Below are 110942 nucleotides of genomic sequence, written 5' to 3' on the forward strand. Positions count from 1 at the left end.
TGAGGTACTAGAGGCCAGCTGCTACCCTTGGAGCTGTGTGCCAGAAGGACCTTCTGAGTGAGGAGCAGAAATGAAGAGAGTAACAAAAACTTTAAACAGGAAGATGAGATTTTTTTTTTAAACTAAGATTTTGTGTAGTAAATATGTCAGGGGCGTCAGTGGTGCTGAACAGAACATTTTTCACATCAATCGTTCTCAGGCTAGATAATGCAACTTTAATCCCCAACCTCAGAACTACATCATGTACTGTACTAATTAGGATGTTTTCATTTCTCACACCTGTCATTTATGTAGCATTTCTAAACTAGATTGCCAATTTGGAATCAAAATTTGGTCAGTGAGACAAGGGAAACATTCAAGCCCTGGGGTTGGTATGGAGAACAGTTGACTCACTAGAAGTGAATTATGAAGAAAAACACAGGCTTTTAAGCTTTGAAAAGAGGTAATTAATAGAAGACCATATAGAGGTGTACATGATAATAAGCAGTATAGAAAATGTAAATTTTTCCTTTTTGTAATCACAGATTAGTTGGATACTCAAAAGCTAGCATCTAAATCTATAGAGCACGCAAGATAATCATGACTGATGTGTGTTGAATTTTAGTTTTAGTTGATCGCTTTAAGTCACCCCTCTTGCCTCAACTGTATTAGGCAGTAGGTGGGCTGAGGTTCCCTCATCCTCCATCCCATCCTCCCCTTCTACCCATCCCAAGTGACCAGAACTCCCTGGACTGCTATACGATCAACTACAAAAGGGGCAACTCTGGTCATGTGAAGCAATTAGCCTGTACTCTTTCTCTCTCTCCCCCACCCACCCACCACCGACGACAGCACATCAAAGATTGATTTTTTTTTACTGTGTGGCAACCATATCAGATGCAGAGCTGTATTCTACCACATCATATAGTACAGAGCGATTTAACAACCTGCTAATTACCAGCAAAAGTTACTATGAACTTCCCTAACACCAATGCTTTAGTTTCTGCGCATCTTTCAGATCAGGGATTGTCCAGCCTTGTGTTTGATGAAATGCAGAGCCAGCATCCGAAAAGCCAATCCTGTAATTTTATAGGACAGACACCTACTGGGCACACAGTGCAACAACCAGTCAACACTAACCAGCTCATTATAGCACACAGACCTGTGGTAATCCTCAACTGTTTAAGTAGTAATTTTGTCATGGTATCTATCCATTAGAGGAGTTGCAACTACTAGTTGCATTGATATGGTAATGTAAATGTTTCAGCAGTTTTAGAATCATACAGCACAGGAGCCCATTGTTCCTGTGCCAGCTCTTTGAAAGAGCTATTCCAATTAGACCCACTACACTGCTCTTTCCCCATAGCTCTGCAAATTTTTCCTTTTCAAGTATTTTTTCCAATTCCTTTTTTAAAGTTATTATTGAACCTGCTTTCACCCTTACAGGCATTGCATTCCAGATCATAACAATTCAATGCATTAAAAAAAATTCTCATCTCCCCTCTGGTTCTTTTGCCAATTATCTTAAATCTATATCTTCTGGTTACTGACCTTCCTGCCAGTGGAAACAGTTTCTCCTTATTTACTCTATCAAAACCCCGTATAATTTTGAACACCTCGATTAAATCTCCCCTTAACCACCTCCTCTCAAAAACAATCCCAGCTTCTTTAGTCGCTCCATAAAACCATAGTCTCTCATCCCTGGCACCATTCTAGTAAATCTCCTCCGCACCCTCACCAAGGCCTTGACATCCTTCCTAAAGTGTGGTGCCCAGAATTGGACACAATACTCTAGTTGAGGCCTAACCAGTGATTTATAAAGGTTTAGCATAACTTCCTTGCTTTTGTACTCAATGCCTCTATTTATAAAGCCAAGGATCCCATGTGTTTTTTTAAACAGCCTTATCAACTTGTCTTGCCACCTTCCAAGTTTTGTATATGTGAACCCCCAGCTTTTTTAGTCTCTCCACATAACTGTAGGCCCTCCTGCACCCCCTTTAAAATTGTACCATCTAGTTTATGATGCCTCTCATTCTTCCTTCAAAAATGTATCACTTTTACACTTCTCTGCATTAAATTTAATCTTTCCATTTCACCAGGCTGTGTAGGTCCTCCTGGAGTCTGCTACTAACCTCCTCATTGTTTTCTTTCAATGGCAGGAAGAAATTAAAGACCTGGAATCCACTTGTATAGTGTTCAGGAAGCACCAAGACTATTGTATAAAATGTAAAATGCAACGCAACAGCTACAATTTGAGAATTAAAAACTCTGTAAAGAATCGGGGGTGGGTGGAGGAGGAAAGAGCCAGCTCTTTCCTCCTCCACCCACCCTGATTCTTCATAGAGTTTTAATTCTCAAATTGTAGCCGTTCACCTCTGGTCAGGATCAAGCTGATCAGCAGGAGTGTCCAAGTCTTTAGTCCTTGTGAGTCACTTAGGTACATACGCATTGTCATGGGCTGCACAAAAAAAAAAATCAATGTCCAGATATCTCAAATTGTTGATACGAACATACCTTGGAGCTCTGATTTAAAATTTATTCCCCCAACGAGGCTACAGCGCTTTAAAAAAGAAAGCCCTTTCCAAACCTCCACCCCAACAAAATTCAAACAGGAGAACTAGGATGTAAAAGATACAAGCACAATCAGAATGGAGTTGCATGGGCTTTGTGGGCCACATATGGTCCACCATTCAACTACTCTGCAAATACATCTAATTTCCATCATATAAAAAGAACTGTAGTAAAACCCTTACTACCTACTGCTCCCCAGGGTTAATTTCACTCAGATATCTTAACCCCAACCTGTGAATACAAATGTTTTACAGCTATTATTCAGGCCTAAATTGAGGCAAATTCATGAGGCCCATCTTCAGCTGACAGATGAGCATTCTCAATAGGTCAGCAGGAAGAATGTAAATTTGTACATTTTTTGCCTGGATACTGATCTCTAGCCAGGACTGATTTTTTTTTTTTAAATTGAGAAGCCAAACTGAAGGACTAAGACCCATATCGTTCAGGACCCTAAGGTTGTTGAAAAGAGAAAACACCAGGTAAATCAGGAAGTAGTGATTAGGTTGGGGTTCAAAGCCTGAAGATTTATATATGGAAAGCAAGAGTGAGGAGAGGTAAGGGGTACCAGGGTTTTGAGGTCTTGGGAAAGAACAAGTTACAATAGGAGACTGCACGACAACACGAGGAGAATACAGGGAGGAGAAAGTATAGGATGGAATGTTTGGCTTAGAAAGAAGAGGGAGGTTCAAAAGGAGCAAAGACCATAGTTGTATCAATAAAATAGATAAGAAAGATTGCAGAGGTTGGAGGAGAAGGGAAATTTGACCATTAGATGAGTTTTTTTCCTATCCTCTTCATGAGTGAGAGATAACAGAAGAACATCCCAGAAAAGGGAGCAGGATTAAAAGTCTTAACTCTCTATAAAGACCAAGTATATTCAAGTGTTGAGACAATAACCATTAGCGTTTGGCACAAGAGTAAACCAAACTTCTTGTAGGTAAGTTTTAACAATAGAAGTGATGAGTTCCATTTGAGAACAGAGGAGATAGTCAGGCCAAGAATGTCAACAGCTGGAAGGTGGAGCAAAGAGTTTGCAACCACTGGTTCACCTTGCAAGGGACAAGAAATGAATCTTTGAAGAATGGATAAACATTTTTTGTCACCTATTGAAAGGCATGGAGATTGAGATCTGATTCAGCCATTGCAGGACTGAAGATTGTGAACATTGAGGATATGGAAGCTGATGTGTAGAACTGAATCAGCAAGAGTATATCAGGGTTGGACTAATGAGTAGAGGAGATCATATGAAGGAACAGCAAGAAGTGGATTAATTTACTAATGCAGCAGTGGTTAAACTAAGCAGCTTCTTCTCACTTAAGTGTTAACTCACAGGTCTTAACCTTCATTACACCTAAAAGGGACAAGTACTTTCAATGGAAAGTATTTCAGCCCATCAGTTACATTGATAACATGAGGAGAATGCAGAGAGGAGAAAGTATGGGATGTAATATTTGGAGCTTAGAAAGAAGAGGGAAGTTCAGAGGAGCACAGACCATAGTTGCATAAATAAAATATACAAGAAAGATTGCAGAGGTTGGAGGCGAGGGGAAAATTGCCTGTCAGATGAATTTTTTCCTATCCTCTCCATGAGTGAATGAGATAACAGAAGAACATCCCAAGAAAAGGGAGGAGGATTAAAAGTCTTGAATATACTTGGGTTTTATAGAGAGTGAAGTGCCTGATTAAAAGGCCTCTCCTATTTTAAAAAATGCTTAAAGGCAGTTGAGAAAAATAAGCAAACAAAACTCAAAACGTCTTAATTGATGACCAGGAAGCATGTGATAGCAGCAAATCAATCAGCTGCTTCAGTCTTGTGTTCCAGACGTCACACAAATTGATAGCAGGCCTTTGTGTACAGAAGAGTTTGACAACACAATAAGTTTGAACTAAACAGCATCTGGATTAAGTTAAACAGTATTAGATATAGATGGGATGCAATGGTTTACTTTAAATTGGTGCTGCAATCTTCTCGTTTTTCTACTTTCCCACTCAATCATAAATCATCCATCCTGCATCAATTCCAGCCTGTGATAGTTTGGTAGGAGGTACTATTCAAGTAGCAGCCCAGGATGGAATGCCTTTTTCCCTGGTATTCTACAAAAGGCATGGCAGAGCACCATCAAGACTCTTGTACTTTTCCAGCTTCCCCCTCTTTCCCTCTAAACCAAAGCCAGCCAATGGGAATCTGATGCAATTCCAAGAATCAACTTATGATCCTGTGGCCATGCACCACTGTTCCACTAACAGGCAGCCCATTCCTATAGCCAACAATTTCAAGCCCCTGTTATAAAAGTTAGACACAAAGAGGAAGAGGTTTTCTTTTAAACTACTGTTGCAGTATTGCATACTTTAATTCAAACACTCGGGACAAATAGCACATCTGAATCGGCACGTTGCATTTATTAAATACAATAAAATCTGCAATGTAACAAAACTTTATGCATATGAAATTCAAAACACCATTTAAATGAACAAAAGATGGCTCACTCCATTTTTTTCTGACTAGCACTTAACACTAGCTTGAATCCAAAAGCTGTTTTTATAGTTTTCATTGGACATTGTTCACAGACTAAACTTGTTACAGTAAGAGTGCTCAGTAAAAACATGAGGTAAGAAACTGGTCTGATAAAGGGGTCATGCAGAACATGCTGAAGAGTAAAGGAAAAAAAAAAGATGCTCGTTAAAGCTCAAGAAAAAAAAACCTAAAATAATACATACAGAACAGCCTTACAAAATAAATGAATTCAGATACACAGCTTAGCTTCTTTGGTTACAAAGTAGGTTGAACAATTTCACAGCTTTTTATTATTCCCCCCAAACACACTTCTGAGGGGAAAAAAGATTTTTTTTCTTTTAAAAAAAAGAGAAAATCATGGCAATTTTTTTTTCCCAGATAAAGAAAATCAGCAACAGAAATGAGCACAGTTTATTTTTCTTCATCAAAAAAGCCCAAATATCCTTTCAAGGTGTTAGGTCACAATGTCTGGTGCCTACTTGTACATGTCTGCTATGGTCTTCCTTATAATACTTACACTCTATACAAAATTTACATTCAAACCGGGATTCGACTATCGCAGAAGAAATTCCCCATGGTAAAACTGCCATTAGTGTTAGAACTCTAAGCCAGGATTTTTTTTTAAATTTTATTATTGCCTATATATTTTTTTTAAACTAATATATGCAATCCCAACTATCGCTTGCTTTTACCAGTAATCTTATAATCTTTAATTTCAAACTTACAAAAAAAAAAGATTCTGTGACATTGTTCATTTACATATGAAAATAGCAGCCCTGTAATAAATAAAAACAAACAGTAAATGAAAATTCATGTATGCAAAAAGTTATCAGAATGATGGCTCTTTTCAGACAGAACTGCTAACTAGGTCTTAATGTTAGACAGGAAGGCGCAATGACCCACAGATTCCCATTTTTTTTATATATATATAATATATATATGTATGTGTATGTGTATATATATATATATATATATATATATAGAAACCTAGGTAAGCCAGAAAGATGTAGGTACCCACTTGTCCATAAACCTGATGAAAATCAGCTTTCCTCCGACGAGATACAAATCCTCTCGGTGTGCACAGTCACACACTTGCAGATGTCGCCTGAGACATTGCACGCTGAAAGCTCTTGCGGATGATTGTCTAATACTGAGAAGGCCAAAGAGCAAAAAACACATTTAAGCATGGCTATTTGCTGTTCAATGTAGAGTGGTAAGAACACCAGTGGCACACAGAGACAGATTTTTTTCTTTTTTTTTGAAGATTTCTTTTCCTATGCAGGCGAGCAATTTTCATGCAGAGGGGACATTAGGCTGCGGTGGAGGCTGTGTCTGTTGTGTGCTCTGTTGAGGTTGTGCTACTGCTGTCGGCTGCTGTAGTTGTGAAGTGCTACTGGGATTGGTCACCTGGGTCTGAAGCTGAGACAACTGGTCATTGTTCGCTAGGGACTTTAATAGTGAATTCTCTCGCTCTAGCATACAGTTCCTTTCAATCAGCTCTTTGATCTGCTCCTTCAAGACTTCCACTTCTTCTCGCACTGCATACATCAGATGACTTTTCACTAAATCCTGCATTTAAAAAAATATATAATCAATGACTTGTATAGTCAAATAGCTTTCAGACGGGTCTACAATCTTCCAACATAACAGAACTGCACCACTTAGTCAGTTAACAAGAGAAAGTGTCAAGCCTGGAATATTTTTTGTTCAATGTACCTTTAGAACAAAATAATATGCATTTTTTTTTAAAATAGAAAAAGTTAATTTTCTTGCCAACATAGAGACTTCCCGTTAGACATCAATGGTTGTTAGGCCCCTCTGGCAACCTCAATTACAGGAGAGAGCTGGTGAAGTTCCATTGCAGGAAATAGGGGTCGTGATTTCAAACTGGCTGCCAGTCCCCAAGGAAATTCTTATAGGCAGGGGATAGATTTTGCAGTTTGTAGTCACATGACCCTAGTCCTAATATATGCAATGGAACTAGAAAGCAGGCTACTGGTGACTGACATCAGATCAGTCTAGCAAAGAGGGCTGGCTCTATTCAAGGGTCTCCACGTCAGCAAGATGATTGACTTACAGGAGACTATTTTCTGCTACCAAAGACCTCCTTTCAAATGTCCGGCATTATTCCAACAATTTACATATAGTAATAAATTGCACATTCCAAGGCGCTTTTGATTGCAAAACTGCAGCCAAACGCGTGATTCTACTGCCGATGGCTGTACTTGGAAACCGTTTTACCAGATGCACTTATAGCCAGTATCTGATTGAGAATAGTAGCAGTAGGAAATGCAAATGGGGGGGGGGGGTTGGAATTGAACTGATTCAGCTTCCAAAACTGGCACTGCAGAATAAAGCACGAGCTATAAAACAGCACAAAAATTTAAGGTTATCTGGAAAAACAATGCGTAATAGATGCTTACAGCATACAGGAGGCCATTCAGCCCATTGTGCCTTCCTTCTCTGTTAAAGCAATCCAAAACTAATCCCACTGCCCTGCGCTCTCCCCATGGCCCTGTATCTTCCTCTGCTTCAAATATTTATCCCCTTTTCCCTTAAAAGATGCAATGGCCTCTGCTTCAACCACTCCATATGGCAAAGCATTCCATCTATCTGTATGAATGTTTAAAAGTAAAGATGGACTGTTCTTATTCTTTGAATGAAGATCAGTCACATACCTTGGGCTTAGCATCAAAGACAGTGGTCCAAAAACTGAAGAAACTGCAATGCCTGAACCTGGAAGCATTTACAAAAATGCTCAGATTGCAGAGTTTCTTCCCACATTGTCTTACCCAATCTTGCTTCAGTGAGAACATAATTTTGGAGATAATTCAACACTACATTAACTAAGTTCATTGGGTAAGTCTGCAATCAGATTTGTAGGTATCCTCAAATTTGACTATTTTGAAGACAGCCTATGAAGACCTATTGGACAAACTCAAGAGGACTGCCCCTAACCCTAACCCTAATGCAAGCACCAATGCAGGCACACGATGGAGCAGCAGCTTATATTTGAGGGGCAGGAAATGTTGAAACCCCAGAACAGAATAAAACTCCCTTGGGTAGCAAGTACCCAACTAAAATTGGGAATCAAGGATCGTACATCACTAGAGCTTGTAAGTCATCCATATGGCCTGCAAAAACCAATGTCCATTGAGATATATACTTTACTACACATGTAAAGTAATGATTACTAGTATTAGATATAGATTAGTTCCTCTAATGGCTAAGTTGGTAAATTTAGGACGTTATTAATACTGTATAGACTAGGAGACCCTCGGTTCCATCCCTGGTCTGTGTCTAGTTGGCTGATGATCTTAGGGTTAACAATAAGGGTGTAACTAATCATCTTGGCTATAGGTGGGAACATAGGAACAGGAATAGGCCATTCAGTTCCTCGAGCTTGTTCCGCCATTCAACGAGGTGGGGAGAGAAGAGTGGGGGGGGGACGGACAAAAAGGCAATTGGGTGATATACCAGAGGGAAGAACCATACTGCAGCCAGAGTCAACTTCAGGAGAGGCCTGAGAATTGGAAGGGAATTTTCTTTTTAAAGTGACTTTGCTTCTATTATGGAACAGAGCGCTTATGATGGAAGGGGATGGGTCAGAGCAACATGCATTTTAATGATCATTAATTTGTTTACCGATTTCCACCAATCAATTCCCAGATTTTTTTTCAGGTGATGAATCAGGAAAAAAGAATTTCCCGTTGGTTTCTTACCAAGAATCAGGTCTGGAGATGCACGTGCATCATATCCATGACAAACACACGGTGTGTTACATACACCGAGCCATCATCACAGATGCATTGAATCTCTGGACCCAATTTTCAGCAGGTAAAGGGACAAAGGCTGTACCAATTTAGACTTTTTAAAAAAAAACTTGGGTGTTGGCTTCCCCAAAGATTTTAACCAGTAATACAACTACACCTTTTACTGCTGTTCAACTAAATGTTGTAAAATACCAAACACCAAATTGTACACATCATAACTAGTATTGAAACAGCCTTGTATTTATTTACAAAACAGTATATATTTTGTACTTCACAAGCACATGCTAACATGCAGATGAAGGAAGGTTTGACCAAGTTATCCAGTTAATAGAAGTTAGACACTAATTACTGATTGATGAATCAGCTTTATTTACTCCACCTTTTTGGCAAGTTAATCTTTCCTTAGATGTAACAGATTGGACATGCAAGTTTAAACCAAAAATCAAATTTGCATATTTGTATTGCAAATAAGTAATGGAGAAGATAACTTTGGAAACTTTGCATTTTTAATTTGAAGAGGTAAACAAATTGAATATTAAGGGTTCGTTTCACTTACCATTGCCTGTTCTATTTTGTTGTCGATAGCTACCACACTGGCTCCCGAAGCACTGTAACATAAACAAGGCACACCATGAAATACAAAGCACAGCAATTTCAGAAGCTTCTGAATGAAGACTCTCAAAATCTTTACTGGGTGCAATGTACTAAAGCTAGAGGCTGGTAAAACATGCCACTTACATCTCATCAGACTTCAGTGGCAGCACATAGTATAATGTGAAGTACAAGGTTAACTATTCATTTAAAAATGAATTAACCAGCCCATGGAGTAAAATTAGCACAAAATTTAGCTTGCGCCTTCCAATAGGATTGAAAGTGATGTACAGTTTTAATGCCAGTATCCCCAAAATGACAAGCTTCAGCTTCATTCAAACTTTTCCATAAACCTGCTCCATATTAATGTGATCTAGTTACAAGATCAAATTCCTAAGAATAGACTTTTTTTTTACATTTCCAGATACAAATTCCAGCACAATATTGACTTGACATTGATGTGCAATACAGTCCAGAACCTGAATTTAAAAAGGCACAACAGACAGTTTTTGTGGTGGCGGGTTTAAGAAACACTAAACCCATTGTATTTGGCAGCATAAACTTTGGTTGATTTGTTTTGCATTCATCAGAATCCAATATTCTCAGCAATAGGTTAGGTATGTCTTTCCACACTTGGGTTATTGAGAAATGCACGGAAGCCAGTTGCCAGTAATTTAATGGGAGCAGCCTGTATTACACCAACCACAACAGCAAAGCTAAAGCAGTTTGTCACAACATGAAGAGAGAATTACCTCTAAAAACTTCCTGACATTCATTTGCATTACAAAAAAAAACTGGACAACATATCCAACAAGTTTAAATTTAAGAGAAAATATTGGTTTTGGTCGGATGTTAGTGCCACCGGCTCCTGATATACAGCTTGCGCATAACCAGCGACAACCCCAAGCAAACAAGCCAGATTCAGTAACGGGGGTGGCTGGGAACACTTTACCTTTTCTGTTTTAAAGGCTTACTCTGAGTTGTCGCCAGCTGTGCATTGCTTTGGCATCCCACTAAATCCAATATGAAAACTAATCGGAGCGAAATGGTTAATGGCATCACTACAGTGCCCCATTCCCCACCTTACTGAGACCAAGACATACAGAAGTACAATATATAGTGACAGTGCCAAAAGAACCAATTCACAAATTTCAGCGCAGCCTACGCATGTTATTCTTGGAATTTATACTCGAGTGCCCCAGACTTCAATTCTGGACAAACAGAACAAAACGATTTAGACTGGAGAGTCCCTACATCAGATCCATTCTTTATATTATTCAAATCTTCTACTCAGGAAGTTCATTTTAGCACCAGCTCATGCTGGTTTCCTTGCATAGCTAGATCATGACTCATCACATACTGTAGAGGGGGGGACTCGAAGGCATTAGAAACCTGTTAAATGCTCAGCAGGCTTCCTTTAAATATTGCTGTCAAAATACTATTTCAAATAAAAGCTGAAGCTTGAAGAATTTAAAACCTTGAATGCACAGTCCATCTCAATGCAACATGGTGCCAGAGTGCACTGTGCCAGTGTGGCTGGATAATGTTTTGCACTGGTGACTTTCTTCCCCCCCCCCATCATCCAAAATCTAGGATCAGTGAGGGCAGGCACGAAGCAAAGGCCAGGCATGTCCCTACAAGGTAGGAATGTTTTGTCAAAAACCTTAAGATCGTTAGTCACACTGCACCGGATATCCTAGTGTAAATACTTGCATTTTATACAGAGCTTTATCACATTGAAACATCTCAAAAGCACTTTACATAATTACTTTTAAGTGCAGCGAGTGCTTTGCAGGAAAATGCAGCAACCATTCTGTGCAGCACATACAATTGACCAATTAATCTGCATTTTACTGGTCAAGAGGGGAATGTTGGCCAGGGCACTGGAACAGCTCATTGCCCATCCTCAGATAATGCCATGGGATCTTTAAACATCCACTTGAACTACCAGAGGAGGCAGACAAGAACACAGTTTAGCATCTCTCCAGGTTACCCAGTGGAAAGAACCTGGAAGCAGGTCACTAGCCTGCCACCTTGGCCAAGGAGTGTGGCATTGCACAAGTAAAACAGGGAAGCAAAAAAAGTAATTTCATAAATCAATCACAGGAACACCAAAACTATGGCAGAAACATTGAAAATCTTGGCAACAATTTCCATGATTTTAGATTCAAATATTATAATACTGAAAGCTGTACATTTTTAAAATCTATAAATTCTAATATTTAAAATAATTTGCAGCTAATTCACCCAGGCTAACTGCTGCAAAATTCATTTTTCTTTGTACTGAAAGTGAAATAGGAACTGTAAAGGGTTTTTCATTCATCCTCGACACTAAAAATAAAATGCTTCTGTCAAACAGCAGTTGCAATGTCCTCAGCACGTCCATTTCCTCTGGGCAAACTAGTGTATCAAAGTTCACCTGAAACCCAATTCAATACACAACTAATCAGCTGCAAGTCTGACCAATAAAAGAATAATCAAAAGGCACTTTCTCCCTCAGGTCTCTTTCTCCTTCAGCCGCATTCTTAGACTGTTCTAATCTTGTACACGAGTATATACCACAAGCTGATTTTTCTGTACTGGCTTGCAGTATTGAAAACTGCTCAGAAGCTAGGATTGATAGTGAAGCAAATATAAAATTGAATTAGCCTTTTCCTCCTACGTTTAATGGCAGCAACTAATGGAACCTCTACGTTCAATGCTGAATACCAATACAGTTAACTACTTCATAACATCTGAGGTAACTTCATTTCATTTTTTTGCTCACTTTCTGTTCCTCTATGAATCAGACAGAATTAGCACCGTACATTACAACTTTTTAACCGTTTTCCACACATTTTTCTTTGACTGCTGTTTACACAGCAAAAGCTTTTATGTGCCCAGTTATTACAAAGCTCTTGTTACACTAATTCCCCTCCTGCATCCTTCCTCTGTTGTCCCAGTTCAAATGCCATCAAAAGGACAAGTACTAAAATCTCAATAAATTGGATTATTCTGCTAATCCTCAAGTTTTTAAAATGACACGGTCCAATGATCCTGAACTAGAATCTTAAAACATTTAACTGTAGTGCTGTAAGACATAAGTGCAAGAGGTCTTTACGTACAGGTAACAACAAATACCTTCCTGACAGCAAACGCCCCAGTAACAAAAACTTACCACACACTCCATTTTTTTCTGTGTGAATTGCAACTTCTGTATGACATTTTTATTGACATGTGTAATTCTGATGCTCAAACTCAATTACTGAGATAGGACAGCAAATGCTCTCTGTTAATATATACTATAAGCTTCCGGCTTTAGCAACAGGATGTATCACAAAGTCATAACCAGTAAGGGGCAAGTAGAGGCAAGATCTGGCACTATATTTGCATTGGCACTGATCACAAGGAGACACAAACCACCATACAGACCAAACTATCACGTCTTGACTGTACGTCCGAAAAGACATATGAAAAGTGATACTTATCTACGTGCAAAAGTAATTTCCGTCACCTTCACAGAAAACAGGTCAAACTGGTTACAATTTAAAATGTCTAAAGCAGTGTGGTTATTTTAAGAGCCTCTCCCATTACCTTCTTAAAAAAAAAATCAATGGCATCATATCCTCTGAAGTTTAATGTCTAAACTTACATCTAAGCCCTACAGGTAACTTCAGTACCATAACTGCCACTAATTGTGATATAATTATTTATTAAGTGGTTGTACATACCTAAAGTCTACTGTAATGGGCTTCTGTATGTTTGGAAAGAATTCTGTTCTCTTTCACTCCCCTTTTGGTAAATATCCATAGCAGCTTTACAGCACTGCATGCATTGTACTCCTTTGCCAAATTGGGTGTTCACAATTATTCCCTCCCCCCCACCTATTCATATATGTAATTAGCAACATAACAGGTAAAATCCTGTTGCTGACCAAGATTTAGGACATAACTCCAGAGAATCATCCACAGACAAAAGTGACCATGGGTAATTTGTACAGATCATTGACAGGTACATTACCGAACTGTACAGCATTTGAGCAGATTGAAATCGAAGCCTTCAAATTAATAAAAAGAAACTTGCATTTATAGGAGCACCTTGCACATCCTCAGGATGCCCCAGTGCCTCACAGCCAATGAAGTATTTTTTTTGAAGTGTACTGGCGGCCAGTTTTGTGCACAGCAAGCTCCCACAAACAGCAATGAGAAAAATGACCAGTTAATCTGTAAGTGGCATTGGATGAGGGATAAATATTGGCCAGAACACCAGGAGAACTCCGGTCTTCAAATAGAGCCATGGTATTTTTTTAGGTCTACCCGAGAAGCCAGATGAGACCTTAGTTTAAAGTCTCAACCCAAAAGACGCCACCTCCGACAATGTAGCACTCCCTCAGTCCTGCGCTGAAGTGTCAGCCTAGATTATATGTTCATGTCCCTGGAGGGGGCTTGAGCCCACGACCTTCTGACTGGAAACAAGAGTGCTACCAACTGAGCTAAGGCTGACACCAAGGCAGAGTTTCCCCAGCTTCCCCCTCACAGTTTGTATCTTCCATTGACCCCATCATTAGAGCAAGTAGCTTTCTGTGGTCTGATAGGATTGTCAACAAACCTGGGAATTTTAATGGAAAAAATATGGGGTTTTCTTGTGTGACAAGAGAGTGTTTAACTGGAAAATAAAACTACATACACAGGCTACTCAGAACAAAATGTTCAACATTGAGCTGTTGGAAGACCAAATTAAACCAGTATATGAAAAAGTGGTTTCTGAAGAGGTTGACCAGTCATGTTTTGGCGCACAGCGGTTCTTTTTAACCTGTATGAGCCACTGTCAATGGGATAACTTGTCCATTTCCCTTTTGACTCTCATTCCCTCCCCCAATCCCATAGAGTTATCTTGTGCACTGCTTCACAATTGCAAGGGGAGACCTAAAACACGCTGAAAAGTTTCGGCCTAGTTCTAGACCAAACCAAACTTTAATGCTCAGCCCTGTATTGAAAAGAAGTCTGGCCTTTAGAACCAGTTTCAGCGAATCAGCAACAGAATTTTAAATATGGGTCTGATTATGAAATTGAGAGTGCATCAGTGGAAACAGGAAAATAAAAACGTGAAAGTTAAAACACACAGTTCAAAATAGTGAATATAAGAAAAAAAGCTCAAAACTTATGGAATTTCTTTTTAAAGCAGTTGTAGTACAATTAAAACTAGCATTTATAACGAGCCAGAAATTGCTCCCGAAATAACGGAGGAGCTCAACAGCGCTCTCCGTTTTTTATAGCAAATCGAAGGAGCAAGTTCCCGCATTTGCACATGTGCACTAAAGCGTGGAAATCATGAACTTGCTCCTACAGGTTTACCGGCGACTGGACAGCTGCAAATTAAATGCCATCGCACGCTGCAATCATTGAAATCACTGAAAAATCGCAAACATGCTCATCTGTCCAGCTGGAAAGTAACTAATTATGCCACCAAAAGGCACACTTAAAAATACCAGGTCTAAACTAAGTTTTAAAAATGCGATAACTAAGACTGAAACAACTAAAAATAATTTTTTTTAAAATGTGGTGACTCATATTACTCATTTTAATAGTTTTTGGTCACCTAAAAAACATTTAAAAAATTTTAAACTTTTCCCTTCTGTCTCTATTTAATTCAATTATTTCTTTGGCTTTTTATTAAAAAAATTAAAATTTTTGTTTACAATGACTTCCAGAATACCAAATGAATGAAGTCTGCTTGCCTGCATGACTTCTCTTCTTTATAGATCTTATGGGCGTGTCTTCTATTCTCACAGATTGTTCCATGCGTGTCACCTTACGCTGCTCAGAGGCAGAGTAGATTGCGCACAATTTTTTTAAAAAGTTAAAAATCAAGCAAGTTGTGCCACAGAGACGATTTATTTCGCAGGAGCTGCAGAGATCGTTGCCACGCCACTCTGCACAAGTTCTGGCCCATTGTCTTTAATGTTTAAAAAAAAATTTCCCAATGCAGTTCACAGATGTGTAAGGAAAAGGTGGATGTCAAGCTAAAGGAGGAAATATTAAGAGTGGTGACAAAAAGCTGGATCAAGAGGTGAGTTTTAAGGAGAGGGAGGTGGAGAGGCTAATGGTGTTAGAGAGGGAATTCCAGAGTATGGGGCCTAGGGTTTGAAGGAGATGGCAAATCAACAACTGCATATGTATTGTGGCGAATGAAGGGCCAAAAGCTAGTTAGTTGGGAGTTTGAAAATGCAGCTGTAAGTAACCTGTAATAATAAATCTAATCCTAGCATCATGGCCACGGTTCCAGTTCCTGATCACTATCCATTGACCTATGCTGGAAAGCGCGTATTATGTGGACATTAGGATCAGGCTCAACTGCAACGTTCTCCACTGCCCAAAAGCCTGGCAACACTCACTGCCTGGATCATAACACCACCAACTTGGATGAAGTACTGGAATGCCGCTAGCACCTGCGGAGCTGTACCCCAGCAGGAGTTGGCATCTTCAAGGGAGAAGAAAACAGGGGGAGGGAAATAAACAGCAAAAAAGTTGGTTAAAACTAGAGGTGAATGGGGAAGGAAAAATAATGTGGAAAGGAAAGCAGGGACAAACAAGTGTTTAAATTGAATTAACATTGCTTATGTGTGTCTTTTAGGATTATTATAGAAATGAAGCTACTGCTACACTTGAGTAGCATTATAACTAAATGTTTCAGTATTGTTTGCAAACTATGAGTATAAAGTGTCTTGCACACCATTAAAAATGGTGACTGGCCACAATATTCTAATATTACTGAAGCCTGTAGATGGCAGTGGGAGGGTAACATTATGTGACCTATTAAGTACAGTGGGGGTCAACTACTGTTACATGACATCCCTACTGCACCAACCCAGAAATCTCTCTTGGGCCCAATGAAACTATCACTTCACATCTCCTCTGTTTTTATTCCTCTGAACCTGAAAGGTAATGAACTCTGCTTTCTTACAGTTCCTGTCCTATTTCCTAAGGTCAATTTAAAATATGCTCCTCCCACCGTTGTATCCACCCTCCATTTCCCCAACCTCCTGAGTGTTTTTTCTTTAGAAACGTGCCCTGTTGTCAATCATATGATTACCTTTCACTGCCTGTCCAGGTTTTATTGGGTTTCAAAATTCTCCTTGATCCAGTGCGCACTGGCGATACTGCACTCTCTATCTGCCATTAAGTCTTCAAGCCCAGCGTATCCGCACTGGACTGCCCATAACAGTTGAGTGCTTTAAAGCATCTTAAATTTTGACAGCTCATCTTTTACTACACTGATGTAAAGCTTGTTCACGATTTTCAGGACCAACTGTATTACCCAGTTTCTGCTATTTAGCGTTAACTAGCATTACCTAGTGGCAGCATGAAGTAGTACCAGTAGAACAAACAGCCCTATAGATTTTACAAGATAGGCCACAAAACAAAACTCAATGACTCTTCCACTGGAAAACTCTAATAGCAAGATAGTGAAAACTGACTGCAGTGAATGGGCTATGAGGGGGAGTAACATGCACACATCCACACTAGTCTGTTAGCTGGAGCCTAAGAAACAGCACTCAAATTGTTGGGGCAGAGAAATGGGAAAAGAACGGTGACCTCTCCAGTGCTTAGCATTGTTAGTGGCGAAATCGAGGAACAAGTTCCGGCATTCACACATGCGCAGTGAAACACTGAAATCCGGAACTTGCTCCTCCTGGTTCGAATTAAAGGTAGATCACCGGCTGCAATCAGTGAAATCATTGAAAAAGCGCCAACTTGCTCATCTGCCAGCTGGAAAGTAAGTAATATCACCACAAAACAGGTACGCTTAAAAACACCAGAGCGCGGTAAGTCTTAATGATGCCAAACAACTACAAATTAACTTTTAAAAATGTGGAGCCTCATGACTCCTTATATTAACAGACTTTGGTCCTAAAAAATTTTTTTAAATTTTAAATTGAAAAATTAAAATCTTTAAAAAACTTTTCCCTTCTGTCTCTTATGTAATTCGATTACTTCTTACCTGCCCTTTTTCTTTTTCGCTGTCTAACTGTTTTTACAATGATTTTAATGTTGTACCTTTTGCTTCCTGGATTAAACGTTCCAAGCATGCAGAAACAGTTTCGCAGCTTGTCAAAAATGCTGCAATCTGATTGTTCGAGGGAAGAGAGAGTGATTCTCTCGCTTCTCCCGTGGGTCCGAGCTTCACGTGAGCTAAAGCTAGGCTCTTCTCTGCTTCCTATTAGAGGAAGTGCATCTAGTAAAGACCGCAGGTGAGTTAGTATAAATCTACGGAGTGGCGAGTACTGTTGGTTCGCCAACCCAAGCAATTTCTGGGCCATTATCTTTTTCTTCAACACAGAAAGCTGTCCATTTTAGAACTACTTGTTGTGTCATACAACTCCAGAATACTTGGACCTAGATTGCAGCATTTTTGACAAGCTGCGAAACTGTTTCTGCATGCTTGGAACGTTAAATCCAGGAAGTAAAAGGTACAACATTAAAATCATTGTAAAAACAGTTTATCCTAAACACCTCGATTTTACTGAACACCTGCATTTTCAATGTTTAACTTTTTCGAAACTGAGTTTTATCCACGCCCAGGATTAGCATTTCTTTTGCACCATAAATGCCTGCGTTGAACAAGAAGTAACAGTGAAATACAGTTTGCCTTAGGGAGTGAAAAAACAGACTGTTTGCAGAGCATGGCCTTGCTTTAATGAACTACAATTAACTGGAAAACAAAGTCAGTCAGGAACACATTCTCCTATGCACTTGCAAACCATGGACTAGAATTAGCAACATTTAACCAGAACTGGCAAGGTAGATGAACATCTGACTGAAGAGTTAGCAAGGATCTGTTGAACCATGTCACTAAATTTAATCAACTTAAACCTGCTAGTTTAACAGTAGCCAATAATAAAGTAGCATTTAGGGTATTGTAGCATATTGGCGCTCTTAACATGATATGCCATAGCTAGTGGGACGTAGGTTCTTGCCAATCCCTAAACTGTGAACTTGTGATTGCAGCTATGGCACTAGGGGAGCTGCCATGCAGAGGTAATGTACTTTCCTATAAGGACAGAAATGCTCAGTCACACAAACAACTGCAATAGATCGCCTTGGGGTTGGTTATGGTCCACCAACGCCTCAATTTTAAAATTCTTATTCTCGTGTTCAAATCGCTCCATGGCCTCACCCCCATCCCTCTTGTGCATTCCCCACTTCCTTCGCCTCACCATTGGCGGCCATTCAACCGTCTAGGCCCAAAGGGCTGGAATTCCTTCCCCAAACCTCTCCACCCCTCTCTCCTCCTTGAAGACACTCCTTAAAATCTATCTCTTTGACCAAGCGTTTGGTCACCTATTCTAATGTCTCCTTCTTTGGCTCGGTGTCAATTTTTGTCTGATTACGCTCCTGTGAAGCGCCTTGAGACGTTTTACTACGTTAAAAGGCAGCACTATATAAATGCAAGTTTTTGTTGTATAGAGCATTAGCAGAAACTCAGGAATCCAGAATTGTGCATAGCCCTAGGATAGAGACCGGGGACAGGAGCACTCATTTCTTTTTAAGAGTACGACTGCATATTCAAATACGACAAATATAGGTTTATAGATGTCAGTAGGCCTCAGTATACATTGACAACTAATTGAATACCTCCATTTGACATCACCTTGCCCATCAACTACTCCACAACAGCAACAACCAACTTCAGAAAATTAACCACCAATTGAGAATCGTGGGAGCACCATGACAGGACGGCAGCAATTCAAGGACAAGGCCCACCATCACCTTCTCAGGGCAACTATGGACTGGCAATAAATGAGGCATTGCCAGTGTCATCCATATTCCGAGCCAATAGTGATTTTTCCCAACTTGGGTGGCTCCAGATCTGCCACCAAGGGGAATTGATAGGGTAGATAGAGAGAAACTATTTCCATTCTTTGGGGAGTCTAGGACTAGGGGACCTAACCTAAAAATTAAAGCTAGGTCTTTCAGGAGTGAAATTAGAAAATACTTCCACACAAAGGGTGGTAGAAGTTTGGAACTCTCCTGCAAACGGCAGTTGATGCTAGCTCAATTGTTAATTTTAAATCTGAGATTGATTAATACCTTGTTAACCAAAGGTATTAAGGGATAATGGGGCTACGGCAGGTATATGGTGTTAGATCACATGGAGGAATTGGCTCAAGGGGCTAAATGGCCTACTTTTGTTCCTATGTTCCAACTGCCAATAAAACCAAAAGGAAACCCCCTCCCGCACCCAAAACATTCTTTTTCAACCTTAAGATTTGGGCGATGCTGGCAAGGCCACATTTATTGTCCAGCGCTAGTTGCCCTGAGGTGGTAGGCCTTCTCCCTGAATTGCTGCAACAACAACTTGCATTTATATAGCGCCTTTAACACAGTAAAAATGTCCCAAAGCGCTTCGCAGGAGCAATTATTAAACAAAATTTGGCACCGAGCAACATGAGATATTAGGGCAGGTGATCAAAAACTTGGTCACGGAGGTAGGTTTTAAGGAGCGTCTTAAGGGAGGAGAGAGGTAGAGTGATGGCGGAGCGATTAAAATCTGGGATGTGCAAGAGGCAAGAATTGGAGGAGCGGAGAGACCTTGGAGCGTTGTAGGGCTGGAGGAGGTTAGAGAGATGGGGAGGGGCAAGGCCACGGAGGGATTTGAAAACAAGAATGAAAATTTTAAAATCGTGGCGTTCCCGGACCAGGACTTGGTGTGAGTTAGAATACAGACAGCAGAGTTTTGGATGAGCTCAAGTTTATGGAGGGTGGAAGATGGGAGGCTGGCCAGGAAAGGATTGGAATAGTCGAGTCTAGAGGTAACAAAGGCATGGATGAGGGTTTCAGCAGCAGATTAGCTGAAGCAGGGGCAGAGATGGGTGATGTTACGAAGGTGGAAGTAGGCGGCCCTTGTGATAGTGCTGCAACGATACAGGTAGATAGGGAATTCCAGGATACTAACCCAGTGACAATGGCGATAGATGTGCAAATCAGGATGGTGGATGGATCAGGCCTGGTTAAGACTAAGAACCACAAATATGACCTTATTTCATGGAGCAGAAGGAGCTTCAAGATAATTTTTCAATACAATTTAAAAATTACATTGGTGAACTTTATTCTTTAATGGCAATAATGTTGTGCTTTATTTTCTCAGTTGTATAATACAATATATCCAACTCCACTGAAGTAAAAATTAAACAGCACGTTTAATTTATCGGATTTTTAAAAATAACTTATGTGCAAAGTTGCTGACTTATTACGTCGGCATTTCAGATCCTTCAGGTTTTAAGCAGCCATTTTTATTTTTGGTGTCAACCCCAAATAAATGTAAAAGGTAACCACAAGCTAAACTGTCCACATTTGTACACAGTTCTTACTAAAACCGCATTATGAACTTCAAGTTTTCCAGGAAATTGCAGTGTAGTCCTATTTCAGGCCATAAAGTGAGTTTGATGGATGTTTTGTAGTGTTGGTTCAGTGTAATAAAAGTCGTATTAGGTTAACATTTTAAATCGGTTTTATTTATTTGCTCAAGATGCTTGTTGTCCTCTAGAACTGCTGGTGAATGTAAATAAGAGACGGTATGCTATAGCCCTTTAAGAAGGAAGTTAACAAATTCCTGAAGGACAACAACTTGCATTTATATAGCACCTTTAACATAGTAAAACATCCCAAGGCGCTTCACAGGAGCGTTATCAAACAAAATTTGACCACCGAGCCATATAAGGAGTTATTAGGACAGGAGGAGGTAGGTTTTAAGAAGTGTCTTAAAGGAGGAGGGAGAGGGGTAGAGAAGCGGAGAGGTTTAGGGAGGGAATTCCAGAGCTTAGGGCCTATGCAGCTGAAAGTACGGCCGAAAATGGTGGAGCGATGAAAATGGGGGATGCACAAGAGGCAAGAATTGGAGGAGTGCAGAGATCTCGAAGAGCTGTAGGGCTGGAGGAAGTCACAGAGATGGGAAGGGGTAAGGTCATGGAGGGATTTGAAAACAAGAATGAGAGTTTTAAAATCGAGGCATTCCCGGACCGGGAGCCAATGTAGGTCAGTAAGCATAGGGGTGATGTATGAACGGGACTTGGTACGAGTTAGGATACAGGCAGCAGAGTTTTGGATGAGCTCAAAAGTTTATGGAGGGTGGAAGATAGGAGGCCAGCCAGGAGACCAATGGAACAGTCCAATCTGGAGGTAACAAATGCATGGACGAGGATTTCAGCAGTAGATGAGCAGAGGCAGGGGCAGATGTTATGGAGGTGGTCTTGGTGATGGAGCGGATATGTGGTCGCAAGTTCATCTCAGGGTCAAATAGGACACCAAAGTTGCTAATGGTCTGGTTCAGCCTCAGACAGTGGCCAGGGAGGGATGGAGTCGGGGGCTAGGGAATGAAGTTTGCAGTGGGGACCAAAGACAATGGCTTCGGTCTTCCCAATATTTAGCTAGAACAAGGGTTAATTAGGTAGTCAGGAGTTCTTCCTGAAAATGGCCACCTCGCCGAGGAGTTAGCAGTTGGCATGAGTTTGTACCAACTCGTAGATGGAGGGAGAACAAATGGACCGGATAGGCTTGTCCTACTCTTGCTTCTATGCTTGCATTTAATAAATGAATCCCATTAAATGTTCACGTTAAATAAGCAAACAATGTGCATCCAATTTATTTTTTAAAATGGTACACCACCAAATTCTTGTTAGGCACCACTAAAACCTTATGAAAGGCTTCAAAGTGCTCATTAATACTTATTATCTAGGCCTATTGCCTGTAACGTGCGCTTCTCAGGAGAGCTGGGTGGAAGAGGATCAGAATGTTAAAAGAGCCTAGTCTCCATTTTGCAGTTATTCATGGAAAGGTAGCTGGAATCCATGAAATTAAGACCAAGACGAAATGAACATTCAGCTTGTCTACATGGTTAATCAGCACAATTTGTCCCACAGCTGCTAGAGTGTGGACAGTGCAGGGTGGACAACATGGCCATTGTTGAACAATGAAAGACAGCTCAGTAATCTGGAGCTAGGAACTATATTTAGGCATGTTGCTTCAGTCAAAGCACCACTATCAAATTGTAGTCAGCTGTGCACTTATATACAGAGTTATCTAGAACTCCATAGAAAATGGAGGATCAGAGGAATCTGACAAATCTCCATTCTGACAATTTCTGTATAGTAGAAGCAATACTTATATAGAATAAATGACTTGCATCCACAAGTAAATGTTGGTAGGTGTAGAACACTAAACAAATACAATATGATAGAAACTACTCTTTAGAATGTGACTTTGCACCAATAGGAGCCCTATGCAGCTCCCATTACACGCAGTTTCAGAGAATCAATATACATGAGCAGCCAACATCACTCATACAGAAAAGATTTTCTCATCACATACACACTGCAGCATCTCTTCTGCATTGCAGAATGTGGTCAGCTCAGCAGTGTCTGAACCATTTGCACAAACTCAGCAACCTCTAGCTGAATCAGGGAATAGCAGCTGGGATCCAGAGAGCTCCTTTTTCACCCCCCTCTCCCCCCAATCACTCCTACTTTCCCCAATCAGCCAACTGACTCAGTACATAGCCTTCAGAGGCATTCTTGGCTGGATAATGCAGACAAACTCTCCATTTTTTGGGGGGGTGGGGGGGGTGGAGTGGAGTGAGAGGAAGAGAGAAAGAGAGAGATGGGAGCAAGAGGAGGAAAGGAAAGAACTGGCTGATTAGCACTGCCCCTTACATGCACACGTGCTAGTGGCCAATTCTGGGGCTACAAAGAAAAAGTTGTAAAAAAAAGACGGGGCAGGCAAAGGAGAGAAATCAGGGTAACAAGACAGCAGCACTTTCAAATTAAAGAACTCTTTTATATATAGGATCAATATTTTTGTCTTTTTACATTCCCCTGTAGTTTAGAAATTAAAATTCTTGATTATTTGGCAATCAAACCCCCTATGCTTAAATTGATTGGGGGGAAAAAAAATCAAAATTTAGAGTGGTGTTACCCCACAAAGTTTTTGATCTCAATTTACAGTTGGAGTAAAAGAAAAACAATTCAGTGCTCTCAGCTATATCCTTTTGGTTCTGATTGTGTATCTTTACAACTCATAACTGCAAGCAATATCCAGATCGGAGTATTTGACTGAACTGTGTGTTCCTGAGGGCTGAGCAGCATTCTCTGCTCCTGCCACTTGAAAATAATTACATTTGGGGGTGGGTCTGAATAGTGTAATGATGTGGTGAGATACTGCTGCAGTGCAATAAGTTAATTACAAAAATACCGGTTTCTAACCTTTACTGTCATTCTCAAACTAATGGAAAATCAGCTAAAATTCCAGAGGAAACTCTGAGATAAAGTAATGAAGTGTCTTTAAAAATATTAATAAATTTTACACCATTCTATTGCTAGACTTAAAAAAAAAATCACACTAATATTTGTTAGTTGCAGATCAGAAAGATATATACTATTTAAAACAAATGTTGCACTACCAGACAGATTTTAATAACATTTCCCTCTTCTGCAATAGACATAAGTTGTGCAAGGAAAGGTGATATGTTGGAGAAATGGTGCACTGATTCAAACTGCAGTCTCAGAACACTTGAATTCATCGTCCTGATCACAAAACGCGAGTCGAGTATTCCAGAATACCGCAAATCCCAACCAGTTAACCAGCCAAACACTGCATAGGATGAGATTGGCAAAACATCAGCTGACTAAGAACAGCAGCATCCTCTAGTGGATATAGCATGTAAACCTGGCTCTACAAGAACATATGCGGCAATTCTTGAGGGCTTGACTGCAACTAATAAAATGGATTGTTTATCCTCAAACAAATGCAGGCATTAGTTCTCTTTCTTCACTTGCTCACAATACAGTTTATTCTACACTTAACACAAAATTCACTTTGTATGCATAACTTCTAGAAATAGATTCTCTTCCACAAAGAACTCATTTCAAATTCCAATTTGTAACTTTGACTCTACTTGTTCTTCATTTGAAAAAAGGGATTGCAGGCTATGTATACAAATTAGGGCTGCAGCAAATAATTACATGTAAACAATTTATTAAAATTTTCAGTTCATTAAGAGATTTAATCTGGTAATCATGGCAACAAGCCAGCCAGCACCGCCAAAGCACATTAGGTCGCTGTAGAAGTCAACCTGTATCAGACAAGAATTTTAGTAGCATATGTTTGTTAATGAAATCTAGTCATAGAGCATTTATGGTCACAAAAAGGACACAATGCATATGGAGATAAGCAACACTGCACCTCACCTTCCCCAAACACTAACAGCTGAGGTAAGAAATCTTGAACCATTTCAGTTTTTTGTTAAATAGCCATGTTGGAATATTGCTGAATGAACCACATCACAGCCATTCAATTGCACCATGCCAGCATTATCCAAATATGCACAACCACCAATAAACATTAAACAGGAAGTGGCACAATTTACAAATTAATACATCAAGTATTTAATGGTTTCAGCATGTCAATAAAATGGTCTAGTGGTGGGTAAGAGTTGGAGTGCTTTTAAGATTACATTTACTTCACCTGTTTGTTGTCAAAAGAAGCCCCCAGATTTGGTATCAATTGTCAAAGCAAGCATGTGTCATAAGAAGTGGTGCACCACTAAAAGTTGTGGTTTAGGCCTGGCCCTGCAGTAATCTGCTTCACATTTGTTGCAGAGACAGTACTGCCCGAGATATTGGCCAAAACCTTCTCTTTCAGTGGTATGCATGACTTTTTCGGCCACAGGCAGGCTGAGCAGTTGACTTACTCATGTCGCTCTTTAACAGCTGGCAAAGCAGTTTCCCACTTGCTGTTCTGAATGGACCCTTCCCAGCACCTTGGGTTGGCTAACACCCCTTGAGAGATAGTGGACTCTCGGGTGGACGTAAAAGATCCATAGCACTATTTCGAAGAGGAGCAGGGGAGTTCTCCCCGGTATCCTGGCCAATACTTGTCCCTCAACCAACATCTCTTAAAACAGGTTATCTGGTCATTTTCATATTGCTGTTTAGACAGATCACTCTTGATGAGTGCGAGTTTACCCATTTTGTGAATATTTTGTTCTGCACTGTTTCACACTCATCTGCTAAGGCCTTGATACGTGAGCTTTCGAAGAGTCGAGCAGAGCTGTTCCCATTGTCCCACTGGGAGCTTGCTGTGCCACAAATCGGCTGCCGTGTTTCCTACATTACAGTGACTAAACTTCAAAAGTATTTAATTGGCTGTAAAGCGCTTTAGGACGTCCTGGGTCGTGAAAGGCGCTATATAAGTGCAAGTTCTTTTTTGGCCCATTGAGGCCATTTTTGTTAGTCACGGCAACTCCAACGGTTTAAACATAACAGATGTCACTACATCACTGCACACAGCAGCCAAAGGGGTTAGGTTAGTGTTCATCTACAAATGACAATCTCACAGTAAGGAAAGCTTCAAAGACCATTCAAAATAAAAGAGGGGGGATAAAAACTTTGTCCGACAATTTCATTTCCCAATGAAGTGGCAACATTCAGCAGCGGCACGGTCACCAAATACAACAGCTAGAAAAAGCTTTGACGGATTCCCACTAATACATTTTCGTAGCGCCATCACTGGATTTTTCCCAAAGTTGACTTAAGACACCAAATAATGTGAAAAATGTCCTGTATAAAAGCAGAATCTTTATTAACACACATTTGGGGTCAGATGTAGCTCAGCGGTAGCACTTTCACCTCTGAGTCAGAAGGTTGTGGGTTCAAGGTTCAAGTCCCACTCCAGAGACTTCAGCACAAAGATCTCGGCTGAGACTCCAGTGCAGTACTGAGGGAGTGCTGCACTGTCGGAGGAGTCGTCCTTCAGATGAGATGTTAAACCGAGACCCCGTCTGCCCTCTCAGGTGGGCAGAAAAGATTCCATGGCACTATGTAGAAGAGTAGGTGAGTTCAACCCCTGGCCAATATTTACCCGTAACGTCACTAAAACAGGTTATCTGGTCATCACATTGCTGTTTGTGGGACCTTGCTGTGCGCAAATTGGATGCTGTGTTTCATAAGAACATAAGAAATAGGAGTAGGCCATACAGCCCCTCGAGCCTGCTCCACCCTTTAATAAGATCATGGCTGATCAACTCCACTTTCCCACACGATCCCCATATCACTTGATTCCCTTAGTGCCCAAAAATCTATCGATCTCAGTCATGAATATACTCAATGACTCAGTATCCACAGCCCTCTGGGGTAGAGAATTCCAAAGATTCACCACCCTCTGAGTGAAGAAATTCTTCCTCATCTCAGTCCTAAATCACCCACCCCTTTTCCTGAGACTATGCCCCCTAATTCTAGACTTCTCAGCCAGGGGAAACAGCCTCTCCGCATCTACCCTGTCAAGCCCTCTAAGAATTTTATACATTTCAATGAGATCACCTCTCATTCTTCTAAACTCCAGAGAATAGAGGCCCATTCTTCTCAATCTCTCCTCATAGAACAACCCTCTCATCCCAGGAATCAATCTAGTGAACCTTCGTTACACCAGCTCTAAGGCAAGTATATCCTTCCTTAGGTAAGGAGCCCAAAACTGTACACAGTACTCCAGGTGTGGTCTCACCAAAGCCCTGTACAGTTGTAGCAAGACTTCCTTACTCTTGTACTCCAACCCCCTTGCAATAAAGGTCACTGAAGTATTTGCCTTCCTAATTGCTTGCTATACCTGCATGTTAACTTTGTGTTTTGTGGACAAGGACACCCAAATCTCTTTGAACACCAACATTTAATAGTTTCTCACCATTTAAAAACTATCCTGTTTTTCTATTCTTCCTACCAAAGTGAATAACATCACATTTCCCCACATTATACTCCAATCTGCCACCTTCGTGCCCACTCACTTAACCTGTCTGCATCCCTTTACAGACTCTTTGTGTTCTCCTCACAACTTACTTTTCCACCTAGCTTCGTATCGTCAGCAAACTTGGATACATTATATTCGGTCCCTTCATCTAAGTCATTAATATAGATTGTAAATAGCTGAGGCCCAAGCACCGATCCTTGAGGTACCCCATTATTTACAGCCTGCCAACCTGAGAATGACCCGTTTATTCCTACTCTCTGTTTTCTGTCCGCTACCGCCAACCCAATGGACCCTTATCTTGCGTAACAACCTTTTATGTGGCACCTTATCAAATGCCTTTTCAAAATCCAAATATACTACATCCATTGATTCCCCTTTATCAACCCTGCTAGTTACATCCTCAAAAAAACTAATAAAATGGTCAAACACGATTTCTCTTTCATAAAAACATGCTGACTCTGCCTAATCATATGATTTTCTAAGTGCCCCGTTACCACTTCCTTAATAATGGATTCCAGCATTTTCCCGACGACTGATGTCAGGTTAACTGGCCTGTAGTTACCTGTTTTCTCTCTCCCTCCTTTCTTGAATAGCGGTGTTACATTTGCTACCTTCCAATCCACGGGGATCGTTCTAGAATTTAGGGAATTTTAGAAGATCACATCCAATGTATCCACTATCTCTGCAGCTACCTCTTTTAGAACCCCAGGGTGTAGCCCATCGGGTCCAGGGGATTTGTTGGCTTTTAGTCCCCATAATTTCTCCAGTACTTTTTCTTTACTAATATTCATTATTTTAAGTTCCTCACTCTCATTAGTCCCTTGGTTCCCCACTATTTCTGGTACACTTTTTGTGTCTTCTACTGTGACGACAGATACAAAATACTTGTTTAATGTCTCTACCATTTCCTTATTCCCCATTATAATTTCTCCTGTCTCAGCCTCTAAGGGACCCATATTTACTTTCGCTACTCTCTTCCTTTTTACATACTTGTAAAAGCTCTTACAATGTTTCCTACATTACAACAGTGATTACACTTCAAAAAGCACTTCATTGGCTGTAAAGTGTTTTGGGATGTCATGAGGTCGTAAAAAGGTGCTATATAAATGAAAGTCTTTTTTTTAAATACAAAGCACAGATTGGTTCAGTTTTCTACGAATTGGTTGCTTGTTATGCTGAAACCTGTAACCTCGCCAGCGTTGTAACATTTCCAGGTTATTAGCTTTTTTTTTTAAAAGTTTAGTCACATTTCTAGATTCTGAAGCACCTGAATGCTCTCCAGTGCTGCTAGTGAACTGTGTTGGTTTGTCACTTCTCGCCAGACTTATCTATGTAGCCCAAGTTCATATTTTGTCGCTATCGCTTCATTAGTTTGAGTAAATTGCATTTTTCTCTCTGTGAGAACTTAAAGCAGCTTTTTGACCCTAAAAGCATAGAATAGAATCATAGAAGTTTACAACATGGAAACAGGCCCTTCGGCCCAACATGTCCATGTCACCCAGTTTATACCACTAAGCTAGTCCCAGTTGCCTGCACTTGGCCCATATCCCTCTATACCCATCTTACCCATGTAACTGTCCAAATGCTTTTTAAAAGACAAAATTGTACCCGCCTCCACTACTGCCTCTGGCAGCTCATTCCAGACACTCACCACCCTTTGAGTGAAAAAATTGCCCCTCTGGACCCTTTTGTATCTCTCCCCTCTCACCTTAAATCTATGCCCCCTCGTTATAGACTCCCCTACCTTTGGGAAAAGATTATGACTATCTACCTTATCTATGCCCCTCATTATTTTATAGACTTCTATAAGATCACCCCTAAACCTCCTACTCTCCAGGGAAAAAAGTCTCAGTCTATCCAACCTCTCCCTATAAGTCAAACCATCAAGTCCCGGTAGCATCCTAGTAAATCTTTTCTGAACTCTTTCTAGTTTAATAATATCCTTTCTATAATAGGGTGACCAGAACTGTACACAGTATTCCAAGTGTGGCCTTACTAATGTCTTGTACAACTTCAACAAGACATCCCAACTCCTGAATTCAATGTTCTGACCAATGAAACCAAGCATGCTGAATGCCTTCTTCACCACCCTATCCACCTGTGACTCCACTTTCAAGGAGCTATGAACCTGTACTCCTAGATCTCTTTGTTCTATAACTCTCCCCAACGCCCTACCATTAACGGAGTAGGTCCTGGCCCGATTCGATCTACCAAGATGCATCACCTCACATTTATCTAAATTAAACTCCATCTGCCATTCATCAGCCCACTGGCCCAATTTATCAAGATCCCGTTGCAATCCTAGATAACCTTCTTCACTATCCACAATGCCACCAATCTTGGTGTCATCTGCAAACTTACTAACCATGCCTCCTAAATTCTCATCCAAATCATTAATATAAATAACAAATAACAGCGGACCCAGCACCGATCCCTGAGGCACACCGCTGGTCACAGGCCTCCAATTTGAAAAACAACCCTCTACAACCACCCTCTGTCTTCTGTCGTCAATCCAATTTTGTATCCAATTGGCTACCTCACCTTGGATCCCGTGAGATCTAACCTTATGTAACAACCTACCATGCGGTACCTTGTCAAAGGCTTTGCTAAAGTCCATGTAGACCACGTCTACTGCACAGCCCTCATCTATCTTCTTGGTTACCCCTTCAAAAAACTCAATCAAATTTGTGAGACATGATTTTCCTCTCACAAAACTATGCTGACTGTTCCTAATCAGTCCCTGCCTCTCCAAATGCCCGTAGATCCTGTCTCTCAGAATACCCTCTAACAACTTACCCACTACAGATGTCAGGCTCACCGGGTGTCTGTAGTTCCCAGGCTTTTCCCTGCCGCCCTTCTTAAACAAAGGCACAACATTTGCTACCCTCCAATCTTCAAGCACCTCACCTGTAGCTGTCGATGATTCAAATATCTCTGCTAGGGGACCCGCAATTTCCTCCCTGACCTCCCATAACGTCCTGGGATACATTTCATCAGGTCCCGGAGATTTATCTACCTTGATGCGCGTTAAATATACGCATGTAAAACGTTCTAGAACAATTTATCAATTAATTTCCAGAGGGGGCAAAAGCATGTAGGAAAGCACACGTGTGCACGTATACTTCTGCAAGCAAAATGACATCACAAGTTTGACTTTGGCCAACATTAGCTTCAGCCTGTACAGTAAGAATGTGTACAAATGTATTTTAGATATGTAATATCAGAAAAAAAAGATAAAAAGGGGGCCACATACATACATTCGGACACACCCCTGTTTGGAATGGCTCAAGGAGAATGAGGTAATGAAGGAAAATTTCTGAGACTATGCGCACCTTAACTAGCTTGAGCTATAGGTGTCAGTCTTGCCTTAGTGGTAGCACTCTTGCCTCCAAGTCAGAAGGTTGTAGGTTTAAGCCCCACTCCAGAGACTTGAACATATAATCTAGGGCCACACCTCAATGCAGTACTGAGAGTGTGCTGCACTGTAGGAGGTGCCGTTTTCAGACGAGACATTAAACCTAGGTGGTGGACATAAAAGATCCACTGCACTAGTCAAAGACGACCAGGGGAGTTCTCCCCAGTGTCCTGGCCAATATTTATCCGGCATCACTAAAACAGATTATTTGGTCATTATCACATTGTGTTTGTGGGACCTTGTGCAAATTAGCTGCATTTCTTACATTACAACAATGACTACACTTCAAAAGTACTTCACTGGCTGTGAAACACGGAGATCCTGAAAGATGCTCTATAAATGAACGTTCTTTCTTTCCTTGCAATAATTCAGGTCTCCTAGCACTCAATTAACCTTTTAAAGGGTTTTTACCACTATGAAATTCATACACTAGCACCTGGAGAATACACTTTCCCACAGATACATTCAGATACAAGGGGCCTAGATAGAGTAGGTATGAATGACCTATTTCCCTTAGCAGAGATTCTATGATTCACACTAATCAGTGAGTCAATGAATGATTCAAAGCAAACCATGCACTAGACTACAGGAAAGGGAGGGGTTAGAATGAGCCAGAGAGTAGTGAGTCAGTTCACAGACAATTGGTAGACCAACCTCCCTCCCTTCAAGCCCTTTAGGAGGCAGAGTCATACTTAGAAGACAGAGATTAGTTTAACCCCTTTATAGCAACAGCTAGCCACAGGAACTTTTTTTCAATTTGCCTTTTTGAGAATATAACCCATATTGCAGAATAAGTCACAATTCCCACTGGTGCCTGGATTGAATTAAAATGGGAGCAATGGGGCCCAAAATTTATTCTTGATGACTGGCACTGGACACAGGTTCTGGCAGAAGTTTGGGAACAACTGGTTTGCACCTAAGACAGCTTCACGTCAAACAGAATACAGGGATAATGAAGGAGTGAAAATCGACAAGATTTGTACATAATCTAAAAAGTAAAAACTAGGGGGAATAAAATTGTTTCAAAAGTTAATTAGTAACAGAGACTAAGCATGCAACACTGAACATTCAAACCCTTCATCTTCAGTTACGTGGATAGACTGGAGAAGCTGGGGTTGTTCCCCTTAGAGCAAAGAAGGTTAAGAGGAGATTTGATAGAAATGTTCAAAATCATGAAGGGTTTAGATAAAGTAAATAAAGAGAAACTGTTCCCATTGGCAGAAGGGTCGCGAACCAGAGGACACAGATTTAATCAAAAGCAAAATACTGCAGATGCTGGAAACCTGAAATAAAAAGTGTCATTGACCTGAAAAGTTAACCCTGTTTCTTCCTCTACAGATGCTGCCTGACTTGCTGAGTACTTCCAGCATTTTCTGTTTTTATGAGACAGATTTAAGGTGATTGACAAAAGAATTAAAGGTGACATGAGGAAAAACTTTTTTTGCAGCGAGTAGCCATGACCTTGAATCCGTTGCCTGAAAGGGTGATGGAAGCAGGTTCGGTCGTGGCTTTCAAAAAGGAATTGGATAAATATTTGATGGGAAAAATTTGCAGGGTTATGGGAAAAGAACAGGGGAATGGGACTAACTGGATTGCTCTTACAAAGAGCTGGTACAAGCTCGATGGGCCAAATGGCCTCCTTCTGCGCAGTAACCATTCTTTGATTCTATGAACTAAATATGCATCCAGAGAAAGCAGATTTTTCCTCTTAGTTTTCTTCTGGATTTAACTTTTAAAAACAGAAATAATCCTAGGAAGTTTATGAACTGAAGAACCACCCTATTTATTACGTTCTCTTAACCTAGCAAAACCTTCACCTGGACTGGGTATAAATCAGGTCCAGTAATGTATCGAAGCAGGAGCAAGTGATACTTGGAGACAAATAAATCCATTATAATCACTATAAAAGGAGACTGTTACAAGGTACTGGCAGATAATGTCACAACAGGTGCCCATGACACAAGATCTCAATTGCTTTAACACCATTACAAATCAGATCAGTAAACTTTTAATTTTATGAACAGCTGCTTTACAGAAAAGCTCCAATGCAACAAATTGAAGACAGGCCAGCAATTTAAATAGAAATGATCTTACAATTTATTAAAAAAATGATTCCAGATGCTACATTTACCTTTAGGCACCGAACAGGATGGTGGTGGTAACATATAAAGATATAAAACTCCGTCCTTGTGCACATTTCACTAGTTTGAGGAAACTGCCATCCAGCAAAATACCACATCAATTCTCCTATTTCTCACCCATAACTTAGTGCATTCAGCCAAAACTTAGTGCTTTCAGCCATTTGGGTCCCACACTCTGGAATTCCAACGCTATCTCATCCACCTCCCTCTACTCCTTTAAAGCCCAACTCTTTGATCAAGCTTTTTGATTATGTTTCTGTGAATGTATTTTCTGCGTTAAAGGCGCTATATAAATGCAAGTTATTGTATTAAACAGAATCTGCAACACGACACAAGCTCCTGGAAACAGTTTCACTGTCTTCATAAAAGTTCTAGGTGCGAGGGGGAATTATGTCGGGAGATCCACCTACAGAGTTCTACTTGTCCTAGTTGCCAATAACATCATTCTGAATTTGTACGCAGTCTTATCTCCAATCTACTGCGGTAACTACAGTTGGGGTGATACAATTGGCCTCAGTTGAGATGGGGGGAGGAAAGAAGGGCCAGGAGAAAGAGAATTAACCAGAGTTCCCACTGCTAATTGCTATTCTCTGCTGGAAATGCAAATCTGTGAACATCAAGGTCAGGTTCAGCTGCAGTGCCCCATGCAGTCAAATAGCCCCTCAACACTTCGCCTTTTGAATTTCATACATGAATTGTGGTTACAATTTAATATAAGGCAAATGGCTCCTGTGAAATCATGCCCCAGCAGAGTCAATGATTTCAGATGAGTGACATAAGAACATAAGAAATAGGAGTAGGCCAATCGGCCCCTCGAGCCTGCTCCGCCATTCAATAAGATCATGGCTGATCTGATCCTAACCTCAAATCTAAATTCATGTCCAATTTCCTGCCCGCTCCCCGTAACCCCTAATTCACTTTACTTCTAGGAAACTGTCTATTTCTGTTTTAAATTTATTTAACGATGTAGCTTCCACAGCTTCCTGGGGCAGCAAATTCCACAGACCTACTACCCTCTGAGTGAAGAAGTTTCTCCTCATCTCAGTTTTGAAAGAGCAGCCCCTTATTCTAAGATTATGCCCCCTAGTTCTAGTTTCACCCATCCTTGGGAACATCCTTACCGCATCCACCCGATCAAGCCCCTTCACAATCTTATATGTTTCAATAAGATCGCCTCTCATTCTTCTGAACTCCAATGAGTAGAGTCCCAATCTACTCAACCTCTCCTCATATGTCCACTCCCTCATCCCCGGGATTAACCGAGTGAACCTTCTTTGTACTGCCTCGAGAGCAAGTATGGAGACCAAAACTGTATGCAGTATTCCAGCAGAGAGGTGAACACCACAGCACACAAAAAAATTAGCGAAGAAAATTTATGTAGGGATGTACACTTGGCGCAGATGTGGGTTTGGGGTGGAAGGAAGAAAAACAGGTCTGTGCAGGCCCAGAACAGATTTGAGACGCAGCAAATGCATCTGTCTTTTCTTGCACCAAATAGGTTATTTGCTGAAAAAAAGTGCCTACAAGTGCATTAAGGTTGACAAGAGTGTAGATGAGCATAATATAGTCAAGGTAAATGAAACAAGCAGTGGGACATAACCCAGATGGTCATGTAGGAAATTACAGATCGCTTAGAGCTGACAACAGGTTCTTTTCTAGGGGAATTAGATATAGTTAGATGCTTGCTATTTCAATCTAAGTTTTGAAAAACGTCAGATGTGCAAATTTCTGCCACTTTAAAAAAATAGCAAGTCATTTTCTACTTCCCCAATAACAAAATAACCTCTAAATGACCTCAGGATGCGTCCAAAAGCAATTGGCCTCTAACAGACCTCAGATTGTAAATAGGTACATCAAGACCATGTGGACTTAAAGGTACAGGCCAGATCACACTTAGTTCCCTTAGCAGCCGGATACACTGAATGCTACATGGTACAATGCTCCCAAAGTTATAAAGCTACTGGACCTGCTAGTTTTAATATAAATGGTTAAACACAACTTAAGTTTTTTTTTAATCTGCACAATGCCGAACCACCTCTCCACTCCCACTCCAATCTTTTTAGCTAAATTAGACACGTCTACTTTGAAGATGACTAGTCTAGAAATTTCAGTTTCTAGCCTTTCACCCAGTTCTGCCTGCAGCATTTAGAATATGTTCCTCCCACCACCAATCTGCCTCTTTAGAAAGGGAACAACATCCGACCGCTGTTCCATTTACTTACCAATAATTCTGCCTTCACCGCTCTCCTCTTCCCTCCCTCTGTCCACAACTCCCTCTGCCTAACATTTTGAAACTTCTTTCATTAAACCAGTCATATATTTCAAAAATATGAACCAACTTAGCTTGATTAGAGAAAATAAACTTTGCTGGTTTGGAGCTACATTCAGGCAATTTCAGTTAAAAATTGAATGTCCTTTCATTTCATTAACCTCAATTTAAATAATGGGACAGCAATAACTATGATTTTGCTGAATAAAAAGCTGGAGAATAGGATTGGTCATATCGAAACAGGTGGCTTAGAAATAATGGCCGTATTACTCATTGCTGCTTTGCTCGAAACATGCGAGTATGTGGCAAAGAGTGGTCCTATATCATAATTTTCTATTCTGTAACACCAGATGACTCACTTATTCCAATTTGTTTGTTCCCATAATATTATATTTAAATAGAGCAGCAAACCACATTTTCATTACCCCTTTTCAAATAATAAAAGAAAAAAAATTAACAAATGCAAAATTAAGGCCAGCAATCTCTCCATGCCCGAGGCTATTTGAAAGAAAGGGTCACAAATACAGGCAACACAACAGAATTCTAATTATCTCAAATAAAACAATAGGACGTGCAAAGACAATCAGTACAGAAATGCAAACAAGAGACTAACTGCAGATTTCAATACAGACTTGTGAATCAGGATTCAGCACAATTAATTTTTGTGTATCAAAGCAATTTAATAACTGCTTGAATGCTTTTTAAATTAATGCAATAAAGCACCTTAGCAACAGAGCAAGCAATGTCTGCATATTTTACTGAAATGTCAGAAACTTGCCATTTTCTGTTCTTGGAGCAGCAGTAGTTTTGGTCAGCAATTGCCATCCAATCAAATTAATAAAATCCCTTTTTCGTAATAAAAGTTGCCTCTCATCACTTTCCAAAGCAGCTAGTTCTGCTGACCTACATTTCCCCTGGCCGAACAGCTGTGCCTGCTTTGAAGTGCCTTTCTCCTTTAATAAAGAATATGCAAATATTGCCTGGAACAATTGCCTTAACTGTGAGGAAAATTTAGTCAATTGTTAAACTGTAGCTTGGAATCACAGCAACATTAAAACCCTCTTTGCCTATACATCAAGTGAGAACTTTTCCAACTTATTTAATTTCCAGTTAAGACCACAAATATCTCCCACTTCCATTCTCATCTTTCTGCCTCCTCTAAGTTTTTCCCAACACCAAGTTATAGTCCAACAAATTTATTTTAAATTCCACAAGCTTTCGGAGGCTTCCTCCTTCGTCAGGTGAACGGTGTTTACAATTGTCAACCCCAGTCCATCACCGGCATCTCCACATCATAAGTTTTTCCCATCAGAGTTACTTATCTACTTCAGACTTTTCCAGAGTGGGAGAGTTAGGGCCATCAACCAGCATTGTTTCATCAAGGTGAGGCACTTATTAGGACACTAGGCAAAAGCTGGCAGAACTCCCTCCCACTCAATAAAGGGCACCCTTTAAGATATCAAACCAGGTTTAATGTTGGCCCATTTTTAAAAAAAAGTCTTATTTGGTAATAAGTATGCAATTCGCAGAGTGCCCATTAACAAATAGAGTTACTCAAACTATTGTAGTTTTTTTTAAAGTTTCAGTCTACTGCTTCTATTAAGTGAAGTAGCATCTCCAAAAATTGGAACTCACTCTAGACACCCCCAGACTAATGAAACACTTTATAGCCTAACATCCAGATCTCACCCCACACACAAAGTGAGTTTGCTGCACAGCTCTGCTTCTTAACACACATGCAACATGACTTGTCAAAAGGCAAGGTGGAAGTGAAATTAAAATAGCTCAAGTGCCCACAATGAAACTATTACTGCACATAGACAGGAGCTGAGATACTCACTTCTAAAAGCTTCTCACACCATCTGTTTTGCAGCAGAGACATCAGTGCTGCATAGCTATGTAGCTGCAACGTTGAACTTTGCATTCCTCCAATCTGGACTCTTGTGCATCCCCCACTTCCTTCGCCACACCACTGGCAGCCGTGCAGTCAGACCCTAGGCCCCAAGTTCTGGAATTCCCTCCCTAAACCTCTCCATCTTCGTCTCCTCCATTAAGATGCTCCTTAATACCTACATCTTGGACCAAGCTTTTGGTCACCTGTCCTAACGTCACCTTTTTGGTTCAATGTTAATTTTTGTCCTTTTACGCTCCTGTGAAGTGCCTTGTGACGTTTTACTGCAATGAGGCGCTATCTAAATGCAAGTTGTTGTTGTTGACCCCCACTGCCCATCAGAGTTCCTACCAATCAGAGCCTGAACTCTGAAGCAGACCTTTGGTCCAACAAAACGGATAGCACAAAGTTTCTCCTCCTGCTGGCAGTAGGGTTCTCGGCTCATACTGCGAGGTACTCAGGAATAACCGTAGGGTATAACAGCTTTGAAATAACTCGGGAAAATTTTCACATATCCTGCAACTTTTTGGAACACTGAACCAGCCCACATTTTTCGTGGTTACCATTTCTCAAATGACATCTCTATTTCCCACTAGTCTGAACTGAAAAGAGTATCCGACAAGCAATGACATGGTTTTTCTACTCCAATATAAAAGAAATTGCAGTTCTAAAATTTATACAAAATATTCTTATGAAAAACCAGAATAGGTTCCTGCAGGAATTCCTATTTTAAACTCGAAAGGCCATTAAACACTGAGGGCAAATAGTTTAGCCAAATGAGTACGTTCCATAATAATGCAGAAATTTTTTCAAGAAAGCTCCTTTCTCTTCCACCACCAACTCCCACTAATGTGGTCAGTGAGTAACAGTTAGAGAATGCAACAGTAAGCAGTGAAATGTGGAATTAGCTGCAAACATTGCTCTGCCTTAGTCTTGTCACCGAGACAAGTAGCAGGAATGTTGTGCATCATTGCAAACATTTTATACAGTTCTTCTGCTTGGATTATTAACCCTTTGTGAACCACTGACATCTTTTTGTATCATTTCCATTTTTACTTTGGCCATATAAAATTGGGTGGGGAAGAAAGAGGAGGAGAAAGACAGACATACAGATATAAACTTAGAATCTAGTAAAGGTCATAAGAAATGTGAAGGGTCATATTATTGGATTTATGCAAATCAGCTTATTACCCAGATTTTCTTATTCAGCACCTGCAAGTCCCATCTTACAAACTTAGATAAGAGGCACAGTAAGGTTCTTACTGGCCTTAACTAAAAATGTGTTTCAGTGCTTACTTCTACATTCACTGTTACTCACTGAATGACTTATGGGGTGGGGAAAAAGAATTTAAAAATAAATTTCTGCAATATTGCAAAATTTGCTCAGGCTACTTTACACTATTTGCCCAAGTATTTAACGACCGCCACAGATTAACTTAAAATTTCACCAATCCAATTTGTAGGTTGCATTTTTTTTTTACTGACTGGTGATTTGTCCAAGTTTTGGTATTTAGTACATTAAAGCTTAGAAATTTGAGTGCCTTGGCATTCAGACAGTGCCACTTTGAAACCACAGGGAAAGAGCATGCTAAAAGTTTTTTAAAAATTCTTAATGATGTACAATTAATGACCAGTGCTAGTTTAACACCCTCTTCCCTCAATATGGATTGAAGTTCCACAAAAATCCGACAAACTGAAAAATGATTACATCCTTTCAAAGCATGGAAAATCATTCCAAGTATTTCAAAACACTGATGTTACTGAAAATGACTGATTTCAAAGCCTGACTTTTAAAATGAAGAGCATTAGCAAATGTAGCAGGATACTATAGCCACTGAAGAAACTGCAAAGATAATTGTACAGTTGAGGAAACAGGTCATACGAGTAAGAGTTGTAGTGAAAGGCCTCGTGACTAGCTGTACACAGCACAAGGAAATAGAGGTCAAAAGTAATTCAAATTTCTTTACCCAAGTGTAGCCACGTCAGTCACTCCCTTCTCAAAACATAAAAGGCGAGCTACCAGAATGGACTACACCTATATTCTAAGTTAATGTTTTAGTTACAATGCATTTTTTTTCACTTTAGTAGCATCCAGAGAGATCCTGGCTTGCCCTATTTCAAAGTGATCACAGCTTTTAGGAGAGGAAGTCATCAAATTTACTCAACATATGCTCATATGCTGCCCCATCCGCACTTTATTTTTTCTATTTCGTCCTTTGTCAACGGAACAGGCTGTTGGGCTCTGCAATTTATCGTTTGAGGAATTTACGATTCCCCCCTTCTTGTAAGTTCTTGGTTCCCCCTTTCTCTGCAACAACACAGAGACCAGCAAAATTAAGGGAGAAAGCAAGAGTGATAGTGACTAAATTCAGTTTTAATGATTGGACCCCAGTACAGAGTTAGGCCCCCAAGCCTTCTAAAATGGGGCACAAGGATTGTTTGACCACAGCAAACAAAAAATGTTTTGAAAAATTTGGCGTGCTGGGTTATATTGGCATGTAGCCACATACAAATGAGAGGACTGCTGAAATTGCAATTAAATAGCGACAGTAAACTTGGAAATTTTAGATTAGCTGTTCAAGACATTGCACCCCAATTTAACAAAGTAGTAACATAGCTGTTATGGTTAAATTCAAATAGATATTAATCAACAGGACATTCAATGACCTAGAAAGGTCAACTGCCAAAGGCATGTCTACTGTAGAAAGGAAGATAGATATAAATAGGCAAAGTATAAACTTCGTGATTTTAAAATTATTGATGAAGCAATATTGGTGTTCAAGAACAGCAATGACAGACCATGCTTGCACACAATGGCTCCCAGCAAATGGCTTTTTATGCTGATTGCAACCATCCCAAACCAATTAATTCACAGCCAAGTTTATAAAGTACATAACAGACACTGTTCCCTCTTCAATAGGGGTATGCTTTTCTGCATTAAAGCTGCTATATAAATAGAAATTGCTGTTTTGTTGGGTAAAGAAAATAAAAGAGAACTGAACATACACTTGTGCTTACAATTATGCTCCACAACTCCTCTCTGAAATCAGATAGTAAAGTTTCTCCTCCCTCAAGTGGTTACCCTACTTGTAAAACTCAGTCTTGCTGAGTTCTTGTTTCTGACCATCATGGGACTTAGTAATATTCTTTGATCTCATACTTAACTGTAGTACCTACTCTCGCGATCTGACTGTTCACTTTTGCTGGTTTCCATGTTTCTATACAAGAGAGATGATGGTTGATGAAAAAAATTCCTCATCCCTGAAGTAGATCTTGGAAAAATAGTGAATGAGGGCAGTTTAATTTATGTAACTGTATTTACAACAGGATGGAGCTACCCATTTACAAATCACAAAAGTTACACCTAGGAGGAAAAAACTGGCAGGAGTAGAAATACACAAGTGGAATGTACATAATTTGCTGAAAAGGAGACAGACTGTTAAATATCTCAACCTAAGCATTTTTTTTTTGAAAAAGTGAACTTTAAAAAAAGATTTAACAGATGGTGCTGACTTTAGAAACCAAGACGCAATAGACACTGCAGTGTTGTAGCAGACTTCTAATGGCATTTCAAGTGTATGCACTACTCTGTGCCCCACACAAGCATTACCAGGCAGTGAAGAAAGCAACATTTGCAGAGGCACACTCAAAGTTACTTCTTATGGTGCAGCTTAGAGGCGGTCATGAACAAAGCAAGAGAACGAAGCTGCAATGTAAGAATTAGTAACGCAACTTTTCAACGGCCATCTCAAACGTCTGATTAGCTCATGCGAAAATAACACTCGTTAAGAATGTTTCTCGCCAAACTTTAAAAAAAAATACAAGAGGACAAATTAATAACTTTTGGGGCTGAGCGAAGTAAAAAGGCCCAAAATGCTGGCATTTCTTCTACTGCAGGAGCCAGTGCTAACAGAAGCTACAACACAGATCAGCAGCACCACCAGGTATCCTAGCACTGCTCAATCATGTAGCTTCAAACAAGAAAACTACATCTATTACAATCAACAGATATCTACTGCCTCTCTGGTCTGGGCAATCAACCGTCTTGGAGTGTATTTTTGCTCATGTTATTTCCATTGAAGTTCAAACAGTAATATTAAAATTCATACTTGTACATGTATGGCACACTGCAGCAGTCTGCCAGTATACCAATGCACTGAACCATAGAATGATGGGACGAGTTTGTGCTCACAATTTTTTACATGGAAGTACCAATTTTAAATGGCCCTTAAGGAAGAAAACCTTCCCTATAGGGAATAGGAAAAAAAAAATTAGTATGCTCACACATTTTCAACTGTTCAACTTCTTGGTGTGGAAACTGAACTTGACACACGGGGCCAAATAGAAACGAAAGCCGTGCCACTTGCCCTTGGGAGTGATCCACCATTCAATTTATTGATCTTAATGTTAATTTTATATTGTGTCCTCATGACGAAAACTCATTTTATTTGTAACCTCTAAGGAGCAGAGAGCTTACAGGACAAAAGGAAGGTTTCTCCTCTTTTCCCTCCTGCCAAACTATCTTTCATTTGATCAGCATTCAATTCCAGTGGGAAGTAACCTTGCTTGAACAGCCTATTACACAAGGCAAAGATTAGGGAGTAACTTCTGCTAGCATTTTGAGGGGCCCTTGCTGTATACCAGTGCCCTTCAGATATTTGAAATGACTGCATGTGTGGTTCAATCTGCACTTAATCTTGCAGCTAAGTGGTTGACGAGAAACCAGAACAGTGCAAAGCAAATACATGCATACTACTGCCTGTATGCATTTTCATGTACAGTCATACCTATCGTAGAGGTTCTTTGCATCCCGAGACTTGTTTACAGGGAAAGCTCGGTAGAAAGCAGCAGATGGATTCCTGTATGTTTCAAGAATCAAAGATGGAGACAAAAGAATAGTAAATAAAACATAAAAATAAGCAGAATATAGATCAGATAAATCTTATCCAGAATTAAATTTAATAGCATATTTGACAGAGCAGAAAGTGTTACTAGGAGCTGACAGTATAAATGGGGGGAGGGGAAAGAGTCACCATTAAATTCTAGATCCAGAATGTCACCTGAATGTTAACTTATTTCAGTAACAGGTCATCAGGACATTATGCCATACACATGTTTAATAATTATTCATGTGCCAGGAATATCACTTGCAATCTCTCACATTTGAGTATGAACCTCAATTCATAGCTGTACTTAAGTAGAAGTTTGCAAAGAAAATCAGTGTGTAAACAGGCAAATGCTACTATGCTCCCCATCCTAGAGAATAACAGATGCAACCTTTCAGCAAGTATTGGAGCCAAGCTCTATCGGAAGATTTTTAGTTGGCATGATTAAACGTTATCTTTTAGTGTCACATAAGATGCTTATGCAGACATTTCTTCCCCATGTCCCATCACAAGCAGAGTACATCTTACAATCAGATGCTTCACTAGTTCTCTAAATTTCAGGTGATTGTTTCTAGGTTTTGGTTGGAAACTAACTTGAGTGAACTAGCGTAAATGAAATCACATACAATTGTAACCTCCTCTGCACACCCAAAAACCAGAATTATGAACACCAACAACCATCTTCATTTCAAAGCAACTTTGGCTGTGGGCTTCTCTAAAGCTGCTGATGTGACTGTCTAGAAAAAAAATTGACTCTGCAGTAAAGGACTGAGCCCAATAGTTACATCCCTTTCTCGACACCCTGCACAGCTAGACAGAATATGGTAAAAATTAAGGACAAGAGTTTGCAAAGTCTGGGTGCTTCAACTGGAAGCCCAATATTCCAGCATTAACAATGCATCTTCAAATGGTTCTTGTCCTGTAAATCATGCCAGACAATTGGGGCCAGACACCTGGCCACCAGCAAGGAATTCATGGCAAGACACTTCAGAAAAGTGTGCTGTTAAGTGTTTGAAAATAGGAAGTCGCTATTGACATTGGGTCACTTTGGATCTACACGAAACTGTAGCACTTCTGCTTTTTGGAAATAGTTTATACTCCAAATTATCTTCAGCCCAGCCTACTGTATGTGTAATAGCCCAGTATCATTTTTACATTAATTGTTAGGATTGCATGAATCACTTATGAAGCAATTGTTCCCACCCATAAAACTGTGCCAAAGTCTCATTTGCACAGTTTAAAATAATTTACTATTGTTGCTATCAGGTTATTATTCTGTAGTGCAGACTTACTGTAGTAGGCCTGGGCAGTTCCACAAGTCCTGTACTCAAAGCCTAGATGTTATCTCGGTATGCTGCTAAAAATCTTAAAACAGGTCATGTAGGTTTGAACCACTATACTAAATGACTAAGGATATGTTTCAAGATGAGGACTAGGAAAAGAAACCTGCAGTTATCTACTTTAGCTATCATTATTTTTCTACACTTAATGCTTTCCATAACTTTCAAAGTTTTTTTTTTAAAAGAGTTTGAATATCAAATCAAAACTCAAACCCACAACTTTTTTTTGCAGAACATTTTGCAGGACAAAAAAAAACTTCAAATTGTTGCTCACATGATCCAAACAGGCTCTTAATGTGATTGTACTTATGAGTCACTTAAACCGTGAGTTCTCCGATCAGGAAGGAAAACCAGTTAAATTAAAGCACTACTTAAACTTGTACAGTCAAACCAGTGGATTGGTCTGTGGGGCAACTTCAGTATTCTGTACACATTAGATTTGGTCAATCAAATGTTGCCCTCCAAAAAGTTTTAAAAATTAGGAATCTTTAGTTTTAATCAGTATAGCAACATCACCACTACTGGCACTGAATATCTAAGGATAGGTAACATATGGGGATGATTTTTTGAATTTAAGTATTCTTTTAACATAAAAACTGATTTTAGTAATCCATTAGCAGAAGTACAGATAGTTATAGCCAAAAAGTACATTTAATATAGCTTGTCAGGAAAAAAAGACACAGCTCCTGGTTTCATCTCTTCAATAAACAAGTCATTTACCACCTGAAAGTCACCAATACTGATCCATTATAGATTAGGTTGAGAAACTTCACAAAAATCTTGCAGAAAGTTTTTTAAAAATACAACGCAAGCATGGTATAAAGTCCCTTAACTCAACTGTGAAGACACTAAAATGAGTATAAATGAAAAACTGCATTGATAAAGGCCAATCTGATCTTCTGAAAACCAGCTCAGGCCAGTAACAGGCAAATTATTTTTCAAGCTCGTATTTAATTTTAAGTTACCAAGGGGGTTCCCCATTTTTAAAAAACACATTGATTGCTTAATCAAACCAGATGCTGCACACATTGATACAGAATCATTCAAATCACATACGTCAGTTCCCTTCTAGGAAGAGATCTTCAGGACAGAAAACTGGAAAACTCAAGTTATGTACTCAGGAAGTGAGATTTGGCTGAGACAGCAGATATAAAGTTTGGAACGATGTGGAGATGCCGGTGATGAACTGGGGTGGACAAATGTAAGGAGTCGCACAGCACCAGGTTATAGTCCAACAGCTTTATTTGAAATCACAAGCTTTTGGAGATTTGCTCCTTCGTCACTTCACCTGACGAAGGAGCAAAGCTCCGAAAGCTTGTGATTTCAAATAAAGCTGTTGGACTATAACCTGGTGTTGTGCGACTCCTTAAAGTTTGGAATAACTTACATCACTATTGGTTCAGTTATCTTTGGGAAAAGAAGATGGCCACACTTTATTCGACATTTTTCTTCCAGTAACTTCAAACTTAAGTATGGCTTGGGCAGGATACACTGCCAAACAGCTCTTCCCTCCCTTCTCCCACCCCCAGAAAAATCCAACATTATCCTCAGGGCCACTGCTGCATGGTGTCAAGTCAAACTGCATTTTTGTTATACCAAATTCCTAGATTTTACTGATGGTTTACGTACTACACACTGTGACTCATGATCTACTCCCAATTCAAAGTCACTTAATTTCAAATGGTCTGATAATTCAATTCTTTTTTAAGCACTACATTTCCACTTAGTGTTATTTACATTGCTTAGTTCAAATTCTTTTAGTACAAAAAACAACTGTTATCAGGAGTAGACCAAAGGAGCTGCTAGTCACTATAATTAGGAACAGTGCTTCACAAAGACCAAGTCAAATTACCTGATTATACAAGATAGTAGGTTTTAGCATTCCACCAGACTTTCCTTGAAAGTTGCAAGTGTCTTTGATTATCCTTACTGTGCCCACAGTATTCTAACTGTCCTTTCAAACGTGAAGCTCCAATTAAAGCTGCTTTTATACTAGTGCTCATTAAGGCTGGATTTCAGAGGAACAATGTCCTGGAGCCAGCTCCCAGTGTTTATATTGCCAAATCTGGCTTCCTTACTGTCGTGGCAGAATTGTGGGCCCCTGAAAAATTGGATTGGCAATTCTGCGGCCTGAATACGGGTGGCAGATTTAGTAATGTAAATATCAGGAAGTGGCTCACAAGAAGGTCTCCTAGAATCCAACCTAAACATGGGACAGCTAAAAGCACCTGAAGATTACCAAATGTGCTAAACTTCAAAGTGGTTCTGCACTGGGGACTTCAATGCACTGGGAACTGGATAAAGACTCTAAAATTCAACATTTTCATCAAAAGGAAGAGAATGGAAAATTTGATTGACTACTCAGAATTCTCTTCCAGCTAATATTGTGTGAATATTTTACCCTCCCTGTATACTAACAGTTAGCTCCTACCATCAAGGGAACAAGTTAGATTCAGATTTAAAAACAGAAAATGCTGGAATAGCTCAGCAAGTCAGGCAGCATTTGTAGAGAAAGAAACAGAGTTAACGTTTCAGGTTGAAGACCTTTCGGTGGGCTGAATGGCCTCCTTCTGTGCTGTAACCTTTCTGCAATTCTATAAAGTCGGTCACCAGGACATTCCTTGTTACTCACCATCGACCAACACATTTCTGCAAAATGACACCAGCAATTACTACACAGGACATTTATCTTTTGTAGATTCATTCATGAAAAGGAAGAGAAAAACCATCTCATACAAAATTCCTTGTACCCCCATAGGTAGCAAATATAGATTCTTCTCCCTCAGCCCCTCCCCTTCTCAAAAATTTACAAGAAATGAAAACTGTTGTGATAACCGCACTACCACCCAGTGCAAAAATTGTAGGACTACAAAGACCTGCTTTGCTCCTCTGGTGCTGAACTGTCCACATTGTTTATGGTTATAGCCATAGTGAAAGATAGCAATTGTACAGTTATCATAATAAAATTGCCAGGTTTACTGCCTGTGTGGTATCCTGAATCAACTACAGCAACTCTTAACTGCAAAAAGAAAAAGCTACTGGGTTGGGGAGAAATAAAAACTTATTTATACCACCTTTTTTTTTTACACTCATTAACTGAAACAAATTAACTCAGAGCTTTACACTCTTCCTTCTACTATCACGTTATTCCATTATAAAGGTTAACATTTGGAATTAAAGCAACTACTTTCAGAGATTATTCATTGCGTTGTAAAACAGGACTCAGGTCAGCCATTGATACCGTCTCAGGTTCAGTGGCATCAATTGCTCCCTTCAGGGGCGAGTGCCACACTGTCCTATAGCTACTTGTACAATAACGCAACATGGGGGTGTAATAATAGCACCCCTTTGCGATGTGGATATTAGTGTCTTTTGCACATGTATTTCTTCATTCTGAGGGCAAACTGAGCAATCACTTGGTGAGACAACACTATATATGAATCAATAAGCTGCTTTATTTCAGTTGGGCATACAGAAGTTATGATCTAATTCACATAATTTTCATCCATATACCTTTCCTTCATGTAATAATATTAAAATAATGAACATGCTACACTTCCCCACATAAAACCGATTTTTTTTTAGCTTTTCCCTTCAGCAATCTATCCTCGCTGACTTTTTCTGCCTGACTGCTTTTATGGCAACCAGTTTCCAAAAGTCTAACTGCTAGTGTCTCTATTTCAAGTGCCTCAGACCCAGAAGGACATTAAAAACCTTCCAATGTAATGTAACTGATAAATACCTCATATCCAAGAGCAAGTCAAGAAATTGCTTATTATTTGTAGTCTATGATGAAACAACATCAAAGTGAGCTCATTGGCATCTCGAATACATACAGTCTCAAATGCCCCTCTCCATCTCTTTTACTTGCAGGAATATACTGGATTTTACAACACAATATTTAAAGTAACTTATTTCCTCCCTGTGGAAAAATGGACACAAGATCCTGAACCATGTCAACAAGACTGAATTTAAAGCAAAATCATCTCCAATAGTTCAGAAACTACTCTCAAGGGTACAAAGAGCAATCCAATTTCACTGGAAACATCCTATCTACTTGCTGACAGACTAATACTCCAACCATATCAGTGGCGTTAGGCCCATCATGGAAGGTGCCAGCTTTTCCAGCACACGTTTTGGAAATGAGATGCTATGCAACTGTGTCACATCAGATATTAAAGGCACTGCATAAATGCAAGTTATTGCTGTTATTCTCCTTTCTTGGGCCTCTCAGCAATCTTCCACCCCACGGTCTCTAGCATTGCTGCTCTTAAAATCAAAGTAGCCTTTAGGAGGTGCACAAGCAATATTTTTGGCCCTGCAATGAAACAACTGACTTTCATTCACTCTTCATTCCCCACTGCAGCAGGGGAAAGATAAAGAACCCAGCTTATGAAGGATCTGAGATGAAAGCTACATTCCACTGCAACACGAGGACAAGCTCCAAAATGCTGACTGTAAATTTCCCTCAACCGTAGCCAAATAATGACCTTCAATTTACCAGCTTCAAAGCAGAGAAATGTAATCCAATATATATATTTCAACATATGGTCATTGTCACATTTCCGGACATTTTGATTACATTTTTCTTCACAGAAAGGGTTTGGGATTCAGTTATGCTTAAGTGTTGTTTTAAGACAAGGTGAATTTGCACAGGTTTTTTTACAAAGCTGAAGGCATTAACGATTTGAACTCAGGAATCGCAAGTACAATTTCAAAATTTGTGGACGACACCAAATTGGGGGGTGTAGTTAATACAAAGGAATAATGTGTCTCAATGCAAGAAAACATTAATAAACTTGCAGAATGGGCACACAATTGGCAAATGAATTTCAATATATGTAAGTGTGAGGTGGTGCATTTTTGTAGGAAGAATAAGGCCACGTACTGCTTGGATAATAAGATCTAAATGGGGTAAAGGGATCTCGTGGTACAGATACACAAATCACTATAAGTAGTGACACAGGTTAATAAGGCCATAGAAAGGCAAAGCACTGGGGTTCATTTCTAGAGGGATAGAATTGAAAAGCAGAGAAGTTGTGTTACACTTGTATAGAACCTTGGTTAGATCACACTTGGAGTACTGTGCACAGTTCTGGTCCCCATATTATGAAAAGGATATAGAGGCATTGGAGAAGGTGCAAAAAAGATTCACAAGGATGATACCAGAACTGAGAGGATATACTTATTAGGAAAGGCTAGGGCTCTTTTCTCTAGAAAGGAGAAGGCTGAGGGGTGACCTGATGGAGGTCTTTAAGATTATGAAAGCGTTTGATAGGGTAGACGTAAAGAAAATGTTTCCACTTTTAAGACAGTCACTAATAATTCCAAAAGGGAATTTGTAGGAACATAGGAACAGGAGTAGGCCATTCAGCCCCTCGTGCCTGCTCCGCCATTTGATAAGATCATGGCTGATCTGTGATCTAACTCCATATACCTGCCTTTGGCCCATATCCCTTAATACCTTTGGTTGCCAAAAACCTATCTATCTCAGATTTAAATTTAGCAATTGAGCTAGTATCAATTGCCGTTTGCGGAAGAGAGTTCCAAACTTCTACCACCCTTTGTGTGTAGAAATGTTTTCTAATCTCGCTCCTGAAAGGTCTGGCTCGAATTTTTAGACTGTGCCCCCTACTTCTAAAATCCCCAACCAGCGGAAATAGTTTCTCTCTATCCACCCTATCTGTTCCCCTTAATATCTTATAAGCTTCGATCAGATCACCCCTTAACCTTCGAAACTCCAGAGAATACAACCCCAATTTGTGTAATCGCTCCTCGTAACTTAACCCTTGACCGGGTATCATTCTAGTAAACCTACGCTGCACTCCCTCCAAGGCCAATATGTCCTTCCGAAGGTGCGGTGCCCAGAACTGCTCACAGTACTCCAGGTGCGGTCTAACCAGGGTTTTGTATAGCTGCAGCATAACTTCTGCCCCCTTGTTCAGGAGAAATTTCTTCACCCAAGGAGTGGTAAGAATGTGGAATACATTACCACAAAGAGTAGTTGAGGCAAATAGCATAGATGAATTTAAAGGGAAGCTAGATAAGCACACCAGGAAGAAAGTAACAGAAGGGCATACCGATAGGGTTCGATGAAGTAGGCTCGTGTGGAGCATAAACGCCGGCACAGACCAGTTGGGCCGAATGGCCTGTTTCTGTGCTGTAGACTTGATGTACTAAAGATATGCATTAAAGCCAGAGGGGCCATTTTGTGGACTGTCACAGGTCACAGTCTATTCCAAATTAATAGAGGTGGTCAAGATGGGTCCTCACAATTCATTTTGAGAACAGGAGATGTTCTCTTTATCCTCCCATTTTGGGCTGAGGGTCTGGATAGTCAGTTCTATTGACAAGCCAGTTGGTGAATACCTGGCCAGGGAGGAAGTCATCATCAGAGTTAAAACAGAAGAGGATAAAGGGACACAGATGCAGTCAGGTTTTAAACAAGAGATTGCGAGGTGCAGGCCTGAGGCCCAGAGTTGGAAGCTAAAATGCAGGTGGACAGTTTTTGTAATTAGTCTGAAAGAAAGGTAATGCCAAAAACAAGTCAGTCCATGAAAGCAGCAGGGTGATTGGTTTATTAATTTTTTCCACATTTTTTGAGAAGTGAGATGGAGTTAAGTGGACTTTGTTTTGATTATTGGTCTATCCTCACTTGCTGGTCATGAAACTAGGCACCATAATGATTCATTTCTGGTCTCATCTCACCAAGTGTTTCAATCTATGATCAGAAAGATTGGAAAAGCAGACACGAGGGTAATTGGAAAAGTTACAATGCCCAGTTCGAATTACAATGGTTACACCTCCCAAGTTACACTATTACTTAGATATTGGGCAGTATGGGCACACTCCTGAACACAAGATCCTCTGACCACTTATGGGAGTATACCACTGTACTAGTGAAAAGATCTAAAGCTGATCTAAAACTTTTTAAACAGTCACCAGACAAAATAAGACTTTTAAAAAGTTACCTCCTTACATCCATCCCATTTCATCATTACAACTTTCATTATGGCCATGAACATTTTCCTCTACTCAGCATGCTCAAAACTAGAAGCTTTAGCAAACAGAAGTCAAAGCTGAACTGGGAAAAATTCTGCTCACAGGCTACATAAGGTCATTTTGTTGATTTAATACACACAAAAAATAGATTTGCAAGGATTGAATAGCAGACAGGAAACTACCATTTCAGACACCTTGTTATCTATAAGAGTCAAAAAATGTGGCTGCCAGCTCTAGACATAAAAGGTAAAAAAACCAATGAACCCTCTTCCCCAGGAAACTTCAAAATGAGCATATGCTGTCAATTCCTCTCATCAACCCAATTACTTTTCATAAGAGCAACATATAAAACTAATTCAAAAAGCAAAAAACTGCAGAGGCTGGAAATCTGAAACAAAAACGCAAAATGCTGAAAACACTCAATGGGTCAGGTAGCACCCGTGGAGACAACAGACCAGTTAACATTTCAGGTCCAGGCCCTTCTTCAAAACATTTTAATTCAGGTTTCCTAAGCACTGAACTTTAATTTAATTTTAATTGTCTCTATCTCATTCTGTGCATAATTTTTGCTTTTAAAAATAGAAATGTTTGCACAATTAGCCAGTGACCTAGGTTTGTCAGTCAAGAACACAAGGTGAACACCAGGCCTATGTTATTTCACTTAGTCATGCCACAGATAAGACTTGCAGAGAGTACGCTCGACTGACACTGGCTAAGGCAACCATCCAGTTATCTGATGTAAAATACTTCAAAAGCATCAGATATACCTGTTTTAACTGGAATCTAATGGGGCAGATGTGCAAGTTTCTTTAAGCACAAGTAATTGACCTACTGGTTAAACATACAAGTTATCCAACACGCTGCACACAACAATGGGATTTTGCTTCAAGTGGCATTTATTCCAGTTTCACCAGTGGTTCAAAGAACAATGTAGAAACTAATAATCCAAAAGTACATTTTACGCACTCTCTGTTCCTTAATGTACCGACCTGTACAACCTGGTTTAGGATATAGTACACTGCACAATTTCCTCAGGTTTTACTTGGTCTTGTATAGTGAATTGAAGAGTTATAGAAAATAACAGGTACCTTCACACAGTTGACCTTATCAAGAGCTTCAGATGTCATAAGCTACAAGTGACGCTCAGCTTTATAAATATGATCTGAATGCCAAGATTAGAATAGAAAGATATTTCTACTGCAAGAAACTACAGCGCTGCTTTATTATATGAGCATGTGGTTTGCTGTGCACTACATCTGTGACAATATTAACATCCTGATAAAATTCACAGGTGCTTTTTAAACCCTATATTGCATACAGTCTTGTAATCCACACCAACTCAATGGTTGATTCCGATTGACTGTGTTCTCTTTATGAGCTGCAAATATCTTTTCACAGTCCTCAAGCAATTAATCTTTAGTAACAATATACATTCTAAACTGTTTCACAAACCCATGTGGTAAAGTGGGCATTAATGCAACTGATGCCTCTTAAACAAGGAGCAACTCTCGCAAAGCTGCATTGTGAATTGGTACGCTCTTTGGAATATAATCTTAAGATTTTAAATAAAAACTGCACTTCTTTCACCAGAATGGTGGCAGGGCTTAAAGGGTTAAATTATGACGACAGATTGCATAAACTTGGCTTGTATTGCCTTGAGTTTAGAAGGTTGGGAGGTGATCTAATAAAGGTGTTTAAAATGATAAAGGGATTTGATAAGGTTGACACAGAGCAGCTGTTTCTACTGGCGGCGGAATCCAAATCAATGGGGCACAATCTTAAAATTACAGCTAGGTCATTTAGGAATGAAAGTAGGTATCATTTTTTCATACAAAGCATAGTGCAAATCAGGAACTACGCCCCCCTCCCCCCCACCCCACAAAAGGCTGTGGATGCTGGGTCAACTTAGGTAGGACTAAGAAAAAGGGACTAGGGATTAAATTAAAAAGCAGAACCACAAAGGTAATAATCTCTGGATTATTACCTGAGCCGCGAGCAAATTGGCATAGGGTCAATAGGATCAGGGAGATGACTGTGTGGCTTAAAGATTGGTGTGGGGGAAGTGGGTTTCGATTCGTGGGGCACTGGCACTAGTACTGGGGAAAGAGAGAGCTGTTCCGTTGGGACGGACAACGCCTGAACCATGCTGGGACTAGAGTTCTAGCGAATCGAATAACTAGGGAGGTAGATAGGGCTTTAAACTAAATAAGGGGGTGGGGGAGGGTCCTGGTGGAGAGAAATCTAGAATGCTAAAGAGAAAAGACAAGGAAGCAGTACAGGAAAGTGATTGGGGTAAGGATAACTAGATTGTGTCAGGAAGGGACAGAGCGTACAAACAAAAGAGTGCACTAACAAATAGGGCCCGGGTAAGAAAAAAAGGTAATAAGACAAATAGGGCCATGTTAAGATGTCTAAAAATGTTAAAAAGACAAATCTAAAGGCACTGTATCTGAATGCATGAAGCATTTGTAATAAGGTAGATGAATTAACAGCGCAAATAGATGTAAATGGATATGATATAATAGCAATTACAGAGTCATGGCTGCAGGGTGACCAAGGCTGGGAGCTGAATATCCAAGGGTATTCGATATTTAGGAAGGACAGGCAAAAAGGAAAAGGAGGTGGGGTGGCGTTGTTAATAAAGGATGAAATCAGAGCAGTGGTGAGAAAGGATATTGGCTCAGAAAATCAAGATGTAGAATCGGTCTGGGTGGAGTTAAGAAGCACCCAGGGGCAGAAAACACTGGTGGGAGTTGTCTATAGGCCTCCAAACAGTAGTGGTAATGTAGGGGATGGGATCAAACAGGAAATTAGAGATGCATGTAACAAGGGTACTATAGTAATCATGGGTAACTTTAATCTGCATATAGACTGGCCAAACCAAATTGGCAATAATACTGTAGAGGATGAACTCCTGGAGTGTGTACGAGATGGTTTTTTAGACCAGTACGTTGAGGAGCCAACCAGGGAACAGGCTATCCTAGATTGGGTATTGTGCAATGAGAAGGGGTTAATTAATAATCTTGTTGTGCGGGGTCCTTTAGGGAAGAGTGACCGTAACATGATAGAATTATTTATTAAGATGGAAAGTGAAGTAGTCCAATCCAAAACTAGGATTGGACTACTTCACTACTAAACAAAGGAAACTACGAAGGTATGAGGAGTGAGTTGGCTATGATAGATTGGGAAACTTCATTAAAAGGCATGACGGTGGATAGGCAATGGCTAACATTTAAGGAACAAATGCATAAATTGCAAGAATTATACATTCCTTTCTGGTGCAAAAACACAAAAGGAAATGTGGCCCAACCATGGCTAACAAAAGAAATTAAGGATAGTATTAGATCCAAAGAGGAGTCATATAAAGTTGCCAGAAAAACTGGCAAGCCTGAGGATTGGGAGCAGTTTAGAATTCAGCAAAAAAAAGGACCAGGAGATTGATTAAGAGGGGAAAAATAGAGTATGAGAGTAAACTAGCAAGGAACATAAAAGAGGGCTGTCAAAGCTTCTACAAGTATATAAAAAGAAAAAGATTAGTGAAGACAAATGTAGGTACCTTAACAGTCAGAAACAGGAGAATTTATAAAGGGGAACAGGGAAATGGTAGAGCAATTAAACAAATATTTGGTTCTGTCTTCAATTGTCTGTCAACATTCAAGAAGCATTTGGATGAGCACTTGAAATGCCATAGCATACAAGGCTACGGACCAAATGCTGGAATATGGGATTAGAGTAGACAGGGCTTGATGGCCGGCGCGGACACGATGGGCCGAAGGGCCTCTATCCGTGCTGTATAACTCTATGACTCTATAAGAGGACACAAATAACTTCCCAGAAATGCTAGGGAGCTAAGGGACTATTGAGAAGGAGGAATTAAAAGGAAATTAGTATTAGTAAAAAAAAGTGCTGGAGAAATTAAAGGGACTGAAAGTCGATAAATCCCCAGGGCCTGATAATCTGCATCCCAGAGTACTAAAAGGGGTAGCCATGGAAATACTGGATGCATTAGTTGTCATCTTCTAAAATTCTATAGATTATGCAACAGTTCCTGCAGATTGGAGGGTGGCAAATGTAACCCCACTATTTAAAAAAGGGAGAGAAAACAGGGAACTACAGACCGGTTAGCCTAACATCAGTAGTAGGGAAAACGCTAGAGTCTATTATAAAGGATGTGATAACAGGACACTTAGAAAATATCAACAGGATTAGACAAAGTCAACATGGATTTATGAAAGGGAAATCATGTTTGACAAACCTACTGGAGTTTTTTGAGGATGTAACTGGTAGAATAGATAAGGGAGAACCAGTGGATGTTGTTTATTTAGATTTTTAGAAGGCCTTTGATAAAGTCCCACATAAGAGGTTAGTGTGCAAAATTAAAGCACTTGGGATTGAGGGTAATATACTGGCATGGATGGAAAATTGGTTAACAGACAGGAAACAGAGAGTAGGAATGAATGGGCCTTTTTCAGGGTGGCAGGCACTGACTAGTGGGGTACTGCAGGGATCAGTGCTTTTGGGCCCCAGCTATTCCCAGAGTACTAAAGGAAGTGGCCCTGGAAATAGTGGATGCATTGGTGATCATCTTCCAAAATTCTATAGACTCTGGAACAGTTCCGACAGATTAGAGGGTGGCAAATGTAACCCCACTATTTAAAAAAGGAGGGAGAAAAAACAGGGAATTACAGACCAGTTAGCCTAACATCAGTAGTGGGGAAAATGCTAGAGTCTATTATAAAAGATGTGATAACAGAACACTTGGAGGGCATGAACAGGATTGGACAAAGTCAGCATGGGTTTATGAAAGGGAAATCATGCTTAACAAATCTACTGGAGTTTTTTTGAGGATGGAACTAGTAGAATAGATAGGGGAGAACCAGTGGATGTGGTGTACTTGGATTTTCAGAAGGCTTTTGATAAGGTCCCACACAAGAGGTTAGTGTGCAAAATTAAAGCACATGGGATTGGGGGGAATATACTGGCATGGATTGAGAATTGGTTGACAGACAGAAAACAGAGAGTAGGAATAAACGGGTCTTTTTCCGGGTGGTAGGCAGTGACTAGTGGGGTACCGCAGGGATCAGTGCTTTTGGGCCCCAGCTATTCACAATATATATCAATGATTTGGATGAGGGAATCAAATGTAATATTTCCAAGTTTGCTGATGACACAAAACTAGGTGGGATCATGAGTTGTGAGGAGGATGCAAAGAGGCTTCAAGGCAATTTAGACAAGTTGAGTGAGTGGGCAAATACATGGCAGATGCAGTATAATGTGGATAAAATGGGAAGTTATCCACTTCGGAAGGAAAAACAGAAAGGCAGAATATTATTTAAATGGTGATAGATTGGGGAATGTTTGATGTACAAAGGGCCCTGGATGTTCTTGTACACCAGCCACTGAAAGCAAACATGCAGGTGCAGCAAGCAGTTAGGAAGGCAAATAGAATGTTGGCCTTCAATACAAGAGGATTTGTGTACAGGAGCAAGGATGTCTCGCTGCAGTTATACAGGACCTTGGTGAGACCACATCTGGAGTATTGTGTGCAGTTTTGGTCTCCTTACCTAAGGATATACTTGCCATGGAGGGAGTGCAACGAAGGTTTACCAGACTGATTACTGGGATGGCAGGACTGACGTATAAGGAGATTGGGTCGACTAGGCCTATATTCACTAGAGTTTAGAAGAATGAGAGGGGAATCTCATTGAAAAATATAAAATTCTGACAGGGCTAGACAGACTGGATGCAGGGAGGATGTTTCCCCTGGCTGGGGGGGTCTAGAACGAGGGGTCACAGTCTCAGGATACGGGGTAGGACATTTAGGACTGAGATGAGGAGAAATTTCTTCACTCAGAGGGTGGTGAACTTGTGGAATTCTCTACCACAGAAGGCTGTGGAGGCCAAGTCACTGAATATATTTAAGGAGAGATAGATAGATTTCTAGACACAAAAGGCATCAAGGGGTATGGGGAGAGAGCGGGAATACGGTATTGAGATAGAGGATCAGCCATGATCATATTGAATGGCGGGGCAGGCTCGAAGGGCCGAATGGCTTATTCCTGCTCCTATTTTCTACGTTTCTATGTTTAACTTAAATTTAAGACTGAGATCAATAGATTTTTGTTAGGTAAGGGCATCAAGGGATAGGGAGCAAAGACAGGTAAATGGAGTTGAGGGACGGATCATCCATGACCTGATTGAAGGGCAGAACAGGCTTGAGGGGCTGAATAGCCTACTCCTGTTCCTATGTAATGAGAACCATTTGTTTCTTTCTTCAGAGGGCTATCACTGTTCACAGCTTGCAAATTAGAGAGTTTTAAATATTTCTTTGCCTGGAACCAGACCTTTCAACAGGACATGAATCATGCTTTCTGCATAGCAAGAATTCATTGAGGAAGGATTTTGCAAAACATTCAATAAATCTATGTATGACTGCAAATGTAAGCACCAGAACTACTGCTCAGTTATTTAAAAGAATTTAATGTTTTTAAAATGGATCAGTTCCACATACACACAATTAACTGTACCAACATGTACAGAAAATATTTCACCCACATCAGTATGAAAGACTTATAACGTAAACCCAGCAGTCTTTCGCACAAATGAAAGAAACATATAAGTGGATTTGTATTTTAGGAGGGTTATAGGTCAGGAGCAAAATTAAGAGATCAAAATAAAATTTGAAACTATGTCTGCACAAGTAGTTCCTAAAAGCATCATTTAGACTCAAAAGTTAGCTTTTTTTTAAAAAAAAGCTCAATGGTGGACTTAATTATATTCGGCGTTTCTCTGCTCCAACAGTACTGATATATGGAGGGGGGAAAAAAAAAGATAACTGGCCTTCTACCCACTATTTACTGGGAAGAACATGTATTCCATAGGTAGGCAACTCCCAGCAGAAGAGACCCTTCTGTTCAGATTATGCACTACTAATACGGGAAATGTTTCAAGTATTAAACTTCAATCCTATGGCCAACCTTCGCAATAGGAAACACTTATGAACATCCATTAATAGCAAACTTGTCTGGAGTCACCATTTCAGGATAAATAATTCCTGTGGATCTGCATGTGCTGCATATTTGTACAGGATACCCAGCACTTTTACGCTGTGACCTGATGCTGTAACATGGGCTCAGCAACTAACGTGTGCAGCCAGATTAGAGGAGTTGCAGTCCCAACTCTGAGGTGGGTCTGGTTTACATTAGTGTAAAGTCAAAACTCATGGGTTAGACAGCTTTACAAAAGCAAAAGGCCCTCAAATTCCGTGACAAATTCAACAACTTCTTGCCATAAATCAGGACATTAAAGGTCAGGTCTCACTCACTCTCAAAGCATATTACTCTTTCTGTGCAGCAAGTCAAATGTGAGATTTTAGGAACATGGCCTCAGGAGAACAGAGTAAGCTCGAAATTAATTTGCAGAATAGTTGCCCTGTAAGATTAATGCACACTTCAACCGTATCTACAAGCTTGATATCACTAACATTTTTAGTGGTGCAAGCAACCAACCAGTAGTGATCCCGCATAATTTACACCACTCTCTACCAATGCAAAATGCAGGCTTGTCCGCTTAATCAGATGAAGAAATCAGGCTCACTGGCCTCCAACTGTCACTGAAATTTCTCTCGCTAGAAAAAGCCAACAAGTAGTCAGCTCTTATTTTTTTTTTCAGTTTGCCAAATTTGTCCTTCGCCGCCTGAAGACATCAACTCCTTGCTATGGTACGGTTGTAATGGTGCCCTCTGGTGCCTCACTCAAATGGTCATTACCCATATGAGAGCCTGAGCATCGAGTGCCAGCAGCCTATCTGGTGGTATTACAGGCAAACCCAATCTGTCCTCAGCTGCCATGCACACACATGCGTATACAATTTCAGCAGGGGGTCATTGGATAACAATCAGGAGTGGAAACTGAGGCTGATTTTCAGTCCTTTGTTCAGGGGAGCTGAAGCCAATTGTAACATCTCTGCCATAATACTGCAAATGGTGCAAAGCTAAAACAGTGTACAATTATCTCCTGCAGGTGGCTCTCATACTGCTAATTTTCACTTTTATGCTAGTTTGAATATAGCTATACTGTTCTGGGACAGAGAAATAGCAATACAAGATATGCATTTCAAAATGAAAAAGCTTGCAAAATGTAGTCATTTACCTTGTTATGCATTGAGAGAGTCTGGCTTAAGTTTTATCTTAACTTTCCTTGCTTTCTGAGCCAACTGTCTCATGTTCTCACAAAATGTTGGCTCCTGCAAGTACAGTTCTACGGTCAGCCACTGCCCAGTATCTTGGCCCAAATGGCCAACCTACGTGTTTGTGAGCCTAGATAGTGATTGCCAGCAGGCTTTGAATGTTGCTGGGGGTCACAGCTGAGGCCAATCGGGATTCTTTCCTCACTAGATACCCAAACACACATACGTACGACTGGGATCACTGGATAGTGAGCAGGAGCAGAAAACCTGGTCAACTTGTCCCCTTCCTAATCTGGGAGTGGGGGCTGGGGGGGCATGGAGGCCGATTGGAGCACACTGAGACCAGCCAATGCAGGACACACAAAATACTGAATCAGAGCCTTCCTTAGTTTGTAGGGTTCAGCTACTTACTACCTTTACTATTTGATTGATCATGAGTAGCTTAAGATGAGTATTACTCAAGCCATGCCAAACTCAATTCAACATTTGATATTAGGAGGAAGAAAGGAGAGCTTGCAATGTGGCATAAACCCATCCAAGGCCCTTCATCTATACCCTTATTGGAAATTTACACAAAGCTGTTTGGGGTGGGGGGGGGGGGTGGGGGGGGAGAAAGGGGGGTGGCAATGCCAAATACACGATTTGGACAAATGTTTTAAAAGGCACAAAAAGTACAAAATTCAATTTTTAATATAAAAAATCTACTCACATGGAAATCAAGACAAAGCCCTTTCATTTTTTTTACCCTCTCTTGCATCTCCCATCTACCCCCACCCTCAACACCACAGATATTGCAAAAATGCATCTCATTGAGAAGGTTCTTAGCCAAACAGCTCAGAGGGGGAAGTACCTAAGGAAATTTCTACTGCGGTGGTTAAACCCAATGAGTAATGCATATCCTGCCTATATACTTAAAATATAAACACAGCGCTTAGATTGCTGGGAGGTCCAGGAAAATGAAATGACAATTCTGTAGGTTTTCAGTATGAAACAAACCAAACTACTCAAAGCTACATTAATTCGGGTCAGCCCATTAACCATTTCCCTCATATCTTCTTTATGTCTTTTAAGCTTTAATTTTAACTTCTCTTTTACATCCTACATATTTCTTACAGACAGCACTTTTGCTTCTCCTAAGCTTATGATCTTTAAATCACGAAGACTCACTCGCCTTCATCCTCATCCCAATATAAAGAGACTTCAAAGTTTGAGAGTTGTCCACTAGATTTAATATAATGCACTCTACTGCTGAACAACTACTTTTCAGAGACATAAAGCTTTAGTGTTGGAATTACAATGTAGTACAGAGGAACAAGAGAAAATAAAACAGAACTTTCTATCTCTCTCCTGTCCAGCAATGGAACTTAATCCTAGTATTGACCCTATGACATTGGTATAGGAATGATTCTCTTCTTCCCTCCCACCCCACAAAAATATATTTGAGTGTGTCAAGGTCATTCATAGATGCCCTAGGGCAATAATGAAAGCCTCTGATCACTCACATCAATCCTCATCCTAACAGAAATGAATGGCACAATCCAAAAATCTCACTGCATTTTAGCTTGGCTTTTGCAGAACATTTTATTGTACTTCTGTTACATTCAAGTTCATGTTTATTTGGTAACAAGACTACAGCATTTCTCCTCCCACCATTTCCCATTAGAACACAAAACATCTGCCTATTAAAATCAGATTTTAATAGGATTTATGGGCACGTAGAGTGACTTTAAAAGGAAATGGTCCATAAAGATTAGTCTACATTCAAACAGAGGACAGTGCACATTTCAAAATACACAAGGAGTATTCTATAGAGAAAAATAACTTTTGTTTCCCCAGTGTTCAGCTGGAGGAAGCTTTGGCTCATCCATGGCAATGTTGGACAGGCAGTGAGACAGTACTGAGGTGCTTGAAGGAGGCGGTGCAGAGATAGAGCTGGGCATCATCAACATGCACTAGAAAGCTGAACTGTGCCATTGGGTAATGTCACCAAACAGCATCATGTAGATGAGGTCGAGTAGGGGGGAGGACGAGAACAAATCCCTGGGGAACTTGAGGGGATGGTATGGCATTGGGGTGAGAAGTCACTGTTCATGCACTGACTACATTTGGACAGGTATGAGCAGTTCCAGAGCTGGACAATGGAGGAAGATTGCGTAATCAACCGAATCAAATGCTGCAGTGAGGTCAAGGAGAACAAGAGATAATGCACTGCAGCCACAGTTACAATGATGTTCTGTGACTTTGGCCAGGGAAATCTTGGTGCTATGAGCAAGGCGGAAGCGGGACTAAAAAGTGATTCAAACAAACAATTAAAACATTAAACAGAGGTCCTGTCTACCTGTTCAAGTGGACGTGAAGATCATCTGCCATTTATTCAAAAGCGAAGAGTGAGTTCTGTCTCGTAGCCAACATTACCTCCTGAACGAACACCACGAAAACAGATTGGTCATTCATCTCAATGCTGTTTGCGAGATCTCAAAGCAATTCACTGTCCATGAAGTGGTTTGAGATATTTGAGAAATGTGATAAGCCACAATATAAATGCATGTTTATCTTTTAAAATCCCTACAGCGTTCTACCTGCAGAAGATGGAGCACTGATTGGATTAACTGAATATTTCCAGTTTAAACTGATAAAGTAAGCACAGTAAGACAAGAGGATGGAAAACATATACATTTTACAGCACCATTAGTAGGTAACTAACTTAACGTGAGGAAGAAATTGCTCTTGGGTCTAGCCACACCGCAGAACAGAATTTTAATTTCCTAAGATTCAGAGGCAAAGCATGGACAGATTCAGCAGGAAATACTTGGGAAAAATAAAATACCAAATCTGTTAAGATACCAGCCATAACAAATTCTTCCAATTTATATAAATTATCAGTGTTTTAATGTACAATGGGGTTCAAACAGGCAATGACACAGAAGGATACAATGCAGATTTGAGTCCAAAGTCCCCGTGTATTGGAATTCCTGATCTTAGCTATGGCACCTGGATAGGCACTTCCAAAGGCAGAAAAACTGATCAGCATGCAAGTCATCTCAGAAGTAAATTCCTGCATCTCCAAAGGACTTGGCCCAGATTGCCTCCAGTCTTTTTATGTGCCACTTAATTTCCCCCTGTGGGGTAAGAAAAAAAGGTAGGGCGGGGGAAAGAAAAAAAGTACCAGGCATGGAGGTTTCCTTTATAATTAGTGTATTTAATCAAGTTTTTACTGAATATGCTTTCAATTAAAATGGATTACATAGCTACTGAATAAATTTATCATTTTTTGTCAAATGTTGATGACTTAATTTGGGGTGGGGAAGGGGTGGAACAAAGATTTACCGTGACTGAGTGTGAAATAAGGATGAATCAATATCCACAGAGGTAGTCATCAATCCATACTGCTTCAGCAGTAATACAGTTTCAACTCTGCACATTAATTCAGATTTTTCACACCGGCTGGATTCAGATTCCAGTTGGTTTCATACAGCTAAAACATTTTAATTGATGATAGAAACAAAGGGAATGTTAAAATATGGCCCAATGCTTTGCAATAGTTTGATATTTTATTCATGGCAAGACTCCTTTTTAAGAACTATCCCTGCAATGGATTATGCATAAGCAAGATTGAAAAATACAGCAGCACCTTTGGTGAATCACTGTACAGCCAATATTAAAAATCAAATCGAAGTCATCTTTAAAACACAGACAGACAGTTTTAACAGCAGCAAAAGTACACAGCCAAGAAATCAGCATATAGAGTTCAAGCTGCATTGCAGATGAAAAAGGGAGGCTGAGGACAGCAAGTACTGCAGAGCATGAGAAAACCTTGAATCAACTGATTAATCTCCCACTCAGACATTATCACAAAATTTCACAAGATAACCATGGATAAGGAAGGCTTAGCTCATCCACATAGAAAATCCTACAGTCCCTCAATCATAGCATCCAAATGGACTTCACTACCCAAACTGCAAGTCCATTCCCAGCATTACTCTTTTCAAGAACAACTGACTTCAGCCCCAAATTTGCTTTTCATCAGTTTGAACCTGTGACCCCCTCGTAGTACTCTGGATTTAACTTTTCTATACACTTTAATCTCAGATATACCTTTAAAAAGGTTCCTTTCTGGCCAGCTGCTTTCAAGTATGAAAAGTCCAAGTTTTTCCAGTCTTTTTATAATTCAATCCTCTAGCTAGGAATCAGCTTCATGGTTTTTCTCTGTACTCCTTAAATGTTTCTCTTGGATCTTGTTGACCGAAGCTGGATACCGTACGCAAGGTGTGGTATGACCAGAGTACTGTACAGTTTCAGCACAACATCTTTAGCAAAAAAAGGACTGTAATTATACTTCTTGCCAACCACCCATCCCTACCATGACTCTGGTGCCAGGTGGGCTGTACATTTATCTTCTCTCTCTCTTTCCCCAATCAATTATGGTACCGTTATCCTTTCCAATTCAACTCAGTGAGGAAAAAAGCACATTTAACAATTAATTTTTACCTTTGGGAAATTCTACTTGACTAAGAGCATTTGCAGTTGCATGGATGTCCAGCATCTGAGCAATCTCTGCTAAGCAACGTTGCGTCATCAAATTGAGCTGACTATTTTACTCTTTCCACAATCATCAAAATGTCTTATCAATTAATATTAGTACCAAGTGAGAAATGAAAACAAGAGCACAGTAAAAGCTGTGGTCAAGTGACAACCTGCTTACATTCCATTGAGGGTGAAGAAAACTCAAATATACTTCAAAAACAAACCAAATCTTGTGACAAATGTTTCAGCCTATTTACGATTGTAACCAACCAGTAAATTCTGCACTTTGATTCTTCTAAAATAGACATTGATGGATGACCCAATAACCAGCCATATTTCACTTAGAAAAGTCTTTAATATGAAATATAAAATTACAAAAACTCAGAACGAAGAGTTGCTGGATTGATTGTTCTGTACAAAGAAGGTAGGATACCGCAGTGAAGAATCACCAACATTTTTATAGCTCTTGCAAAAAGAACCCACAGAACAAAAGTCAGCCAGTCTGTAAACATGTCAATGATTTAAAAGTTCAATAAAACAAACTGCATAGTTGCTCAACCAGTTAATTTCACTTCACTTTGAACTCCCTGAGAAATCCAAACTCAGAAGTTCATTTAAACTGCGCTCATACACTGAAGCCGTTCAATGACTAGGATCTGGGTAATTCTGAAAATAAATACTTTCAAGAAATCAACTCCAAAAGCAAATTCATTTTTCTTACACATTCAGCACTGACGTTGTCCTGGAAACATTCTGCACTATACTTTCCACTTGGCTATACCATGAGATATTTGCGGCAGGAACAAAACAGGTCCAGAAAGGGAGTGATATACTGCACTGCTGTAGACCTGAACTCTGCAGAACTAGAAAACTCCTTTTTGAACTGGAGAACTGAACATGTCTTACGAGGGCACCGGGAGTGGTTTAATGTACTCTTTTTTTCAGAGCTCAAATTTAACAGTGGTCCACCAGACTTAGACTGATAGTTTAAGAGCAATTAGTCAACTAGACAAGCAAATGTTTTTAGATGCTGGCTTACTGCATTATACATATGGCAAACTGTTTCATACAGCAGTTTTTAAAAACTGCCTCTATAGACAGCTTTTATTTTGAATTTAAATTTCTATTACATTGTAGCCCAATGATGCTGCCCTAAATTCTAAGGTTATGATTCTGTTGAAAGACTCCTTGAAATTTGGCTTGGTTAAATATTCTGACTGCTGAATGGGTAAGTGAATAACGAAATATGGTACCAAGCTACAAAGACCAGGAATATACTAAGTTCAATCACTTCACTATGTGGATTGAGCCGAGCACAACTGATCTCAGAATCCCTGGGCTAAGGAACAAGTGCTTGGACCCTTGATTCTGATCTGAATGATCTGTTCCTCCACCTCCCCATATAAAACCAATCAATTTGTATGGATTATATTTTGTACTCATTACAATTCGCTGCACAACAGCGCAATGAATATTTGCTGGGACTGTCAATGAAAGAAGCAATTCAGATAATGGTGATGTGTAAAATGTTAGCACACAGACTCTTTCAGAAATATCTTTTCCATGCCAAAAACAAATGCAGCTTCACGCTAGCTCCAATTTGACCTAATTTTAATATACAGTAACAGCTACATCTGGTACCTTTCATTGATTTGCAATTTTCACAATACATCTTGCATTATACAAGTTTGACTTAAGGACTACAGAAATGTTTCAAACAAAACCTCATTACAGCCTTGGTCCAAACATGAACAAAAGAGCTGAATTCCAGAGGTGAGGTGAGAGTGACTGCCCTTGACATCAAGGCAGCATTTGACCGAGTGTGGCACCAAGGAGCCCTAGTAAAATTGAAGTCAATGGGAATCAGGGGGAAAACTCTCCAGTGGCTGGAGTCATACCTAGCACAAAGGAAGATGGTAGTGGTTGTTGGAGGCCAATCATCTCAGCCCCAGGGCATTGCTGCAGGAGTTCCTCAGGGCAGTATCCTAGGCCCAACCATCTTCAGCTGCTTCATCAATGACCTTCCCTCTATCATAAGGTCAGAAATGGGGATGTTCGCTGATGACTGCACAGTGTTCAGTTCCATTCGCAACCCCTCAGATAATGAAGCAGTCCGAGCCTGCATGCAGCAAGACCTGGACAACATCCAGGCTTGGGCTCATAAGTGGCAAGTAACATTCGCGCCAGATAAGTGCCAGGCAATGACCATCTCCAACAAGAGAGAGTCTAACCACCTCCCCTTGACATTCAACGGCATTACCATCGCCGAATCCCCCACCATCAACATCCTGGGGGTCACCATTGACCAGAAACTTAACTGGACCAGCCATATAAATACTGTGGCTACGAGAGCAGGTCAGAGGCTGGGTATTCTGCGGCGAGTGACTCACCTCCTGACTCCCCAAAGCCTTTCCACCATCTACAAGGCACAAGTCAGGAGTGTGATGGAATACTCTCCACTTGCCTGGATGAGTGCAGCTCCAACAACACTCAAGAAGCTCGACACCATCCAAGATAAAGCAGCCCGCTTGATTGGCACCCCATCCACCACCCTAAACATTCACTCCCTTCACCACCGGCGCACTGTGGCTGCAGTGTGCACCATCCACAGGATGCATTGCAGCAACTCGCCAAGGCTTCTTCGACAGCACCTCCCAAACCCGCGACCTCTACCACCTAGAAGGACAAGGGCAGCAGGCGCATGGGAACAACACCACCTGCACGTTCCCCTCCAAGTCACACACCATCCCGACTTGGAAATATATCGCCGTTCCTTCATTGTCGCTGGGTCAAAATCCTGGAACTCCCTTCCTAACAGCACTGTGGGAGAACCGTCACCACACGGACTGCAGCGGTTCAAGAAGGCGGCTCACCACCACCTTCTCGAGGGCAATTAGGGATGGGCAATAAATGCCGGCCTTGCCAGCGACGCCCACATCCCGTGAATGAATAAAAAAAATGGAGGTACTCCAATCTGCTGTACGGTCAATTTCGAGTTTATCTGACACAGAAGATTTCTTTAATGGCAAATATTAAAAAGTCTGGCTGGTTACTACATTGGAGGCTGTTTGAAGCAATACCCAAGAACTGTTTTATCAATGAACAAACTAAAATTGACCATTTTGTGTCCAAAACAGCTTTTGTCAATTGTCTTTGGGTTTCAGCTCAGTACAGTTAGTTTAAACATTCATAATTTGTCTGAAGGCAGGGACAAAATAATTCATTAAGATTGTGTTGAGTGCCATTTTTAACTGCAGACGTTAATGCACAAATGTTGATTTAACTTTTTCCATATACAACATCAGAGCAATTGGTGCAAACCATCGGAAAGCTGATCATGTTGGCCATATTCAGGTAGAGGGACACGAGCTTCGTACAATTTTATCCAAAAGTTTTTTTTCAATAATGAAGTGCTTCCAAATATAATAGTAGGCTTGAAGACCCTAATAAGGGTGCAATGTGGGAATGGTTTTGAAAGCATTGTTCCAAATTTACACCATCTCAATCCCAAAATATGTAATTTAGTGAATAATTTGTACTATTCCAGGAACTTAGAACAGACAGGCTGAGGCTAGTGTTTCAGATTGTTCTACTGTCCCCAAATCCCCTGTATAGTGCAGCCATAATCATTTATTCAAATCAGTTTCTGCTACCAATCAATTCTGGAAAGGAGAAGTTTTCAACAGTCATTGCCAAGGTTTAAACATCAGCAAAATCCCTGCTCTGCCACAGAGGCATTGAAGCAATCTGCTGACATCCTGTCTGTTGTTGATACATCCTCATTCACATTTTCTTGGACCCAGCATGTTCAGCCAGTTAAAATAGTACATTTTTAAATGTTCCAACATATAGACTACTCCAGGAGTGATTCTCTTACAAAATCTTTTGCTGCAGTGATTCTTACTTGCCCACCACCCCTGCCCTCACTGATCTACAATGGCACATGGTTTCTCCAATGCATTCAAAAGTCCTTGCCCTCAAATCTCTCCATGACCACCCTGACTCTAGAACCTCCTCCAGCCTTATATCCCCTCCCATTCCCTTCAGCTCTGACTCTGGTTTTTTGTGCATTCCACCATCACTTCACCCCACCACTGGTGGTACAGCCTTTAGCCATTTCAGTCCTATTTTCTGGAACTTCCTCCCTAAAGCCCTCCACCTCTCTCCAACTAAAAACCTACTCAAAACCAAGCCTCTACTAACTACTCCTTCACACTTGACACCTGTTCTTTTGACTATTTTATGTATTTTTTTCTGCAACTATTTGTGCCAGATGCCTCCAATACAGAGAAATCAGATACATCTGGGTGAAATCTCCCGAGCCCCAAATATGTGGCATAAAGGCCAAAAAGTGCTTCTTTACATGCAGTCCATCAAAACTAATTTACCTTCCCCTCACAGGCTCTAAGCTCACCACCAAGTGCTCCCAATGCCCATGTCTGTTCAGATAGATAAACATAGCCCTGGAGATAGCTGCAAGACTTCACAAACAAAATCATTGTCCGTATCATAGAAGGAACACCCACATCCAAACGACCCATGAGCAATGCCACAGGAGATCTACTAGTATGTACTGAAGCTGAATAAAACTTAATTCTTTTAAAGGAAACAGTAATCCTATCAGAATAGCTTTACTCCTATGCTATGGTTTCTAAAAGCAGCTTTATATTCCTTTCAAAATATGGGTTTTCAGCACTTGGAACTTCCTTTTGGTTTTGAAAATAAGTGGCATTTCCTATACTGAGAACAACTGTTGTAATCAAGGGAGTAAAAAGAGCTGCAAACAAGTCATTTTTTCTTTAAAGAGAGCTCAGCACTTACACAATACACTGATAAGCAGGGCAGTTGGTACATATAAACATCCCATTTTTCAGTGCAAAAATATATATTAATGTATTAACTGAATATGAAGTCAGCAGAAAGACATTCTGCTGGACAAAGTAACAGCCATCAACGTGCACTTCTAAAAATCCAACACCATAATTATCTGTAAAGAACTATCTTTCTCCTTGGGAGATGGGGGAAATAATAGTGCAGAGAAAAGAATTGATTCTGAAGAAACATATTTCAATTGGTCAATTCATTATTGAAATTTAACTACACAGACATCAATTCTAAAGAATTCTATAATCGATTATAGAACATTGATGTCTTGAGGAGTGTACATATTACAGAGAGGGAGGTGCTGGAAGTCTTAACACGCATCAAGGTAGATAAATCTCCGGGACCTGATGAAATGTATCCCAGGACGTTATGGGAGGTCAGGGAGGAAATTGCGGGTCCCCTAGCAGAGATATTTGAATCATCGACAGCTACAGGTGAGGTGCCTGAAGATTGGAGGGTAGCAAATGTTGTGCCTTTGTTTAAGAAGGGCGGCAGGGAAAAGCCTGGGAACTACAGACCGGTGAGCCTGACATCTGTAGTGGGTAAGTTGTTAGAGGGTATTCTGAGAGACAGGGTCTACGGGCATTTGGAGAGGCAGGGACTGATTAGGAACAGTCAGCATGGTTTTGTGAGAGGAAAATCATGTCTCACAAATTTGATTGAGTTTTTTGAAGGGGTAACCAAGAAGATAGATGAGGGCTGTGCAGTAGACGTGGTCTACATGGACTTTAGCAAAGCCTTTGACAAGGTACCGCATGGTAGGTTGTTACATAAGGTTAGATCTCACGGGATCCAAGGTGAGGTAGAGCCAATTGGATACAAAATTGGATTGACGATAGAAGACAGAGGGTGGTTGTAGAGGGTTGTTATTCAAATTGGAGGCCTGTGACCAGCGGTGTGCCTCAGGGATCGGTGCTGGGTCCGCTGTTATTTGTTATTTATATTAATGATTTGGATGAGAATTTAGGAGGCATGGTTAGTAAGTTTGCAGATGACACCAAGATTGGTGGCATTGTGGACAGTGAAGAAGGTTATCTAGGATTGCAACGGGATCTTGATAAATTGGGCCAGTGGGCCGATGAATGGCAGATGGAGTTTAATTTAGATAAATGTGAGGTGATGCATTTTGGTAGATCGAATCGGGCCAGGACCTACTCCGTTAATGGTAGGGCGTTGGGGAGAGTTATAGAACAAAGAGATCTAGGAGTACAGGTTCATAGCTCCTTGAAAGTGGAGTCACAGGTGGATAGGGTGGTGAAGAAGGCATTCAGCATGCTTGGTTTCATTGGTCAGAACATTGAATACAGGAGTTGGGATGTCTTGTTGAAGTTGTACAAGACATTAGTAAGGCCACACTTGGAATACTGTGTACAGTTCTGGTCACCCTATTATAGAAAGGATATTATTAAACTAGAAAGAGTGCAGAAAAGATTTACTAGGATGCTACCGGGACTTGATGGTTTGACTTATAGGGAGAGGTTGGATAGACTGAGACTTTTTTCCCTGGAGAGTAGGAGGTTTAGGGGTGATCTTATAGAAGTCTATAAAATAATGAGGGGCATAGATAAGGTAGATAGTCAAAATCTTTTCCCAAAGGTAGGGGAGTCTATAACGGGGGGCATAGATTTAAGGTGAGAGGGGAGAGATACAAAAGGGTCCAGAGGGGCAATTTTTTTCACTCAACGGGTGGTGAGTGTCTGGAACGAGCTGCCAGAGGCAGTAGTAGAGGCGGGTACAATTTTGTCTTTTAAAAAGCATTTGGACAGTTACATGGGTAAGATGGGTATAGAGGGATATGGGCCAAGTGCAGGCAACTGGGACTAGCTTAGTGGTATAAACTGGGCGACATGGACATGTTGGGCCGAAGGGCCTGTTTCCATGTTGTAAACTTCTATGATTCTATTGCTCATACTCGTTAAGAAATTTAACAAGATACGGTCCACATTTAGCTACACAGACAGCAATTCTAAAGAATTCTATAATCGATTATAGAACATTGCTCATACTCGTTAAGAAATTTAACAAGATACGGTCCACATTTTTCGTGATATTATCCCAGATCTCATCTAGCACTGAATGCAGCTCAACCTGTAGAACTGGACAATAATTATTGACTTCAAATCAACTTGCCCCAAAAGTATCAAGTTAAACTGAGCCCATATCAATTCTGCAACTGCTATCTGGAAATTTTCAACATCTTGAAATTTTAAAAAAGCGAGTGGCTGTTTGACATGGGATCAGGCTCAAGTGTGATGTTCCTTGTTGTAAAACAGCCAGCCAGCATTCACCATCTAGGTGACAAAGAACGGTTGGTGGGATATCAGAGGTATCATAGCACCTTTAGGAGAGGGAGAAAATGGGAGGGTGGAGGGTAAGAGAGAGAACCGATTCCAAGATTTCTATATGAAATTGCCAGCACAATACTGACCATAAGCTCTGTTCACACAAGATGGACCAAAAGCAGCACACACATCCATGTGATTTCTTATGCAGCAATAGGTAGAGAAAAAGGATGCCATCTCAAAGTGAAAAGGACAAAACTTCCCAGGCCACCCAAGCTTAGGTACGGATTCTTTGCAGAGGTGTTACACACTAATGTTTACATTCCTTACTTCAAATATCATTTAGAAGACTCCTAACCAACCCAACACAGATATCAGGTTACAACACTAGTGACTCATCTACCTATAAAAAAGAATTATAAACATCCTCTTTGCTATTAGAGATGGTCAGCAACAATACTGACAATGTGTTCTGCACTTTATTGGTGGCAACTGAAAACTACTCCCTTCAGTTGCTTTTAACTGGAGGATATAGCTAGGGCACAGAGCTCCATCAACCTTTTGCATTTGCTGGAGCGTAGAGTTCACAATTGCAAACAACCATTCACAGTGATCCTGGAATGCAGCTCATAGATTTCACAGGGGTTAGCTATCTCTGGAAAATGATCTGTACTATGTCCTCATTCCCAAATGGCTAGCTGCTATCAGCTGGCACATAACAGGAGAGGTCCATACATTTCACAATTGAAATACACAGTTCACATAAACCAAGGAAATGCAGTGTGTATACAGGACATGTACATGGAAACATAACTTTTTAATTCACTTCAATTAGATTTATGAATGTTACAAACTTTGAAAGACTTTCTTTAAATTGGACAAGAGCACCACAAAGGTAGCATTTTATATCCTCAAATCCCCCCCCCCCAACCAACCCACTCTCCTAAACAGAACGAAGGCGGCATCACGGACATTCTACTTGAACCTCAATTAATGCATAGCTCCCCCACTTAAAGCATTGCCAGCCCTCCGTTATCCCACCATCCGTTCTTTGTCACCTGGTGAATGCTGGCTGGCTGTTTTACAACAAGGAACATCACAGTTGAACCTGATCCTCCCATGTCAAGTATTGCCGATAATCAATTAACTTCCCTTTACCTTAGACTCTACTGTACGCTAGTCACTCAGTTGCCCCCATTTCAGAAACAGGAGTGGTGAGAGAAATATTAGCCAAGACATGGCGTTAGTTCCTGCCTCCGAGACCAGCACCACATAACCTTCGTTATTCACAAGACAGAAGCCCGATATCTTAACTAAAAATGGTGTCCTACAACAGTGCAGTATTCTCCCAATTACTAAATTAGATATGAGCTCAAGTTATTCTCTCTCCTCCTCTCCCACCCCCTAACTATAGATTATCTATGGTAAGGCACCACCAACTGAGATCTAAAAATAGCCCATTGCCACCATCATGCATTCAGCCCGGTTTCAGCTGTGTTATGTAAGCCTGTTACTAATCAGTCCCAAAGATCTGTAGCTCGTTTCAATAAACTGGGCCACATTTACAGTTTTGATGTAATTTGAGCTTTAGACCACTTCTTACATGATTGCTTAGTTCTATATAGTTAAGTTCTTTTAAACATTTTGTAAAGTTTATACATCCAAGTTCTCTACTGTACCTAGAGATATTAGATGAAGGGGTCAAAAATTCCACCAAAGTTCTGGAACTTGCTTGGTATTGGTATTTAATTTCAACAAAATGTCCCACAGACCTGTGAAAGTACTCCAATATGGTGTTCCGTCACTCAAAGAACCCCCAGTATTTTCATGGGAATAACTGGCAAAATCTCTACTGCAGTAATAAACACCAAACAGTCCTGGGACAATATTGGAATTAACCCACATACTTAACACCCACGTGAACACACAAACACAATGCTGATCTTGAGAATACAACATGTATTTTTAGGGAGTTTGAATGATTGACAAATTAATTGGAGAATTCTTTTACAGTCAGCCAGTGGTTTCTCAACTTTAAAGCAGATAGTTGAGGCACTAAATTACTTTAAAGACTTGAGATGAAATGGTTACTGAAAGGGGTGAAAAAAAAAGCACAAGATACACCTTAATCAGATACGATACTTCAATTATTGTCTTCCAATATACGCAAGCATGCAAGTAAAGAAGGTTAAATTAATAGCAATACTTGACTGCCTTTTCAATCACAGCAGACAACTACAGCAATACGCAGCTTAACTAGGTCATGAGATCATAGACCAATTATTAGCAATCCTTTTCGTCTATTCAATATCCAGTACACTATTTTGGCACACGTGAGGAATCTGGTCCAACTAAAGTCAGCTGTTCTCTGGTTCATCCTGCTTTGAATTGGTCTTAGTGCTTGAGATACAATTTTATTCAGTTGAAATATTACTGTTCCTAACCCACATTGTTAGTTACACTTTGGGAAAACCTGTTAAAACCATGTCACATTTCTCTACATGTACATCACCAGTAGTGCAAAAAGCCGAGACCTCATTTGAATGCACAAAAAGTGGATAACCACAGCTGTTAAATCAACTGCAAACTGGCAGTCCATTAATGACTAGAAAATATGAAATAGTATACTCATTACATACTGTGGTCAAAGAAAAACCCACGCCAAGGATAGTTCTCCTAAATATGAAACACCCCACAGTTTTGATGCAGTTAAGGGTTGCTAATGTGCAAAATTCCATTAAATTCTCAATTTGCACTTATGTTCGGAAATCAAAATGTCTTTTTTAAAGCCACAAATTGTGTTTCTGGGGCATGACTAAATTAGGAACTATTAGGCAACTATATGTAACACCATAACTTACATACCTTATTAAAATGTATGAAAGAGCACAAATGTGATCTAAAGGCCTACATAGAGTGTATAGGTATATCCCCCTGTGGCTATAACTGGGCCTAAAGTTCAAGATATTTTAAGTGGCTAGTCAAGGAGAAAAAAAACAGCTTTACTAGAAAACACTAACAGTCTTGTGGAACTTGGTTTTATAAAAATCAGCTGACATTCTACATATCATGAACTTTTAGGCTTAGACAAAGAAACACAGTATAAACAGCTAAAAATTAAGTGAACACACTCCAGATTTCTTATTCAAAAGTTTTTAGAATAATCGATAGTTAGTTACATGCCAAAAATCACCTACCCTGCGCATTTTTGCCATACCATAATGAAGGAACCTTTATAAAGTGAGGTTTTTTGGAAAAAATTGCTCAAGTCTAATTTTACATGCTATATAATACCAACAAAAATGTACAGCATCAAGTTTCAAATTGCAACCTATGGATAATTACAGTGGATTTGGTATTTTTCTGCAGCAAAGCTGAACTGTGCAACAATTAGCAGACACTGATATCCAATATGAGAGGCCTAGAGGAAAAATTTCAAATATACCAAAATCAATACAGTGTGATTCCTCAAAGTTCAGCTCAGTATGAATGAATTGAAGTATCAGGATGTGAATTAAATTGATGCCAAATACTGGGTTGTTCAATTAGCTGGATACAGCACCTCATAGGTGCAATTAGGGCTGGATAAATTTCAATTTAGAATATTACTATTATTTAATTATTAAATGTAACACTATGTCAGCAACAATTTACCAGTGTAAAAAGGAAATAAAATTGGATTTCTGTTGCTCAGCTTTAACTATATTCAAAACGTAGGTAATACAAATCAACTAGTATTTTTCTCAATTTAAGCCTAAATATTTAAATCCACAAATTAAACATATGTGGTGATTGTTAGAATGTTTTTTTTCAGTGAAACAAGCTTTTGAAAAGGGAGGTAATTTATCAGCTGATCACTTAATGTGATTTCAAACCATAAATGGACGATTTAGACTTGGCCCTGTACAAGGCTACCACCTGCTCATACAGACCATCTGATGTAAGTCCCAAAAAGTGGGTCATTAGGCAAGGTTCATTGTCATAATCAATTTCCTGGATGTCACCTCAATCAGCACATACACAAAAGCTGTTAGTTCATTTCAGAATAGTTTTCTTTGCTGTGTCAGTAGGGTGGCAGCAAAGAAGTTACTAAATTTGCCTCAGCATCCCCAAGGGGGAAAACAAAGCAGCGTTTCCATTCCTGCATGCTATTTATTGATCCATGCTGGAAAGTACATGCATGGACATGATTGGGCTCAGCTGTGATGTCTCCCAGAGTCCAATGACCCACCTACACTTACTGTCCAGGATCACATGAACTCCTGCTTAGTAAGTTACCAGAGGGTGCTGATACATGTGAAATCACACCTCAGCACTAGTTACCACTTTTGGGAAAGGAGTAGAGAATAAAAGTTATAGTGTACCATTTTCAATATCAGGAGCCCACTAAATCCATGGTATGCAAAAAAAAGTAAATGTATATTCAATAGGATAAAAACAATCATACCTGTCTTCATCTCCATCAATCTGCATAGGTATAGAGAACACAGAATTTGTGAGGCTGTTCATTGGGGTAGCCATTTGCAAATGCAGAGGGTTACCAAGAAATTCTGGAATAAGAGGCTTCATAGAGGGCTTGCTTTCACCAGACTGAGATGTCTGAGGTATAAGCTGCTCCGAATTCCGTCTCTCTTCTAGTTGGCCTATACCTTGCTGTGTCTGGAACAGGTTTGTCTGCGACATGTTTGAAGATAAGTTGACTGAACCTTGCATCACAGGAGGAAGCCCAGATTGCATTAGGCCGGCAATCCCGGTCATTGGTGTCTGGGTACTTTGCTGCGATTGAACCATTGTTGCTGGAACACTTGGCATAGTAACAGAAGTGGCAGATACACTAGGCACCACAGCAGGCACACCAGTTGGTACACTTGAAACACCAGTACTAGGCACATTTTGGATGCCAGCAGCCACATTGAGAGATCCACTGGGCAATCCAGACACCTGACTGACCATTCCAGACTGAAGACCCGACGCTTGGTGCTGCTGAGTTAAATGTTGTTGCTGAACACCTGACGACGTCAAGCTTTGTTGCTTCAAGACCAAACCCTGTGTAGGACCTGGCTGAGCATTCTGTATCCCTTGTCCACCCTGACTGACCAAATCACAGCTCTGGACTGGCACTCCTATCACTTGTGCTCCACTGGCAGATGGGTGCATCACTGGTGATGGGCCATGACTTGTCACTTGGCCTGTAGGAAGGCTAGTAGCTGCAGTATTCTGAATTACTGTACCTGGTGAAGGTTGCTGAATAGTTCCTGGACCCTGCATGACTGGCAGATGTTGCATATATTCTGTGTGGCTGTTTGGAACAGTAGCTTGCGATGGCAGTAAATGTGGAATCTGGGACTGAGAAAACTGAAATTGCTGAGGCTGGGAAGCAGGGATATTAGCTGTCTGTTGAGAAACCACAGCTACATTAGTCTGGGAAATAGATGCACTGGCCATGCCATTAATCCCGGTCTGTAGTACACCGAGCTGCCCCAAGCTATTCTGCAAGTTTACCTGCGACTGATGCTGCAGAGGACCAATCTGCTGACCACCCACTGCAGACGTGGGATATATTTGAGTGGCGGATGCAGCTTGAGACACTGGCGGCACGCCTGTTGACTGTTGCCCCTTCACAAAACTTTGGTGCTGGTTGATCACATCCGTCTGGGCCAACTGCGTTACAGTGGCATTGAGGGAAGTGTCAGCCAGGGACTCGGTGGCGTGCACCGAATGGACCGTGGGCAGTATGACCGAGCTGGTCGTGGCCCCTAAACCGCTGTCCCTGTCGGCGCACTGTTGTTCCACGGTGCTGCTGCTGTTGTTGTGCCTGATGGTGTCGGCAGACCTTGCCAGGATCGTGCCGTCCGAATCGCGATCGTAAAACTCCGTGCAAGTCCACCGGCCTCTGCGGAAAGGCTCGCCGGAGCCGTGGTCCAGCTTGATGACCCTGAAGCGGGAGGTGCAAGCCACCGCCGGCTGCATGGTGACTCCTCCGGTGGAAGTGCCGCTTGCAGAGGTGGACGGAGGCGGGGTGGGTCCCTGTCCCGTGCCGGAGCCGCTGGCGGGGACCGGGGTGACCGTCCCTCCGCATCCCCCTCCTCCTGCGGCCAGTCGGGATCCGAAAGTCGCCCCTGCGTCCCGATCGTGAGGTATGTTGGGCGAGACCGCCCCGGGGGTATCCGCCTCGCCCACGTTGTTGAGGGTCTCGTCGGAGGAGCTACGGTCACAAACCTCAGCGTGCTCGTAGTCGGTGGCCCGGGAGGAGACGTCGAAGATCTCGGAGGAGATATCCTCGGTGCGGGACTCGTCCGGGTCCTCCAGGCTCTCGGTGTCCTCGGTGATGCTGCTGGCCGCCACCTGAGCTGTGGTCACGCTGGTGATCTGGAAACCGCTCTTCTTTTTAACCGGCATTTTGAACACTTCACAAAAAATAAAGTATGGGGGGGGGGGGGTCGAGCCTTTTACCTTCTCCTTTCTCCCTTCCCAACACCCCCGAAAAAATAAGAACCACAGGAGCAAAGTCTGTAGTTTGATTTTCAGTTTACAAGTGTTTAAAGACAATCCTCTTTTATAATAATTCACAGCAGTTCTGAGAGACCAACAAGCACCATCTTCTCCTTCTCGTTGCGGTGGAATTATCCCAGCAGAAAAGAGAACAAAAAAATTAAAGTTCTTTTTCTCTTTGAATGGGCAAATAAAAATAAATCTTCGGAGTTTGCAGATTGTTCGTAGGGGTTTTTATAAACCCCCTCCCCCACACACACACACAAAAAATAACTAACACAGTTGGGAACAATGTCTGAAGCAAATCATCTCTGCTGCTCCTCTTGGGTTACAACTGAATCCTCCTTGGAGAGGGGTGGGGGATGTGACGAATAAATCCTTTTCTTCCCCCTCCACATACAAAATATTATCTTTTTTTCTTTCTTACTTTTCCTCCTCCTTGGTCACAGCACTTTAGCAACGTGTGAATGTCTGGAGCTCCCTCTCATTAGTGACAACGACACACCATCTTTCCTTCTTCCACTTACAAGCACTGCAGGCAGGTCAGGTCCTCTTTTTTTTTCTCCCCTCCCCTCTCTCACACACACACACTGAACTCACTCCCAATTATTTTCTTCGGCCTCCCTTTTTTTCCCCTCTCTCTCTTGTCGATTTAGACGCAGAGAAAGTGAGTTGAAGGGGATGGTGGTGGAGAGAGAGAGAGAGGGGGAAGCTGCTGTGGTCGGATTGAGAAAGCAGCAGCAGCAGCAATAGCAATCCCGGAGGTTTTTCTTTGAAAGCTGAGTCCTCCCCGGAATAATCAGCAGCTGGTCTTGCCTTTCCTTTCCTTTTTTTTTCTCTCTCCTTCTCTCGTAGCGTTTCTTCCCAAATAATTTGCACAAAAAAAAATAATAATAATAATAAAGGCGGCCCTCCCTCCCCCCCCGGCAATCGAGTGCGCAGCTTCCCCGGGATAACCTTCCAAGCCGCAGGCCGGCCAGCCCAGCCGGTGTCGCAGATACAATCCCGACTATCTCCTCCTGGACTACCCCCACCTCTCGCTCTCTCTCTTCACCCCCCCCCCCCCAACCCCCCTTTTTCTGCTCCTCCTCCTCCTTCCCCGCGGCAGGGGAGCTCGGGCCCCCACTACCTGGGGTGGTGGGGGAGAAAGAGAGGGGGAGGAGAGGGAGAGGGTACACGGACGTGCGTTCACTAGCCGGAGCCGCCAAGCGATGCCATCCGCCTTCTTTCCGTTTCGAGCGGCCAGCGATGGGGGAGGAGGAAGGGAGAGAGAGGGTGGGTGGGGGGGGGGGGGGGGGTTCTTTTTTTTTGGACCGGGGCCTTCAGTAGAGCACCGGGGCCTCCTCCCCCCCCCTGCCTCCAACACACAACAGACGGTGTTTCAAATCCAGGGAGGGGGGGGTCTTTTTTTTTAAAACAAAAAGTTGTTTCTCTTTTATTGATCGATTTGTTATTGGGGGCAGTGGGGTCGGGTTACAGTTTTTTCTCTCTCTCTCTCACACGCGCGCGCGGGCCTCGCCTACTCCGCACTCCGCGACCCCCGGCGCGCCGCTCGCTCCCTCTCTCTCCCTCACTGCACTGCACTCAAACCAAGATGGCTAATCCGCTGCCGCACCGCACCCTGGGAAACGCGATGACGTCTCCCGCCTGCCCCGCCTTGGTGACGTCACCGCGCTCACATCCCAACGTCGGTGTCAACTCGGATGGGGGGGGGGGGGGGGGAGAGGGGGGGGGGGGGGGAGAGGAGGGGGGGGAGAGGGGAGAGAGGGGGGAGAGGGGGGGGGGGGGAGAGAGGGGAGAGGGGGGGGGGGGGAGAGAGGGGAGAGGGGAGAGGGGGGGGGGGGGAGAGAGGGGAGAGGGGGGGGGGGGGAGAGAGGGGAGAGGGGGGAGGGGGGGGGGGGGAGAGGGGGGAGGGGGGGGGGGGAGAGAGGGGGGAGGGGGGGGGGGGAGAGAGGGGGGAGGGGGGGGGGGGGAGAGAGGGGGGAGGGGGGGGGGGGGGAGAGAGGGGGGAGGGGGGGGGGGGGGGAGAGAGGGGGGAGGGGGGGGGGGGGGAGAGAGGGGGGAGGGGGGGGGGGGGAGAGAGGGGGGAGGGGGGAGGGGGGGGGGGGGAGAGAGGGGGGAGGGGGGGGGGGGGAGAGAGGGGAGAGGGGGGAGGGGGGGGGGGGGAGAGAGGGGAGAGGGGGGAGGGGGGGGGGGGGAGAGAGGGGAGAGGGGGGAGGGGGAGAGAGGGGGGAGGGGGGGGGGGGGGAGAGAGGGGGGAGGGGGGGGGAGGGGGGAATGGGGGGGGGGGGGGGGGAATGGGGGGGGGGGAGGAGGGGGGGGGGGAGGAGGAGGGGGGGGGGAATGGGGGGGGGTGGGGTTGAAGGGGGGGGTGGGGATGGGATTGGGATGAAGATGAGATGGGGGGAAGGGAGATGGGATGGGGGGGATGAAGATGAGATGGGGGGGAAGGGAGATGGGATGGGGGGGGGGAAGGGAGATGGGATGGGGGGTGGATGAAGATGAGATGGGGGGTGGATGAAGATGAGATGGGGGGAAGGGAGATGATGGGGGGGGGGAAGGGAGATGATGGGGGGGGGGAAGGGAGATGATGGGGGGGGGGGGAAGAGTCATGGGGCTGTGGTTTCCGGCGATGTGGCACGGGGCTGTACGTGCAGTCACGCCCACCTGTAAGGGCAGGGAGGTTGCTAATCCTTCCAGGATTGACCTGGAGTCTCCCGGAATTGATTAATAGACCGTTCGGCAAGGGTATTGAGGGTCGCGGAAGCAATGCGGGTTGGTGGAGTTCTGATACGGATGGTAAGAAAGTACGAAATAGGAGCTGGAGTAGGCCATATGGCCCCTCGAGCCCGCTCCGCCATTCAATAAGATCGTGGCTGATCTTGGACCTCAACTCCACTTTCCCGCCCGATCCCCATATCCCTTGATTCCCTCAACTCCACTTTCCCGCCCGATCCCCATATCCCTTGATTCCCTTAACTCCACTTTCCCGCCCGATCCCCATATCCCTTGATTCCCTTGGAGTCCAAAAAATCTATCGCTTTCAGTCTTGAATATACTCAGCAACTGAGCATCCACAGCCCTCTTGGGTAGAGAATTTCAAAGATTCACAACCCTCTGAGTGAAGAAACTTTTCCTCATCTTGGACCTAAATGGCCGACCCCTTAACTTGAGACTACGAAGTCTAGTTCTGGACTCTCCAGCCAGGGGAAACAGCCTCTCAGCATCTATCCTATTTAAGCCCTTTAAGAATTTTATACATTTCAATGAGATCACCTCTCCTAAACTTCAGAGAATATAGGTCCATTATACTCAATCTCTCCTCATTGGACAACCCTCTCATCCCAGGAATCAATCTAGTTTGATCAGCCATGATCTGATTGAATGGTGGAACATTTTATTTTAATGCCCCTTTGATTTTTCTCCTGGGTTTCTCATAGCAGTGTCCTGGAATATAGGAATATAGGAAAAGGAGTAGGCTCGAGGGGCTGAATGGCCTATTCCTTTTCCTATATTCCTATATTCCAGGACACTGCTATGAGAAACCCAGGAGAAAAATCAAAGGGGCATTAAAATAAAATGTTCTAAAATTATCAATTTTTCAAAATTTTCCATGAACATAACTAATATGTTTATTAGTTATAAAAATATCAGACCTGGGAAAAGAAAGGCTGTTTGACTTACAGTCAAGAATCATCCAATCGGGTAATGAAAAGACTATTCACTTTGCAATCGGAATGGGAAGGTGGGGCACCGCGAGGATGGGCGTGTTGGGCGGGGTGGTTGGAGGCAGGAGGTCATGTGATGACACCCCCAGGAATATGTCCAACCAGAGTTAGCAACCCTACCCGTATGAGATGTGCCCATTCATATCTACACAGACATCTATTCACATCCATACAAATACATTCGTACTCTGACACAAACATTGTGAACATTTCGAACTGCACAGGCATTAACATATAAGTAACTGATTTATATGTAATGTATGTATACATAATCAATATCTTTATACATAGGTTTCCACACACACACAGATATATATCCATATACACAAAGTGTAGTCATACATATAATATATCCATATTCATATATTCAGCCCCAGGACATTGCTGCAGGAGTTCCTCAGGGCAGTGTCCGAGGCCCAACCATCTTCAGCTGCTTCATCAATGACCTTCCCTCCATCATAAGGTCAGAAATGGGGATGTTCGCTGATGATTGCACAGTGATCAGTTCCATTCGCAACCTCTCAAATAATGAAGCAGTCTGAGCCCGCATGCAAGCAAGACCTGGACAACATCCAGGCTTGGGCTGATAAGTGGCAAGTAACATTCGCACCAGACAAGTGCCAGGCAATGACCATCTCCAACAAGAGAAAGTCTAACCACCTCCCCTTGACATTCAACGGCATTACCATCACCGAATCCCCTACCATCAAAATCCTGGGGGTCACCATTGACCAGAAACTTAACTGGACCAACCATATAAATACTGTGGTTACAAGAGCAGGTCAGAGGCTGGGTATTCTGCGGCGAGTGACTCATCTCCTGACTCCCCAAAGCCTTTCATCTACAAGGCACAAGTCAGGAGTGTGATGGAATACTCTCCACTTGCCTGGATGAGTGCAGCTCCAACAACACTTAAGAAGCTCGACAACATCCAGGACAAAACAGCCCGCTTGATTGGCACCCCATCCACCACCTCTAAACATTCACTCCCTTCACCACCGGCGCACAGTGGTTGCAGTGTCTACCATCCACAGGATGCACTGCAGCAACTTGCCAAGGCTTCTTCAACAGCACCTCCCAAACCCGCGACCTCTACCACCTAGAAGGACAAGGGCAGCAGGCACATGGGAACAACACCACCTGCACGTTCCCCTCCAAGTCACACACCATCCCGACTTGGAAATATATCTCCATTCCTTCATCGTCGCTGGGTCAAAATCCTGGAACTCCCTTCCTAACAGCACTGTGAGAGAACCTTCACCACACGGACTGCAGCGGTTCAAGAAGGCGGCTCACCACCACCTTCTCAAAGGTAATTAGGGATAGGCAATAAATGCTGGACTCGGCAGCGACGCCCACATTCCATGAACAAATAAAAAAAAATATAGACACTATGATATGCATTCATATACACATACATACACATGCATGATTATTCACCTACACATACACAGCTAGGCATATACATTGCATATATACTACTATGTATGCATATACATAGGTCACAGATCATGATCTCATTGAATGGTGGAACAGGCTCGAGGGGCTAAATGGTCTACTCCTGTTCCTATGTTCCTAAAAGTACACACAAATATTAGTTATAAAACTAGATTTATATAGCAGCTTTTACATTGAAACATCTTTCTGACGTTCAGTGACAGTTGTTATTGTTATTTGAAGGACAGCACTTCAACAATGCATCACTCCCTCAGTAGTGTACTGTGTGTCAGCCTCAATTAGATGCCCACAACTGTCTAATGCAGAGGTGAGTATTAATGTCAACTCAATCAAGCTGACACATTCACATAGCTAAACATTCATATACTTTCATGCCCACATACACTGATCACTGTAGATTCATGTGCATAAAGATACTCCACTGGAGTGTAAGATGGCAGAAGCCTTTATCACAAAGTTTGCCACATGATTCTCATGATTTTGTGTCCATTATAATGGGTGGAAAATTGTGAGCAGCTTGTACCCAATCCTGCAATAAGGACTTCCACTCCATCAGCTGTTACGCTAGGGTTGCCAACCCTCCAAGATTGTCCTGGAGTCTCTAGGAATTAAAGATTAATCTCCAGGACAATGCTGTTAGCAACCTGGGAGAAAGTTCATCGGGGCATTAAAATAAATCTGTATTTTCATTTTCTTTGAACACTTTTGTTTATTTGTTGTAAAAAATATTGGGGAGCAGGAAAAAGGGCTGCTTGACTGACAGTCAAGAATCATCCAATAAGTTAATGAAGCATCTGTTTGCTTTCCGATTGGCAGGGCGTCGCAAGGATAGACATGTTGGGTGACCAATGGCAGGAGTGTGGCAGCGGGACAGTTGGAGGTGGGAGGTCATAGGATTAAACCTCCTGTAATACCTCCAACGAGAGTTGGCAACCCTATCTTACACTCCAGCACTGAAGTGAAAAGTCTATCCCTTAAATTCAGGTTCACACATATATTGATTGGTCAGACATGACCTACCTTTCACAAATCCATGCTGAGTCTCTTTGATCAGCTCATACTTGTCCAAGTGCTCAGCCACTCTGTCCTTGATAATAGATTCTAGTAACTTCCCCTCAACTGATGTTAAACTGACAGGTCATAGAATAGAATCATAGGATCATAGAAAGGTTACAGCATGGAAGGAGGCCGATTGGCCCATCGAATCCAAGCCGGCTCTATGCAACAGCAATCCAACTAGTCCCACTCCCCTGCCTATCTCCATAGCCCTGCAATTTTTTTCCTTTCAAGTACTTATCCAGTTCCCTTTTGAAGGCCATGATTGAATCTGCCTCCACCAACCCCTCAGGCAGTGCATTCCAGATCCTAACCACTCGCTGTGTAAAAAAGTTTTTCCTCATGTCACCTTTGGTTCTTTTGCCAATCACCTTAAATCTATGTCCTTTGGTTCTTGACCCTTCCACCAATGGAAACAATTTCTCTCTATCTATTCTGTCTAGACCCTTCATTATTTTGAATATCTCTATCAAATCTCCTTGCAACCATCTCTGTTCCAAGGAGAACAACCCCAGCTTCTCCAGTCTATCCACATAACTAAAGTCCCTCATCCCTGGAATCATTCTAGTAAATCACTTCTGCACCCTCTCTAAGGCCTTCTCATTTTTCCTAAAGTGCGGTGCACAGAACGGGACACAATACTCCAGTTGTGGCCGAACCAGTGTTTTATAAAGGTTCATCATGACTTCCATACTTTTGTACTCTATGCCTCTTTTTATAATGCCCAGGATCCCGTATGCTTTTTTAACTGCTTTCTCAATCTGCCCTGCCACCTTCAATGATTTGTGCACATATACGCCCAGATCTCTCTGTTCCAGTACCCCTTTTAGAGTTGTGCCCTCTAGTTTATATTGCCTCTCCTCGTTCTTCCTACCAAAATGTATCACTTCGCATTTTTCTGCATTAAATTTCATCTGCCACGTGTCCGCCCATGCCACCAGCCTGTCTATATCCTCTTGAAGTCTATCATTATCCTCCTCTCTGTTTACTACCCTTCCAAGTTCTGTAGTTTTCTGGTTTCTCCCTCCCTCTCTTCTTTAATAATAGAGCGACGCTTGCAATTTTCCATTCCAAAATCTGGAAAGATTTGGAAAATTATGACTAATGCATTTGTTATTTCTTTTAATACCCTGGAGTGGAAACCATTAAGTCCAGGAGATTTGTCTATCTTAAGTCCCATTATTTTCTCCATTACCATTTTTTAACATATTAAATCCAATAATTTCCTCCTCTTGACTTATTTTTAGGCTCCTTTATACCTCTTTATTTTTTGAGCGAATTTTTTATTCATCAAGGGACATCAGTACAAGGAAATTTTCCATTTTTATTAGCCAGTGTCAGACTCAAACACTTGCAGGCCATTTACAGCATAGCAAGATCAAAATAAATCTCTCTCTACTTTCCAGCAACAATTTCCTATAAACTCATGTTCAGAAAACTTAACCCTTTATTCCAGTGGTCTGAATGTTTGTACTACCCACAACAGTCATCCTTATGGCCACTCTGAGTGAGACTGTCAATTTGCACCACATTATGGGTGGCTTTGTTCTGCAGATCCACACCCATTGAGAACTCGGTTGAGAGTGCCAAAACTCATTTTAAACTTTTATCCTGCAGAGAGGACACTTTTATCCCATCAGTCTGGGCTGGAACTTGGACAGAAAAATGGTTCTAAAACACAAACTTTAAAATAAACCAAATATATTTAGGACACAAGATAATATAGTGAAAAAGAAAGGAAAAGTTATTGAGTACGAGTGAAAAATTACGAATGAAGAAACAGATTATTTATGAGGGGAGACTCACAGGTTTAGGATGAACAGCAGTTATCACTGCAAAACTTAACTTTTTTCAGAAGATTTAAGATCAGTTCGTACATCAGATTCCAAATGCATATACAGTTGTCTGAACTTTTCACATTGTAGCCTCCTTTAACTAATTCTATCCTAGGTTCTCAGAACTGTGGAAGTACTTACCTCCCTCATCAAATTATGGAATCATGCTTAGAAATTCCAGGCTGTTTTCAGTGCAGAATTAGCGTAATCCTGGTGCAGCTGGAAGAGATTGGTGTGGAACCTGTTTCTGCCTGTTCCTGGCCCAATCGATAAATTCTGACGGAGAGGGTCTTGGGTGCATTTTCGATTCCCCCCCTCCCCCAGGATGTGACGTATCGCTTAGCGGGACTGGTGGCATACTTGTCCCCCACCGAAATCCTGGCAGTTCCACGCAGTGTACGGCAAGCAGTAAGTACAACTGCATGAAGCAAATGTACTTGCCATACAGGTGCTGTAAGTGGGCCCCAAAATGTTGCATCCTAAGGGTAATCGATCTATGGAAGGTCGATTGCCATTTGGACCGAGGATGAGGCAAAAAAATTTCAGGGCAGCAATTAGGCAGGATTGCAGCACCACCACTGGCAGAAGAGTGTAATTGCAATGTGACAAGTTTACATAGGACAATTTCTATTATAAACGTAGACATAGGAATTTACAATAGAAATATAAAAATAAGGACTGAATTACATCTGCACGCCAGGTTCAATTTTTCACTGACCTCTGATCTCGCTTCACCTGAAGACTAAGCTTGGGCTGGGATTCTCCTTCATGATTCTACCTGAAATGAGGGAATATTTGGGGTGTGAGGCCAGTGGTGGAGCTAGGGTCAAAGGATTTGGGGAGAGCGGTTGAACAATTTAGCTGATTTGCACTCCAAATTTGGCCGACTTAGCCTATCAGAAGTCCAGATTTGGCCAACCTAGCCTTATAAGAAGTGTCCTCTATGAGCAGCTCCACCATGCCTCCTCTTCTCAATATAGCTCTGCCTCTGTTTCTAAGGGGGTAGTAGGCAGAGTGCTCAAGTCTAGAGACAAAGTGGAGAGCACCTGGGAACCAAAGGCCGAGCGGGGAGAGCTACATGAAGGGGACTGAACTGGCAACTCGGGAATTCCGGCTTACCTGGCCCAAAGGCTGAGCCGGGAATCGCACCGACTTGCAAGCCAAACCCGGAGGCCAAAGACAGAGGTTCCTTGGGAGATAAATGTCACGTTGGTCGACCTCAAAATGATTGGGGGAGGTTGTGACTCCCCTGATCGCCCACTGGCACTGCCACTAAGTGAAGCTTACCATTGCCGCACCACCCTGACCCGAGATTTCCCTTCTTCCACTCCTGCCGGGACCACTGCTGGACATTCCTTCCCCACTGCACGTAATTGGTGGGGGAGCAAAGGTCCTGAGGGGATTTCCCTCCAGTCCCTCTCGCTTACCAACACTTCCCGGGGCCGCCATGTGGAAGGTGGTGTTAGGCCCTGGGAAGCAGCTGTGAAGGCACCAAGTTTGCACAATGGAGGGAGAGGACCTGATGGAAGCCTCCTCTCTCACCAAGTGGGGCTGAGCGCTACATGCTGAAGGCCTCGGTCTCAGCTGAAGCCTTTAGTGGGAGCTTGATGCCATCTTCAGGGTGCTTCTGCCCTTTTTGAAGCAAGGTTCCTTGCTGGCTCTTCTGATGCCGTAGCACAGGTGGACTCGTCCTACGTGACAGGAATCCTGCCGGGAACCCGCCATGCATCACAAATGACCCCTGACCCAGGAAAATGCATTGGGGTTCAGAGGGGCAGGTGGAAGGGGCAGGCGGAAGTTCCACCCCACCAGAACTCTGTCTCGAAGAGGAGAATCTCGACCTTGGTCTTGACTCCCCATGGGCAATGCCAAGGCAGATCAACTGGTATATATGGCAGCTGTTACAGTCAGTTCTCATTACAACACTGCTGTACCTATCTAACAAGCTGTTTTATTTCAATCAACAGGCTGTGATAAGTTGGCAATAAAGTCATTAAATAACAATGGTTGCTTGATTCTTCTGCCAACCCCTCAGTGAGAGCATGCGGGATCAGTATGATAAATTCAATAACACAATTCTCCCTCATCCAAGGCTATATTAATTTTGGGAAGGTGGGGTTGTGCTTTCATTTTGCTGAACTAACATTATCTTAGTAATGAATCATAAGTTTAATGGTGTTCCTGAGCACATAATCTAGGCTGACACTTCAGGGAGTGCTGTATTGTTAGAGGTGCAGTCTTCCATGGCATTTTTTTGATGAAGAGCAGAGAGTTTTCCCAATGTCCTGGCCAACATTCTTCCCTTAACCACACCACCAAGACAGATTCACTGGATATTCGCTTCATTGCTGTTTTTGGGACCTTGCCGTGAGCAATTCAGTTGCTGTGTCTGCCTACAGAGAAAACAGTGACGGCATGTCAAAAAGTACTTAATTGGCTGTGAAGCACTTTGGGACATGAAAGGTGCTATACAAAGCAAGTTCTTTCTTAAGGCTAACTTTAAGAAAATATCTTTCAACATTTCTCCCCTCCCCTTCTGAAGGTGCTAACTGCTTACGAGCATGACAAATTGATGGGTAGGAAAAGACCAGCTGGTCCATCAAGCCTGCCCCATACTATAATGGTCAGCGCATCATGACTAAACACTTCCTCCCTCCTTCACTCTCCTCTCCACCCACCCCCCACCTCAACTCCTGCAGCCATGTAATCTCCTGGGAGAGGCAAAAAAAAAAGAGAAAAAAAACCCAGGGCCAATAAAGGATAAAATACTCAGGAAAATCACCTCAGGCAATCAAAACCAGTCCCGGAGATCACATTGACCTAATGTTATCTATGAAGACACTTACCTTTTGTATTACGCAATCTCTGCTCCAGTCAAGGACGGTCCAGCTCCCTCATGAAGGCAATACAGAGAATCAGCACCCACCACACCAGCCAGCAATGTATTCCAGAGGCTCACAATTCTCTGGGAAAAGAAGAACCGCCTAACATCCAGTCTATTCCTAATCTTACATAGTTTAAACTCATGTCCCCTGGACCACCCCAATCTGTTAAAGTGGAATAATCTATCAATAGGTACGCTAAACAGCCCTTAAATTATAATTTAATTATAAAGCTTGCTTGAGTATGGTTCCAGAGGTAACCCTCCAGTACCTCACCCAATTGTCAGTTATTCATATATGAACCTTGACAGCCAGTGTTGGCAGGCTATTTGACTGTGCTAGGCACCACAGTCGAGCCCTATCCTTTCCCCAACCATCATCTATACACGCACACTTCTAGCAGGGGTCACTGGATAGTGATCAGGAGTGATTATTCCACTTCCTAATGTAGAAACATAGAGGCCAATTGTGGCGTCGCTACTGCAGTGCTGGCTGAGATCAGCTATCTCAGCAACAGCCAGCGATCAAACCTGTGACCTTCCAGGTCAGTATGGCTCTACCACTCATTTTATAAACTCACTGGCCTATCTGGCAAGCTCTTACTTAGGCTTCAACACTGGGACCTTGGAATGACTCTATGGTATTTATTTTAAATGGGTTAAAGTCTCCGTTAAAATAGCAAAGACAAGAATTTCAGATGAATGCACTAAGTGCTCATATGTTAGCATCCCACAGTGTAATTTCGAGGCCTGGGTTTTTATACACACCAGACCTGATTTTCTGAGATTTAGCCAGCTAAGACAGAAACTCAGCTTTCATTAGCTGATTAATTAAGTTAATTGTTCCAAATGTTATTACAATCATTATTAGGTAATGATTACAGTTCCTTTGTGTGTCAGATTTTGTGATAAAGATCAATTTTCAAACATTTGAGACTCTTATGGGTTGAAATCAGTCTGCAGTTGTAGTAAAAAACGTGGCAATGTGTTCATATGAAATTCCTTTTCTCACTATTTTAGGAAGGTGTTAATACAAAAACATTACTAATAAAAGTACAATTTCAGTCCAATAGATCGGTGAGGACACACACAGTATAAGGTTGTGATGGAAGTTCTCACCTAAAGAGTTAATCTGTCTTTCTCTTTCAGGTGCTGACTGACTTGCCAGAATCTTTTGTCTCGATTTCAGATTCCCTCTTTTGCGGTTGTTCTTTTCAGTCTTGTGACTTTCTTACCTCATATCTGCCTGCAGGTTTTATGCGTACATTATATTGATGCACGATTTTCAATGTGAAACCATTGTTCATTTTATTTATCTGTTACATTAATGAAGGGGAGTGTTAGATTCTAACTTATTCTAACTTCTACTTAAGATCCCAACTTTAACTGAGCTGTGAGAGGTGGTCATCAACTGAAAGGAAAAAATGAATCTATAAATATTTTGCAACAAAAAAGCAGAGAACAGAGAAAGAAAAAATGAGATAGTTGTTCTTCTGAGAGTAGCCAAAGGCTTTAATTGGATGTGTTAAGACAGTTACTGAAGTCTTTCAACATGCAGGCACAGCAACTAATGAGAGCTTACCTTATGTATATAGAAATGCAGACCTCATCTTCTCTAAATACTGTTTTCTAAATTCCAGTTATACAGACCTTCTTTAAAGATAAAGACAAGTTTTTCTTTGGTGATTAAAAAAAATCTTTGCAAGAAAAAAGATATGAAGCAAATAAATAAAAAATAGCTTTTTTTGTCTATATTAATAAATCAACCACAGCTGAGTCCATGTCTAGCATCATATGATGTCCACACTAGTGCACTTTCTAGCAGGAGTCGCTGGATAGTGGTCAGGATGGCGAACTCGGCTGTTTTCCCCTCCCTGATTCAGTGGTAGTACCCCTATTGCACGTCCCAGGGTTTGAACCTGAGGCCTTCTGTTTCTATGGAAACTGATCCATCAGAGGAGATAAAATGGGCTTTTCTTGACGATTCCTGAGTTATAGCTCTAGTATTCCTAATGGACATACTAATAATGACAACTAAGTTGTTTCTTTCAGAAACCAAAGTGTTTACTTTATGCTTGTTAAGGTGCCAAATGTGATAAAATGTCTAATTTCTGCTTTGGTTTGCTAAACTTGACAAAGAGGGGCACCATGGAGGTGATCAGACTGAGCTCACTGTTCCCACATGTTCATTGATTGTTCACCTTGCATGGCCAATTCCTTAGTGAAAGATCTGAATAGCCAACAGCCGGAAAGTTGATCCCACAGTGACTAGGAGATTATGCTGGATGTTCTGCTGACAGCAAACAAACAGCACTGAGAGCACCTGGCAATATTTACTAAATAGAGTGAACAGTTGGTGAATATTGACTACAAAAATCAACTTTCCATCTTGGACTTATGTGTTTTCTTCCAGCTGGAAAGGGTTGCAATATTGTCAGACCTCCCTGAGTTTGAAGAACTTCAAAGTACCAACAGGCCACTGAGATGGCAGAGTAGTGACAGACAAATTTGGGTGAAAATCACCAATCACCTGTTTAATTGGGACTAAAAAAAAACTATCAATGTTGGAAATCTGAAATGAAAAAGAGAAAATGCTGGAAATACATACATGTAGTCAGGATCTGAAAAAGAAAGGTAGGTTAATGTTTCAGGAAGAAACCTACATCAGACTCAGGGCCTTCATCCTACCTACACTACAACAGTGACTACACTTCAAAAGCACTTCAATGGCTGTAAAGCGCTTTGGGAGGTCCCGAGATCATGAAAAGCGCCCATGCTACAGCTCCCATGCCCCTCCTAGCATCCCTTATGCAAGTTTACAGATGTCCACATGACAGGCAACTGGGTGTGCACATCCAGTAAACATTAAAATGTCCCATAAATCACAAAAAAATAGCGATTCTTATCCATTGTTTCATAGTAAAAATGAAGAATTGTATTGCAAAAGCAATACAATTCTTCATTTTTACCATAGGCATAGGTCTCTCAAAAATCTCAACCAGCAGCATGGAATTCACCATTTTTGGACCATTATAGTAAACCTTGGGTGTTTCACTGATACTATAGCTGTGAATAATATGTTGGGGCTAATTTCTAAGTGGCCGACAGAAAAATCTTTTTGGTGCATTTTAACTTTTTTGAAGGAAAAATATATGTCATCCACATCAGTCAGTGGGATGACACTGAACGGCAATTGCACCCAATCTCCAAAGTGGACATGTTGCTGTATGAGAGAGATGCAAGGAGAGTTGTCCTGCTTGGCATTCAAATGTAAATTTCCCAGAGGTGGCAGTGTACCATGCCTGGCAGGAGGTGGTGGCCAGGTCCAATGTTGCCTACATACTTGCATTACCTGGAAAAGATGGCACACTTTAAGGAATCTGGGATGGTATGACCACCCAACAATGCCAGCCAACCCTGGCCCAGGATTTTATGCCAAAAAATGTTTCCAGTAAACCTGTTTCACATTTATTGCTTGACAACGCTAAGCCCTCATACAAACTTACAGCTCTTTCATTGCGTCTGCATACAACAGAAGGGCACACAGATACAAAGTACAATTGAAAGCTTTGCCACATGCACATCTTCCAAGGGACTGGTACATCAAAGCATTAGAACACAACATGGTCACTTACTGACACCCAGTATGAGCATCAGGTTGAGCACATGGTAGCCACCAGTTCCCCCTCCCCACCCCCCATCCCCCACATTTGTTGGGAAATGCACCAGTGTGGTGACACTTTCAGAGGAACAAGCTTAAAATTAATCTGCAAACGTCATTACAGTAATCTCCTGGGAGGTTTGTTGATTCAGCAATATTATAACTGTGAAGCCTATGTATAAACTAATAATGGGTTATTTATAGGTGGCTGATAGAAAAGCCTTTTTGGTAGACCTTGAAGGAAAAAAAATCGATCTCAGTATTTTCTACCAATTAGTAATTGGTTGGGAGGTAGGAGACCAAGAATAGGGATAAAGGGAATCTACTCCAATTGGCGGGATGTGACAAGTAGTGTTCACCAGGGATCTGTACTGAGGCCTCAGCTTTTCACCATATATATCAATGACTTGGATGAAGGAATAGAGTTGTATATCCAAGTTTGCAGATGACACAAAGTTAGCAAATAGAGTAAGTTGTGCAGATAGGAGCAGGAAGTTACACTGGGACATAGACAGATTAAGTGAGTGGGCAAAACTGTGGCAGATGGAGTTCAATGTGGGGAAGTGTGAGGTCATCCACTTTGGATCCAAGGAAGACAAATATGAATGTTTTCTTAAACGTGAACAATTAGGAACTGGGGAGGAGCAAATTTATGTTAAGATTGGCTGGGTCTCCACGTCCCCGGACCCCCTTCCTGGGGCTCACGTGCACTGTATCCACAACCCCCCCCTTTTAAAATTGGGGCCATAGTGATTGCATCACATTCCATAATCCTGCAGTGTGAATGGTACTATCCATCAACCAAACTTAGTATATTTGCTGCTGGTTAAAATAAAAAGGTTTAGAATTGCTCCCATGAACTCCAAAGTACATACTATAAAAAGCAACAGTTGCATGGGAGTTTCTGATGCAATTTGACCGCTGCAGAGATTACGACACTGTCATCTGACCTGGGTATTCATTATTCTATATTTATTCTTTGGAGCCTCATCAGTAATTGCATTGCTCAAAGGATCAATATTTCACATTTGTCAAGGTCCCAAACAGTTCAAACATGAAATAGCACTTAACAGGCATGGTGCCCACATTGGTGTTCAATGTATTACAATGTCTCACAGCAAAGTTTTAGCTGTTTTGTTGACAGGCATGGAGCACTGCCTCCAGTTGCTTGATTAATATTATTTAGCCCATTTAACCAAATTTTTGTTGTATATTTGTAGACTTGATGTGGAGAAAATGTTTCCAGTACGTCCTTTGCTAATACAAACCTCAAAAAAGGAGCGAAGTAAAGGGTGCGTTGACCGACTATCTACCTTAACTGATCATAGGCAACTTTGTAGAAATAGTGAGCATGAGTAAAACAAGGATATACCTGATCTAAACAGAGCGCATTTGATTCACTTCATTATTTCCACATACTAACAGCTGAAAATTAAATGCTATCATCAAGCTGCTATTTCCCATGGCGTCCATATATTTGCCCAGCTTTGGAATTGTTCTAAACTATTTATGTCACCTTCTTTTAAAAATCAACGAGTTAAAAAGAAATAACTTTGACATTATTCTGGTTTAGTACTGTTACTACCGTTGATTTAAAAGAAAGTTTGTTTAAACAACGGGGGTGAAATTGGTTTTATGTGAGTGAAACGGGCTGATCGCGAATCGTAGCCCGTTTTTCAGCATGCCCAAGAAAATCAGGCGCGATGTTAACCGGGCTGCCGATTCGCTATGAGCCCGTTTTGCGTGACTGGTGTAGACCAATTTCTCCTCCAGTAAGTGGTGGTGACATCACTGGGGGAGCGCAGCTTGGAGGAGATACTGTGCCCAACGGTTTGTAGAAGCTGAAATAACATATACACAGCTGAGGCTGAAAGACCTTGAGTTGATGATGGTGCACAGCATTACTCGGAGTTTAAATAATAATATTGAGATAAACAGAATTAGTAAAAAGAATTAAACAGGTGTTCAAGTTCATCATAACTCTTTTTAACGGCTTGATTTTTGAAACAGGGTTTGAAGGTGAGACTTGCTCTTAAAACAACAGCAGAAGAAAAATAGAGGGATTAAAAAGTTGACGACCGATGGTTCAGAGGTGCATGTGCTTCCAAGGATTCAACAGTACACTACTCTTTATAGCATGTACTGTGGAATCCATAGAATCAACTTTAGCCACTAGTTAGCAACCAGTAAACTCAGTGTAGTTCTTGGGTGATTGGCTGAAACTAGAGCCTTTGGAGCAGAATTTCAGTCTAACGATAATTTTGATGACGTGGGTCTAACCACCTAAATGGACAATTGGACCTGGCATGACCAGATAAAGCAGGTGAGTAAAGTATTTCAAGTGTTTCTTTTAAAAGTAATAGAAATGTTAAAATAGGATGATTAGTTAGAAATAACGTAAAAGCAACTGTTGACCGGAGGTCACCGGTTACGGTTATTGGCTTAGTACAAAGAGGAGAAGAGTCAATTCTCTCTTAACTCTCAATTCGCTTTATTCACGTCGTACCAGGTTATACAGTTTTATACCCAAACTAGGATCTAAACGCACACCCACTAGGTTTCTCTGACACTCCCTGAGTGGTCACAGAATATAAAGGCTAATACCTGAAAAGGAGAGCTGACGCTGGCCAGGCGTTCCGTTCTCTCTCTCTTTCGACGTCGTCTCTACGTCCCTGACGTAGGTTCTTCCACTTCCGCGACGGTTGGTCTCCGGAGTCTTCGCTGGCTCCACGCCCGAGATTCTTCATTCTTATTCCGAATCTTATCTCTTCAAGCTGTGCTGTCTCTCTCCCGTTGGTTTAGGCTTGCTCGCCTAGTCCGTGACACAACTTTGAAATTTTCAGAGTGGAAACTTATATTTATATAGCGCCTTTCACGACCTCAGGACGTGCCAAAGCACTTCACAGCCAATGAAGTACTTTTGAGGTGTAATCACTGTTGTAATGTAGCAAACTCGGCTGCCAATTTGTGCACAGCAAGGTCCCACAAACAGCAATGAGATAATGACCAGATAATCTGTTTTAGTGATGTTGGTTGAGGGATAAATATTGGCCGGGACACCAGGGAGAACTCCTCTGTTCTTCTTCGAAATAGTGCCATGGGAACTTTTACATCCACCTGAGAGGGCAGACGGGACCAGAAATTCAGAGTGGGGTGGGGGGTGCAGCTGTGGCGTTAGTAAGCGAGCCTGCAGAAATGAATTTTTAAAAATTGAATTTTTTTGTAGTGCAATTGATTGCCTGGACTTCAACAACTGAACAGCTTCTGCAACACTGGAAGGCAGAGGCGCGCTCGTGTCCCTTGCGCCCAGTATTGCTAAGCACACAAATGCGACAATGGCGTTTAGCAAAGTCATTTCAGTATTTGCATGCACTTGCCCATTTCTGGGTGGGCTTCTAAATGGGCTGGAAATTTTGATAGGCAGGAAAAAGGAGTGTCCCCGGTGATATCGGATCCTGTCCCGATTTTTGCCCACACTAGGCCCTGCCTGTTTTCACTATGTGGAGATGCCGGTGATGGACTGGGGTTGACAATTGTAAACAATTTTACAACACCAAGTTATAGTCCAGCAATTTTATTTTAAATTCACAAGCTTTCGGAGGCTACCTCCTTCCTCAGGTGAACGATGTGGAAAAACAGATGTGAAGAACGATTTTGATGTGAACAGATGTGAAGAACGATGTGAAGAACGATTTTTCCACATCGTTCACCTGAGGAAGGAGGTAGCCTCCGAAAGCTTGTGAATTTAAAATAAAATTGCTGGACTATAACTTGGTGTTGTAAAATTGTTTACAATTGTTTTCACTATGGTGTGATAATGCTGGAAAGGCCAAGGAAATTTGGCTGTACTGTATTCCCTCTGGACTTCCTTGGCTGTTACTGAGTTATGTAACCATGAAGGTCTCTGGTTCTATGATGAATAGCTGATAGGTGATGGTAGAAGCACTGCAAATTAGCTTTAGTACCCTTAGGCTAGGGAGGGTAAAAATCAGCCAGAGATCCTGCTCCTGATAGCTCTCCAGTGATCCTGCTGGAAAATGCGCATTTGTCAGTAAAGGAAAAGTATTGGGTTTGATTGTAATACCCCTCATCCCCTCTCCCAGGGTCTAATAGCTTGACGACATTCATTCTCATTCACAAATAGTGGCCTTATAAGTGAGGTATTGAAGGGACAATGGCACAGGTTGGAATTTTAATTAAACTTATATGTGTGTGCCTTCAGGAGAGGAGGGGAGAAAGCAGGAGGGAAAATAAAAAGGTGGAAAATTCCCCTGCTCTTGAGTGAAATTATTGAGAATAATTTTATAATTCTGGTTGGAAGCATGTAGGTGTAATCTCTGAACTGTTCTGTAGAAATGGAGGTAGGTAATTTTGATTGACGTTGTAAGATATATAATGAAATAATAGATCGAAGTAATAGATAAGTACTGCAGCAATTTCATAACTTTTTGTTTAATGCTTTTGAACAATAACTAAAGAGATTCAATTAATTTTTGTGCAGGAGAGTGGTCCTGGGAGTCACGTTGTTTAAGGATGAAAGGCATATTTATACTAATAAGGGACAAATTATATAAACTGTTGTATTTTTTAATGAGCAATTAAGAGTGTGGTTTATGTTGTCTAGACCCTAAGGTCTGGCATTCCCTCCCTAAACCTTTCTGCCTCTCTCCCTCCTCCTTTAAGATGCTCCTTAAAACCTACCTCTTTGACCAAGCTTTTGGTCACCTGTCCTAAAATCTCCTTATGTGGTTTGGTGTCAAATTTTGTCTGATTACACTCCTTTGAAGCACCTTGGGACCTTTAACTCCGTTAAAGACGCTATATTATTGCAAGTTGTTGTTGTAACAAAACACTAAGAGCGTACCATAATTAAAATCACTTCAGAATGATACAGTAAGTAAGAAGTGGACTGGCAAGGGGAAAAGACCCATGAAGTGTACTGAATGTGATGAGGCCGGCCCATTGAAAAATTGGAGCTACTTCAACAGAAACACTGATAGAAGCCAAAGTAAGTAATATACCTGAATGGAAGCAAGGGAAGATCAGCCTGCTGTTTATATTGAGATCGCACATATTGTAAATGAGTCACAGAATGAATAAAGCAAGCCAAAAGGGCACTTATGTTGAATGCACAAGGGAAAGGGAAACAGAAGGCCACGTGTTGCTGCAGAGTCCAGGATATGTGTACACAAAAAAACATGTGAAACCATGACGCACCAGCTGGCTGGGAGAGGTAATGAGATCATCATTATGAGGAAAGGTTAAAGGAGCAGTACGCCTTATTTTAATTTCTGTTTTTAAGTGACAGTATAATGAGCCTTTATCCATCCAGAGAGCCTAATTTTTTTTGTATTTGTCCCACTGGCTTGTATAATGCACTGTTACTTGCATTTCTACAGCGCCTTATCACATTGAAACGTCTAGAAGTGCTTCACACAATCAATTAGTTTTGAAATGCGGTTATGTTCTGCAGGCGAATGTGACAGCCATTCTAAACTAGCAACATCCCACAGCAATGAAGTGAATAACTATTTAGTCTGTACTTTTTTGATGGTGTTGGTTGAGCAAAGCTCCCTGATTGTGTTTGTTTGGAACCTTGGGATCTTTAACATCCACCTGAACAGGCAGACGGGATCTCTGTTTAACGTTTCAGCTGAAGGATGTGATTGCCTGTTCATTTTTTAAAAATAATTTTGTTTTAACCTTTTTATTTTATCTAGATTTTATCAGCTGATCTATATGAAGCACTCAATATAAGTATTAAGAGGAATTCTGGCTAAGGAAGGATGCTAGCTGTGGAGGAGGTGATAGTTATGTTTTCTTTCTATTCGTAAGTTCTGAAAACTGCTCATGAACTATGCCAAGTGATTTTCACAGCCATTGAGAAAACAGATGTCATGTTTGAATGTAAAATTCACTATCCTTTTCTAATTCCATCCATTGCAATCCACTTCAGGTTGTAAAGGAAAAAATTGCAGGGCTATGGGGAAAGAGCAGAGGAGTGGGGCTAATTGGATAGTTCTTTCAAAGAGCTGGCACAGGCATGATGGGCTGAATGGCCTCCTTCTGTGCTGTATGATTCTATGATACAGCTCAGGCTTCCTCTCCAACACATTTCCTCAAATAAATGGTTAGACAACAATTTCCTTAAGCAGCCCATGCCTAGAAACTGAAATCTGCATCATTACTGTCCTCTGTACTGGGATTAGGACAGCTTCAACCTAGCAATTAATCCTGATGGCAGTGAGTTGCTTATGGAATGGCCAATATGTTTCCCATCACCATGATTGGTGGAAAATACCACACCTTTGGGCCACTTTATAAAGGCTAAACGACTGTTCCAGCTTTATTTACAAGTAAAATAATTATTGAGAGCAAAAAGAAATGGGCAAGATATTATACAGCACTAATTTGTACTGTGGAAACACTGTGTTGTTCTTCCAGCTTCCCTTGGCAAGCTTTTAGAAAGGCTCAAGCCCTGAAAAACCTGAACCCTGGCCGCTATTATCTGGGAAAGGAATTTAAGGCTGGACCCGATTATGTTGGGCAGCCAGCACTTTTTTTTTTGGCCGACTCAAAACTCTGCCTGAAATCCGGGCGGGGGCTTCTTGTGTCCGTTGCCTTCCCCGCTGGCGTCACAGAGAGAGGCGATCACAGATTGCCATTAAAGAAGTGGCAAATTTGAAATTAGTCTATAAAAAAAAGTTTGGTCAGCAAAGTGGCCCTTCATACACTGAAGCAAGGTGCTGCAACAATATCTCTCCCCCCGCCCACCGCCGAGGCTAGAACCCCAATTGCATAGAAAATGACATGGATGCCCCCACTCCCCATAATATCTGAATGACCCTGACACCCGGGATTTTGGACAGGGTCAGGCATACATCCATGGTGCAGGCAGAAACTTTGCTCCAACCCTAACCCACCCCCAGGAGGCTGTCACAGGAATTTCCAGGCTGCTGTTTCTGGTGCAACAGGCATTGATTCCGTTTGCAGAGCTCTATGCCCCTCTGTCCCATGTAGCAACATGAGGAATAGAAAACTGAAGAACATGAGAAGGTCCTTGGGTTACAACGATGTCTTTCCTTTGAAGCTCGAGCAAATTCCTCAAATTGCCGATCAGCTTGGTTGCATTAAACATCAAAGCAACAATGGTTTCTTGCCTTGTGACAATGACGTCAATTCTAAACCACAATTTACAATGGATGTCCAATTGCTTAGCAATTATATAAGCAAAGGGTCATGTGTATCCAGCAGTTCATTTAGAGGTGGTGGGGAAACCAGTAACATTATTGACACACCAGTTGCAAACAAAATTCTCATCTGGAATGTCAGTCCTGGAGTTAGCACTTAAAATGCCCCTCCCTTCCAAGATAACCTTTAACTTAGCTAATTCATGATCAAAGCTTCCTCAGGCTTTGATGTAGCAAAACCATCTGAGTGAAGCGCACGCAGTCCATCTTACAGTTATCATAACATTAAAATGATTCTTGTATAAGATATATGCGCCTTATAGACAACAGAATTCTACTTTCAACACATGGGCTAATTTGAAATGTTTCACATTTATGCTTTCATGGATCAGGTCTTACTTCGGATAATACTTACTGGCTGGTTAGGTAACCTGGAGTTTCAGCTGCAGAAACTGTAAGATCTGTATAGAAAGTGAGTGAAGAAATCTAACTCCATAAGTTATTTTCCCAACAGACATTACTGTAAATTCAATGGACCCGAGTAGATAGGCACAATAAATTATCTTGATGCAATTAACTGGGATTGGTAGGTATTGCAATAACTCTTTCATTTTCAGCCTTTATTTTAAAATTCCTCGATTTTAAAATTCTCATCATTTTTTACAAATCCTTCCACGGCCTCGCCCCCTCCCTATCTCTGTAACCGCCTCCAGCCTCTGAGATCTCTGTCCTCTTCTAATTCTGGCCTCTTGTGCATCCCCGATTTGCATCGCTCCTCCGTTGGCAGCCGTGCTTTCAGCTGCCTAGGCCTTAAGCTCTGGAATTCCCTCCCTAATCCTCTCCTCCCCCCGACCTCTCTCTCCTCCTTTAAGATGCTCCTTAAACCCTACCTTTTTGACCAAGCTTTGGGTTACCTGTCCCAATATCCCCTTGTGTGGCTTGGTGTCAAATTTTGTCTCATAACACTCCTGTGAAGCGGTTCGGGACGTTTTACTATGTTAAAGGCATTAACATAAATGCAAGTAGTTGATATTGTTGTTTAACTCTGCTACACATTACAAATTTTTAAAAAAATGATACACATTAAGAATGGAAACTCCTGTTTCCCCAGGTTGAACATAAAATGTGACAATATTTATCTTAAACATGATTCGATACCAAACTGAGGCTGGAGCATCACAACAATAACATTTCACCGTTGACAAAATCAAAACCTTACTCTGGTGCAATGCTGTGTGTCTATTGAAAAAATATCAATAAATACTGCAAGAAAGCACACACCGTAGATCTATGCCAATGTTTGAAAAATAAATATTTCTTATTAACCTATTATACTTGTCCCTCCAACTTTCCCCCTTCCTCTACTGAAGGTTTTGACTCGTGCTGTGGTGTGATTCCACAAGCGTCAGAAGCCTCTCTGGTATTTCACCCATGGCCATTCATCACTTGTGGGCCTGGACAGTGAGCGGCAGCAGTCTATTCAACCATAGGCAGCATCACAACCAGATCTGATCGTGTGTTTCCCCTTTACCCACACACACAATTTCCAGGCGGTACCCTGGATAATATGTCCCCTCCCAAGCCCAGGGAAGCTGAGTATAGTAGCACCTGAATTACTGCCTTAGCAAAGACTGTGGATTAAATCTGGACCGTACTTATAAATGCAAGTACTTTCCTTTTTCCTGATCCACAAAGCTCAGGTCTATACTGGGCAGCACGTTAATCAACAGTGCCTGGGACGAGTGGTGGGCGGTGGAGCGGGGGGGATTGCTGGAATCCTTTTAAAAGCTACTCACTCCTTTTAAAAAAAAATATGTTGCCTTTTCTTCGACAGCACCTCCCAAACCCACGACCTCCACCATCTGCAAAGGCAGCAGGTGCATGGGAACACCATCACCTCCAAGTTCCCCTCCAAGTCACACAGAATCCAGGCTTCGACATGTATCGCCGTTCCTTCGTCAACGCTGGGTCAAAATCCTGGAACTCCCGACCTGACAGCACTGCGGGAGTACCTTCACCACACGGACTGCAGCGATTCAAGAAGGAAGCCCACCACCTTCTTGGAATGGGCAATAAATGCTGGCCTTGCCAGCGACGCCCATACCCCGAGAATGAATATAAAACAAAACTCACAGAAACTACTGCATGAACCTTAGCCAGAGAAAATAAATGCTGAGGTGGAATAAAATTCATCTTTTAACACAGAGAAAGTTCACTTTTTGATATGGTTAGTGGGATAGGGAGGGTGATGCAAAAGGCAACATTGGGTGAGTACCATGATGGGAAATAGGAACAGACACTGAATGATTAAGGGCAGAGGAAGAAACTGCACTGATGTCACTGGCAAGCTCTTGTTTCTCAGTTGGAAATTTAACTTGCCCCTGGCCACTTAGTGATTGGAATTTTGCAGCCCCTCGAAAAAACTGTCCTGGACTCTGAGCTGCAACTGGAAATAACATTAGGAGCAAAGCATGGCTTTGAGAAATAAAACGAATAATTTGAAAATGGACAATCCTCACCAAGGTCGATCAGAAGGACATACAGGGGGTAATTTTCAACATTGGTGAGGGCAGAAAACTGGCAATGGTGGATTGGCCGCCCGTTATAAACCCCACCTACTTTTCCTTTCCAATTCCTGCAGACGTTGGAATTTAGACCCACAAATTTTTAGGAACAGGAAAAGACCATTAAGCCCAACAAGCACCAGAAAACGGCCATTAACTCTGCTGGATTGTCATTAAAAACCAAACTGGTTCACTAATGTCCTTCAAGGAAGGGAACCTGCTATTCTTACCCAGTTTGGCCTACGTATGCCTCTTATCCCACACTACATGGTTGACTCTTAATGCCCTCAGGGCAACCAGGGATGGGCAATAAACACTGTCTTGCCAATGTCCCCAACATGCCAGGAACAAATATAATAAAAAAGCCCTTTCCTTTTACATACAGAACAATTAATCAATGAAAACACTCAAAGCAACTGCATAATGTCTAACAGACTGATGAAGAACAAGGTAATAATATCAGTACAAGGCAGCTTTTGTGGCAATGTAGTGGCTAATATATCACATCAGCAATGCTGTACTGATTGGCGGGGCACTCGTGTTCTCTGGCAATTTAGAAAGATTTGCATATTGGTCTGCGAGATCACATCTTTAATTTCAACTTTGAGGATGCTATTATTTTGAATATAACATGGAAACAGTAAGTACTAATAGGGGAAATTTTGTGAGGTAAAACTTTGAGCGCAGAGCCACATTCACTGGGAATATGGATCAGAGAAATAGGCACACCTGGGGAGTAGTTTTGACTTTGTGAGATAGTGTAAAATGGGTGATAGCGAATCGGCAGCCTGTTTTACATCTCTCTCGATTTTTATTTCTACTGATCGACTTGCAAACTTTAACCAAACTAGAATTCATTCTATTACTCCTAAATGCAAATCACTAACTGAAACCAATCAAAAAGAAGCCAAAAATGTCGTGAAGAGAAGTAAGCTGATTTGGGGAATTGGGCAGAATGCATAAGAACATAAATATGGAGCAGAAAATGGCCAATCCCCAATCATACCCACACTTTCTAACAGACCACGTATATAATAAATTATCAGGGACTCTTTTTGCTCCCCCATTAGTGGCCATTCATTCAGATAGTGTTCCAATGGTGTGTGTTTGTATTGCATAGTGATTATCAGTGCCTATATTTAACCTCATTTCTTTCAATCTATCCCAAACCATATTTTCATCTATTGCTTTGCAAAAGGAATTAATTAGTATAGCATTAACTGCTTTAAACGGCTTCTTTACATATTTCTGCCTCTCAATAAGATCTGTACACGTGCAGTGTGAGAAAAAAATGTTTTTAAGTTGGTATTTCTCTGCTAATGTACAATTTTATTTTACAATAAAGATGCTTGAAGAGGACAGCTTGAGAGATGTAACATCTGCTGCATGACTATAATCAACAGGTCACTGAGCCTGTCCTTGCCTAAAGCATTTTCGGATGAAGATGTTTCCACCTGGTTCTGCAAGTTTGAATTATGCACAGCTGCCACCCCATTGCTAGTACATGTATCGTATTTAAATTGCTATGCTATTGAGTGAGAGCGTATGAACAGTCTATGAAAGAGTGATTGAAAAAGATGGAAAGGACTGGCCATAAAGAAGGCACTTGAGCAAGCATTTTCTCTCAGGAAGCCTCATCAAGTATGAATGCTATCGTATCAACAGAGGCAGTTCAAACCAAATTGAGGCATTAATATGCATGATTCTTATTCAATGCACCCTCTGAGCCCTAAAAATGGCATTCATAGCAGGGATACAGTGTGACAACATCAGTTTATTCAGGGTATGCAACCGTGGACCCTGAAGGTCAAGTTGAATGTGTCAAGTACCTCATCATGGGATTACTGAATTCGCAAGCACTGTGCGGCTCGCTGAAAAGTAGTCTCTTGCTGAACGTGACATGCAAGCAGTTGGAGTTTTTTCTGTTACCCTAAGATACAGACGGTAATTTCCCACCCCCCCCCCCGCTTCTGAGAGGACGGCGTAACAGTGCACTGACCAGACAGAAATTCTTATCATTCTGGATGCTAAGAGCAACACATTCTTAATTGGGCGAGACGGAAAAGGAAGGTGTTAATATTTGCAGTAAGGTGGGGCTTTTCGCACCGTGAGTGTTACAACAGAAAAATTCTACCTAACCCCCAGCAGAGGAGCTCGCAGTAGCTGCGATGGCGCCATCTTACAGACATTTGACACTGAAGCTAATTAATAGATTTTCACCAACTGCTATCTTTCTGAAAGCCTGGTCAGCTGTTTCTCCGGTTGCTGGGGACTTTATCAGTGATGATAAGTTAAGAAACTGTCAGGCTTGTGATAAAAAAAAAGAAACTGTCAGGTCCATTCTGGGATGTTGGAAGACAGGAGGTCACAATTAAAGGGACTGTGGACCTGTTATCCAGATTGACCCTTGGAAAAAATAGACATCCCGATGCCAAGGTATTCTGGAATCTGATTTTATTGCAACATACTTAGGTGGAGATAATAAGAAGCTGGACTGTGGTAAGAACAGTAGAGTTGAAGACCAGTAAGGTTTAATTAGTGGCTGTCACCACTGCTTCAGATGCTGGAGATGACAGTATCAACAACAACAACTTGCATTTATATAGCGCCTTTAATGTAGTAAAACATCCCAAGACGCTTCACACGAGCACTATGAAACAAAATTTGACACCGAGCCACATAAGGAGATATTAGGACAGGTGACCAAAAGCTTGGTCAAAAGAGGTAGGTTTTAAGGAACGTCTTAAAGGAGGAGAGAGAGGTGGAGAGGTTTAGGGAGGGAATTCCAGAGTTTAAGGCCTAGGCAGCTGAAGACACAGCCGCCAATGGTGGAATGATTAAAATCAGGGATGTGCAAGAGGTCAGAATTGGAGGAGCGCAGAGACCTCGGGGAGTTATAGGGTTGGAGGAGGTTGCATAGATAGGGAGGGGCGAAGACGTGGAGGGATTTGAAAACAAGGATGAGAATTTTAAAATCAAGGCATTGCCGGAGTGGGATCCAATGTAGGTCAGCAAGCACAGGGGTAACGAGTGAACTGGACAATACCAATAGGAGTACAGTGACATTGTTCCTTTCCATGTTTCACAAGAAATATCAGGTCAACTCTTTTCATCAGTAGTGACACTGAGAATGCATAACCAGTTGAACAAATTCCTACGTACCTGAAGTCACCGGTTGAGACACCAGTTCAGCTTATGTTAAATAAAGGTATAATTCGACCATCCCAGAGCCCTTGGGTATTGTCAGGATGACTAAGAAGGGTGGGACATGTTGGTTTTGTGCAGACTTGAGAAGATTTAATTATGTCAGAAAAAATGGTGCACAACAACCTCAAGGATTAGACTTAGATAAAGTGGGGGAGGCCAAGTTAATTATCTTACAGCTTGACCTGATTGGTGGCCACAGCTATTGTGAGCAACGCATCCTCATTCTGTTGAAAGATCACCACAGCAGTAGCCAATGAACTTGCCATTTTTACAAACTAAAGACATTCACATTTTACTAGTGAGCTTCTGCTCAGTTTTAAAAAAGAAAGACTTGTATTTATATAGCACCTTTCATAATCTCAGAACGTCCCAAAGTACTTTACAGCCAATGAAGTACTTTTGCAGTGTAGTTATTGTTGTAATGTAGGAAATGCGGCAGCCAATTTGTGCATAGCAAGGTCCCACAAACAGCAATGTGATAATGGCCAGATAATCTGTTTTAGTAATATTGGTTGAGGGATAAATGTTGGCCAGGACACCGGGGAGAACTCCCCTGCTCTTCTTCAAAATAGTGCCATGGGCTCTTTTACTTTCCCCTGAGAGGGCAGAATAGAATAGAATAGAATCCAATGCTTTATAAATAGAGGCATAAGTACAAAAGCAAGGAAGTTATGCTAAACCTGTAAAAATCACTGATTAGGCCTCAGCTGGAGTATTGTGTCCGCACTTTAGGAAGGATGTCAAAGTCTTGAAGAGGGTGCAGAGAAGATTTACTAGAATAATACCAGGAATGAGGGATTTTCAGTTATGTGGAGAGACGAGAGAAGTTGGGATTGTTCTTCTTAAAGCAAAGATTATTAAGGGAAGATTTAATAGAGGTTTTCAAAATTACGACGGGTTCTGATACAGTAAATAATAAGAAACTGTTTCCACTGCCAGGAGAGTCAGTAATCAGGGGACATAGATTTAAAATAATTTGCAAAAGAATCAGAGGGGAGATGAAGAGAACTTTTTTTATGCAGCGAGTTGTTATGATCTGGAATGCAATGCCTGAAAGGGTGGTGGAAGCAGTTTCAATAGTACCTTTCAAAAGGGAATTGGATATATACTTGAAAAAGAAAATTTGCAGGGCTATGGGGAAAGAGTGGAGGTAGTGGGACTAATTGGATAGCTCTTTTAAAGATCCAGCACAGGCACGATGGGCCAAATGGCTTCCTTCTGTGCTGTAAGATTATACGATTCTAAGAATTACTGAAATGATCTTGCGGACCTTCCAGGAAGACTGTTCCCTGGTATGCTCTGGAATTCCCTCCCTAAACCTCTCCACCTCTTCCTCCCCCTTTAAGACGCTCCCATCTCCCTATCAAACAGATGTACCACTTTGGATACTGTTGGGGGAGATGGCTTATCAGGTGAAAGCAGCAAGAGCCAAGTTCGTGGCACCACGGGGAGGAATAAGAGTGGCAGGGCTATATTGATAGGGGATTCAATTGTAAGGGGAACAGATAGGCGTTTCTGCAGATGCAACCGTGACTCCAGGATGGTATGTTGCCTCCCTGGTGCTAGGGTCAAGGATGTCACAGAGCGGCTGCAGAGCATTCTGGAGGGGGAGGGTGAACAGCCAGTAGTCGTGGTCTATATCGGTACCAACGACATAGGTAAAAAAAAGGGATGAGGTCCTGCAAGGTGAATTTAAGGAGTTAGGAGATAAATTAAAAAGCAGGACCTCAAAGATAGTGATCTCAGGATTACTACCAGTGCCACGTGCTAGTGAGTATAGGAACAGGAGAATAGACCAGGTGAATGCATGGCTGCAGGGATGGTGTAGGAGGGAGGGATTTAGATTCCTGGGACATTGAGACCGGTTCTGGGGAAGGTGGGACCTGTACAAGCGGGACGGGTTACACCCGAGCAGGACCGGGACCGATGTCCTCACAGGGGTGCTTACTAGTGCTGTTGCGGAAGGTTTAAACTAGAATGGCAGGGGGATGGGAACCTAAGAAGGGAGACAGAGGAGAGGGAAACAAGGATAGAAACAAAAGACAGAAAGGGAAGAAGCAATAGTGGAAGGCAGAGAAAACAAGGGTGAAAAACAAATAGGGCCATAGTGCAAAATAAAACTAAGTTGACTAGCAATCTTAAAAAGACAAGTCTAAAGGCATTGTGTCTTAACGTGTGGAGCATTCGCAATGAGGTAGATGAATTAACAGCGCAGATAGATATTAACGGTTATGATATAGTTGCGATTACGGAGACATGGCTGCAGGGTGACCAAGGATGGGAACTGAACACCCAGGGGTATTCAATATTTAGGAAGGACAGGCAAAAAGGGAAAGGAGGTGGGATAGCGTTGTTAGTAAAAGAGGAAATCAATGCAATAGTGAGGAAGGATATTGGCTTGGAAAATCACAAGGTGAAATCTGTATGGGTGGAGCTAAGAAACACCAAGGGGCAGAAAATGTTGGTTGGGGTTGTCTATAGGCCCCCAAACAGTATTGGAGATGTAGGGGAGGGCATTAAACAGGAAATTAGAGACGCATGCAAGAAGGGTACAATTATAATCATGGGTGACTTTAATCTACATATAGATTGGTCAAACCAAATTAGCAATAATACTGTGGGGGAGGAATTCCTGGAGTGTGTACGTGATGGTTTTCTAGATCAATACGTTGAGGAACCAACTAGAGAACAGGCAATCCTAGACTGGATATTGTGCAATGAGAAAGGACTAATTAACAATCTTGTTGTGCGGGGTCCCTTAAGGAAGAGCGACCATAACATGATAGAATTCCTTGTTAAGATGGAGAGTGAAGTAGTTGAATCCGAAACTAGGGTCCTGAATCGAAATAAAGGAAATTACGAAAGTATGAGGTGTGAGTTGGCTATGATAGATTGGGGAACTTTACTAAAAGGGATGACGGTGGATAGGCAATGGCTAATTTTTAAAGAACGTGTGCAGGAATTACAACAATTATTCATTCCTGTCTGGTGCAAAAATAAAACAGGAAAGGTGGCTCAACTGTGGCTTACAAAAGAAACTAGGGATAGTATTAGATCCAAAGAGGAGACATATAAAATTGCCAGAAAAAGCGGCAAGCATGAGGATTGGGAACGGTTCAGAATTCAGCAAAGGAGGATAAAGAGATTGATTAAGAGGGGAAAAATAGAGTATGAGAGTAAACTAGCAGGGAACATAAAAACTGTAAAAGCTTCTATAAATATGTCAAGAGATAAAGATTAGTGAAGACAAGTGTAGGTCCTTTACAGTCAGAAATGGGGGAAATTATAATGGGGAACAAAGAAATGGCAGAACAATTAAACACATACTTTGGTTCTGCCTTCACAAAGGAGGACACAAATAACCTCCCAGAAATGTTAGGGAACCAAGGGTCTAGTGAGAGGGAGGAACTGAAGGAAACCAGTATTAGTAAAAAAATAGTGCGAGGGAAATTAATGGGGCTAAAGGCTGACAAATCCCCAGGGCCTGATAATCTACATCCGAGTGTACTAAAGGAAGTGGCCCTGGAAATAGTGGATGCATTGGTGATCATCTTCCAAAATTCTATAGACTCTGGAACAGTTCCTACAGATTGGAGGGTGGCAAATGTAACCTCACTATTTAAAAAAGGAGAGAGAGAAAAAATAGGGAATTACAGACCAGTAGTGGGGAAAATGCTGGAGTCTATTGTAAAAGATGTGATAACAGAACTCTTGGAAGGCATTAACGGGATTGGACAAAGTCAGCATGGGTTTATGAAAGGGAAATCATGCTTAAATCTACTGGAGTTTTTTGAGGATGGAACTAGTAGAATAGATAGGGGAGAACCAGTGGATGTGGTGTACTTGGATTTTCAGAAGGCTTTTGATAAGGTCCCACACAAGAGGTTAGTGTGCAAAATTAAAGCACATGGGATTGGGGGGAATATACTGGCATGGATTGAGAATTGGTTGACAGACAGGAAACAGAGAGTAGGAATAAACGGGTCTTTTTCCGGGTGGCAGGAAGTGACTAGTGGGGTACCGCAGGATCAGTGCTTGGGCCCCAGCTATTCACAATATAGATCAATGATTTGGATGAGGGAACCAAATGTAATCTTTCCAAGTTTGCAGATGACACAAAGCTAGGGTGGAATGTGAGCTGTGAGGAGGATGCAAAGAGGCTCCAATGTGATTTAGACAAGTTGGGTGAGTGGGCAAGAACATGGCAGATGCAGTATAACGTGGATAAATGTGAGGTTATCCACTTTGGTTGTAAAAACAGAAAGGCAGATCATTATCTGAATGGTGATAGATTGGGAAAAGGGGAGGTGCAACGAGACCTCGGTATCCTTGTACACCAGTTGCTGAAAGCGAGTATTCAGGTGCAGCAAGCAGTTAGGAAGGCGAGTGGTATGTTGGCCTTCATTGCAAGAGGATTTGAGTACAGGAGCAGGGAATTCTTACTGCAGTCATACAGGGCCATGGTGAGACCACATCTGGAGTATTGTGTGCAGTTTTGGTCTCCTTATCTGAGGAAGGATGTCCTTGCCATGGAGGGAGTGCAACGAAGTTTGTCAGACTGATTCCTGGGATGGCAGGACTGACGTATGAGGAGAGATTGGGTCAACTAGGCCTATATTCACTAGAGTTTAGAAGAATGAGAGGTGATCTCATCAAAACAAACATATAAAATTCTAACAGGACTAGACAGACTAGATGCAGGGAGGATGTTCCCGGTGGCTGGAGAGTCCAGAACCAAGGGTCACAGTCTCAGGATACGGGGTATGCCATTTATAACCGAGATGAGGAGAAATTTCTTCACTCAGAGGGTGGTGAATCTGTGGAATTCTCTACCACGGAAGACAGTGGAGGCCAATTCATTCGATGTATTCAAGAAGGAGATCAAGGAATATGGGGAAAAAGCGGGAACAGGGTATTGAGTTAGACGATCAGCCATGATCATTTTGAATGGCTGAGCAGGCCTGAAGGGCCGAATGGCCTACTCTTGCTCCTATTTTCTATGTTTCCATGTTTAAAACCTATCTCTTTGACCAAGTTTTTGTCCTAATATCTCCTATGTGGCTCGGTGTCAAATTTTGTTTGATAATGCTCCTGTGAAGAGCCTTGGGGCGTTTTACTACATTAAAGGCGCTTATATAAATGCAAGTTGTTGAAGGTGTGTTATGCTAAAATACATATAGCGATTTTTTAAAATTAAATTTTGGAGGCATATCTCATCCAACCAGGATGTTTCATCTGACCTTGAGAAGATGGAAGGAGTGATTTTGAAGCCCTGGAGTTCAGGGATCTTAAGCACATTTTTAGTCAAATGCCAACTTCATGGAATTTAAGTAGATGTGTTCCTGATCCATACTGAATTATGCTGGGGAATCATCTTAAAAGTTATTGGCATTGCCATCAGGAGATTACAAGAGGACTCACTACAGGTAGTTTCAGAGTCTGGTAATGAGAAGAATGTCACTAGATTAGGCCAGCTCCAGATTAGGCCAGAGATTGTCACATTTCAGGATTTTTCACTATTTTACCTGGGAAGAATTTTTGGTCATTAATATTAAGATGTTGCGGTGAAGATAATTTAGACTCGCACGTGATTAAGTCCACAACATACATCTTCTGGGAATGCAGATCAGAATTCAGATGAAACATATGTCTAAAATGGTGCTTCACACATGCCACATCAGCTTGAGACAATGGAGATTCAATAATGACGTTCCAGTGAACATTCATATATTATATGTTGGAAAGGCTTCATTCATGTGAAATCAACGGGCATTGGCTGTCTGAAACCCAGACCTATGAGGGAAGTATTGGGTTTAACTGGCAGCTTAACGAGCTAAACCACAGGCATGGAGAGTTCTGATAGAGTCAAAGGTCCAGCTTTGGCTTCCTGCCCCGCTAAGAAAGAGCCCACATGCTCTGCAGTCTGCAGAGATCCATTAAGGAAGTCAGAAGCAGAGATTCAGAGCTCCCTGCTTAAGTTTTGTGCCGACTAAAGGATTTTACCCAGGTACGCTTCTCAGGACAACAAGGGATGGGCAATAAATACCAGCCTTGCCAACGACGCCCACATCCCGAGAATGAACTAAAAAAAAATCCCACTGGCAGTACCAATGCATCCAGATGGAAAACCGACAATGAGATACATCCTTGAGCTCATATGGACAAAAACATTTCTGATGTCCCATTTCTCATTGCCGGAGTTCAGTGCTTCCTTTGAATGTCTGGGGTTTTCACTTCATAAGCTGACAAGACTAAAAATCAGAATAAAAAATTTCAGTCAAAAAAGTATTTGTAGACATTAAGGAGAAATTGTGTTCCAAACCTTAAATGCTTCAATTGCTAAAATTCTAAAAATATATTTTTTCTTCCATGTTTTTATTTTTTGGTGAACTGTTGCGCTTATTGAGATGAAGGATGTCAGTGCTGGGGAAATGGAACATCTTTCCACCTTTGGCACCCAATATCAGCAACAAGCACTCCCTTTAATAAAGACAGATATATAATAACAAATGTTAAAAGTGTGTTGTAACACTGGCTTTTAAAATTTAAGATGAAATGTGGTGCCAGGTTCCAAAAAAAGGCTTCCTTTAATTGAATTAGGTCATTGTTTTGAAGTGCTAATGTTTTCAAATGATGTAAAAGTATATATTTCTGAATTTGAAAAGAGATATTTGTTGATCATTGCATATCATTTTTTGCATCCAGCTACTAAATCATTTGTCTGGAAGTAAGTAAAAATGAGTAACAACTCTGCAAAGTAAAACGTGTGCATGATTTTGATGGAGATCCAGATTTGCATAAATTGTATATATTCTGTTAGGTGTATGGGTTGCATGGTTAAATTAAGTT

General features: G+C 41.5%; 1 protein-coding gene and 1 long non-coding RNA gene across 3 annotated transcripts; one reads left to right on the plus strand and one right to left on the minus strand.

Annotated features, from left to right (window-relative positions):
- Positions 1–4931: 4931 nt before the first annotated feature.
- Positions 4932–76744, minus strand: tsc22d2 (TSC22 domain family 2). 2 transcript variants are annotated; one of them, XM_067994994.1, is made up of 4 exons: positions 74469–76744; positions 41704–41775; positions 9395–9446; positions 4932–6634 (listed from the first exon to the last, which is right to left on the minus strand). In XM_067994994.1, exons 1-4 carry the CDS (start codon positions 76418–76420, stop codon positions 6359–6361), a joined length of 2352 nt encoding a protein of 783 aa, XP_067851095.1. In that variant the 5' UTR covers positions 76421–76744; the 3' UTR covers positions 4932–6358. The 2 variants fall into 2 exon arrangements, with proteins under 2 accessions (XP_067851095.1, XP_067851094.1); XM_067994993.1 differs by lacking the exon at positions 41704–41775 and having other exon boundaries at positions 74469–76512.
- Positions 76745–95994: 19250 nt separating this feature from the next.
- LOC137331013 (uncharacterized) lies at positions 95995–101297 on the plus strand. Its single transcript, XR_010965350.1, has 3 exons — positions 95995–96140; positions 96853–96936; positions 100157–101297. It is a non-coding gene; the product is annotated as an uncharacterized lncRNA (long non-coding RNA).
- Positions 101298–110942: the final 9645 nt, after the last annotated feature.

The sequence above is a fragment of the Heptranchias perlo genome, chromosome 13 (assembly GCF_035084215.1).
Source record: "Heptranchias perlo isolate sHepPer1 chromosome 13, sHepPer1.hap1, whole genome shotgun sequence".
Classification (NCBI taxonomy): domain Eukaryota; kingdom Metazoa; phylum Chordata; class Chondrichthyes; order Hexanchiformes; family Hexanchidae; genus Heptranchias; species Heptranchias perlo.

What these genes read in the sequence shown, in the direction of transcription:
- tsc22d2 (XM_067994994.1), bottom strand. Translation starts at nt 76,420, where the DNA reads ATGCCGGTTAAAAAGAAGAGCGGTTTCCAGATCACCAGCGTGACCACA. An exon ending in GCAAAGAACCTCTACGATAG is followed by an intron (nt 9,447 to 41,703) that starts GTATGACTGTAC and finishes TTTATGTTACAG; the next exon opens with TGCTTCGGGAGCCAGTGTGG. An exon ending in ACAAAATAGAACAGGCAATG is followed by an intron (nt 6,635 to 9,394) that starts GTAAGTGAAACG and finishes TTTTAAATGCAG; the next exon opens with GATTTAGTGAAAAGTCATCT.